Source organism: Pipistrellus hanaki, assembly GCF_964339955.1.
Source record: "Pipistrellus hanaki genome assembly, chromosome: 3".
Classification (NCBI taxonomy): domain Eukaryota; kingdom Metazoa; phylum Chordata; class Mammalia; order Chiroptera; family Vespertilionidae; genus Pipistrellus; species Pipistrellus hanaki.
Genome location: NC_140505.1, coordinates 144,826,957 through 144,971,135, shown reverse-complemented (window position 1 = coordinate 144,971,135; position 144,179 = coordinate 144,826,957). Strand labels below are relative to the sequence as shown.

Sequence of the window (144,179 nt, the reverse complement as noted above, 5' to 3'; positions counted from 1 at the left end):
TTGGCGGGGGGGGGGGGGGGGGGGGGGGGGGGATCTACAGTTGGTGATTTCCCAGGTTCTGCCTTCTTTCATTGCCCTTTTAAAGATCTCCATTCATTCTTGATGCTTATATCAGTGAGTTGGAGATGAGGATACAAGAAGCTAGTTCTATGAAGGTGAATTTTTTCTCCAGGCAAGATTTTTGCATTCAGAAAAGCCAGCTCTGAATGAAGGGGGTATCTGATCATGGTAATATGGACCCTTCATTAAGATATGGATAACTGAAAGTAGTAGATAGATAAATCTACTAACCAAATTTTGTTTTTTCACTGCTGTATACCTACCTAGAGTCTAGACTAGTGTCTGACAGGTTATAAATCTTGATAAATATTTCTTTTTTTTAAATCCTCACCTGAGGATACGTTTATTGATTTTTTTAGAGAAAGGGGAAGGGACAGAAACATTGATATGAGAAAGAAACATTGATCAGTTGCCTCCTGTACATGTCCCAACCGGTAATCAAATCCACAACCTAGGTATATGCACTGACTTAAAATCAAACCTGTAACCTTTTTGGTGTACAGGATGATGCTCCAACCAACTGAGCCACCCAGCCACGGTGATAAATGTTTCTTAAATTAAGGTCATGGCACATTTTTATACAAAAACTAGAAGCCCAGTGCATGAATTTGTGCATGGGGCTGGCCATCAGGGCTGGGCCTAATGGAGGCCATTGGGGCTGGGCAGGCTGGGGGGGAGGGGCTACTGTTGGGCAGGGGAGGGACAATCGGTGCCCCCATCAGGCCAGTTGGCCACTGCAGTGTAAGTCATTGCAACCTGTCCTTCTGGTGTTCTTGTCACTTGGTGTGTGTGTGTGTGTGTGTGTGTGTGTGTGTGTGTGTGTGTATACACTTAAAATATATATAAAACTTAATACCAAATATACATATATATATATCTTTCACTTCCTTAAAATTCACAGATACCTCAGGAATAAAGCTAAAATTTAAACAAAATTTTTAAGCACAAGTTGGATATTTTTATTACTATTATCATAAACTCTAAGTCAGTAAACACTGGCTTTCCTTTCTACCTAGAAAAAAACTCTTTTTCTTCCCTTTCTTATCTATTATCTCCCTCAGGCTCTTTACACAATCCAAGACCTAGGCAGCCATATTTTATTCTCAGCCACTGCCTCAAAATGAGTAACTTCATTTTTTCTAGTTGGAATGGAGTAGGGATCAAAAATTGCATGCCTGGTATAGGGCTTAAATACTATAGGCACTCCATAAATATTAGTTGAAAAATGGGTTAAGTAAATAATACTGAAAAGAATGCAAGAGGGAGCAGAGCATAACACCAAGTGGGGAACATTTGCAGACCATTCATCAAAGGTGGCAAGGACTGAGGCTGGCAGATTGAGAAAGGAGGGCTAGTGAGATGGTAATAAGAAGCATTAAGAGCAGAAGCCGGTTTGGCTCAGTGGTAGAGCGTCGCTCTGCTGACTGAAAGGTCCCAGGCGCGATTCCGGTCAAGGGCATGTACCTTGGTTGCGGGCACATCCCCGGTAGGGGGTGTGCAAGAGGCAGCTGGTCGATGTTTCTCTCTCATTGACGTTTCTAGCTCTCCATCTCTCTCCCTTCCTCTCTGTAAAAAATCAATAAAATATATTTTTTTTTTTTAAAAAAAAGGAGGAGGATCCAAGATGGCTGCGCCCAAGTGAACACCTAGCCGCAGCCGCACACAACAATTTCAATAAAATACAACTAAAATATAAAACGGACATTGCCCAGAACTACAGGAAGGTTGACTGACTGGAAATTCTACAGCGAGAAGCAAGGACAAAACCAGAAGGAGGCGTGGAGGAGCTGGAAAAGCCCAAGGTACGGAGACGCGGCGCACGGAGAGGACGGAGCCAGAGAGGAGGGGGAGACCGAGTGCCTGGCGGCGTTCCCTAGCGGAAAGGAGATAAAACTCCAACTGTACTAGGCCCCCGACTGCTCTGAACCCCAGTTCCCCAGACCCCGGGGACCCAGGCTCAGCCATAGGGAGCCCGGCTGTAAGGCGGTACCCGGGGAAGCAGCGGCGAAAGGAGGTCCCTGCGGTGCGCACACCGCGCGCAGAGAAGGGACAGTCGGCTGTGCCGCGGGATTGTCCTGACGGGGAGGAGACTGGGGCTCCAGACTGCTCTGAACGCCACCTCCAACTCCACTTCAAACTGAACTGAACCCCAATACCGGGCTCATTGGGGGAGAGCATAGACTGTTTGGCAGCAGGCGAAAATCGAGGGCACCTTTCTCTCAGAGGTGCTGGCAGCGAGTACTGAAGGACCCGCATAGGGCGGGGCTGACGGAAGCCAAAGCTGCAAGCTCCACCCTGAAACCCCGTCCCATCTGTAACTGCGAAATGCGACAACAAAATAAATCACAAACAAAAGAAATGAAGGACAAAAAGTGTCTGGATATAGAGTTCAAATCTACACTTATAAGGTTTTTCAAGAATTTCCTAGAAAAGATGGATAAGACCTATGAGGATATGAAAAGAGACCATCAAGAAATGATAAGGGAACAACAAGAAATAAAGAATACATTGTCTGAAATAAAACATATTTTACAGAGTCCTAAAAACAAAAGGGAAGATTGCAAGAATCAAGTCAAAGATTTGGAACATAAAGAGCCAGAAGACACTCCTTCACAGAAGCTAGAAGGCAAGAGAATCCAGAAAATTGAAAATAATGTAAGAAACCTCTGGGACAACTTCAAGCGAACCAACATCAGAATTATGGGGGTTCCAGAAGATGAGAGAGAGCAAGATATCGAAAACATACTGAAAGAAATAGTGACAGAAAACTTCCCCCACCTGGTGAAAGAATTAGACTTACAAGTCCAGGAAACGCACAGAACTCCAAACAAAAGGAATCCAAAGAGGACCACACCAAGACACCTCATAATTAAAATTCCAAGAGCAAAAGACAAAGAGAGAATATTAAAAGAAGCAAGAGCAAAGAAGGTAGTAACTTATAAAGGAGCACCTATACGATTGTCAGCTGACTTCTCAACAGAAACCATGCAGGCCAGAAGGGAATGGCAAGAAATATTCAAGGTGATGAATAGTAAGAACCTACAGCCAAAGATAATCTATCCAGCAAAGCTATCACTCAGAATCGAAGGTCAGATAAAGAGCTTCACTAATAAAAAAAAGCTGAAGGAGTTCATCACCACCAAACCAGAATTATATGAATTGCTGAAGGGGGTTCTTTCAGAAGAGAAAGTAAACAAAGATAAAAATTATGAACAACAAATACGTAGCTATCAACAAGTGAATCTAAAAACCAAGGAAATTAAAAAAAAAAATCTGATGAACAATAGTAACTGTTGAATATAATAGAATCAGAGGTATGGAAGGGGAGTGAACTGATGATTCTTGGGGAAAAGGGGAGAGGGGGGCGTGGGAAGAGACTGAACATAAACTGTGCACCTATGGATGAGGACAACGGGGAGTGGGGAAAGGACAGAGGGTGGGGTGGGAACCTGGTGGAGGAGAGCAATGGTGGGGGGGGGGAGGAACATTTGTAATAATATGAACAATAAAAACATATTTAAAAAATAAGTAAATAAATAAATAAATAAATAAAATTTAAAAAAAGAAGCATTAAGAATTAAGGTATCTTAACCTGACCGGTTTGGCTCAGTGGATAGAGCATCGGCCTGTGGACTGAAGGGTCCCAGGTTCAATTCCAGTCAAGAGCATGTACCTTGGTTACGGACGCATCCCTAGTGGGGGCTGTGCAGGAAGCAGCTGGTCCATGTTTCTCTCTCATTGATGTTTCTAACTCTCTATCCCTCTCCCTTTCTCTATGTAAGAAAATCAATAAAAATATATATTTTTTAAATTACGGTATCTCAAGAAACCTTTGACAAAACAGCCAGAAAGCCTGCTGCATGGGAGTACATTTTTGACAATATTATCTCCGATAAGGGTTTTATCTCCAAACTTTACAAGGAACTCATAACAAAAGTAAGATAAATAATCCAATCAAAAAATGGGCCGAAACTGGTTTGGCTCAGTGGATATAGCATCGGCTGGGGGGTTCCGGGTTCGGTTCCGGTCAAGTGCATGTACCTGGGTCCTGGGCACATCCCTAGTCGGGGGTGTGCAGGAGGCAGCTGATCCAATGGTTCTCTCTCACTGATGTTTCTAATTATCTCTCTCTCTTCCTCTGTGTAAAAAAAATCAATAAAATATATTTTTTTAAATGGGCAAAGGACCTAAATAGACACTTTTTGAAAGAGGACATACGGAATGCCAAGAGACATATGAAAACATGCTCAAAGTCACTAATCATCTGAGAGATGAAAATAAAAATGACAATGAGGTCAGAATGGCTATCATCAGCAAGTCAACCAACAACAAGTGCTGGAGAGGATTTGGAGAAAAAGGAACCCTCGTGCACTGCTGGTGGGAATGCAGACTGGTGCAGCCACTGTGGAAGACAGTATGGAGTTTCCTCAAAAAATTAAAAATTTAATTCCTATTTGACCTAGTAATTCCACTTCTAGGAATATATCCCAAGACATCAGAAACACCAATCAGAAAGGATATATGCATCTCTATGTTCATAGCAGCACAATTTAATAGCTGAGATTAGAAAACATGCTAAGTACCCATCAACAGATGGGTGGATCAAAAAACTATGGTACATCTTCACAATGGAACACTATGCTGATATAAAAAAAAGAAGGAACTTTTGCCATTTGCAACAGCATGGATGGACCTGGAGAGCATATGCTAAGTGAAATAAACCAGTGGGAGAAAGATAAATACCACATGACCTCCCTCATTTATGGATAATAAAGAACATTATAAATTGATGAACCAAAAGATAGATATAGAGACAGTAAAGCAACAAGCAGACTGTCAAATTACAGCAGGTAGGGTAGGGAGATCTGGGGGAGATAATAGATCAACCGAAGGACTTGTATACATGCATATAAGTACAACCAATGGACACAAAACTCTGGGGAGGGAGAGTGTGTATGGGGAGGGGGGGTCAAGCAATGTTAAAATATGCACACAGATAATAATTTAATAAAAAATGTAAAAGAAAAAATAAAATAAAATAAAAGAAGCACCCTGCCACATATGACTTAGAGATAAAACTCATTAACGTCCCCTTTCACTTATAATGAGGCCGGATACAGAACATTTAATCATTAGTTATGTCTCAATAAAGATGAACTGTGCTCTTTGCCTCCACTTATCAATCACAATAAAAGTCTTACAAGTAAACTTAAAAAAAGAATGCACATAATCTCCTTTGTCTTGGTCTTGACTTGTAGTAAAACTTCCTGGTTTTGGGGGGGTTTTGCTGTAGAAAATAAACATGCTGTATTGGCTCGGGGTCACTGTCCCTGTCCCTGTCCATGTCAGAGGGCAGTGGCCCCACCGACCCAAGCTTTTTCCTTCTAACTCTGTGTCTGTCTCTCTTTTTTTTTTCATTTTCTCAATCCCCAGCCACCCCTACTCAGGAACTGGACGGCTCTCTAGCTTCGATGGATGAGGAAAAGAGAAAAATATTTATTGGCGGGGGGGGGGGGGGGGGGGGGGATCTACAGTTGGTGATTTCCCAGGTTCTGCCTTCTTTCATTGCCCTTTTAAAGATCTCCATTCATTCTTGATGCTTATATCAGTGAGTTGGAGATGAGGATACAAGAAGCTAGTTCTATGAAGGTGAATTTTTTCTCCAGGCAAGATTTTTGCATTCAGAAAAGCCAGCTCTGAATGAAGGGGGTATCTGATCATGGTAATATGGACCCTTCATTAAGATATGGATAACTGAAAGTAGTAGATAGATAAATCTACTAACCAAATTTTGTTTTTTCACTGCTGTATACCTACCTAGAGTCTAGACTAGTGTCTGACAGGTTATAAATCTTGATAAATATTTCTTTTTTTTAAATCCTCACCTGAGGATACGTTTATTGATTTTTTTAGAGAAAGGGGAAGGGACAGAAACATTGATATGAGAAAGAAACATTGATCAGTTGCCTCCTGTACATGTCCCAACCGGTAATCAAATCCACAACCTAGGTATATGCACTGACTTAAAATCAAACCTGTAACCTTTTTGGTGTACAGGATGATGCTCCAACCAACTGAGCCACCCAGCCACGGTGATAAATGTTTCTTAAATTAAGGTCATGGCACATTTTTATACAAAAACTAGAAGCCCAGTGCATGAATTTGTGCATGGGGCTGGCCATCAGGGCTGGGCCTAATGGAGGCCATTGGGGCTGGGCAGGCTGGGGGGAGGGGCTACTGTTGGGCAGGGGAGGGACAATCGGTGCCCCCATCAGGCCAGTTGGCCACTGCAGTGTAAGTCATTGCAACCTGTCCTTCTGGTGTTCTTGTCACTTGGTGTGTGTGTGTGTGTGTGTGTGTGTGTGTGTGTGTGTGTATACACTTAAAATATATATAAAACTTAATACCAAATATACATATATATATATCTTTCACTTCCTTAAAATTCACAGATACCTCAGGAATAAAGCTAAAATTTAAACAAAATTTTTAAGCACAAGTTGGATATTTTTATTACTATTATCATAAACTCTAAGTCAGTAAACACTGGCTTTCCTTTCTACCTAGAAAAAAACTCTTTTTCTTCCCTTTCTTATCTATTATCTCCCTCAGGCTCTTTACACAATCCAAGACCTAGGCAGCCATATTTTATTCTCAGCCACTGCCTCAAAATGAGTAACTTCATTTTTTCTAGTTGGAATGGAGTAGGGATCAAAAATTGCATGCCTGGTATAGGGCTTAAATACTATAGGCACTCCATAAATATTAGTTGAAAAATGGGTTAAGTAAATAATACTGAAAAGAATGCAAGAGGGAGCAGAGCATAACACCAAGTGGGGAACATTTGCAGACCATTCATCAAAGGTGGCAAGGACTGAGGCTGGCAGATTGAGAAAGGAGGGCTAGTGAGATGGTAATAAGAAGCATTAAGAGCAGAAGCCGGTTTGGCTCAGTGGTAGAGCGTCGCTCTGCTGACTGAAAGGTCCCAGGCGCGATTCCGGTCAAGGGCATGTACCTTGGTTGCGGGCACATCCCCGGTAGGGGGTGTGCAAGAGGCAGCTGGTCGATGTTTCTCTCTCATTGACGTTTCTAGCTCTCCATCTCTCTCCCTTCCTCTCTGTAAAAAATCAATAAAATATATTTTTTTTTAAAAAAAAAAGGAGGAGGATCCAAGATGGCTGCGCCCAAGTGAACACCTAGCCGCAGCCGCACACAACAATTTCAATAAAATACAACTAAAATATAAAACGGACATTGCCCAGAACTACAGGAAGGTTGACTGACTGGAAATTCTACAGCGAGAAGCAAGGACAAAACCAGAAGGAGGCGTGGAGGAGCTGGAAAAGCCCAAGGTACGGAGACGCGGCGCACGGAGAGGACGGAGCCAGAGAGGAGGGGGAGACCGAGTGCCTGGCGGCGTTCCCTAGCGGAAAGGAGATAAAACTCCAACTGTACTAGGCCCCCGACTGCTCTGAACCCCAGTTCCCCAGACCCCGGGGACCCAGGCTCAGCCATAGGGAGCCCGGCTGTAAGGCGGTACCCGGGGAAGCAGCGGCGAAAGGAGGTCCCTGCGGTGCGCACACCGCGCGCAGAGAAGGGACAGTCGGCTGTGCCGCGGGATTGTCCTGACGGGGAGGAGACTGGGGCTCCAGACTGCTCTGAACGCCACCTCCAACTCCACTTCAAACTGAACTGAACCCCAATACCGGGCTCATTGGGGGAGAGCATAGACTGTTTGGCAGCAGGCGAAAATCGAGGGCACCTTTCTCTCAGAGGTGCTGGCAGCGAGTACTGAAGGACCCGCATAGGGCGGGGCTGACGGAAGCCAAAGCTGCAAGCTCCACCCTGAAACCCCGTCCCATCTGTAACTGCGAAATGCGACAACAAAATAAATCACAAACAAAAGAAATGAAGGACAAAAAGTGTCTGGATATAGAGTTCAAATCTACACTTATAAGGTTTTTCAAGAATTTCCTAGAAAAGATGGATAAGACCTATGAGGATATGAAAAGAGACCATCAAGAAATGATAAGGGAACAACAAGAAATAAAGAATACATTGTCTGAAATAAAACATATTTTACAGAGTCCTAAAAACAAAAGGGAAGATTGCAAGAATCAAGTCAAAGATTTGGAACATAAAGAGCCAGAAGACACTCCTTCACAGAAGCTAGAAGGCAAGAGAATCCAGAAAATTGAAAATAATGTAAGAAACCTCTGGGACAACTTCAAGCGAACCAACATCAGAATTATGGGGGTTCCAGAAGATGAGAGAGAGCAAGATATCGAAAACATACTGAAAGAAATAGTGACAGAAAACTTCCCCCACCTGGTGAAAGAATTAGACTTACAAGTCCAGGAAACGCACAGAACTCCAAACAAAAGGAATCCAAAGAGGACCACACCAAGACACCTCATAATTAAAATTCCAAGAGCAAAAGACAAAGAGAGAATATTAAAAGAAGCAAGAGCAAAGAAGGTAGTAACTTATAAAGGAGCACCTATACGATTGTCAGCTGACTTCTCAACAGAAACCATGCAGGCCAGAAGGGAATGGCAAGAAATATTCAAGGTGATGAATAGTAAGAACCTACAGCCAAAGATAATCTATCCAGCAAAGCTATCACTCAGAATCGAAGGTCAGATAAAGAGCTTCACTAATAAAAAAAAGCTGAAGGAGTTCATCACCACCAAACCAGAATTATATGAATTGCTGAAGGGGGTTCTTTCAGAAGAGAAAGTAAACAAAGATAAAAATTATGAACAACAAATACGTAGCTATCAACAAGTGAATCTAAAAACCAAGGAAATTAAAAAAAAAATCTGATGAACAATAGTAACTGTTGAATATAATAGAATCAGAGGTATGGAAGGGGAGTGAACTGATGATTCTTGGGGAAAAGGGGAGAGGGGGGCGTGGGAAGAGACTGAACATAAACTGTGCACCTATGGATGAGGACAACGGGGAGTGGGGAAAGGACAGAGGGTGGGGTGGGAACCTGGTGGAGGAGAGCAATGGTGGGGGGGGGGAGGAACATTTGTAATAATATGAACAATAAAAACATATTTAAAAAATAAGTAAATAAATAAATAAATAAATAAAATTTAAAAAAAGAAGCATTAAGAATTAAGGTATCTTAACCTGACCGGTTTGGCTCAGTGGATAGAGCATCGGCCTGTGGACTGAAGGGTCCCAGGTTCAATTCCAGTCAAGAGCATGTACCTTGGTTACGGACGCATCCCTAGTGGGGGCTGTGCAGGAAGCAGCTGGTCCATGTTTCTCTCTCATTGATGTTTCTAACTCTCTATCCCTCTCCCTTTCTCTATGTAAGAAAATCAATAAAAATATATATTTTTTAAATTACGGTATCTCAAGAAACCTTTGACAAAACAGCCAGAAAGCCTGCTGCATGGGAGTACATTTTTGACAATATTATCTCCGATAAGGGTTTTATCTCCAAACTTTACAAGGAACTCATAACAAAAGTAAGATAAATAATCCAATCAAAAAATGGGCCGAAACTGGTTTGGCTCAGTGGATATAGCATCGGCTGGGGGGTTCCGGGTTCGGTTCCGGTCAAGTGCATGTACCTGGGTCCTGGGCACATCCCTAGTCGGGGGTGTGCAGGAGGCAGCTGATCCAATGGTTCTCTCTCACTGATGTTTCTAATTATCTCTCTCTCTTCCTCTGTGTAAAAAAAATCAATAAAATATATTTTTTTAAATGGGCAAAGGACCTAAATAGACACTTTTTGAAAGAGGACATACGGAATGCCAAGAGACATATGAAAACATGCTCAAAGTCACTAATCATCTGAGAGATGAAAATAAAAATGACAATGAGGTCAGAATGGCTATCATCAGCAAGTCAACCAACAACAAGTGCTGGAGAGGATTTGGAGAAAAAGGAACCCTCGTGCACTGCTGGTGGGAATGCAGACTGGTGCAGCCACTGTGGAAGACAGTATGGAGTTTCCTCAAAAAATTAAAAATTTAATTCCTATTTGACCTAGTAATTCCACTTCTAGGAATATATCCCAAGACATCAGAAACACCAATCAGAAAGGATATATGCATCTCTATGTTCATAGCAGCACAATTTAATAGCTGAGATTAGAAAACATGCTAAGTACCCATCAACAGATGGGTGGATCAAAAAACTATGGTACATCTTCACAATGGAACACTATGCTGATATAAAAAAAAGAAGGAACTTTTGCCATTTGCAACAGCATGGATGGACCTGGAGAGCATATGCTAAGTGAAATAAACCAGTGGGAGAAAGATAAATACCACATGACCTCCCTCATTTATGGATAATAAAGAACATTATAAATTGATGAACCAAAAGATAGATATAGAGACAGTAAAGCAACAAGCAGACTGTCAAATTACAGCAGGTAGGGTAGGGAGATCTGGGGGAGATAATAGATCAACCGAAGGACTTGTATACATGCATATAAGTACAACCAATGGACACAAAACTCTGGGGAGGGAGAGTGTGTATGGGGAGGGGGGGTCAAGCAATGTTAAAATATGCACACAGATAATAATTTAATAAAAAATGTAAAAGAAAAAATAAAATAAAATAAAAGAAGCACCCTGCCACATATGACTTAGAGATAAAACTCATTAACGTCCCCTTTCACTTATAATGAGGCCGGATACAGAACATTTAATCATTAGTTATGTCTCAATAAAGATGAACTGTGCTCTTTGCCTCCACTTATCAATCACAATAAAAGTCTTACAAGTAAACTTAAAAAAAGAATGCACATAATCTCCTTTGTCTTGGTCTTGACTTGTAGTAAAACTTCCTGGTTTTGGGGGGGTTTTGCTGTAGAAAATAAACATGCTGTATTGGCTCGGGGTCACTGTCCCTGTCCCTGTCCATGTCAGAGGGCAGTGGCCCCACCGACCCAAGCTTTTTCCTTCTAACTCTGTGTCTGTCTCTCTTTTTTTTTTCATTTTCTCAATCCCCAGCCACCCCTACTCAGGAACTGGACGGCTCTCTAGCTTCGATGGATGAGGAAAAGAGAAAAATATTTATTGGCGGGGGGGGGGGGGGGGGGGGGGGATCTACAGTTGGTGATTTCCCAGGTTCTGCCTTCTTTCATTGCCCTTTTAAAGATCTCCATTCATTCTTGATGCTTATATCAGTGAGTTGGAGATGAGGATACAAGAAGCTAGTTCTATGAAGGTGAATTTTTTCTCCAGGCAAGATTTTTGCATTCAGAAAAGCCAGCTCTGAATGAAGGGGGTATCTGATCATGGTAATATGGACCCTTCATTAAGATATGGATAACTGAAAGTAGTAGATAGATAAATCTACTAACCAAATTTTGTTTTTTCACTGCTATATACCTACCTAGAGTCTAGACTAGTGTCTGACAGGTTATAAATCTTGATAAATATTTCTTTTTTTTAAATCCTCACCTGAGGATACGTTTATTGATTTTTTTAGAGAAAGGGGAAGGGACAGAAACATTGATATGAGAAAGAAACATTGATCAGTTGCCTCCTGTACATGTCCCAACCGGTAATCAAATCCACAACCTAGGTATATGCACTGACTTAAAATCAAACCTGTAACCTTTTTGGTGTACAGGATGATGCTCCAACCAACTGAGCCACCCAGCCACGGTGATAAATGTTTCTTAAATTAAGGTCATGGCACATTTTTATACAAAAACTAGAAGCCCAGTGCATGAATTTGTGCATGGGGCTGGCCATCAGGGCTGGGCCTAATGGAGGCCATTGGGGCTGGGCAGGCTGGGGGGGAGGGGCTACTGTTGGGCAGGGGAGGGACAATCGGTGCCCCCATCAGGCCAGTTGGCCACTGCAGTGTAAGTCATTGCAACCTGTCCTTCTGGTGTTCTTGTCACTTGGTGTGTGTGTGTGTGTGTGTGTGTGTGTGTGTGTGTGTGTGTGTATACACTTAAAATATATATAAAACTTAATACCAAATATACATATATATATATCTTTCACTTCCTTAAAATTCACAGATACCTCAGGAATAAAGCTAAAATTTAAACAAAATTTTTAAGCACAAGTTGGATATTTTTATTACTATTATCATAAACTCTAAGTCAGTAAACACTGGCTTTCCTTTCTACCTAGAAAAAAACTCTTTTTCTTCCCTTTCTTATCTATTATCTCCCTCAGGCTCTTTACACAATCCAAGACCTAGGCAGCCATATTTTATTCTCAGCCACTGCCTCAAAATGAGTAACTTCATTTTTTCTAGTTGGAATGGAGTAGGGATCAAAAATTGCATGCCTGGTATAGGGCTTAAATACTATAGGCACTCCATAAATATTAGTTGAAAAATGGGTTAAGTAAATAATACTGAAAAGAATGCAAGAGGGAGCAGAGCATAACACCAAGTGGGGAACATTTGCAGACCATTCATCTAAGGTGGCAAGGACTGAGGCTGGCAGATTGAGAAAGGAGAGCTAGTGAGATGGTAATAAGAAGCATTAAGAGCCGAAGCCGGTTTGGCTCAGTGGTAGAGCGTCGCTCTGCAGACTGAAAGGTCCCAGGTGCGATTCCGGTCAAGGGCATGTACCTTGGTTGCGGGCACATCCCTAGTGGGGGGTGTGCAGGCGGCAGCTGATCCAATGGTTCTCTCTCACTGATGTTTCTAATTATCTCTCTCTCTTCCTCTGTGTAAAAAAAATCAATAAAATAAATTTTTTTAAATGGGCAAAGGACCTAAATAGACACTTTTTGAAAGAGGACATACGGAATGCCAAGAAACATATGAAAACATGCTCAAAGTCACTAATCATCTGAGAGATGAAAATAAAAATGACAATGAGGTCAGAATGGCTATCATCAGCAAGTCAACCAACAACAAGTGCTGGAGAGGATTTGGAGAAAAAGGAACCCTCGTGCACTGCTGGTGGGAATGCAGACTGGTGCAGCCACTGTGGAAGACAGTATGGAGTTTCCTCAAAAAATTAAAAATTTAATTCCTATTTGACCTAGTAATTCCACTTCTAGGAATATATCCCAAGACATCAGAAACACCAATCAGAAAGGATATATGCATCTCTATGTTCATAGCAGCACAATTTAATAGCTAAGATTAGAAAACATGCTAAGTACCCATCAACAGATGGGTGAATCAAAAAACTATGGTACATCTACACAATGGAACACTATGCTGATATAAAAAAAAGAAGGAACTTTTGCCATTTGCAACAGCATGGATGGACCTGGAGAGCATATGCTAAGTGAAATAAGCCAGTGGGAGAAAGATAAATACCACATGACCTCCCTCATTTATGGATAATAAAGAACATTATAAACTGATGAACCAAAAGATAGATATAGAGAAAGTAAAGCAACAAGCAGACTGTCAAATTACAGCAGGTAGGGTAGGGAGATCTGGGGGAGATAATAGATCAACCGAAGGACTTGTATACATGCATATAAGTACAACCAATGGACACAAAACTCTGGGGAGGGAGAGTGTGTATGGGGAGGGGGGTCAAGCAATGTTAAAATATGCACACAGATAATAATTTAATTAAAAAAATGTAAAAGAAAAAATAAAATAAAATAAAAGAAGCACCCTGCCACATATGACTTAGAGATAAAACTCATTAACGTCCCTTTTCACTTACAATGAGGCCGGATACAGAACATTTAATCATTAGTTATGTCTCAATAAAGATGAACTGTGCTCTTTGCCTCCACTTATCAATCACAATAAAAGTCTTACAAGTAAGCCTTAAAAAAAGAATGCACATAATCTCCTTTGTCTTGACTTTTAGTAAAACTTCCTGGTTTTGGGGGGGGTTTTGCTGTAGAAAATAAACATGCTGTATTGGCTCGGGGTCACTGTCCCTGTCCCTGTCCATGTCAGAGGGCAGTGGCCCCACCGGCCCAAGCTTTTTCCTTCTAACTCTGTGTCTGTCTCTCTTTTTTTTTTTTTTTTTTTTCATTTTCTCAATCCCCAGCCGCCCCTACTCAGGAACTGGACGGCTCTCTAGCTTCGATGGACGAGAAAAAGAAAAATATTTAGGGGGCAAGGGGATCTACAGTTGGTGATTTCCCAGGTTCTGCCTTCTTTCATTGCCCTTTTAAAGATCTCCATTCATTCTTGATGCTTATATCAGTGAGTTGGAGATGAGGATACAAGAAGCTAGTTCTAGGAAGGGAGGATTTTGCATTCAGAAAAGCCAGCTCTGAATGAAGGGGGTATCTGATCATGGTAATATGGACCCTTCATTAAGATATGGATAACTAAAAGCAGTGGATAGATAACTCTACTAACCAAATTTTGTTTTTTCACTGCTATATACCTACCTAGAGTCTAGACCAGTATCTGACAGGTTATAAATCTTGATAAATATTTGTTTGTTTTTTAAATCCTCACCTGAGGATACATTTATTGATTTTTTTTAGAGAAAGGGGAAGGGAGAAACATTGATATGAGAAAGAAACATTGATCAGTTGCCTCCTGTACATGCCCCAACCGGTAATCAAATCTACAACCTGACTAGGAATCAAACCTGTAACCTTTTTGGTGTACAGGATGATGCTCCAGCCAACTGAGCCACCCAGCCAGGGTGATAAATGTTTCTTAAATTAAGGTCAAGGCACATTTTTATACAAAAACTAGAGGCCCAGTGCATGAATTTGTGCATGGGGCTGGCCATCAGGGCTGGGCCTAATGGAGGCCATTGGGGCTGGGCAGGCTGGGGGGGAGGGGCTACTGTTGGGCAGGGGAGGGCCAATCGGTGCCCCCATCAGGCCAGTTGGCCACTGCAGTGTAAGTCATTGCAACCAGTTGTTCTGGTGTTCTTGTCACTTTGTGTGTGTGTGTTTGTGTGTGTGTGTGTGTGTGTGTGTGTATATATATATATATATATATATATATATATATATTTAAAATATATATATATATATATTTAAAATATATATATATATATAAAACTTAATACCAAATATATATATATCTTTCACTTCCTTTAAATTCACAGATACCTCAGGAAAAAAGCTAAAATTTAAACAAAATTTTAAGCTCAAGTTGGATATTTTTATTACTATTATCATAAACTCTAAGTCAGTAAACACTGGCTTTCCTTTCTACCTAGAAAAAAAAAAAAAAACTCTTATTCTTCCCTTTCTTATCTGTTATCTCCCTCAGGCTCTTTACACAATCCAAGACCAAGGCAGCCATATTTCAGTCTCAGCTACTGCCTCAAAGAAAATACATAACTATTTCCATGCAGGTCACCATTTCCGCATGCAAGTCCTTCCACTCACTCTTTCGCCTGACAAGGTAAAACATTGTCAGTTTCTTCCAGCAAGGGCCATCCTAGTCTGTTACTCAGGAAAACCAACCCCCGCCCTGACCCGGTGCTGGCTTCCTTCTGGCCTAGATCCGTCCTCAGCTTTCATGCGGAAGGGCCTGGGCCCTGTGTTTCTGTAGCACGTTTCCTTCTTCAGTGGTCAGGCAGCCACTTCACTGTCTGCCTCCATGATCTTGAAGGGGCCTGACCTGGTGTTATGTTAATACATGATGTTAAACTATCAAATATATTAATACGTGATGTTAAACTAACAAGTTATCTATAAAATTGTACTGTAGTTTCCTCCTGCTTCCAAGAGATTAAAGTAGGTCTTAACCCATGCCAGAGTAGAAAGACTGCTAACCTAGTCCTTAACCCACTCCAATGCTGCAAGGACAAAGCATAGCATACGCACATTCACCAGGGGGTTCATTGTGAGAACCAGCTGCATATTAAGTAAGTTCATGTTGGCTTTAGGAATGATAAAGTGTTGGATAAAGAGTGGTTTTAGTTGTAGCTATTCTTACGTCCAACCCCATAAGAAATAGGCCATTAAATGTGAGTGAAACACCTGTGTGTGTCCCTGGTGGACCAGACATCTAACTGGAGCAACTGCAGCTGCTCCATTTGGTTGCAAACTGCGTCTCGTCCCCAGGGAGGCTCTTCCTCAAGCCGCACAAGGGAAGGGAGGTAGAAAAGCAGTGGAGTCCATAGCAGCACATACAGAATAGGGATGACAGACTTCTGTGAGCAGAAGTGAGGAGAAGCCAGTAACATGGAGCCTCCTCAGGAGAGAAGCAGCAAGTCCAGAATTGGCCCTGGCAGAAGAATCTAGTCCAACTATAATATTGGTTTCCCATCTTTATTTCATAGCACCTGAAATTTGACAAGCCATGCATATTTATATGTCTATTTATATGTCTACCAAAGTCACTGCTAAAATAGGTAAAGAAGACAAGCTCTATAAAACCTTCTTCTTAAAAAATTAATAAATATAATGGGACTACATCAAAATAAAAAGCTTTTTTACAGCAAAAGAAACCATCAACAAAACAAGAAAGCCCACTGTGTGGGAGAACATATCTGCAAATGTTACCACTGATAAAAGTTTACTCTCCAACATCTACAGACAGCTTATACAACTAAATAAAAGGAAGATGAATGATCCAATTAAAAAATGGGCAATGGACCTAAATAGAATATTTTCAAAAGAAGACAGAAGGAAGGCCAAAAGGCACATGGAAACATGCTCAAAGTCACTAATTATGCGAGAGATGCAAATCAAAACAACAATGCGGTACCATCTCACACCTGTCAGAAAGGCCAACTTCAAAAAATCAACAAACGACAAGTGTTGGTGAGGTTGCGGAGAAAAAGGAACCCTCGTGCACTGCTGGTGGGAATGCAGACTGGTGCAACCACTGTGAAGAACAGTGTGGAGTTTCCTCAAAAAACTCCCATTTGACCCAGTAATCCCCCTCCTAGGAATATATCCCAAGAAACTAGAAACACCAATCAGAAAGGATATATGCACCCCTATGTTCATAGCAGCACAATCTATAATAGCCAGAATTTGGAAACAACCTAGGTGCCCGTCAGCAGATGATTGGATCAAAGAACGTTGGTACATCTACACAATGGAATACTATGCTGCCATAAAAAAGAAGGAAATCTCATAATTTTCAGCAACCTGGATGGAATTGGAGAACATCATGCTGAGTGAAATAAGCCAGGCAATGAAAGGAAAACACCACATGACCTCACTCATTTATGGATAATAAAGAACATTATAAACTGATGAACCAAAAGATAGATATAGAGACAGTAAAGCAACAAGCAGACTGTCAAATTACAGCAGGTAGGGTAGGGAGATCTGGGGGAGATAATAGATCAACAGAAGGACTTGTATACATGCATATAAGTACAACCAATGGACACAAAACTCTGGGGAGGGAGAGTATGTATGGGGGGAGGGCAATGTTAAAATGTGTACACAGATGATAATTTAATTTAAAAAAATGTAAAAGAAAAAAGAAAAGAAAAGAAGCACCCTGCCCCATACGACTTAGAGATAAAACTCATTAACATCCCTTTTCACTTATAATGAGGCCGGATACAGAACATTTAATCATTAGTTATGTCTCAATAAAGATGAACTATGCTCTTTGCCTCCACTGATCAATCACAATAAAAGTCTTACAAGTAAGTATGCTCTGGTTTCTCTTCAGACCGCATAAATCTTTCACCTTTTTAAAAGTCTTACAAGTAAACCCCCCCTCCAAAAAAAATGCACATAATCTCCTTTGTCTTGAAACTTTAAGTAAAACTTCCTGGTTTTGGTGGGGTTTTTTGCTGTATAAAGTAAACATGCTGTATTGGCTCAGGGTCAGTGTTCCTGTCCCTGTCCATGTCAGAGGACAGTGGCCCCACCGGCCCGAGCTTTTTCCTTCTAACTCTGTGTCTGTCTCTCTTTTTTTTTTTTTTCTTTTTCTTTTTCATTATCTCAATCCCCAGCCACCCCTACTCAGGAACTGGACGGCTCTCTAGCTTCGATGGATGAGAAAAAGAGAAAAATATTTATTGGGGGGGTGGGGGATCTACAGTTGGTGATTTCCCAGGTTCTGCCTTCTTTCATTGCCCTTTTAAAGATCTCCATTCATTCTTGATGCTTATATCAGTGAGTTGGAGATGAGGATACAAGAAGCTAGTTCTATGAAGGTGAACTTTTTCCCCAGGCAGGATTTTTGCATTCAGAAAAGCCAGCTCTGAATGGAGGGGGTATCTGATCATGGTAATATGGACTCTTCATTAAGATATGGATAACTAAAAGTAGTGGATAGATAACTCTACTAACCAAATTTTGTTTTTTCACTGCTATATACCTACCTAGAGTCTAGACCAGTGTCTGACAGGTTATAAATCTTGATAAATATTTGTTTTTTAAATCCTCACCTGAGGATACGTTTATTGATTTTTTTAGAGAAAGGGGAAGGGACAGAAACATTGATATGAGAAACAAACATTGATCAGTTGCCTCCTGTACATGTCCCAACCGGTAATCAAATCCATAACCTGACTGGGAATCAAACCTGTAACCTTTTTGGTGTACAGGATGATGCTCCAGCCAACTGAGCCACCCAGCCAGGGTGATAAATGTTTCTTAAATTAAGGTCATGGCACATTTATATACAAAAACTGGAGGCCCAGTGCATGAATTTGTGCATGGGGCTGGCCATCAGGGCTGGGCCTAATGGAGGCCATTGGGGCTGGGCAGGCTGGGGGGGAGGGGCTACTGTTGGGCAGGGGAGGGTCAATCGGTGCCCCCATCAGGCCAGTTGGCCACTGCAGTGTAAGTCATTGCAACCTGTCGTTCTGGTGTTCTTGTCACTTGGTGTGTGTGTGTGTGTGTGTGTGTGTGTGTGTGTGTGTATATATATATATATATATATATATATACTTAAAATATATATAAATTTAATACCAAATATATATATATATATACTTAAAATATATATAAATTTAATACCAAATATATATATATACTTAAAATATATATAAATTTAATACCAAATATATATATATACTTAAAATATATATAAATTTAATACCAAATATATATATATATATATACTTAAAATATATATAAATTTAATACCAATTATATATATATATATATATACTTAAAATATATATAAATTTAATACCAAATATATATATATATATACTTAAAATATATATAAATTTAATACCAAATATATATATATATATATATATATATATATATATATATATATATAATCTTTCACTTCCTTTAAGTTCACAGATACCTCAGGAAAAAAGCTAAAATTTAAACAAATTTTTAAGCACAAGTTGGATATTTTTATTACTATTATCATAAACTCTAAGTCAGTAAACACTGGCTTTCCTTTCTACCTAGAAAAAAACTCTTTTTCATCTCTTCCTTATCTATTATCTCCCCCAGGCTCTTTACACAATCCAAGACCTAGGCAGCCATATTTTATTCTCAGCTACTGCCTCAAAATGAGGTAACTTCATTTTTTTCTAGTTAGAATGGAGTAGGAATCAAAAATTGTATGCCTGATATAGGGCTTAAATATTATAGGCACTCCATAAATATTAGTTGAAAAATGGGTTAAGTAAATAATACTGAAAAGAATGCAAGAGGGAGCAGAGCATAACACCAAGTGGGGAGCATTTGCAGACCATTCATCTAAGGTGGCAAGGACTGAGGTTCGCAGATTGAGAAAGGAGGGCTAGTGAGATGGTAATAAGAAGCATTAAGAATTAAGGTATCTTAACCTGACCGGCTTGGCTCAGTGGATAGAGCATCGGCCTGTGGACTGAAGGGTCCCAGGTTCGATTCCAGTCAAGAGCATGTACCTTGGTTGTGGGCGCATCCCTAGTTGGGGGTATGCAGGAAGCACCTGGTCCACGTTTCTCTCTCATTGATGTTTCTAACTCTTTATCCCTCTCCCTTTCTCTATGTAAGAAAATCAATAAAAACATTTTTTTTAAATTAAGGTATCTCAAGAAACCTTTGACAAAACAACAAGAAAGCCCACTGCATGGGAGTACATTTTTGCCAATATTATCTCCTATAAGGGTTTTATCTCCAAACTTTACAAGGAACTCATAACAAAAGTAAGATAAATAATCCAATCAAAAATGGGCCGAAACTGGTTTGGCTCAGTGGATATAGAATCGGCTGGGGGGTTCCGGGTTCGGTTCCGGTCAAGTGCATGTACCTTGGTTGTGGGCACATTCCTAGTGGGGGGTGTGCTGGAGGCAGCTGATCCAATAGTTCTCTCTCATCGATGTTTCTAATTATCTCTCTCCCTTCCTCTGTGAAAAAAAATCAATAAAATATATATTTTTTAAATGGGCAAAGGACCTAAATAGACACTTTTTGAAAGAGTACATACAGAATGCCAAGAGACATATGAAAACATGCTCAAAGTCACTAATCATCTGAGAGATGAAAATAACAATGACAATGAGGTCAGGATGGCTATCATCAACAAGTCAACCACCAACAAGTGCTGGAGAGGATTCGGAGAAAAAGGAACCCTCGTGCACTGCTGGTGGGAATGCAGACTGGTGCAGCCACTGTGGAAGACAGTATGGAGTTTCCTCAAAAAATTAAAAATTTAACTCCTATTTAACCCAGTAATCCCACTTCTAGGAATATATCCCAAGACATCAGAAACACCAATTAGAAAGGATATATGCATCTCTATGTTCATAGCAGCACAATTTAATAGCTAAGATTAGAAAACATGCTAAGTGCCCATCAACAGATGAGTGGATCAAAAAATTGTGGTACATCTACATAATGGAATACTATGCTGCCATAAAAAAAGAAGAAACTTTTGCCATTTGCAACAGCATGGATGGACCTGGAGAGCATATGCTAAGTGAAATAAGCCAGAGGGAGAAAGATAAATACCACATGATCTCACTCATTTATGGATAATAAAGAACATTATAAACTGATGAACCAAAAGATAGATATAAAGACAGCAAAGCAACAAGCAAACTGTCAAATTACAGCAGGTAGGGTAGGGAGATCTGGGGGAGATAATAGATCAACCGAAGGACTTGTATACATGCATATAAGTACAACCAATGGAAATAAAACTCTGGGGAGGAAGAGTCTGTATGGGGGGGGGGGGGTCAAGCAATGTTAAAATATGCACACAGATAATAATTTAATAAAAAAATGTAAAAGAAAAAATAAAATAAAATAAAGTAAAAAAAAATAAAAGAAGCACCTTGCCCCATATTACTTAGAGATAAAACTCATTAAGGTCCCTTTTCACTTATAATGAGGCCCGATACAGAACATTTAATCATTATTTATGTCTCAATAAAGATAAACTGTGCTCTTTGCCTCCACTGGTCAATCACAATAAAAGTCTTACAAGTAAACCTTAAAAAAAGAATGCAACTCTGGTTTCTCTTCAGATCGCATAAATCTTTCGCCGTTTACTAAAAAAAGAATGCACATAATCTCCTTTGTCTTGACTTTTAGTAAAACTTCCTGGTTTTGGGGGGGTTTTTGCTGTAGAAAATAAACATGCTGTATTGGCTCGGGGTCACTGTCCCTGTCCCTGTCCATGTCAGAGGACAATGGCCCTACCGGCCCAAGCTTTTTCCTTCTAACTCTGTGTCTGTCTCTTTTTCTTTTTTTTTTTCTTTTCATTTTCTCAATCCCCAGCCGCCCCTACTCAGGAACTGGACGGCTCTCTAGCTTCGATGGACGAGAAAAAGAGAAAAATATTTAGGGGGGCGGGGGGGGGGGATCTGCAGTTGGTGATTTCCCAGGTTCTGCCTTCTTTCATTGCCCTTTTAAAGATCTCCATTCATTCTTGATGCTTATACCAGTGAGTTGGAGATGAGGATACAAGAAGCTAGTTCTATGAAGGTGAATTTTTTCCCCAGGCAGGATTTTTGCATTCAGAAAAGCCAGCTCTGAATGAAGGGGGTATCTGATCATGGTAATATGGACCCTTCATTAAGATATGGATAACTGAAAGTAGTAGATAGATAACTCTACTAACCAAATTTTGTTTTTTCACTGCTATATTCCTACCTAGAGTCTAGACCAGTGTCTTACAAGTTATAAATCATGACCAGGTTGGCAAGAGAGGGCAGTTAGGGACAACCAAGGGAGGGCAATTGGGGGCGACCAGGCCAGCAGGGGAAGGCAGTTGGTGGCAACCAGACTGGCAGAGGACGGTAGTTCGGGGTGACCAGGCCTGCAAGAGAGGGCAGTTGGGGCATATCAGGCCAGCTGGGAGTGACCAAGCCACCAGGGGAGCAGTTAGGCAGGGGAGTGGTTAGGGTGCAATTAGGCTGGCAAGTCGAAGCAGTTAGGGGCAATCCGGCAAGCAAGTGAGCAGTTATGAGCCAGCAGTCCCGGATTGTGAGAGGGATGTCTGACCCCTAACCAGCAGTCAGACATCCCCCAAGAGGCCCCAGATTTGAGAGGGTGCAGGCCAGGCTCTCCTTCCCTCCCCCAAACTGTGCACAGATTTCATGCACCAGGCCTCTAGTGTGATATAAATGACAGAGAATTCAAAATGCAACAAAATGTGAAACGATACAGACAGGCAAAGTTCCACAAAGCATATAGGACAACCTCCTTTGGGGACATTCCAACAAAGTACAAGCCTTGAAAATCACACTTCTTTCTCTTATCATCTCCTTCTTTCCCCATGCCACCCCCACCTCTTACCACCCTGCACTGGCCCAAATCTAGGACTGCCTGCTTCCCCATTGAAACTTTATGGTACCATTCTTGGTTACATTCCCTTCCTTGAAATTCACACTGGCAAGATCAGCTTGGGTAATTAGCCTTGGCAGCCAAGTCTTTCTTCCTGGCACAGATGCCAGCACAACTGTTCACTCAGAGACACCTTTGTGTCTACAAGGTATAAGAGACAAGAGTACTCTGGACATACCAGTTCTTGGGTTGCACTAGCTGCAAAAATGAGCGCAATTCTGATCATCTCTCTCTTCAGCTGCTTCTTTGCGGCTTACAATGCCAAAGGCTTCTCCAAATGTCAGATGGCCCACCAGCTGAAGGCTCATGGAATGAAAGGCTACTATGGCTATAGCTTGGCAGACTGTGAGTATGAAGTATTCATTCATCGCCCCAAGTGCCCTCTCTTGCAGGCCCGGTCACCCCCTACTGCCCTCCCCTGCTGGTCTGGTCACCCCCAACTGCCCTTCCCTTTCTGTCTCTGTTCAAAGCGGCCCTCTTCCCCAACCCAGCAAACTTTTCCCAAACCAGCTTTCTCCCACTACCCTGTCTGTTCTTCTTGTCTCTATCTCCTCTGTCTTATAATTCCTATTTGGTTCTCCTTTTCTCTCTTTCTACCAGGAGTTATCCTATCATATATTTTCTTTAGCTTCTCCCCCAAATCACCTTCCCACCCAATGGCTTGGAATATTTCCTTGGACATACACAAAACCTAACCTACCTACTTTTAGTTTTGCAGCCATCATCTTTGCTTTCCCCTGCATTCTTTTTAGTCCAAGTCATTGTAGCACAATAGGTGTTGCCTCCCACCCTCTCCTCTACCAAAAATAACCTACATCTGCTGGGTTTGTCTAAGGTTGTTCTATTAGTGTCACAAGGGAGTTAAATGGGGATCATGAGAATAGAAGGCGAGGCAATGAAAAGGATTAAGAATCATCACATTGGTAGGTACACATGAAACTATTTTACCTTCTCTTGAATAGCTTCAATTTTCTCCATGCCAAACCTTTTCTATCTTATTACCCCCAAATGTAGTCTGTCTAGAATTCCTTCCTAGGATTCTCCTCCACTACTTCTCTACCTCTTCTCTTGCATATATCTTGGGATATAGAGCAAAAGTGCATATACATGACAAGAATCGGATATTTGGCTGGAAGGTGAGGCTGGAAAGGTTAGATTGTGGAACAGACCGTGATTAATGATTGGGCATTCCAAATATATAACGAATTGTTATTACATGCTTACCATGGCCTCATTATTGCTTAAGCCTGGGGATACACCTGGATTACAAATGACCTCTAACATTGAGGGTCTCATAGTCTTTGCATTTCAGTCTTTTTTTTTAATATATAAATATATTTTAGTATTGATTTTTTTTACAGAGAGGACGGGAGAAGGATAGAGAGTCAGAAACATCGATGAGAGAGAAACATTGATCAGTTGCCTCCTGCACACACCCCCGCTGGGGATGTGCCCACAACCAAGATACATGCCCTTTACCAGAATTGAACCTGGGGCCTTTCAGTCCGCAGGCCGATGCTTTATCCATTGTGCCAAATCGGTTTAGGCTGCATTTCAGTCTTAATGGACTTTTCTTTCTGGTAGCTCTAGTAAAGCACAAGTTGAATCTTATTATGGAGATCTCTTTTTTATCCACACCTTTTGCTCTCTCTAACACAGGGGTCTGCATGGCCGAGTATGCGAGTAACCTCAACACCCTGGCTTCTTACGGAGTATACTCCGATGGCAGTCGTGACTATGGGATCTTCCAGCTGAACAACCAGAGGTGGTGCCAAGACAATAACTATCCCTCAAAAAACGGCTGCAACATAAAGTGCAGCGGTAAGGACACTATCCCCTCTGAGGGCCGGGTGGAGCGGGGGAAGATCAAATAAGTGCCAAATTCAATGCACTACTCCCTCACCCCTGACCCTCAGCATGCACTGTGGGAGCTGAGTACACAAAATAAAAGGGCCCTGAGTAGTCCTCACCCTAAAACAGGATTCCACAGAGACCCTTCTGCTGAAAAGCGGGGAGGGAGATACACTGACCCTTGACTAAGCCTCGCCTTCATGAGTCCCCATCTCTCAAGATATGCTACCCCATTCCCGACAGGACACCTCTGCACCACCATTTCACAAATGCACATAGCACCCGGGACACACTAAGCAGATGCCTGAAGCAACGTCTCTCTCTGGTCCACCAAGTCCTGGATGCCTTCTGGAGAGAACAGGACCAAAAAACCCAGATTCTTAGCAAAGGCACCAGATCCCGGCAAAATGAAAGGCAGACCCTCTGAAGGGCTCCAGAGATAAAGGGTTTCTGAATCTCAAGTTTCCTTTGGGACTCTTTAAAAAATGATTAATTATGAAAACAGGAAAAGGGATTTTTCTCTCTCTCTGCACTCATCCACTTTTCCTTTCAGATCTTGTGGATGATGACATCAGTGATGACATCAACTGTGTCAAGAAGATTGTGAGCAAATCCAACGGGATGCCTGCTTGGTAAGGAGACTGTGAAGGGCAGAGACCTGCCCCTCTGCCGAGGATGGGCCCGCACTGTGCCTAGGATGCTGATGTGAGCAGCATCTCTGTGGTAGGGTTTTCCCTGGGCTTTGTAAGGAGTCGAGACTGTTCTGCTGAGGTGAAATGAGGCAGAATAATATTGTGATGTTTCCACCCCAGGTATCCCTGCAGCACCCACTCTTGTGCCTCAGGTGGGCATGCCTTCAATGCCTAGGACGCTCCCACAGCATAAACAGACTCCAGCCTGCAGGCCCTGCATTCCCTCTCCATCGAGCCCTTGCAGACTTCTGACTCTGCCTTTGATCTATGTCTTATTTCTCTATCCTTAGGATGCCCTGGGAAAAGAACTGCAAAAATAAGGATTTATCCAAATACCTGGCCAAATGTCCGCCGTGAGACTGTCCTTGGTCGTGGCTCATGGAGAAGGTGGCCCAGAAGGCAGGGCAATTCTTCAAGGTCCTAGGGAGCTCTGAATGTTCCCCCATCTTTGCATCCAAAATAAAAAATTACTGAAATTCAGCTGTCTTTCAAGTAGCGATGTTTAAAGGCTCGGTCATGATGGAGATTTGCTACATGGAAATCCTGTTCTCTCCAAGCCCACCATATCTCCTCTGGAAAGATACTTGAGGGAAAATCCTTGCCTGAGAAATGGGCTACCCATCCAAGCGAACTGACAGCTGAGTATAACATTCTAGATGCCAGCTTCTTTGAAATTCATTTAGTAGAGGTGGCTAATCTTTTTTTTTTTAATATATTTTATTGATTTTTTTTACAGAGAGGAAGGGAGAGAGATAGAGAGCTAGAAACGTCGATGAGAGAGAAACATCGGCCAGCTGCCTCTTGCACACCCCCTACCGGGGATGTGCCCGCAACCAATGTACATGCCCTTGACTGGAATCGAACCTGGGACCTTTCAGTCCGCAGACCTGACGCTCTACCACTGAGCCAAACCGGCTTCGGCAGAGGTGGCTGATCTTATTCTCCATAACCATGAAGGGAAGTTCAAGATAAAACAGAAGAGAATTGTGGGAGAGATTTGGTTTAGACATGGGAAAGAATTGGCAGAACATCAGGATGATTATGTTGGCTAGGGTAAATGACTAAGCTACTATAATAGAGTCCCAAAAATATGATGCTCTCACAAAATAGCCCAAGATCGATAGAAAAGCTCCCTTGTCCCACACAAGACATTCAGAAACCCAGATTTTTTCCCCCTGCATCTCCACCGTACTCTGCAGTGGTGCACCTCCAAGTGCACCTCCAAGTGTGGTCTGAGGACTAGCAGTATGAGCTTCACTTGGGAGCTAGAAATGCAAATTCTTGAGTCCACTGCAGACCTACTGAATTCTAGTTTTAACCTCTGTTTTATTGAACTCCCTGGGTGATTCTTATGCAGAGAAACATTTGAGAAGCACTGCCCTGGGGTAATACCTTTACCTACTTGAACAAAGCTGGATTGAAAGCACTTCCTACTCCAAATTTCAGGAAGAAGAATAAGTGTGGAGAAACACATATGCTATGTTTTAAGGCCTAGAAAAGGCACATGTCACTTCCATTTATAGAATTTAATCACATGCCATTCCTAGCTGCAAGGGGGCCTGGAAAACATAGTACCTACATAAATACTACTTTTGTTCTACTGCAGTGGACAATTAGCAATTTCTGCCATAGTAACTAATAAATCACTTAATAAAGTAAATCATAATCACATTCCAGTAATGTGTTTCAAATATTCAGTCTGATTCATGGGATATAACCATATAAGAGCATTTTTTTTATTTTTTATTTTTTTTGTCCCATCATACCTTTGCATTTATTCTGTGGGGTGGGTTCCTCTCTTGCCTCTGGATTAAAAATTCAGGCAACTACCATGGCTTCTCCAGTCACCCTCAGATCATGAAAGTACATGAACTCTGCCTCAGGAAGCCATCCCTCTTCTCTCCAGCTCTTTTCTTGAACTCTCCCACATCTTTTATAAACTGACAGTGGAATATCAACTAAAGATGCAAAAGTATATTTCTCTACTCTCCTTTTGTAAATATGTGTGGTCTTCCATTTCGCTTTGAAATGTGGCATGTATTGTCTTAAGGCCTCAGCTGACACTAAAACAAAGAGTCTCCCATTTAATCTCCTATATAATATCTTTTAACCGTTTACAAAGTATTTTGGAGACTGCTTATTTGGCCACACTCTGTGTTATGGAAAGCAGGACCCTGAGGTCTCATTCTCTGATTGCCTCTGCCATGGCCTTGCTGCTCCTGCGGTCGCCGGCTCTCAGAATGGATAACCCCACTCCTGCGGCTGTTGCTACAGCTGCTGGCTGGACCCCATTCCTTGTCTGATTGGCATCACCATGGCTGAGCCCCAGGTGAAGATTCCTAGGTAGGAGAAGAAGGGAACAGAGGAACAGGAAGGTACAGCGAGGAGGAAATAGAGAGGCCAGCTTGTGTCCTGGCACCAGTATAACACAGCTCCTTATCAGGGCTCATCCTTCCCCAGTTTCTCTTGGAGCAAGTTCTCTGTCCCTCCACTTCCCAAGAGGCGGCAAGGTAAGTCCTCACAACGACCCAAGAACCCTGTGGCTTCCTGAGGTAGAGTGAATTACGCCTTCATCTGTCACGTGATCTTCCAGAGCACTGCAGTGGACAGGGACTATTTCCCCACCACATGGATGTTGAAATTGGCCATGGAACTTGCTTTGCCAATGGAATGTTAGCCCGTGTGACAGAGCAGACGCTAAAAATGTGCTTGCATAGTCTCCTTTGGCATCTTGTGCTCCAGTTATTGTCAGAAGAGAGCATGCCCCGGCTAGCCCCTGCACCTCCACCCCCTGGGCTCCAGAATGAAACATATGGAGCAGATTCGAACCCTGTCTAAGTCCTGGCTGCTAAAGTAGATCCTCCCACCCATTTAGTGGACCGACAATCCACCAGACCCAGGAGCACGTACCAGGTTCAATCCCTGTTGGGGAGCATGTGGGAGGCAACCAATCAATGTGTCCCTCTCACATCAATGTTTCTCTGTCTTTCCCCCCTCCCTTCCACTCTCTCTAAAAATCAGTGGAAAATGTCCTCAAATGAGTACAACACACACACACAAAAAGGAGAACAAACTATTGATACAAACAATAATATGGTTGAAGCTCAAAATAATTATACTGAATGAAAGCCAGGCAAAAAAAAAAAAAAAAAAAAAAAATAGAGTACATACTGTATAATTCCATTTATATAAAACTTTAGAAAATACAAACTAATCTACATACAGCAAAGAAGGCAGATCAGTGTTGTTTGGTGTGGTTTAGTGTTTGGGCATTGTCCTATGAACCAGTTTGATTCCCAGTCAGAGCACATATCCAAGTTGCAAGCTTGATCCCAGTGGGGGGAGGGGGGGTGCAATGTGCAGGAAGCAGCCAACCAATGATTCTCTCTCATCATTGATGTTTCCATCTCTCTCTCCCTCTTCCTTCCTCTATGAAATCAATAAAAATATTTCTTTAAAAAAAAGGAATGTGGGGGTAGCAGGAATGGGAAGGAGACACTTCACAGGAATACAAGGGAAGTTTCCATAGTACTAAAGATGCTTACTATATTGAGGTTTCATGAATTTATACATAATCAAAATCTACAGGGGACTCTTTCTGCCTCCCCACGTGGGAGTCTGTGCTGTGAGATTCTTTCCTCCTCTCCACGTGGGAGTCCGAACTTGTTCTTCAATAAATTTCCACCTTTGCTATAAAAAAAAATCTACAAAATTGCGTACTTTAAATATGTACAAAATATTGTACATCAATTAAGCCTCAATAAAGCTGTTTAAAAAAATAAGACTGGTAAGGGTCAACCATAAGCAAAACAACAATATAAATCACTATAAACTACACTCTCCTAAAAGGAAAGTTCAACTAAAATTTAGAGTTATATCCAATGCATGTGAGATAAATGCATTATAAGAATACAGACTAGTTTAGGGCACCAAGTAAAGGGTTCTTGCATGAGCTCTGACACTAATTACTTGGTGTTAATCGGTTGAATTTTGACCTCCCAGAAAAATACGTTGATGTCATAACTCTCAGAATGTGAGCTAATTTGGAAGTTGGGTCATTGGAGATGTAATTAGTTGACGTTATGACGTTGCAAGCGAAGGAATACCAAAAATTCCTGATAAACCTTCAGAAGCTAGGAAGAATCAAGGAAGGAATTCTTCCCTTCAGGTTTTAAAGGGAGCGTGGCCCTGCAGACATGAACGTAGTGATTACGTATGACCACCGGAAGGCACTAGAGAGACAGTGTGAGCTTCCTTTTCAATAGTGAAGAGGTGAAAATGGAAAGGGGAGGGAAAAGGGAAGAAAGCAGTCAAGTGGAAGTGTAGAGAAGGAACAGAACCCATGATGGATGGAAGTCTTTGGGACTAGCCCAACTTCATCAGCACTTTTCTATCCATTTCTTACCAACTTTATAGTCATTCTAATTCACGACACTATCTCATCTCACCTGAAAGACTACAATACCTTTTAATTGTCTCCTTATGGCCACGCCTATCTATCCCCTTGTCTATTTTTCACACTGCCACCCAGGGAATCTTCAGAAAATGCAAAACTTATTACTCCTTCACTAAAAATTTAAAATTTAAGAAGCCTCAGAAACTCTTCCTCGGACTTAGGGTAAAGACCAAACTCTTCGCTTCGGGCTACAGTGGCTACACATTTGTACCACCTTTCCTCTGCTCCCGGGCTTTGCACATGTCTTCCCTCTGCCTGACATGTTTCCTCCAACTTCTCTTCAATGCTCTCATTCTTAGTTAACTTCTCCTTGTCCTGCAGATCTCATCTCACTTCCCCAGGGAGGAGGCATCCCTGAGCAGTGGGGTGGGTTCTGTCTTTGTCTCTGTAACAACCTCACAATTGTAGTGTGTTTGTGAATGTATTTAATCTTTTTTTTTTTTCTTTCTTTTTTTTTTTTTTTTGTATTTAATCTTTTTCTCCCCTTTTAGACTCTCTAGACTGTAAGAATAGGGATTGTTTCTGTTTAACTCACTGCTATATTCCTACCCTCCATAGTGCCTAGAATTTATCTGCATTTGATAAGTAACTCCTATTACCAGGAAAAGTGAGTAAAAGTGGTGGCACTAGGAGTCCCCAGGTAGTGGCTGGAACCTGGGTGGGAGGTAGTGTTCTGATTCCTAGAGGGAATTGCCAGGGTTGAGATAGACTTACTGTGACATAGAAAGCATTAGAGGGGATGGGAGGATCCATTACTCTAAGGATAACCCTTCCTGTCTCTGTCTGACCCTTTGTCACAGCAAGTTAGGAATTCGTTTGGCTTATTCTGCCCTCACACCTGCTAAGTTCTCTTTCTAGAATTCATTGGATACTTAAATCCCAAATCCTTTGAGTTTGGTTATGCACCATAGACTGCAGAAATGGGAGAATTAATACCGAGAAAAAAAGGAAGACTGCACTGTTAACCAATAACAAAAATTAAAAAAGAGAATCACTAAATACAATTCAGTCTTCAAGTAAAGATTATAGTATAAACAGCTTTGTAATAAATTTGAAGATTTATGTGAAAGGAAAAATTCCTAGAAAAAATATAACTTACCAAAACTGACACAAGAAACAATAAAGTTTAACAATCAGATACCATTAAATAAATTGAATCAGAGCCGAAACCGGTTTGGCTCAGTGGATAGAGCGTCAGCCTGTGGACTGAAAGGTCCAAGGTTCGATTCCGGTCAAGGGCATGTACCTTGGTTGCGGGCACATCCCCAGTAGGTAGTGTGCAGGAGGCAGCTGATTGATGATTCTCTCTCATCGATGTTTCTAACTCTGTATTCCTCTCTCTTCCTCTCTGTAAAAAATCAATAAAATATAATAAAACAAAAAAAAAGCAAAATATATTATAAAAAAAATAAATAAATTGAGTCAGAAAACAAAAATAAAAATAAAAACACCCTCCAGCCCCATATGACTCCATAGGCAAGTTTTATAAATATTCATTGAAGAAATAACTTTAATCTTACACTAGTCCAAAGAATGGAAAGAGATGATAGAAGTTCAAGTTATTTTCTGAGAATAGCATAACCATGACAACAAAACAATAAAAGAAAATTACTGGCCAATTTCACTTGATAAACCCAGATGCAAAAATCCCAATAAATACATACATTTACAAAATTGGGAAATAGGTTTACATATAATACAAATAAATAATGCAATAATAAGTACTAATACAAGAATAAATTCTATTTCACATACTCATAACTGTAAATCTACTTTTATTCACCCCTGTATATTACTTATACAACTAGAGGCCCAATGCATGAAAATTCATGCACTGGAGGGAGGGGGTCCCTCAGCCCGCTTGTCCCCTCTCACAGTCCTAAAGTCCTCAGGGGTGGGAGGTGACCCAGTGATCAGGGGAAGACAACGCCCCCATCACATCTCTGCTGTTGCCACTGACAACAGCACAAGCTTTGGCCAGCTCCGGTTACCTGAATCTCAGGCAGCCCTGGGCAGCTGGGCAGCCACCATCTGAGGCTTGTCTGCACCTTTGGCATCGGCAAGGCAGTCGCCATATGAGGCTTGTCTGTGCCTTGGGCTAGCTCTGAGTGGCTAGGGGGCTGAGGGGCCTGGGCGCCACCAACTTGTGGCTATGGGCGCCACCATCTTTGAGGGTGTGACAGTCAATTAGCATATTCCTTCCTCATTGGCTGTGGACATCGCCATCTTTTTGATGGCATGAGGATCAATTAGCATATTCCCTCTTTATTAGATAGAATAAAGCAACTATGCAATTAGATTATTTTTTTAAATAAATCTTTATCGCTCAGATTATTACAATTGTTTCTATTTTTCCCCCCATAGCTCCCTTCCACCCAGTTCCCATCCCACCCTCTGCCCTTACCTCCCCCCCCCCCCGCCATTGTCCTAAACCATAGGTGTATGATTTTAATCCAGTCTCTTTCTGCACCCCCACACTCCTTTCCCCCTGATAATTATCAATCCACTCCCTTTCTTTGCCCTGCTTCTATTATATTCACCAGTTTATTCTGTTCCTCAAATTTCTAATTTACTTGATTTTTAGATTCACTTGTTGATATATATGTATTTGTTGATCATAATTTTTCTTTTTTCTTTTTCTTCCTCTTCTTAAATAATACCTTTCAGCATTTCATATAATACTCATTTGGTGGTGATGAACTCCTTTAGTTTTTTCTTATCTGTGAAGCTCTTTCTCTGCCCTTCAATTCTGAATGATAACTTTGCTGGATACAGTAATCTTGGTTGCAGGTTCTCGGTATTCATCACTTTGAATATTTCTTGCCTCTCCCTTCTGGCCTGCATAGTTTCTGTTGAGAAATCAGCTGATAGTCATATGGGTGCTCCCTTATAGGTAACCAACTGCTTTTCTCTTGTTGCTTGTAAGATCCTCTTTTTGTCGTTGCCCTTAGCATTTTAATTATGATGTGTCTTGGTGTTGTCCTCTTTGGATTCCTCTTGTTTGGGGTTCTGTACTCTTCCTGTACTTGTAAGTCTATTTCTTTCACCAGGTGGGGGAAGTTTTCTATCACTATTTCTTCAAATAGGTTTTCAGTATCTTGCACTCTCTTCTTCTGGCATCCCCATAATTCTGATGTTGGTATGCTTGAAGTTGTCCCAGAGGCTCCTTACACTATCTTCAACTTTCTGGATTCTCTTTTCTTCTTGCTTTTCCAGAGGAGTGTCTATTGGCTCTTTGTACTCCAACTCTTTGACCTGATTCTTGTGTTCCTCCATTCTGCTGTTGTACCTCTACATAATATTTTCCAATTTAGTCAGTTTATAATTTTTAATTGGGTCTCATAAAATTAATCAGCCTTTTCTAGGAAATTCTTGCATAACCTTAAAACCGTGGTTTTGAACTCTATATCCTCCATCTCTTTCGTTTAAGATCTATTTCCTTTTCTCAGCATTTTCTCTGCTTCCCAGAGTTGGTAGGATGGCTTTGTGTGTTTGGTGTCCTATGTGGCCCAGTGAGTCAGCCGACTTAGTTACCTGAGGTAGATACTCTTGGTGCTCCCCTTTGTGGACTGCATATACAGCCTTGTTGTAGTTAAGACTTGATTGTTGTTGGTATCCCTGAGAGGAATTGACCTCTAGGCCAATTGGATGTATCAGTTGTATCTACTCTGGGATACCTTCTGTATTGGAGACAGTTTTCTAGGATCAGACTTGCAAAGTTGCAGAAGACTCTGTGCTCAGCTTGGATGGAGCAGAGTCTCAGAGCTGAGCTGACGGTCTTGGCTTCCCATCAGCCCTGCCCTCGTGCATGCACCTGTTACGTTAAGGTCAGGGCCTGATTGGAAAAACTTGGAACTCTAATATATGGGATAAAAACATCGGAGTGGAAGCCCCTAAGAATATTGGCACTGCAGACCTTCCTGAACTCTCATAGTCTGCAGGGGTGTCCCAAAGTGCCAGCACTTCCCCCATGTAGGAATTTACTAAGCATGTGCTGTAATGAATTCCTCAGTTCTTCCCATTTACTTTTATGACTGTATACTGAGGGAAGGGAAATAGTCTTTTCAAGGATTATTGGATACTAGAGGCCTGGTGTGTGTGTGTGTGTGGGGGGGGGGGGGGGGTCCCCCTCAGCCCAGCCTGCAACCTCTCCAAACTGGAACCCCTCGAGGGATGTCTGAATGCTCATTTAGGCCCAATCCTGGTAGAACCGGGTCTAAATGGGCAGTTGGACATCCTCTCACAATCCCAACTGCTCACCTGCCTGCCTTCCTGATTGCCCCTAACTGCTTCTGCCTGCCAGCCTGATCACCCCCTATCCACTCTCCTGCTAGCCTGATTGCCCCTAACTGCCTTCCCCTGCAGGCCTGGTCACCCCTAACTGCCCTCCCCTGTAGGCTTGATAGTCCCCCAACTGCTCTCCCCTGCCCTCTCCTGGTCCCTCCCAACTGCCCTCTCCTGCTGGCTATCTTGTGGCAGCCATATTGTGTCCACATGGGGACAGCCACCTTTGACCACATAGGGGCAGCCATCTTGTGTGTTGGAGTGATGGTCAATTTGCATATTACTCTTTTATTAGATAGGATAGGTCTGGGTTGACCCTGAAGTATCATCATGGTCCCACATCATACTGGGGGCCCTTTCACGAGCTCATTGAAGATGGGTACCCATAAGACTAATTGAAGGAGAAAAATACCCAGCCTGAGCTCCTAATACGGCACTATTCCTCAACTGCTTCAATGTCTTCTTGTTAGCAAGTAGTTTATAAGTATATTAGGTGACTTCCATCCTAGAAGAGTGAGGCGTAGATACATCCTCACAGGGATGCCTATTTCAGGTACAGGTTTCACCTTTCCTGTTCACAGAACAGGCATGAGATTTCACACAATATAGCACCTGACCAGCAATTCACTACACAGCAAAGGAGGTCCACATGCATCCTCCCGAAGCAGTTGGCCTCAGAGAGCCCTGGAACAACCCACTGACGGTACAGCTGAAATACCCGCTTGGAAGAAATACTTTGCAAGGATGAGTGCCATCCCTCAGGACACAGTGCATGCACTCAATCAGAACTCTCTATAAAGTGCTAATTTCCATTCATTAGAAAGAATAAATGGGTTTAGGACCAAAGGCTGAAAGCAGAGAAGACCTATTTATCACACCCAGTGACCAAATGGGGTATCCCACCTCACAACTTTAGGCTCTGCAAGGTCAAGGTCCTAAATGGGTGCACTGTTGCCAGGAGACATAGCAAGGACCCAGTTGAACTCTAAGCTACAGCTGTTAAGAGGCCATTTTACATTGTGTCCAGGAACTAGCCGGAAAGAACCTCCATTTTTGTTTCTTTTTTTAAAAAAAAAATATAATTTTTACTGATTTTTTTTTACAGCGAGGAAGGGAGAGGGATAGAGTTAGAAACATCAATCAGCTGCCTCCTGCACACCCCCTAATGGGAATGTGCCCATAACCAAGATACATGCCCTTGACCGGAACTGAACCTGGGACCTTTCAGTCCACAGGCTGATGCTCTATCCACTGAGCCAAACTGGTTAGGGCAGTTCATAGGATAACTGATCAACAGAAGTATGGCTTCTTTTTTACAAAAAAAAAAAAAACAAAAAAAAAAGGAAAACCCCAGGTCATCAACTTGGGTGTGATATTGGTTTTCTGTTGCTGCCATAACCAATTACCACGAACTTATGGCTTTAAAAAACCAATGTATTATCTCACAACTCTATGTTACAAGTCCAGTACAGGTCTCTCCAAGCCAAAATTAAGATATGGGTAGGTTGTAGTCCTCTCTGCAGGCTCTGGGACAGCCTGTTTCCTCAGGTGTTGGCAGAATTCAGTCTCTTGCAATATAGGACTGAGCAGGCTGTCAGCTGGGAACCATATTTAGAAACTAGAGACCTCTCCCCAGTCCCCCCTGCATGTCAGAACCACCATTATCCTTCTCACACTGTCATTTTTCTCTGATCACAGCTGAGAAGCACTTTTAAGGACTTGACATCAGCTTGGCCCCACTGGAATAATCCAGGATACTTTCTTTTCCCATCCAAAGATTTTAACCATAACCATGTCTGTACAATCCCTTTTGCCAAGTAAGGTAGCATGTTCACATGACGCAGGGATTAGGACATGGACATCTTGAGAGATGTTTATTCTTTCTGCCATAGGAACAGCTTAGCACTACACTGTCTACTGTAACGGGGCAGGCGTGGCAACCCTGGCCTGAGAAGGGTGTGATTACCAAAGGCTCAAGACAGGAATGAGTTAGGTTCATACCATCAGGTAAGCTACATGATAACCAACGATGAAGGGAATTGATCAATTTTAGTGAAGGGAGGTGACAAAGTTGTGGCCCAAAGACGAACTGCAGCATTGGGGATTATAACTTGCCACCCTAAGCTATCTTAAGAAGCCCCTCAGGAATTGTGAACATACATGGAGAAATGAATCTGGCACAAGGCAGAATGCAGTGGCCATTAGAGTATGCCACCCAAATCTCGAGAGCATGAACTGCAGTTAACAGCTCCCAGCTCCCTCACCTTTAGGTGTCACACTAAGGCCACACTTCCCTCAGGCTGCTACACGACTGAAAACAGAAGGGATTCTAAGTCATTACTTCCAACAGGGAAACGTCATCTAGAACTCATCAGCACTCTTACATAGATAGGATGCAGTCTGAGGCTCTTCCTACAAATCCTTTTCCTTGTGCCTAATAGAACCCAAGACCTTGGAATGGCAACTATGTGTGGCCTTCTCAAAACTCAGCCTTGTTGCTGGGTTTCCAAGAGTGACTATCGCCGAAACCGGTGTGGCTCAGTGGATAGAGCGTCGGCCTGCGGACGGGAGGGTCCCGGGTTCGATTCCGGTCAAGGGCATGTACCTTGGTTGCGGGCACATCCCCAGTGGGGAGAGTGTGCAGGAGGCAGCGGATGGATGTTTCTCTCTCATCGATGTTTCCAACTCCCTATCTTTCTCCCTTCTTCTCTGTAAAAAATTAATAAAAATATATTTTAAAAAAAAAAAGTGACTATCAAAAATTTCTAGAGTATTAATTCCTTGGCCTCCACTTCCCCTCCCCTATCCCAGAAAAGTGCTCATGGGCCTGTTAATTTACAATCATCTGGAGTGATGGGTGAGTGCAAATGGTTTGTATATCACTTCTTTAAAAAACAGGAATTCGATAGTATAATCTTGTTGCAAAAGCAAGCATATTCTTGTTTATGGCTGCATAAATGCTTCTCCTGTGTTATGAGTATACTACAGGACCTATTAAAGATGGCAGAAATAAATTCGATGTGCCTTCTGAGCTACTTTCACATTCTCTGGATGTAACTTAAAACTACCGTGTTTCCCCGAAAATAAGACATCCTCCGAAAATAAGACCTACTTACAGGTTTCCTTCGGAGTGAAATATATGGCATCCCCCGAAAATAAGGCCCCCCCTAAGCTAAACATGAGAGATTTGGTCCACTGATTCTGAAAGAAATGGAGTCACAAGAAATTCACCAGGAAATTCAGGAATTGGATTATGATATTCCAGATGATGACATGATTGTCATTGAATAAATAAGTAAATTCTTGATACTGTAGGATTCAGTTTGTCTGGTTTGTGTTGATAACTACCATACTACCGTACCGTATACAGGTTAATCAATTTCCTTTTTCATTTAACAATAAACGTGTACCATATTCTTCTCCATGGAAAAATAAGACATCCCCTGAAAATAAGACCTAGCGCATCTTTGGGAGCAAAAATTAATATGACACTGTCTCATTTTTGGGGGAACAGGGTAGTGCCAAAGTGATGGAATAACTCAGCTATTTTGGACCAAAATAAAAATTTATCCTACTACAAGAATTTTTATTTATTTATTTATAATATATTTTATTGGCCGAAACCGGTTTGGCTCAGTGGATAGAACTTCGGCCTGCGGACTGAAAGGTCCCGGGTTCGATTCTGGTCAAGGGCATGTATTATACCTTGGTTGCGGGCACATCCCCAGTAGGGGGTGTGCAACAAGCAGCTGATGGATGTTTCTCTCTCATCGATGTTTCTGGCTCTCTATCCCTCTCTTCCTTTCTGTAAAAAATCAATAAAATATATTTTAAAAAATAATTTATATATATGTGTGTGTGTGTGTGTATATATAATTTTATTGGTTTTTTAGAGAGGAAGGGAAAGGGATAGAGAGCCAGAAACATCGATGAGAATCATCGACCAGCTGCTTCCTGCACACCTCCTACTGGGGATGTGCCCGCAACCAAGGTACATGCCCTTGACCGGAATTGAACCCGGAACCTTTCAGTCCGCAGACCGACGCTCTATCCACTGAGCCAAACTGGTTTCGGCCTACTACAAGAATTTTTAAAAGATGAATCTTTAGACACTGACCTCCTCTCCCTTAGACTGTCACATAAGAAAAATCACTATCAGCAAAAAATATTTTAGGTGTGCCACAAAATTTTAGTAATTATTTTGTGTCATGAGATGAGAAAGGTTGAAATCACTGGTCTAACTATAAATTTTTTGTTCCTTAATTCAGTTCTTATAGGTGATCATTTAGCCTCCTTGTCATAATGCACCTCAATAAACAATTTCTAGCATAGGTAACTTAACCCTAAATTTTTATTTTAACTCTACTCTTTCCAATTCATCAAAATGATCTTGACAGCCTTGGCAGGTGTGGCTCAGTTGATTGGGCACCATCCTGTGCACAAGGTTGCTGGTTCCATTTCCGGTCAAGGCATATGCCTGGGTTGTGGACTCTATCCCAGGTAGGGGGCGTGCAGGAGGCAGCTGACTGATGTTCCACTCTCACATCAATGTTTCCCTTTCCTCATTCCCTCTCTAAAAAAATAAAGTAACTTTTAAAAGATCTGGACAACTCTGATCCAGTACGAGACCCAACTTCTCTGGGAGTTTTATGTGTTTACATATACATATGTAATTTACATACAGAAATTGACATAGGTTAGAAGACAGATGGTTAAAGATACATATTTATGGATATACATTCCTAGTCCTAGAGAATTTTAAAATGACAGTCAGGCATTGTGAGAGAGAAATGGGAGAAGTAGGGGGCACAGAGGAGTGAAAAGGAAGATATCTGGAACTGGTAAGCTTTAATAGGGAGGTCCTATCCCTTTCCGTTTACTTCTAACAAATCTTTGTCTTATCCTGCAAACCAAAACTAAAGTAAGTTACTGAAAGTATATTTACTTCTTGGGATGGAAATATATCTTGTCCTATTTTCCCTTTCCCGTAAGAAACAGCTCCCTAAGGACCACCACCCAAATGTGTGTGTGTACACTCTCAAATACAAATAAAACATACATTCAAGTGATTTATATTTTCATAACATTTTAACATTTAATAGAAACTATATACAATAACTTTTTATGGCATCTTACATTAGGATAGTCACTGCAGAAATTTACAGTTTGAAGATGGATAGTTGAGGACCCAGTCCTGTGGGCTTATTTTCTGAAGTTACTGTAGAAGGGAGTTCAGGTTCCCCAATTAGGTGAGAGGTGAGAAAAGGCTAAAACACAAGCTGCTAGATAGCAATGGCCAAACATTGGGTCCATCAATATCCACTTAAAGACTTTGGAAATCCCCTTACCAAGATGTCTCTCCTCAGAGCACAGAGTCTCGCTCGATCTCAGCAGCTCTGACAAGTATCACCTATCTTTCTTACTTGCCCAGAGTGGGAAGACACAACTTTTAGACACTACTACTGGTCCCTTCCCCCAAAGTTTGGTGTATGTTTGACTATAGCACTCAGTAACCCAGAAGGAAAACATAGTAGTCTAGGTTGTCCTTTAGAGAGGTCAGAAATACTTGTTTAAATAACGGGAAATTCAAATCCTCCAAAGTCAAATGGTTCCCAAAACAAACTATCAACTGATAGAACTGTGTTCTGGCTTCCCATTTGCAGTAGCCACTCCACTCTGAGGCAATGGTGCAGAGGCTTTTTCAGAGTTTCGAGATCCCTGCGATCTGCACCCTTCTCCAGCCATCTGCATCTGGCCCTGTTAAAACAAAGTTACTTTGGTTACAAATCTATTTATTGTGATCAGAAAAGCATGAATCTGACTTATCAATGCCCATGTATCATAGCAACAAGAACAAGACAGCAGAAATAAAATACTGGGCAGTTGCTCTTCCCCATACTTGTCATTACTTGAAGCATTCCTAAGATTCTCCCAACGGGAGGGAGAGCAGTGGGTTGTTTCTTCCAAGTGAAACAGCCATTCTGTGCTGAATTTCCAGAACAACCAACAGATCACAGGAAGATGGTCCTTTGGGCCTCTGCTTGAAACCAACAGCTATAGTGTAAGTGCTGGTCTTCAGTCAGGGCCACTTGTATCCCACCCAAGGCCCAGAGAAAGAAACCAAATCACATTACTCCTCCTTACCCTATGATGAAAATAATTCCAGTGCTGAACTCTGCCTTAAAGGAACAATGTACCTAGATTCCTTGTCAAGCTAACTAACTGTGTGTCCTGCTCTGAGATATGAGCACCAAGGGTTCTAAGAGCCTATCTAGAGAACCATCTGGGACACCTTTACAGTCTCCGTGTGATGACAACCCCACTCACGCTCTGGCGGTACATGTCAGCACAGCCAGCGGAGAAACCTCTGCCTGGCTGCATGGCTACATGGGGGAAGCCTGGCCGGGTTGTTCTTCACTTGCCAAAGTATCCACTGGGCCTTCAGTGTTGTCTTTGACTGAATGATCTTCAAGGGTTAGTGAAGGATCAAAAAGCAAGGGTGAAGGAGGACACTGCATACCATCACCCACAACATCCAAGTCCTAGGAAAAGAAAGAGAAATGCCTATCAGCAATATCAAACGAACCAATTAGCTAGTTAGCATATTTTTCAGCAAACCTTAAAGCACTTTTCCCACCCTTCCCTTACCCCTTGCCTACCTTAAGTCAAAAAAACTTTCCCAAAACGTCCAACAAATGGGATAAGATCCAAAAGCACTAAAATTTTTTCTTTGCTGCCAAGTATAAAGCAGGGACCACCAGTTACTTAAAAAGGAGTATTTTTCAATCAGTATAATTAAAAATTAAACTGAAATACTGCCTTAAAATATTGGGTAAAATGAGATTGTTTTATTAATGTCCTCACAACCACAAAGCAAGTCAGTGAGCAAAAGAGGGAAGGGAGAAAAGAGAAATGAATAAGTAAAGAAACTCAAAGTCTCTCCTAACAGCTACAAAATACTATTTTGGTTAAGTCCTTATCCCCACAGAATTATTGAGTTCCTGATTCTTAAACCTAACAACCAAATGTAAACAAACAAAAAATATTATATTTACAGACTATGTTTCTTCCAATTGAATTGGCCATTCCCACTGGGTCCTGAATGGCCAGCAAACCACAGGAAGACATTGCTCTTGGCTCCTGTTTGAAACCAACAACTACAAAAAAGCCACTGGTCTTGATTCAGGGCCTAAAACATTACAAAGGCTCAGACAAGGTGTCAAACAGACTTGCCTGTCACCCCTTTCTAAGAGGCTATCCCTAACCTCTCCTAAGAGTGAAAATTACCCAAGGGTTTGTACTCCCTGATATCCAATCCACTTTATAGAGGCTCTATGCTGTCAGTAATCTAATTTCACAAGAAGCACACTTAGTTCTATACTCTTAAACAGGTATTAGCGAGTCCAAAATTATGTCCCTTTCTTTGGTGTGTGAGTCACAAAAACAAGAATCACATCTTCAAAATAATTAAGGTTGAAAAAAGTAAGTAAAGAACATTGGACTTAAAGCTGGTTAATTTAAGCAGAAACACAGAGAAGAGGATAGTCAGGTACCTAAAAGGATATATTCATTTCAGACATGTAATATCCACAGAAACCAGTGTTCTCATATGGTTAAGACAATAGACTATTTTCTTCAATTCTTTTACTATGCACATTTATTATACAAATAATTAACTTGGAATTTAAAAGAACCCATTTAAGTAGTGAGGCAAAAGGTTTCCAAGTCTCAAGAATGAACAAGAACTAAATTTGGAGAAAGGAATCTAAAATAAGAGGGGGGGAAATCAGCAGGAAAGCCTACCATAACAAGAATATTTAATCTCAAAGTATTAAAACATTTTGAGAGAATTCATTTTTGTTCTGATCTCAAAACCATTTTTGTTCTGATCTCAAAACCACAGACACACAGAGCAAACTCAAAATACAATAGGAATAAGTTATGAGGTTATTATTTGCAAAACATCTTTGGATCAAAACAGAAAACAGACAAGTGTAATACCCAGAATGACAGGCCTTAGCCTTTTGTGCAGAATTTTTACCCATATTAACAGCTCATACCTGGCCCTCCCCTGAATGAAGTTATAAAAAGTTATTAGTAAGTTATAGAAATTTAGCCTAAACGGGTTTGGCTCAGTGGATAGAGCATCGGCCTGGGGCCTGAAATTCCCGGGTTCGATTCCGGTCAAGGGCATGTACCTTGGTTGCGGGCACATCCCCAGTAGGGGGCGTGCAAGAGGCAGCTGATCAATGACTCTCATCGATGTTTCTAACTCTCTCTCTCCCTTCCTCTTTGTAAAAAAATCAATAAAATATATTTAAAAAAAAAAAAAAGTTATAGAAATTTATCTAAAACAATACAGGTGCCGAAACTGGTTTGGCTCAGTGGATAGAGCATCGGCCCGTGGACCAAAAGGTTCCAGGTTCGATTCCGGTCAAGGGCATGTACCTTGGTTGCAGGCACATCCCCAGTAGGAGGTGTGCAGGAGGCAGCTGATCGATTATTCTCTCCCATCGATGTTTCTAACTCTCTATCCCTCTTCCTTCCTCTCTATAAAAAATCAATAAAATATACATATATTAAAAAAAATTTTTTTTAAAAATACAGTTAACAAAATTGCTTAGTGAAACTCATATAATTAAGAAATCATTTTTTGCCCTAGCCAGTTTGGCTCAATGGATAAAGCACCAACCGGCCTGTGGACCAAAGGGTCCTGGGTTCAATTCCGGTCAAGGGCACATACCTCAGTTTCATGATCCTCTCTGGCCCGGGGCTCTGGTTAGGGTGCGTGCAGGAGGCAACCAATAGATGTGTTTCTCTCACATCAATATTTCCGTGTTTCCCTCTCTTCCCCTCTCTAAAAATCAATGTAAAAATATCCTCCAGTGAGGATTTAAAAAAAAAATCATTTTTCCCCAGCAAAAGTTTATACTAATATATCCATAATTTGTGGGAAGACAAAAATTATTTTCTAAAACTGCATTTTATTTCAAATTTTCTAGAGAACTTATGTCTAAAGATTAAGAATAAAACTATTTTTAATGCCCAATGTGGTTCATCAGAATAACCACATTGTCTAGTGCACCAAATCTATTATGAACACAATAGATTATCAATTACAAATAGCTAATTGTTTTACAAAAACAATTAGCTATTTGTAATTGGTCCATCTTAAAAACCCACTGGATTCTCAAAAGTAAAGTTTTTTTTTTTAAATATATTCTTTAAGAAATCTATGCCAAATATAAAGATGAACAGATCTGATGGCATATATTAATATCTTTTAAAATTAAGATTTCTTAACTCTCAAGTTTTTCCTACCATCACATCTTACAATCTTTAAATTTTTTAAAAAATATTTTTATTCATTTCAGAGAAGAAGGGGGGGGGGGGGGAGAGAAACATCTATGACAAGAGAGAGTCATGGATCAGCTGCCTCCTGCACACCCCTCCACTGGGGATGGAGCCTGCAAACCAGGCATATGCCCTTGACGGGAATCAAACCCAGGACCCTTCAGTCCATAGGCTGCCTGCCACTCTATCCACTGAGCCACATCTTTAATACGGTATTTTGTTCTCACATTTCATGAATCTGTGTGAAATTTTTTCTTTTTAAAGAGCAATTATAATCAGGATTATAACAAAAATATTATTATAAACGAAATAATAAAAACCATGTTTATTACACCTATTGACAGAATATAATTCCAAAAAGGAAGAGAAATTATGGAGGAAAAAATTGCAATCAGTTTATTCTATATATATATATACACACACACACACACATACACACACACACACTCAACCCCTAAGCCACCCCAGCCAGGTCATTTTATTCTTAATGCCATTCCCCCCCTTCACATATTACCTAGTGTATCTTTTTTAGTAAATTTGGAAGCTATCCAAACCTTACTTCTACCTAATTTTCCATTTAAATTTGTCCCCTTAAACATGCCATGACACAAGACACCTTTATTATGAAATTCAAAAAACTTTCTTTAATAATGAGGATCTTTATCCAGAAGGCTAAAGATTAATAAGCAAAGTGCCAAGACAGAGGTGGAATATTAACTGATCCCTAAAGTCAAATAGTAGGATACTGCTAACTAGGGAAACAAAATCTGAGCTGGATTTATGTGCTAGAAGTGTACATATTTCAAAGGCTATATAAAAGTAAATACTCAGCCCTGACCAGTTTGGCTCAGTGGACAGAGTGTCAGCCTGCAGACTGAAGGGTCCCAGGTTCGATTCGGTCAAGGGCACGTACCTTGGCTGCGGGCACATCCCCAGTGGGAGGTGTGTAGGAGGCAGCTGATCGATGTCTCTCTCCCATCGATGTTTCTAACTCTATCCCTTTCCCTTCCTTTCTGTAAAAAATCAATAAAGTATTACTGTTCTAGTCCATTCACAACAGGATTATGTAATAACATCAAATTTGAAAAACAGTAACCAAGTTTTCAGTAATTTCTTGAGATACACATTAATCTAAAAATGAAACCTTTACTATGGAGCCAAAACACAAGTTCACAATGTCAGGAGATTATCAGAACTCAGTATTAAGATGCTGGTGAATCCACTCACCTTGTAGATGGGTAGCATATTTCCTGCTACACCAAATCCAACCATAATCTTGACTTTCTAACTTCCCTTAGTTTACAATTTTCCTTACTATTCCCTCAGAAAAATTTCTGCCAATCTAAACTGTCTCTAAACGAATATGCTAACATATACATACAACCATGCATATATCATTTCAAAAACTTTTATCAACTCTCCTGAGCACAAAGGTCTAACCTATACTCAACATCCTATATAAAGAAAGCCTAATATGCAAATGGCAGAGCAACCGAACAGCAAAATGGCTGGTTGGCAGAACCAGCAAGCAGGCAGGTGCCAGCGAGTAGAGGGAGGAGGTAGCGACAGGTGGAATTGGAGGGGCAATTGGGGGTCTGTGCCGTCCCCTGATCACTCCATTGGTCACCTCCTACAGAAGGAGGCCAGACTGCAGCTTAGGCCCGCTCCCTGCCATCAGTCAGACTTCCCCCAAGGGCTCCTGTTCTGCAAAAGGGCGCAGGCCAGACTGAGGGACTGCCCCTCCCACCCCCACCTGAGTGCATGAATTTCTGTGTACCAGGCCTCTAGTTAATAAATAAGGCCTTGCCTCAAGGGCCAACCAGAGCGGACTTCTCTAACTTACATCACTGAACTCCAGAGGTAAACTCTCAGTGGGCTGAAGCTCAGCAGCACTCAAGTACAGATCCATGGGGCCGGCTTCCAGATCGTCTGGCACAGACAGTACCTGCTCGGGCTTATACATCTGAGGAGGCAACTGGAAATGCAGTGGGCAGCAGGGATCTTCAGAGAGGCTTACAGGAACTGGTTTGTTGCAGGGTACCTCTTCAGACCCCTGGCAGCATTTGAAGAGAACCTGATTTGTGTCCTGACAAATATCTGCAGAAAAATGGTCAAGGGAAATAAAATGGACCTACGGGAGGTACAAAATACAGGTATCTGCCATGTAAAACTCAAGGTCTGCACTATAAGATAATTGGTTACATTTGACACAGAACAAAATGCAGTTAGCAATTTTTCTAATTCTAGCTCTATCAGTAATTTAAAACTAGTCCCCAACCTCCATTTTAAGATCGTAGCCATTTAAACTAATCTTGTTTTCCCATATAAGACATCTAAAAACACAGTGCTGAGCAAACAGCAATAACAATCCTAGGAATCTACACTTACTCAGAAGAGACAAATGTAAACAGTCTGCAGAGGCCTCTACCAACCCCTTCCAAGACTCGTGAGACAAAGTTGTTTCTGCTCCATTAAGAAGATAGATAAAGCCGAAACCAGTTTGGCTCAGTGGTAGAACGCCGGTCTGCGGACTGAAAGGTCCCGGGTTCAATTCCGGTCAAGGGCATGTACCTTGGTTGCAGGCACATCCCCGGTAGGGGGTGTGCAAGAGGCAACTGGTAGATGTTTCTCTATCATCAACGTTTCTTGCTCTCTATCTCTCTCCCTTCCTCTCTGTAAAAAAATCAATAAAATATATTTTAAAAAAAAAAAAAAAGATGGATAAAAAGTTTTTAAACCTTATTTCCAAAATGCTTACATGATGAAATTGTTTAAAGCAGCAGAGAACTGGAACTGGAGAAAATGGAAGCAAAATAATAGTGACTAGCTATTATATCCTGGAAATAAAAATATATTTCCATACCCCCTTTTTGGGGGGCGGGGGGGGGGGGGGGGGGGGTAGTGCTGGGGAATCCTTTTATCCCAAAGAGAAGAGATGATAATTTTAGGAAAGGCCGGAAAGAAAGTAATCTAGGAATGCTCCTAGGAGCTCTAACAGGACAGTCAATGTTAAGGCTAAAAGCAGAAAAGGATTATTATTTCCAAGTTGACAAAGAAACTCTGTAGGATGAATCAAAATTGAAATCATAATCAGATAAAATAAAATTCCAGTTCAAGTTACTCTAGAAAGCACATTTTACACAAGTGTTATCATTTCTGAAAATCCTAACTGTATGGTTATTCTACTATTATTTTAAATTTAGACTTATTTTTAAGTAAGAGAGCACAATCTTCTATAAACTGATTGTATCCAGGATTATTGAATACCAAGTGTAATTAATAAATTGGGAGGAAAATATTAAGGTAATTTTTAAAAACTAAAAAATGTAATGCACATTGTAATTTTTAAAACAAAAACTTTTAAATAAAGCCATTTCTTTCATTATGCTAAGACAGGATTTCACAATCTTGGCACTAATGACATCACTGGCTGTCCTGGGCACTGTAGAGTGTTCAGCAGCATTCTTGGCCTCTACCCACTAGATTAGGGGTGTCGAACTCAATCAGAGAAGGGGCCAAAATCTAAAATCCAGCCTAAATCGCGGGCCGAATGGTTTACTGAACAGTCATAAACTGACAATGTCATAAACTGACAGCGGAGTGCAGTGATGACAGCGCGGTGCGGGCCACATTGCAAGGCCTGGCGGGCTGGATTTCGCCCGCGGGCCTTGTGTTTTACACATGTGCCCTAGATGTCAGTAGCACCTCCATCTGAGTCATGACAAGCAAAATGCCTCCACACATTGCCAAATGGGTCAAATGACTCTCTCCTCCCCCCCCAACAATCTCTACTCTAAAGGATAATGGTACAAAATAAATATTAAATGAAAATTATTAAATGAACAAATGAATCTAATGGGAACAGACTTGCAGCCTCTATGTGCTTCAGAAAAACCCAATCTAATTTAAATTATTAATATTTAAAATGTTAATCCATTAAATGCTTTAATCACAATATTTTTCATGGAACTTAAAGGACTTTCATAAGTCTCTTATTTAATACCACATATCCTGGGAAGATCCTTCCCCCATCCTCATCCACCCCCCTTCCTTTCAGCTGGGGACAACAAAGACAAAGAGAAGGGAATGGTTGACCTACAACTAGTCTGTATCCTTCACTTTCAGTCCAGGGCTGTATCCATTAGACCAGAGTAAAGACTTAACAGGTCACCAAGGCATCGCATCTTTCTCTGGAATAAGGACTTAAGGAAGGGTAAGTGACTTAGGCAACTATGGAATGAAAAAGAACACAAAAGAAAAAATACTTCCCTTCTCCTTTCAAATACATTTCATTTTCAACTTTAATATATTAATATTCTAATAAACTATGATATAGTACTATAACAAGTGGGGAGCGTCCGGTCCACAGGCCATAAAAGGTCCACGAAATCATTTGGTCTGGCCCTGCCAAGGCATTAGGGGTGAGTTAATTATATATTTGGCATATTTAATATAGCAGGCAAATTTTTAAGTTGATAATTTTATATGGCCCATGAATGATGTTTTAAATATACAAATAACCCTTAGCAGACAAAAGGTTCCCCATGCCTGTATTACAAGAAAAATCTAAACTACTTTAATACCTGTAAATTGGCTTTTTGCCTTATAAAGTAATCAAACTCACTGAAGAAAGCCTGAGAAGTACAAAGCAGAGGAAAAAGGGCATTCATAACAACACCATCCAAAAATAGTCACATTTCTATTAAACTTCCTCCTAGTATTTAGTTCCATGTAGTTAAAACATACTCTACAGAATCTTATATTTTTGTTATCAAATGTTTTCTCATATCATTCAAAGTTTATTAAATGTTTAATGACAACATATTACTATTATGTTGTATCATAATTTTCTCCTCCCCATCTCTAAAAAATTTAAGCCTCAAAGTACAGAAATTTTATGCAATACTGGTCCTATATTTAATTATCTCCTTAAATAAGTTCACAGAGGTGATAGTAACATAGTAAAGAATATAAATAGTCGCCGAAACCGGTGTGGCTCAGTGGTAGAGCGTCGGTCTGCGGACTGAAAGGTCCCGGGTTCGATTCCGGTCAAGGGCATGTACCTTGGTTGCAGGCACATCCCCAGTAGGGGGGGTGCAAGAGGCAGCTGATCGATGACTCTCTCTCATCGATGTTTCTAACTCTCTATCCCTCTCCCTTCCTCTCTGTAAAAAATCAATAAAATATATTAAAAAAAAAAAAAAAAAAGAATATAAATAGTCAAACTGCTTTCTAAAAAGCCTGTAACACTTTATATTCCCACTGGCATATAGAGGGTCCATTTCACCACAATGTCACCAACTTTTGAAATTCACTCATTAAAAATATATATTAGAAAAAAATAAATAAAATAAATAAATAAATATATATATATATATATATATATATATATGCATCAAATTTATGGATTAAAACATGTTTTATTTCCTATTTCATTTATTTACAGTAATAGCACTATTAAAACTATCAGCTATTTCTTTTTAAATCTGACCAGATTGCCTTTAACCAACAAAGTGTTGAGCATTTAATTTGTTATTAATTACTTTGCACAAGCATTTTAAGGACAACAATTCTTTAGCAGCTATTTGTTGTTGCAATAATTAATAAATTGGTAAAAGATTTGACAAAAAGAACAGAAGTCAGTTTTCCTTTCCAAAGACCAGGGAAGGTTCTCTTCTTCCTATTGAAAAAATATTTTACTTTCCAATATTTTTTCTCTTGTCAGGGAACTGAAATCCAGCAAGATTTATGCTTTTCATCTACTAAACATCATAATACTTAACAAAGGCTTTTATAGTGAAAGGCACTTTCTCAATCAATGTTCATATAAAGATGTACTTGCACAATAAACAGTTCAAAGTTTAGTAGCCTGATAAATATAGTCCAACAGCAGAATCAAAAGATGCTCTGATGGTTCAAAGGCAAATTAACTGGAGAGTAATTTCCCATTTTTGGAAACAGTTAAGTTTCCAATTTAAGTTTCCAATTTGAAAATACAAGTTAAGAGCACTAACAGTACAAAAGGATAATACTCCAAGGAAGCTCACATTTCAGAACTGTCCTTGTTACTAGCAGAAAACACACAATTTTTTTTTTTATTTTTTTTTTTGTAACTAGATTTAACAATATAATTCTAATGAACAAGTTAAATCAGGAACTTCTTATATCTGGAACCCCAGTGTTGACTACAAATAAATATTAGCCCACATCTATCACCAATTACTCAGATGTTTCTTTCTAATGAATTGACCATTACATTTCCTAAGTTCTGAAATGGCCAACAGACCATAGAAAGACATTTCTTTAGGCTCCTGCTTGAAACCAGCAGCTTCAGCAAACTGCTGGCCTTGATTCAGGGCCAAAGGATAACAAAGACCTCAATTAAGCAACTATCAGTGTCTCCCACTAGCCTTTCAGTCTAGCTAGCAAACTGAACAAAGTAAAAAGATACGAGTAATGCAGTGTCTGGTCATTGGAAGAGACTGATTAGAACAACGAACATCATCCACAAAGGCCAAGCACCTCTGACTGGAACGAGTGGTATGGGCCTAAAATGGGAAAAAACAGATTAAGTAAAAAAACACAACCAATACACCCACAAAAGAACGTACAACCAATTATGTATGAGAGTACTTATAAAATATATGGCACATCTTTAAAAGTTAAAAATTCAATATTTATATGTATACTCCAATGCTATGTAAAAAATCTCATGTACAAATGAATCAACCCTAATTTGAATCTTATCCCTCCATATTATGAAAGTGTAATGTAAACTAATAATTTTCAAACTATTTTATCTTTTAGCCTTCTCGAAATTGTAAACTTATGTGAAACTTCAACAAATAAAACAAAGAAATAAAATTAATCTTATTGAAGCAGAGACCAAGGGCCTGAGAAAAAAATTTAGTGATCACTTACTTCTCCTATCAACCTTTCTTCCCAACATTCATCGTTCCTATTATTCTACCTATTTTCCTGCCTTCTAAAAGAGGATTCCCAAGAAAAATGGGCTTAATCTGTACCTATTTCTGAACCGATGAACTTCTGAACCAAAGAATGTGGCAACCCTTCAATTTGCAGATGGGAACAGAGGCCCAGGGAAGTTATCAGTGCAGGCACAGTACTAGTCAGAAGAAAACCGAGGCTAGAACCTATGTCTCCGGACTTTCAGGTAAGTGCTCTTTTCAATATACCCCACGTCCAGTAAGTCAGATGTCAGAGCCAAGACTGTACAACAGTGCTTGGGCAATTACCCTAACTTTACCAAGAAAGCAAATTTATAAATCTTAGGAATTTATGCACAAATTACCTGTTGGGCAGCACCATCTGTGGCCAGCATTCTACGTTCCTTCAGCTGCCTATGTAGTAGGGCTTCTACTCCATAGCGCTGACGATACCTCCGAAGACACTTTAGACGCTTTAAGTTATCTCGTTCTTTGGCCATCAGTCCCTCTGGGCCAGTCAGGAGACTACTACCTGTAGAGTCACAACATCCAAGATGTTATCTGACAAGCAACCAAACAAGGGCTAGCCTCAAAATTAACAAGTAAACAGAAAAATATCGGGCCATAAGATAGGCAGTTTCAAAAGCAAACTCTCCTCCACTCCAGATACCAACAGAGATAAATGTAGCTACTACTACCAACACCTAGGTTCACATGTTGAACCTACAATAGGTTGTTGCAACTTGCCTAGAGCTTCATGTTCCACTTTCCGATTATGTAAGTAACGTCGCTTCTTCTCTTTGAGCAGATGCTGAAGTCGTTTAAACTGATCAATGTACAAAGACTGTAAACGGATTAGTTTCTCACGCATAATCAGGGCCACTTCTTCGGCTGTGTAGACACCAGCATGTCTGGAATAGAAATTCCCAGCAATGCATAAAAAAGCACAATAATAAAACCCAAGTTTAAAAGGAGAAAAGGGTAGATACTAGACAATATTTAATAAGCAATCAGTGTTTTTATAATCTTTTTAAAAAAATATATTTTATTGATTTTTTACAGAAAGAGAGAGCCAGAAATGTCGATGAGAGACACCGACCAGCCGCCTCCTGCACACCCCCCACCGGAGATGTGCCCGCAATCAATGTACATGCCCTTGACCGGAATCGAACCTGGGACCTTTCAGTCCGCAGACCAACGCTCTACCACTGAGCCAAACCGGTTTCGGCAGCAACCAGTGTTGAGACAATCACCTTATTGGTAGAAATCTCTTTATACATTTTACCATTCAAGTTGTTACATAAAAAATAATCTCCAAGAATGGACACTAATGTATGATCTAGTCACCATATGAGGAAGACGTTTCATTATTTTCCCCAGTTATTTGCATTATGTTTAAAAAGAAGTAGGTACAGAATGCTCAAAATTTATTAATCTACATACTTATTCCATCTAACAATATGGAAAAACCTCTTAATAGGACAACCTGAAAGTGCTCAATTTGTTGTAAAATGATCTTAATATATTTTAATTAAAGTACAAAAAATAGGGAGAAACCAAGATGGCAGCATGGGTAAACACCTAAACTACCTTCCACAACAATTTCAAAACTACAACTAAAAGACAAAATTAACATCATCCAGAACCACAGGAAAGCTGCCTGACTGGAAATTCTACAACTAGAAGGAAAGAGGAAAGCACACAGAGACCCAGAGGAGCTGCAAAAGGCTGAGGTTCGGAGATACAAGCGCGGGCAGCTGAGGGCCTGGCTGGCTTTCTCTAGCAGGAAGAAGACAAAAGCTCCTGACTGCGCTGAACCCCAGTTCTGACTGCACCGAACCCCAGTTCCAGGCGACATCCTGGGGACCCAGGCTTATAGGGGGGGGAATATGGACTGTCAAGCGGAAACTCAGGGGTGCCGCAAAAGGCAGAGGTCTGGAGGCGCGCGACTGACTGCTGAGTGCGCCGCTGGCTTTCTCTAGTGGGTGGGAAATGGAAGGTCCTCACTACACTGAACTCCAGTACCGGGCGAGAATCTGGGAATCCAGATTCATTGGGGAAGAAACTGAACTCTCTGGCAGCAGGCAAAACTCGAGGGTAGCTTACTCTTAGAGGTGCTTGCAGCGATGACCAAGGGACACTGAGACCCAGGGGCCTCATAGGGCAGGGCTGACAGGAAGCCAATACTGTCTGCTCAGCACTGAGATTCTGCCCCATCCAAGCTGAGCACAGAGGCTTTTGCAATTTTGCAAGTCTGATCCTATAAGACTGTCTCCAATACAGAAGGTATCCCAGAGTAGACACAGCTGATACTTACATCCAATGGGCCTGGAGGTCAATTCTTCCCAGTGATACCAACAACAATCAAGTCTTAATTACAACAAGGCTGTTCACGCAGTCCACAAAGGAGAGCACCAAGAGTGTCTACCTCAGGTAACTGAGGAGGCTGACCCACTGGGCCATGTAGGACACCAAGCATACAAAGAGATCCTACCAACTCTGGGAAGCAGCGAAAATGTGGAGACAATTCAGAATTGAAGGTCAGATAAAGAGCTTCACAGGTAAGAAAAAGCTAAAGGAGTTCATCAGCACCAAACCAGTATTATATGCTGAAAAGGTATTCTTTAAGAAAAGGAAGAAAAAGGTAAAGATAAAAATTATGAATAACAAATACATATATATCAACTATAAGGTTCTCCCTCCTCCCAACTGGTGGGCAGAGTTATGACATTACTGGCACCTGTCACAGAGACATCTCCAAGACATTGAGCCATCAATCAGCGCCTGCCAAAGTGTCCTGGAGCCCACCCTTTCCTATTCTGCCCTGGGTCCAACCCTCTCCTGTTCCTCCCCTTAAAAGGACCCCCGACCAGCCACGTGCTGCCGATCCTCCATGTCCAGGTGGCAGCCGGCTGGGTCCATCTTCCCTCCCAACTCCTTCAATTCTGACTTCTCTACCTCCTTAATGAGTCCCGCTCATTACTGGGGAATAAACTACTTTAAAACTCCTTGGTGGTCAGTTTCCTGCGCCTCAAACCTTACACCAACAAGAGAATTAAAAATCTGAGGAACAGAATAAACTGGTGAATATAATAGGATCAGGGGCATAGAAAGGAAGTGGACTGAAAATTCTGAGGGGAAAAGGAGTGTGGGGAGTGCGGGAAGAGACTGGACAAAAATCGTACTCCTATGGATGAGGACAGTGGGGGGAGGTAAGGGCAGAGGGTGGGGTGGGAACTTGGAGGGGAGCTATGGGGGCGGGGGGGGGGAGAGGAACAATTGTAATAATCTGAACAATAAAGATTTATTAAATTTAAAAAAATAAAGTACAAAAGATAAAGAATTTTAACTTCTAACTTAAAAATACATTCCTAAAAGAGCTCTAAATTTGTGAATAGAAAGAAAAGCCTGGACCCTTTGCCTTTCAAGGATATTGTGGTACATAAAAGGCAAAGTTTGTGGTGAATGAGAGCAACTAAATTGAGGTCAGACTTGCTTTTGTAACTTGGAATTAAAATAATAATAATTAAAAACAAACATTCCTGCCCTAGCTGGTTTTGCTCAGTGGATAGAGCATTGGCCTGTGGAATAAAGGTTTCTGGGTTCAATTCCAGTAAAGAGCACCTGCCAAGGTTTGACTCGATCCCCAGTAGGGGGCATGCAGGAGGCAGCCGATCAATGATTGTCTCATCATTATTGATATTTCAATCTCTCTCTCCCCCTCTCCCTTCCCTTCTGAAATCAATAAAAATGTATTTTTTATAAAGACATTCCTGCCATGGCTGAGAGGTTCAGTTGATTGGAGTGTTGTTCTATACACCAAAAGGTTGCAGGTTTGATTTTTGGTCAGGGCGAGTACCTAGGTTGCACATATTTTAATGAGCCTAAAACTTATTTTGGATAATGTTCCTCACAGAATTAAAAAAAAAAAAAAAAAAAACCTTGTCCTATCTGGTTTGGCTCAGTGGATAGAGCACTGGCCTGTGGACTGAAAGGTCCCAGGTTCGATTCAGTCAAGGGCACAAGCCCAGGTTTTGGGCTCAATACCTAGTAGGTGGTAGCCGATCAATGACTTTTTCATCACTGATGTTTCTCTCTCTCTACCTCTCCCTTCCTCTCTGAAATCAATAAAAATATATATATTTTAAAAAGCCTTACATTTCATCACCTAATCGCTGCCCTGACCTTTGGATGTTCCTTTTAGCATAAACTAACTTTGAGTGTCTAGTCCTTTTAACACTTATATTTCTCATATAACTGATATTTTGGTTGCTATAGTAGTCTCTTGTAAGTTATATTCATATGACTGTAGTATCCCCTAGACACTGATCTCAATTACTAATAATAAAATCAAGTTTCTGGACCTTTAAAAAAAATGTGACTCGCCCTAACCGGTAGAGCGTCGACCTGCGGACTCAAGGGTCCCAGGTTCGATTCCGATCAAGAACATGTACCTTGGTTGCGGGCACATCCCCAGTAGGGGGTGTGCAAGAGGCAGCTGATCGATGTTTCTCTTTCATTGATGTTTCTAACTCTGTCCCTCTCCCTTCCTTTCTGTAAAAGATCAATAAAATGTATTAAAAAAAAAAAAAAAATTTGTGACCCTACAGAGCACACACCTCTTCAATGCAACAAGTTTGGCATTTGTAGAAGTACAATGAAAAATAAAATAAAAAATATGCTTGATATAAAATTACTGTGAAAGAATCTTGCTAGAAAACAAATATTCCTTCTCAAACTACCAAGATGGACTTTCCAAAAAAGTATTTTAGAGTTGCTAACTATACTGAAATTACTCAAGAGAAATAGATTAAAATCTACTCAGAAAAATTTAACCTTAAATGACTTCTTATAAACCTCAGAATCCAAGGTAATGAAGAAAATTCTAAGAATTGAAGTTCAACAGTCTAGTCTAGAAATTCCTTACTCTATTATTTACATCCTTCTACCTAAATTGTCAGTGGGAAGTGCTAAGAAACACAAGTCAGAGAGAAGAAAAAAAAAAAAATGCAAACTAAACTAAACCATGAAACATAGCAATATGAGACTTAGGAGTAGCAATGCTTAACCGTTTTTGTTTCTACAACTCCTAACATGAATATGGGTTCCATAAAGAGAGGAACCACAAGATATAATTAGGTCGATTACTCACTCTTTGGTTTCTAAATCAGTTTCTCTCTCCTAGACATGAAACCAAAAGATATTCTTGAAATATCTTTTTATTTTTCTTTAAAAAAATAAAAAACCCTGATGTAACTTTGCAAAGGTAGTTTTTTAAATACAATCACTTTATTATTCCTGAGTTTTACGCCAAGAATGCATCCATGCCCTAGTCAGTTTGGCTCAGTGAATAGAGCGTTAGCCTGCGAACTGAAAAGTCCCAGGTTCGATTCAGGTCAAGGGCAACATGCCAGGGTTGTGGACTTGCTCCCCATTGAGGGACTTGCAGGAGGCAGCCGATCCATGATTCTCTCTCATCATGGATGTTTCTATCTCTCTCCCTCTTCCTTCCTCTCTGAAACCAATAAAAATATATTTTAACAAAAGAATGCATTCACATTAATTTCTTCTTCTCTAATTGATTTAAGCATTTCTCAACCCTCCTATGTCCAACAAATTTCCTATTTTCTCTCCTATACTTACTCAGGTGTAGAATTAGACATCCAAAAGTTTTCCCAAAGTACAAGACTTCTAAAAAAGAATCAGATCCCTATGGGGGGGGGGGGGGAGGGGCAATGTTAAAATATGTACACAGATAATAATTTAATAAAAAATAAATAAAAAAGAATCAGATCCTGCCTCAAAGTGAAATGATGATGAATCATGACCCTTTTACAGAATCTCTTTCTGCTCACAGACAGCTAAGCTTTCTTCAACCCTTTTAGGTCATTAATTTTATAACAGTACACAGTACTACATTCCACATACTAACTACATAAAATATTTAAAAGCCTCTGTGGAATTACAACTTACTTCAAGGGATCTTCTTGATCACTGTCTATGCTATCAGCTTCACTGTCAGGGTCACCTCTCCATGTCTGATCCACAGTAATGGGTTCCTGCTCCCCATCACTCCAGCTGTCTTCATCTGAGGCAAGGAAGGGACAGCAGCCATTAAGACTTCCCACCTCTGTACCTTCACCACACAAAACTAGGTTACTTAACAAATCAACCCAAATCTTAAAACTGAGTCAACCATGCTCTCAAAAGGACATGGTCCAATTCAAAATTATTTTTGTTTCCTAAAATTACCTTCCATAGCAAAGATAGTATTATAAAAACAACAATGAAGAAAACAGTCATAAACTCAGGCAAGTAAACCTAAGCACACACTATATTTCAAACTGAAAAGAATTGATAAACATAGCAATCCTGGAATCTCAACAATTTGCCAATGAATTAATAGTATTGTATTATCAAGTACCATATACTGGTACGTTCAAAGCACTGTGCTAAAACCAGTAAGTTCTTTGTTACCTTTCCTCCTCCTTTTTCATTCTAGGAGAGAATATCCTTACCCAGAATTCGGCTGGCTTCACTGCGACTACTTTCTGGAGTCTGAGACCCCAGCTCTGACTTAGCATATGAGCTCAGCTGGCACAAGAGTGTTTCTCCCATCGGCCCTGGAGTGGTCTTCTTCATTTGAGCATGCAGTGCCAGTGCATTCCTACGGGCATGTTCAACACAGAAGGACACCCTAAGGAGACAAATAATTAACATTTTATTTATTTTTAAATATATTTTATTGGTTTTTTTTAAGAGAGGAAGGGAGAGGGATAGAGAGCTAGAAACATCAATGAGAAAGAAACATCGACCAGCTGCCTCTTGCACACCCCCTACTGGGAATATGCCCGCAACCAATGTACATGCCCTTGACCGGAATCGAACCTGGGACCTTTCAGTCCGCAGGCTGACGCTCTATCCACTGAGCCAAACCGATTTCAGCAAATAATTAACACTTCATATTCAGATAAGTTCTTTCTGGAAAAAGTTCAATAACTTTCATTACTCACTGATCTTTAGATCACTTTTAGGAAATTAAAATAACCGTTATCTCATCCTAGCTAGTTTGGCTCAGTGGACAGAGCTTCGGCCTGCGGTCTGAAAGGTCCTGGGTTCGATTCCAATCAAAGGCACATGCCCAAGTTACAGGCTTAATTCCCAGTAAAGGGCGTGCAGGAGGCAGCCAATCAATTTTTCACTCTCATCATTGATGTTTCAATCTCTATCTCCCTCTCCTTCCTCTCTGAAATAAAAATATATTTTAAAAAATAAATAAAATAAATAACCATTATCTTCCTTTACAAATATTTAAAAGTCAAGTGAAGCAGAGTAATTTATCTGGTCCAAGATCAACTCATTTGGTTTTACTGAAGGGAAATGCAGGTAACATAATCTAGTGCTCTATCCACCAAACAAAACATTCTGACTACAAAATGCTGACATCTCAACAAATAAAAAAAATCCACTTTTATCTTTCAAAATTGGTTCTGGAAGGCAACTCTACGTTTTACTTCAATATTACACATATTAGGTAATAAGATGTCGCACACAAATTTAAAAAGGTATATGAAGAATTTTCTACCCAAGTTATACTCTACATGGATATCTTTGTATGTAATGAAAGCTATGAAGCCTTTCCCAGAATACACATTTTACATGTTATTTAATAAGGTTCAAAAATGGCCAAGAGTCAGGGACCCCAGGTTAAGAAAAATCTAGATTATCCCTTTAAAGATAAGAGCAAAAGATCCAGAGAAGATCTGAGTGATCCAATGGAAAATAGTATCATCCCAGTTTCCACCAATTTGTCCCAGTTTCCACCAATTTTTTTTTCTTTTCTTTTCCAAGGATATATTATTCATAATCCCAATTCTGGAAGCATGTGGGCTTAAAAACTCAGTAGCTACATCCCAGCCCACATGATACCGCATTCCACCCTCACTTTAAAACTGAAAGTACAAACGACAAAAATATCTATACATATATACCCATCTTTCTTCTCAGGCTTTGGGGCAGCACTGGGGCATCTTTTTCCATTCTTCGTGGATATGTAACTACATTGCTTGAAAGGTGCATTCTTGTCTTCAAGGATATGCTTAATGCAGAACTCCTGTCCCTCCAGGCGAGGTTGCGAGCACGGGCGGTGAGTGAAGGAACACGAGAGGGACTCCTGAGACCTGGGAACTGGGGTGATCCTCCCTCGATTGGTCGGCAAGACGTGGATCCGAATCCTGTTCATACCAAACCCTGCAGGATCACACAGAAGATCAAAAGGCCCTTACTCTTGTCAAAAATTCCTCCTCCACAATGGCGGGCTGACCGCGAGGAACTTTCTAAAGGACAGACAGGAGACACTCTCCCTCTCTCCCCTCAGGCATAGGGAGTCAGCCTCACCTCCTCTTCTCCCTCTACCCCACCCCAGCCTCACCCCTACCCCAGCACCACCCCTTCCCCATCACCACCACCCCTACCCCTTCCCCCACCCTTACCCCACCACCCCTACCCCTAGCCTCACTCCCACCCCCACCCCCACCCTACCCCATCGCCATCACCACCTCTACCCCCCACCCTTATCCCCCACCATCTCTACCCCACCACCCCTACCTCCCCACCACCCCTACCCCTAGCCTCACTCCCACCCCCAACCACCACCCTACCCCATCGCCATCACCACCTCTACCCCATCACTACCACCCCTACCCCTCACCCCTACCCCCCACCATCTCTACCCCACCACCTCACCTCTACCCCATCACTACCACCCCTACCCCCCACCCCTACCCACCACCATCTCTACCCCACCACCCCCACCTCTACCCCATCACTACCACCCCTACCCCCCACCATCTCTACCCCACCACCTCACCTCTACCCCATCACTACCACCCCTACCCACCACCATCTCTACCCCACCACCCCCACCTCTACCCCATCACTACCACCCCTATCCCCCACCCCTACCCACCACCTCACCTCTACCCCATCACTACCACCCCTACCCCTCACCCCTACCCCCCACCATCTCTACCCCACCACCCCCACCTCTACCCCATCACTACCACCCCTACCCCTAGCCTCACTCCCACCCCCAACCACCACCCTACCCCATCGCCATCACCACCTCTACCCCATCACTACCACCCCTACCCCCCACCCCTATCCCCCACCATCTCTACCCCACCACCTCACCTCTACCCCATCACTACCACCCCTACCCACCACCCCTACCCACCACCATCTCTACCCCATCACTACCACCCCTACCCACCACCATCTCTACCCCACCACCATCTCTACCCCACCACCCCCACCTCTACCCCATCACTACCACCCCTACCCCCCACCATCTCTACCCCACCACCCCCACCTCTACCACATCACTACCACCCCTATCCCCCACCCCTACCCACCACCTCACCTCTACCCCATCACTACCACCCCTACCCCTAGCCTCACTCCCACCCCCAACCACCACCCTACCCCATCGCCATCACCACCTCTACCCCATCACTACCACCCCTACCCCTCACCCCTATCCCCCACCATCTCTACCCCACCACCCCCACCTCTACCCCATCACTACCACCCCTACCCCCCACCCCTACCCACCACCATCTCTACCCCACCACCCCCACCTCTACCCCATCACTACCACCCCTACCCCTCACCCCTACCCACCACCATCTCTACCCCATCACTACCGCCGCCCCTGCCCCCTCACCGCACCCTGGCCCCCACCCCCACCCCTGCCCCACCGCCGCCGCCCCCGCCCCCTCACCGCCATGCTAAAAGCAGTGCAGGGACTCGCACCTCCGCAGCACGAGGGGGAAGCCTCAGCGCCGGCCCCCAGCGGCGGCAGCCACGCCGCAGAGCCGCGTCCCGCCTCCGCCTCCCTCCACGTCGTCTCTGTCCCGACCCGCCTCAGAGCTCATCCTGTCCCAGCCCGTCCTCGGCAGCCCGGGAGAGCGCCATTTTGTACTAAGGTTCCGGGCACCGGAGCATCTGGGTCCGGGAAGCCTGTAGGAGGAAAGCTACCTCGACGCTGACGGAGTGAGAGGAGCAGCCCGGAGGGGGCAGAAAGGGCAAGGCCGCAGCCTAACTGCAAAGACCTAACGTGAGCACCGCCGCCATCTTACCTCCGCCACCGCGCCGCACGGCGCCGCGCGCCCTTCTGGCCCCGTCAGCCACTCTAGCTCAGCCCCGCGCCTTTCCGGGCTCCCAGCCGCTGATTGGCTAGCGCTCCTACGGCGGTGTGCCGCCATTGGCCAAAGTTACTACCTATCACGCTTGGGGGCGGGGCCCCAAGAAAATGTGCGGCTGAGGTAGGAGAGACGACCTGTCTGTCAGCAGCTCCGCCCCGCCCCGGGGAGCGTGAGGCGGCCGTGGGGAGCGTAGAGCTGTAGTTCCACCTCAGAGCGGAGCGGGGTTCGGGCCGTTTTGGGGCGCTCTGCCTGTGGTCTTTGCTTGCCGCTACCCCAGCACATCTACATAACTAGCAGAAAAATCAGACATTTGACGCTTTAGGAAAAGGCCTTAGTTTTCTTTTGTGAGTTTACTTACTGAAACACTTCCTGAGTATTTACTGAGTCTGAGCGATTACATACATAAACATTTAATTTCCCAAGCAACCCTAAGAGGTAGAGGCTATTACCTCCATTTTACAGATAACTTAGAAACAGAATGGCTAAATGAGGGAGAGAGGCAAATCTGAAACCAGCCCTCATTCTAATTATCCCCCCCTTTTGCCTCTCAGAAAGTAAAGAGCATGGGACGGAGAATAAGAAAATATTAGTTGTGGTTGAGACCCTGTCTGAAATTCTCTATCGTTCCTAAATAACGCGGGTATATAGAAAGAGCACACACAATCCCAATTTTATAATCCTTTAAGGATTTTTTTTTTTTTTGTAGTTGAAAGCATCTCTTTTTTTCCCTTCTTGTGGAAATCAACTAACATCTTCCACATAAACTTCCTGGATCTTTTTTGCATCCCAACCTCCCCAAGCACTCTTATCTGCTGTCCGTTTAAATTTAAATAAGAGATTTCTCCACTGCCAAAACCGGTTTGGCTCAGTGGATAGAGCCTCGGCCTGGGGACTCAATTCCACCAGGCCTCAATTCCGGTCAAGGACATGTACCTTGGCTGCGGGCACATCCCTAGTAGGAGGTGAGCAGGAGGCAGCTGATCCATGTTTCTCTCTCATCGATGTTTCTAGCTCTCTATCCCTCTGTCTTCCTCTCTGTAAAAAATCAATAAAAATATTTTTAAAAAGAGAGAGAGAGAGAGAGAGAGAGAGAGAGAGAGAGAGAGAGAGAGAGAGAGAGAGAGAGAGCCGGGACCGGTTTGGCTCAATGGATAGAGCGTCGGCTTGGGGACTGAAGGGCCCCAGGTTCGATTCCGGTCAAGGGCATGTACATTGGTTGCACACCAGTAGGGGGTGTGCAAGAGGCAGCTGATCTATGACTCTCTCTCATTGATGTTTCTAACTCTCTATCTCTCTCCCTTCCTCTCTGTACAAAATCAATAAAATATATTTAAAAAATAAACTAAAAAAAAGATTTCTCCACTACCAACGAGGAGGTGAGCATAGAGAATCCACAAGAACAGCAGTTTAGCCACAAGAAATTATTAAAACAAAAATTGGAGAGTGGTGGGACAGGTGAAATGCTGTGTCCAGAGAGTAGGGTAGCCCTAGAAGGCCCTTTCCTGAAATGTATTCAACAAATTATTTACTGAACACCTAAGTGCCAGACACTAGAGAACAAGGAAGACAGCCCTGCTTTTTTGAAGTAAACATTCTAGAGTAGCTTGGATTGTGGATGCAATACTAACATATGATTTATATACACTCCAATCCTCAAAGGGTACAAAGAAGACATTTGTTATAAATACCCTATAACTCGCTGACCGGCTCAATGGATAGAGGGTCAGCCTGCAGATTAAAAGGTCCCAGATTCGATTTCAGTTACGGGCATATACTTTGGTTGTGGGCACATCCCCAGTATGGGGTGTGCAGGAGGCAGCTGATTGATGTTTCTTTCTCTCTCACTTCCTCTCTGTAAAAAATCAATAAAATATACTTTAAAAATATAAAAGTGGCAGTGTTCACTTTTAAAAATAAATAAATAAAAATACCCTGTAGCTGAAACTGGTTTGGCTCAGTGGATAGAGCGTCAGCCTATGGACTGAAAGGTTCTGGATTTGATTCTGGTCAAGGGCATGTACCTTGGTTGCGGGCACATCCCCAGTAGGGGGTGTGCAAGAGGCAGCTGATCCATGTTTCTCTCATTGATGTTTCTAACTAACTCTCTGTCCCTCTCCCTTCCTCTCTGTAAAAAAAATCAATAAAATATATATATTTAAAAAAAAAAATACCCTGTAACTCAAAACTAGCCAGAGGCAGTCACATTACAGAAAAGTTTGGAATCAGAATCTGCAATCAAATGTGGCCATATAAAAAAGGGAGTATTGCCGAAACCGGTTTGTCTCAGTGGATGGAGCGTCGGCCTGAGGACTGAAGGGTCCCGAGTTCGATTCCGGTCAGGGCATGTACCTTGGTTGGGGGCGCATCCCCGGTGGGGGGTGTGCAGGAGGCAGCTGGTGGATGTCTCTCTCTCATCGATGTTTCTAGCTCTCTGTCTCTCTCTTTTCCTCTCTGTTAAAAATCAATAAAATATATTAAAAAATAAAATATAAAATAAAAAATAAAATAATTAAGGTTCTCAATATTAAAAATAAAGAAATAAAGGAGTATTAAAACTATAATTGGAACAGTGTAAAAAGGAATTAAGAACTAGATAGAGATACAACAAAGATTTTGTTTAATTAGAAGGTCTTAGTTAAAAAAAAAAAAAAGAAAAAGAAAAAAAGATACTTCTGCTGAGCCCAGAACAGACAAAAAATCCTATTTAGAACCACTTCCCTCTAAATTGAAGAGGGGACAGATTTTATTTATGGGTCAAGATAACAAAATTTTTGTGCTGTTTAACAAAGTAGATGGCTGTTTTTAATCCATTGCACTCTTTGTTAGCTATTGAATAGGTTAAAGTGGACTGAGGGTGTTTGTTGAGGTTGGGAAAGATGAATTCTTTTCTTTTTTATTATTATTAAGAGTACCTTTTTAAAGCTAGGGACAGTGAAATAAAGCAGGGCTTAGGAAAGAAGCAACAGCAAGAGAAAACTGGGACCTTGGCTCTACCACTGAGCCAAACCGGCTTTGGCGAATGTCAAACTCTTGCTCTTTAATGTTTTTTATTTTAGAGAAAGGAAGGGAGAGGGATAGAGAGGTAGAGACATCACTTGGCTGCCTCCTGCATGTCCCCCGCTGGAGACTGAGCCCACAACCCGGGCATGTGCCCTGACCAGGAATCGAACAGAACCTCTTGGTTCATGGGTCAATGCTCAGCATTAAGCCGGACCAAACTCTTGCTTTTTCTATAGTCCTCTTCATCTCAGTATATGACAACTCCATCCTTCCAGTTGGTCAGGTCAAACAAGTGGCAGTCATCCTTGACTTCTTTTTCTTCTAACCTTATAGCAGACACTACAGGTTCCAACTTTAAGATATGTAATTTCTCATTATCTTTAGCACTTCCAACCTGATTCAAGCCACTCTTTTCTCTTAACCTTAATTATTGTGAGCCTCTTTACCCTGATTCCTACGATCCATTTTGAACAGAAGCACAAATGAACATTTTTTAAATTTTTTTCCAAATGAACATTTTAAAACCTAAGCTAGAGCATGTCACTTCTCTGCACAAAACGTTTCATTGGTGCCCTATTTCACTCTCTCTGTAATGGCTTACAAGACCCTACAATATCTAGCCTTTTATTTCCCCTCTAACCACATATTCTACTTTCTCCTCTCCTCACTTATTTTCATACTGGCTTCCTTGCTCTACTACCTCAGAACCTTTGCCATTTGTTTCCTGGAATGCTCTTACCCCAACTATTTCCATGGCTTGCTCTCTCACCTCTTCAGATCTTTTTTGAATTGTAATTTCATGAGACCTTCCTCCCTACCCATCTTTCCAATTTCAACACTCTGCTTACCTGCTTGCTCGCTCGCTCGCGCTCTCTCTCTCTCTCTCTCTCTCTCTCTCTCTCTGTGTGTGTGTGTGTGTGTGTGTGTGTGTGTGCCTCTCCTTCCCTGCTTTGCGTTCTCCAAAGAACTTATTATTGAATTGTTTTACTTGTCTTCCTACCACTAGAATATAAGTTCTACAAGGACAGGATGCTTTTTTTGTTTGTTTACTGCCATACTCCCTAGAAGAGAGTACATAGTACTTGGTAGGTACTATTTTCTAGTGAAGGAATAATGAAAGGCAAGGAAGTGCCTGAAACTATTTTTCAGAAAAGATGTCTCTAGTACAGCAGGTCCTTCAATTAATTTCCTTGTGTTCAACATCGGTTATAACTTTGAGAACAAATCCCTTCCCCACCAGGGCCCTGTGTGGAGTTTGTACATTCTTCCCATGTCTGTGTGGGCTTTCTCCAGCTACTCCCACAGCCCAGAGATGTGGAGTTAGTTTTGTGTCAAGTATCCGAGTATGGGTGTGTGATGAGTCCTGATGGGTATCCTGTCTATGGTGGGTTGAAAAATCATTATCTTACTTGTTTCTATTAATCTTGCTTAAGTGAATGTATAGTTCACATCTATTTCAGTGTTTAATATTAGGTTTGGGGTCTTTATTTACAAGTTTGGTAACTTTTTTTTCTCACCAGAAATATGCTATAGCAGTGGTTGGCAAACTCATTAGTCAACAGAGCCAAATATCAGCAGTACATCGATTGAGATTTCTTTTGAGAGCCAAATTTCTTAAACTTCTAACGCCACATCTTCAAAACAGACTCACCCAGGCCATGGTATTTTGTGGAAGAGCCACACCCAAGGGGCCAAGGAGACGTATGTGGCTCATGAGCCACGGTTTGCCGACCACTGTGCTATAGGAACTTAATCTTGTTAATGTCTATGAGCTTATAGTAAAATTGGTTTCCTTACCCATTGTTTCACTTAAAATGTCAGTTTCCAAGAATCTATCAATGACATTGACTTATTATATTAATTTTTTTTAAGAATGCTTTTACTTGCTTTTAGAGAGAATGGGGAGAAACATGGATCAATTGCCTCCCTCACACACCCCAACCAGGGGTCAAACTCGCAACCTTTTGGTGTACAGGATGTTCCAACTGAGCCACCTGACAAATAATCAAGTTTTACTTGTTTTCATTATCTGTTGGTTTTGAGTATTATGTGAAATGAGATTCCACAGTGCAAAAAGGTAGCACAAGGACATGTGACAATCCATACATCAAATTAATTCAGTAGACCTTAGAGCTAATAAATACAGGATGGGGCAAAAGTAGGTTTATAGCTGTATGTGAAAGTTTACTCTTATATTATTTACTATCTTTCCCATCTTAACAATTGTAGATCTACTTTTGCCCCACCTTGTATAAATTTCTGATGGAATCCACAGAAGTCATAGAAAAGGCTTCAAAATTTCTAAAGAAAGTTGAATGATAGAGATCAAACGAATTTATTTAAGTCTCAAAAGTGTGATGAGCTCTGGCCAGTGTAGCTCAGTTGGTTGCAGGGGTCCTCAAACTTTTTAAAGTGGGGGCCAGATCACGGTCCCTCAGAGAGCTGGAGGGCCGGACTATATGAACTACTAATTCCTACTGTAACACCTCGGCTGCGCTCACTGCCCAAAAAACCTGGCGGGCAGGATCAGACTCCCCTGGGGGCTGCATGTGGCCCGCAGGCCGTAGTTTGAAGACCCCTGGGTTAGAGCATCATCCTGTACACCAAAAGATGGAAGGTTTGATTCCTAATCAGGGCACATGCCCAGGTTTTTGGTTCAATCCCCAGTCGGGTACATGCAGGAGGCAACCAAATGATGTTTCTCTCTTTCATAGATGTTTCATTCTCTCTAAAAGTAAAAAAAAAAAAAAAAAAATTTAAAGTGTGAGGAAAACTTATAAGCCTACCTCTGCATCAGTTAGCTTAACGAACCCTTTAATTGAGGGTACAACTGTACGCAACCTTTATATTGATTTGTCTCCATCTATTCCCAAGGATAATACAATTGATATTAACTCTATTAAAAAAGGCAAATCACTGTTTTTTTATTCTTCCATTCAACCTGACCAGAATTCCTAAAATGTCAGCAACTTACAGAAGTTTCAAATGTGCACAGTAAACAAAACTCGTCTTAATTTTTAAAAATGGAATGAACAGAACTCAAATGATTTTTCAGAAACATAAATAATTCTGCTCAATTTATTTTTTCCTTTTAGAGCTTTTAAACTATAACTATTGCCAACTGTATTATAATTCTGGAGTACTTTAGCATAAAAATTATTTCCCTTTAAATGTGTAATGAACAAGATTTACCTGTGTATATGGTCTTTATTATATCCCAGGAAAAGAGTATTCACTATTAATTTTTCCAGGTACCACCAAGAATGCTATTATTTTTTCCTTTCAAATGCACTCCTTATCTATACCATTTCATTTTTTTCAAAACCACATATAAAATTATGAATCACGTTTATAGTGCTTGCTAGATTAAGGAGTACATGTTGCTACCATCTGTTAGAGCTATATGTTTTTTGTGTAGCAGTTACTCTCCCAAGTATCCACACAATATTAAATGAGGGTTTACTACATCATACTTTATACTCTCAGTTCATGTGATGACCAAATTTTAGGCCTTTCCAATGGACTCAATTCCCATAGGATCTTGTGTAGTAAGAACTAGCAAAAGTAAAACAAAACTACAGTAAGAGCAATAAAATGACAGTTAAAGACTAACTGAAGACTCAATATGCAAAAATAACAATGAGTGTTTTATAATTAACATTTATTGATGGGATGGATAAATACAGATTGAGAAACATACTTGACAGCAATATATCAAACTGATAGCCAGACTATAAAATGTATACAACATCCTTTTTTTAAATTTAAAAAAACAATGTTTTATTTTTTTTACAAAGAGCCCTTACTGTAATGGTCACTTACATCCTATCATTCACATAACAACAATAGAGATACCAGGGGTAGCATCCAGAAGTGAGATGCCCCAAGGAGGGAAGAGGCAACAGCAGAATAATATGCTGAGAAAGAATTCTTAAGAGCAATACAAAGAAAACAGACAAAAATATCACCACAAAATTGTACCTGAGTGACATAGATTGGTAAAGTGTTTTACTTTTCTTTTTCATTCTTTGCTCTTTGGTCTGGTAAGAAAACGGACAATTTTAGGTGTGTGGAGTTCAGGTGGGAAAAAGGTCAGTTTCAAATCAGAAATCTAAGTTAACACTAAATTAGGCTGCTGCATTCTTTTCTTTGAGTGCTTAACCCAGCCAGCATCTCCATCTTGTAATCAATTTCAAAGTGATTAACCACTAATCAGTTAGGTCCTCAGCTTTCAAATGAAGACTTCCTGATAAACCTGATGAATACATATTTGCTCTGGCTTCAATTAGCATGCTGTCAAGCATCCCTCTCCACACTTAACATGACAAAAAACTCAATAATCTTTCTCTTCGTTTCATTCAACCATGAATACACACACTCATAAAGGGGGAGAGTAGACACAACTTTTTAATAAACATTCTTTTTCTTTTCATCCCTTTCCAATGCCAAGTTTATATTAAATACTTTAGAAACATTAAAATGGAAAGCACTCCCATTAAAAAATAATTATCATCCTAGACCATTCTATCAGGCAGGATTACAGTACCATGCTTGTTTAAAACTCACATCCAGAAGTATAAAAAGATCAAATAAAACTTGACAGGGTGATACCACATAACAGTTCCTAAACCATCAGGAGCAAATAGTTAAAAGCTGTGTGTTAACAAGCAGCAACATGAGAAATTTGGGGAGGTATCAAAATCACTGAAGGTTTAAAAGGGACTGCAGAGGACTTATTTCTCCACATGTGAGGGGTTGCATAGACTGCTAAAATTCTCCCAAACCCAAGAGAATAGTATTTGTATTCTAACTTCAAGATGGTCTAGAATTTCCCTTTTCCTAGCATTAGTATCAAAACAATTCATCAACGAAAGAATAATCCTCTTAAAAAATGATTTCCCAAGGTCCCAGGTTTCTGTGGGCAACACAGATGTGTTTAAAATCCAACCATTCTGGGATAAGACCACCCCTCTAGTTGCCTTTGTCCAAGAAGCAAGGTGTCGGGGTATGCCATTTCCAATATGGGGAATTAGATAGCAGAGGCTTAAGGAAATCCAGCACTAATGTTACCATGATTTTATTTCTGTATCCTAATCCAATGCTGTTTCTAACTGGAAATTTTATTTCTATTTGCACAGGTGAAGCCAGTAATACCAAACTATAAAAAAGAATGCATTAAATCAAAACACTAAAATCATTTTTTTAAAAAGAAAAAGAAGCCGAGGGTCTCAGATATGGAAACACATTGATTCATGAGTGAAAAGACTAAACTAATTCATAAGTGTTTTCTAAACCCAAAAGCATAACTGATACTTCAGAAGACCAATTTAGCTTTAGATTAATGCTTCATTAAGAGTTCAGCTAAGAGCAACACAGGTATTGATTAACAACCTTAAGGACAATCCACAGGTATTTGTTTTTACCAACATGAGACTCAATCAAAGCTTAGGAATGAGATTTATAGAACTTGAGGCTCTAGGCCTGCTTACTACCACTTATCCTTGATAGTTTACATTAAAGGGGGGTGAGGAGAAACCATGTTTACTGGACTAACTTTAATGTATAAATCTCATTTCTCACCCTTTCAAAGTGTGAGGGGAGAGAAGAAATCACACAACCCTCTGAAGCCTAAGTTTGCGAGAATTTGGACAATATGCATGCTACTTCACAGGCACACTGCTAATCCAAAGACAATGCAACAGCTTCATGCACAGCCCATAAGCTGGTTCATGACATATAAATAGATCTAAAAGCAGACATGGTAGGTATCTTAAAACAGTATCAGGAGGCATTAATATAGAAAAGTCTCTAAACTGATCTATACCAGCAATGATCTAGTAGTGCATAAGCCAGACTACACAGCATAAAGCAGCTCTTAGGCTTTAGTAAGCACTTTTTTCTAGTTCACTCCTGACAAAGTTTTAAGGAACTATTATAAGTAGGCTGCCATAGGGATTGCAAATGAAGCCAAGCGGATATGTATGTTCTGTGGTGAAGGAGTACATGTGATTAGAAAATATGCAACATTTGATGAGAAAAATCAAAAGCTGGAGAAGACATTTTCATAATTAAGTCAGTGATAATCAATTCCACAAAGACACAGAACCAAACTAAATAGCCTTCTTGGAAGGCCAGGAAGGAAAGCAGAATCCACCAAAAAAAAAACAAATAGCCTATATTTAGTAAAGACACCACACATCTACCAATTAGCACAACATACACTGTATGAAGGAGAGAGAGGAAAATGTCATCTATAAAAGTGAAGTGACATTCCATGTAAAAAAATACTAATTTATAGACTGGCAGAGAGCTCATTTTACACAGTAATGGCAGGCACTCTAGACAGTTCAAATATGACAAGATGCTGGATACTAATGCACCTTCGGTTAAGTTAAGTATACTGTACAAATAAATTCCTTCCTACATTAGGTCAGTGCACCGTCAATTCCAACTGCTTCAGTATTCTCCCCAATCTGTTCCTGGCAAGCAGCAGCACATGTACAACTCCTGTCTCCCCATGATTTCCAATAAAAACATTTCAATTTGTCCATAAGGAATATTTGGTATGAAGGAAGCTCCATTAAAAAACAAGAAAAATTCAAATTGTATCTTTTTTCCACAGCAAAAAATAAAAATAAAAATGCCACAAAGACCAAAGAATATCACATCAAATTATCTATAGCTAGGTGGCATTTTCAGTTAGACAACTTGGTTTATTAGAATTCTTCTTAGTCTCTTAAAAGATTTCTTTCCTCAACAAAAACGTTCACTCTTAAAATCTGGGAGAATCAAGCACCCATAAGAACAGACACCTGGTCCATTTTTTAAAAGGATTCTTAGAAGTCTGAAGAACTTCTGCCTAGCATCTAAAGTCACCAAGAATGGACTATCTACACGTAACAGTATATGTGGGCTAGGCTTGCTCACTCTCATGGCACCAGTGCTGTTAATTCACAAGCTCCAATCTCTGAAGACATACGGGCTACAAAAAAATGAGGATGCAGCGGTTCCCCTTCAGCGATACAGATAAAAAGCAAGTCTCACATTTATAATATAATTTAAAATACAATGTCCTAACAATTCCCAAATCACAATTTCACTGTTTTCAGGATCCTCTAGCTCCATGGCTTTTCCCAGAACTATTCTCATATGGTCTGGGCTTTCACAGGTAGGATGTACAGCACATACCCCTTCCCATCTGAGACCCTGAGACTGCTCTCACTTGAACACTTTCCCAAAGGCCCAACTTGGAAAAAGACACACCCAATTCCGTTTAGCAGAAGCCAGCTTTGCTCTCCAAACCTTCTTCCTCAACCCCACCTTTGTTCTGATCAAAAGAAAAGGGGGTTAAAGGAAGTTTTTATAATGGAGTCCAAAATCAGGCCATTGGCTGCACTTGCCCAACTTGAATTTAGAAGGCTACCACTCAATGACAGCATAAAGAAAGGGGTTAAATATCATGTCAAATACATGCATCTTCCTTTATGTTCTAAAGGCCACACCGTATTCTCTCTAGTAGACTGTTGGGAAGTGAAAAATGGAGAGGGATAGGGAGGGAAAAGAGAAAACATGATATTTACACACACACACTCTTAAAAACATACATACCCACACTTGCATACACACTTACAGGTCTCAACACTTCAAGTGGCCAAAGTCTATCTCAGAGATCATGGCCAAAAAAAGCCTACCCTCCCGACCCCCTTCACACCCTCCACCCTCCAATCCCACCCCCAGGATTCATTGCTATGTATTTCATACACACAGCAAAATCCCTATCCCTTTCCCAATTATATATAAAAAAAAGAAAAACTAAACAGATAACTTACTTTCTTTAAATTATTTTTTAAAGTCTCTTAAAAGGTTTTGACGTTTAAATACTTCCTCTCTTCTGACATATTAAACACCAAAAAGATCCACAACTGTCTGATATAACAAACCCTCCATATTTCAGTCCTGGCAAGAAGAGGGAAGATATCAACTCTAATTTACCTAATTCAGAGGTGGAGAGGCCAAGAATAGAGAAAGTATTATTTTTCTTTCACAGCTTCAACATCTTCTCACTTTTCTAATACCAATAAAAACTATAAAATAGTTACATTTCTGAGGCAGCAGTTACAATAACCAAGGCCCTCTACCATCCTCCCACTTATGTCTCAATATTAATTTATTCCCTAGTCCAAGAAGGGAGACATATTTCATTAGGGAAGTAATTTTCTTAGTTCAGAATCAGTAGTTTAAAAAAAAACAAAACCAAAAACAAAAAAATGCGTTTTTAGTTTTTCTTCTCTTTTTTTTCTTTCTCATTTAGGAAGGGGTGGAAGTGGTGGAGGAGGTTCTGAAGGTAGAGGTGGTAGTCGGGGTTTGTCCGTATTGCCAGATCTGGAGGACATTCCACCAGCCCGTGGATTTAGATATTCACCGTAAGAATGAACAAATTCAAATGCAGGTGGCGGAGTGGGCTGAACACCCTGGGCACTGAGAAGGGAATGAAGCATATTCACAGTATCTTGATAGTCTATTGTCTGGGTTGTATTGTGACCATTGGCCCCAGCAGGGCCCTTATCCAGTTTCATATGAGGAACTCGAGTTTTACAGCTAGGCTGTGAAAAATGAAGGCCACTTGTGTCTGAGCTATGCCCAGGCAACTGGGCCATTGCAGGAAGAGGAGGGAAGGAGAAATTTATGGAAGAGGATTTAGTACTCTTGGCAATCTTTGCCGGATGGTCAAGCACTGCCCCTCCAATCTCTTCAGGGGGACCCCTTTTACGAGCAGAACTGGAAGAGGAGAAAGAACTAGACAAACTATAGGCTTTGTGTCCTAGGGAGCTTGCCTGGCTACTATGTTTTGGATCACCTGGCCGTTTGTTCCCAGTACCAGCTGGAAGCTGTGAGTGAGAGTGCTTGTGTGAGTGGTGATTATGATGATGATGATGATTAGATGGATGAGTCTTGTGTTTTTCTTTGTGCTCTCTGCTTTTTGTGATACTATCATCCACAGAATTGTGCTTGTCAGATGCTGCGTGGACTTTAATGCGCATTTTTATCTCCTCAGGTTTCAAAGAGGCAGCTTTATCTCCACTTGCCACTGGAATTCTCATTTTGAGAGCTGTTTTGTCAGCCTTTTCCAAAAAAGGCCGCTCAGGATTTTCTGAGCCCTCTATGGGCATTTTCAGAATGACTGAAGAATGGCTATCATGTTGAGACAGGAGATTCTGGGCAGCATATGCATACTGTGACTTCACATTGGCCTCCATGTTCTCCAGTTGCCTCTTCTGGGCAGCCAACTCTTCTGCATGCTTTGCACGGTATTCTTTCAGTGATACTTTAGCTGATGGCACGCTCTTACTGTTCTGCTTCTGAGAAATAAATGCATTTGAACTATCCTGTTGCAAGGAATGATCAGCTCCTGTAAGTGCTACATTCTCACTAGTCCGATGACCCTGAGCAGGTTCCAGTTTAAAAGGAGGTTGGGAGGACAGCCAACGCTCGCCCTGCAATATATCCACATTGCTTATGTTGCTGGATGACTCTTCAGTGGCTGGAAGGGAAGGCACTGAACTTGTGGTAGAAGAAGTTGACATGCTCATTAAACCGGCAATAGTTGTGTCTGAAGAGCTTTGGGAAATCATATTGAGGATTGTCTGCTCGGAAGTGTTTGCCTCTGCTCCTCGGTCTGCTGCCTTTGTTTTCGTGGCAGCCGGGCATGCCTAGAATGAAGCAAATGATATCTCTTCACTTCAGGTAATTTATTATATGGAAAAACCACTGAAATGAATAGACTGTGCTTGCTTTGACATTGAAGCTTTTCGTAACCCATAACCAAAAGACTACTGTAACATGAGATTGATAATTACCATCAGGAGACATAAGATTTTAAAAACCTTCAATCAAGAGTCATGCAAACAGGATCTCAAAGAGATATCTAAACTCCCATGTTCATTGAAGCATTATTCACAATCCAAGTTTCTATCTATGAATGGATTTTAAAAATGTGATATATGAACTATTACTTAGTACTTAAAAAAGAGGAGAAGATTTTGGGAAGATTACAGAGTAGGAAGCACCAGTAATCTATCTCCCCACCAAACATCTGCACTGGCAGAATCTGTCTGATGGTAACTATTTTGGAACTCTAGAGTCTTTTGAAGGCTTGCAACTTCCATGGTAAGCCTGGAATAGAAATTGGGGTTAATTTCCATCAATTTCATTTCTCAGCACAGTAGAAACCAGCCATTGCCGACCCCCAGCCAGCAGCTGTGTATCCATTTCTGGAGTAGTTTCACAAACCTTGGAAAGTCTGGGTTAGCAAAAATGATTCTATCCTCCAAATACTGGACATCTGTGCTATGATCAATGAATGCTGCTTCAGATCACAGAAGCACAAGCCAAGAAACAGGCAGTCATTGTTGTTGCACTTCCCTCCATTGTTGCAAGTCCCTCCTCCCGCCTCTGACTGAAACAACTTCCAGGGGATTTAAAAGACCACCATTCCCCCCTATCACTTTTTTGTTTTTCCCCTTATAGGAGCCAGACATTAAAGAGTAGCACATTCAAAAACAACTCCATATACAAGGAAAATTAGAAAATGACCATCTATGCCGAGACCGGTTTGGCTCAATGGATAGAGCGTCGGCTTGGGGACTGAAGGGTCCCGGGTTTGATTCCGGTCAAGGGCATGTACCTTGGTTGCGGGCATATCCCCAGTGGGGGGTGTGCAAGAGGCAGCTGATCGATGACTCTCTCTCATCGATGTTTCTAGCTTTCTATCTCTGTACAAAATCAATAAAATATATTAAAAAAAAAAAAGAAAATGACCATCTATATTCAGGGAAAGGCTCTGAATGTGGTGGCAGGGGGGGCCAATCAGGGGTCAGTGGCTGGGGGAGGGGCCATGAGAGGTTGGCTGGTCAGCCCCACTCCCGATTGGTGCAGGGGCAAGCGATCAGGGGCAGAGCTGGCTGGGGGGAGGGGCCGCGGGCAATCAGGGTGGTGGTGGCTCACTGGGGGCAGGATTGGCCAGGGGAAGGGATCGCAGGCAGTTGGCTCGCTGGCCCTGCCCCTGATCAGGGTTGGAGGGCTAATCTGGTGTGGGGTCAGGTGGGGGAAGGGACTGCAGGAGGTTGGCCAGCTGGCCCCACCCCCCAATCAGGCCAGTTTGCCAGCGCAGTGGGTTTCATAGCAACCGGTTGTTCTGGTCATTATGGTGTTCTGATTGCTGGCTTTTTATATATTTAGATTTAAAAATGACCTACATGGCCGAAGCCGGTTTGGCTCAGTGGTAGAGCGTTGGTCTGCGGACTGAAAGGTCCCAGGTTCGATTCCGGTCAAGGGCATGTACATTGGTTGTGGGCACATCCCCAGTAGGGGGTGTGCAAGAGGCAGCTGGCCGATGTTTCTCTCTCATCGATGTTTCTAGCGCTCTATCTCTCTCCCTTCCTCTCTGTTAAAAAAATCAATAAAATATATATTTTAAAAAATAAATAAATAAAAAATAAAAATGACCTACATGCTCTCCAGCACTTAAAAAACATTTTAAAAAATATATATATATTTTATTGATGTTTTACAGAGAGGAAGGGAGAGGGATAGAAAGTTAGAAACATAGATGACAGAGGGACATCGATCAGCTGCCTCTTGCACACTTCCCACTGGGGACGTGCCCGCAACCACGGCACATGTCCTTGACCGGAATCGAACCCGGGACCTCTCAGTCTGCAGGCCAAAGCTCTATCCACTGAGCCAAACCGGTCCTGGCTTAAAAGACATTTTAATAACGTACTAACGTCTGTAACCTGAAGTCAAAACTTCTGGGTAAGGGTAATGCCTTACGCAGTGGTCGGCAAACTCATTAGTCAACAGAGCGAGCGGCAAACCACGCTCGTGAGCTGCAGTTTGCCAACCACTGCCCTAGGCAAACTCATTTTCTGCAACTTATTCAACTCAAAAGAAAATTAAGCTTATCAGTCTGGATTTCTGAGAAATGCGGGTAATGTTTTGTGTGGGGTTCTATTTTGCTTTTGTTTTTTGTTTGTTTGTGTGTGTGTGTGTGTGTTTGTGTTTTAAGTATTTTTATTGAATTTTAGAGAGAGAGGAAGAAGAGGAAGAGAGAAAGAAAAACACCTCTGCTGCTTCCTGCACATCCCCTACCAGAAATCGAGCTGACAACCTGGGTATATGCTGACTAGGAATCAAACCAACAACCTTTGGGTATACGGGACAAGACCAACCGAGTCACACCAGCCAGGTCAGGAATGTGTTCTGTTTGTTTTTTAAATTTGTTTTTGTTGATTTCAGAGAGAGGAAGGGAAAGGGAGAAAAAGATAGAACATCAATGAGAAAGAATCACTGATCAGCTGCCTCCTGCATGCCCCATACTGGGGATCGAGCCTGAAACCGGGACATGTGCACTGCCCAGGAATCAAACCGTGACCTCCTGGTTCACTGGTCAATGCTCAACCCCTGAGCCATGCTGGCTAGACTCAGGAATGTTTTTAAATAAACTTTCTGACACTGGATAAAGAGGAATTATTTCATTATTCATAAGACTTTGAAAAATATTTGAAAGACAACATAAAAACAAAGTTCTAAAATCCATTCCAAAAGCAGGTAAAATAAAAACAAAGCTCTAACCTTGTAGAACTCTATCAGAAGTCAACATTCTATGACTCAGAGAAGCCATGTTTCTCCCCTTATCAGTCTCCACACAGAACATATTCAACCAATGTTGCTTACCAAATGACTGTATCACAAGAGTTGTAAAACAAAAGAAATTCTACTATCACCAACAGTCATTACCTCTGGGCCAGTACCCCAAGATATGAAGTTAGAGTTATGATTACTGCATAACTACAAAAAGGGAAATTCCAAACCTAGGATACATATCCAGTTCTGGTGCAGTCAAAAGAAGAAAATAGTTTGTCCTGTTCCATAAGCTGACAGCAATAATTCTTACCCTCCAATTCCGAATTCGTTTGAGCCTGTTGGGGGTTTTCTCCAGAATCTGTAGAAATTCATGTGTCAGTTCTACAAATGAAATAGAGCATTTAAGAAAAACTCACAGAGAGACAAAGTAATGAAACAAGATTTACCTCAACTAACTATTTTCATCTGAATCAAGTCACCTTTGGCCAAATATGTGACAGATCAAGATGAAGTGCTTTTCAAGGACCCTTACTCTAAAACTTACCATCTAAAAGTTCCAAGGTCACAGTGGCGTCAACATACTCCCACCAGTGCTTCCCATCAGTTGAGACTGGGATCTCCCAGTTGGACCACTTGCAAGCCAGATGAATGCAGACACAGGCCACTACAGGAGGTGTGTACTGCAGGCTAAATGTGGTCAAATGCAGGCTGACATCAGAGGGAAGGAAACAAGAGAGTATCATGAGCTCTCAATTCTGAACCCAAAGTTAAAACTCTCCATTATTGAAAAAAAAGTAAAAAACAAAAAAACAACAACAAAAAAAACCACTGGCAAGCAAGTAGGGTAAGAAATATCCAGTGCTCTGATTCAGCACTAAACATTATTTTCCATTAACCCACCTGCTCAATTAACATTTATAAATTTTCTGACTACACATCATTCAATTCACATAACTGATGGACTAAAAACAAAAACAAAAATAAAAATCTAAAACAAACTGGGTACTAAATTTTTTAAAACAAGGATCAATTATTCTGAAAATAAGCTCAGAACTTAAGGAAAATGATAAGATTTTTGATATGTATAATTTCTAAATCAAATACCTAAGAAAATATCCTAAAAACTATCTTGTCTTTTGCCAATCGTACATCAGGTCTATTTAAAAAATAAATAAATAAATAGACAATCACTCTCTCAAGTGTGAATATGCTCAACTGCTGGTTTATTTTTAAAATTTCTCTTATCAGTCTATTAAAATGAATTTCTTAGCCCTGACAGTCATTAGGAATATCTTTGGTTTCCATGAACAACCAATAGATTGGAGATAAGAATGAGTAAGTCATTTGATAATACAAGTTATGTATTAATTTTTTCTTTAAAAAAGAAAAAGTATTAAAATTCTTTACACATATATATGCCTATTTATCTGGGAGTATGAGAAAAAACAAAGTCTTTTAAAATCCTTCAACTCATATTTTCAATCACTATCAATGAATTCCAAGTTTATCAACTTTCAGAACTATGCTCTTGGATATTTTAAAGCTAAGTAACACGCAGAATTAAAAATGTTATCAATTAGTAGTATACAATTACATCAACTTAGCAAATTATTCTAGTTTACTAAGTGCCAGACCTGCCATCTTTCCTTATGCCCTTCAAAAAGTGACAATCCCAACTCAAGTAAAGTCCTATCCCAAAAATATAAAGGAAAATATTAAAATATAAACCTGTTGGTTGCCATGAAGTAAGAAGTCTGTGCTAAGTCCTTGCTTGCTAAAAAAAAAAAAAAAAAAAAAGTGAGGGGGGAAGGAAAAAATTATTAGTTCCATTTATTCTCAACAATAAATTAGTAAGCATTTAATATTTGCAAGGTAAATAATATAATGGTAAATGAAGCTGACATGGTCCCTGTACACCTGAAGTTTACATTCTATAAAAAACAGATTAGCAATTTTTAATTATAAATAACTGGATTGCTTCCAGACCTAAGAATTCAAGCTTTATCCTTTACACTAAGTATCTGACACTTGTTTAAAATGCAATCTCTGGACATCCTCCTTAGAGTTTTGACCAGTATGTTTGAAGAAGGACACAAGCATTTTTAACAAGTACTCAGATTCTGATGCGATGGTTCACTGAGAAATACTTAACTAGAGGATGAACTAATGTGGAGGCAAGATCAGAATTTAAAAGACCTTGATATGTTTTTGGAAAATGATTTGTGCTTTAAAATAATAAGTTTAAATTAAGTAACCTGTGATTTAATCCTAAAATAATCAAATAACAAGTTATTTAATATATTACCAAAAGAAAGTTCCTTCTTCCAAAACAAAAAAAACTGTTCTGGATGACAAAACAAATTTTAATCTTCCTTAGATTAAATATTAGCATATATCCATCTCTAAGCCTATCCTTGCTCAACACAAGCCATTTAATGCTTTCAAAATATCAAAAACTCAGGGGAAATTTTTGGAATTTTCAGATAAAACGACTGTCAATCAAGGAAATAATTTCAAATAACTTCTAAATAACCCTCTGGGTGGTCTTCAAGAATGCATAGGACAATCAATCCTACAATCAAATTAGGAGAGCCTACTCCCAAAATATCCTTAAAATTGCTATTAGTTATGATTTGATGACTTTTCAAAATCTACCCCCAGCTTTCACAACTAACCCTCAAGAGACTGACTCTTTAAATGGATATCACCTAAACACATTAATTAGCAGCTGTGTTACGTATTTGTCTACAGCAATTTGAGCCTTTGAATGGTAAAACAATTTTAGAGCACTGTCTCAAGCTGGGATTCCTTACCTCGAACAAGTTGAGTGCACTTTACCACATGTGTATGTGGGTGATCAATTGTTAGTTCAAAGCCTAAAAAAAGGTAACGCATTAAAAACAAAACTAAAGACAGTTTGTACATCTGTTATCTGAGTCATCATTTAAGGCCTTCCTTGTTTTCCTTCCCAAATTACTGTTCAGAGGCTAATCCCACAGAACACGCAGCACACTCCTCTCTAAGACACATTGTCTCCAATGCTGCTTATAATATTTAGAGCTAGAAGATACCATTAAGATAGTAAAACTAATGCAATCTCAAGACCCTTGAAAACCAATAACCTCTAAACATAAAACACATTTTAGGTACAACAGAATGTAATAATATATGGTTGAAAGGAGCAGTTTTAATCAAGTGTTGACTCTTTTATAACACTTAACCTTCAGAAGACATTTTAAAACCTATTCTTCTCTTACCTCAATTTTGTTCCTTTTCATCATTTTAATTTAAAAAAATATATATGTATTTTATTGATTTTTCTACAGAGAAGGGAGATAGATAGAGAGCTAGAAATGTCGATGAGAGAAACATCAACCAGCTGCCTCTTGCACACCCCCTACAGGTGATGTTCCCGCAACCAATGTACATGCCCTTAACCAGAATTGAACCTGGGACCTTGCAGTCCACAGACAGATGCTCTACCACTGAGCCAAACCGGCTTCGGCCATCATTTTAATTTTAATAGGTACTGATCATTTCATCCAACCCTAATGATCTTTATTAAAACTACTTGAGAAGGATCAGTGTTGTCTATAAAAATTTTCTGAGTTGATGAGACAAAAAAAATTTTAGATCAAGAAATTCTATTGAGAAATTTACATGATGTAAATTATTCTAAATGGATAACTGATTCTTGCAAATTAGATCTTTCTGGCTTCTAAATATTAATAAAAATTGACCCAACCAGAAAAATACTATTGTCCCCTAAAATATGGTCACAATGAAGATAATTTATTTAGCAGAAATTAACTTCAGTGATCAAGTTTGAAGAACTCAGTGTGTGTATATGTGTGTTGTGTGTGTCTAGTGACCCCCCAAAAATGTACACACACTTTAACATTTGATAAGTCATTTAATTTTCACTCTTTTTCAGGTTTAACTAATTTGAAATAATGAGTAAAGCCAGACTAAGCTGTGAACAAAGAAAATTTATTCTAAATTTTTTCTAGGTAACTCGTTAAAAAACGAAAGTACTCAAGGGGGCCACTAGACTTTTTTATAGGGATACAAAAAAGAAAGTCTAGGTTATACAACCAGCAGCAGTCAATGACCTGAAAGCACACGAATACCAAACAAAATGATTTTTTATTCCATTGCTTTATGTTATCAGCAGTTTCTGGACCAGAATGGTCATCAGGCACTGACCAAAAGATTTATTTCTGTAGGTTCTTTTAAATTCTAAAAATGAACTGTATGTTAATAAACACTGACTTTATAATCATTCAAAGTACATATACATTTTTGGGAAGTGTGTGTGTGTGGGGGTGTGTGTGTGGTGTGGTAAGCAATAAAATCTTTATTTTCCATATTTGCTTATAAACTTTTTAAGGCAATATCTCTGATGAAAATAATAATACTAGATTAATAACAAAGTATCACCAGGATTTCCAATGAACTGCTATACAGCAGATCCTCAAGTAACTTTGTTTTGTTCAATGTCATCTATCTATATATATAAAAGCCAAGCAATCAGAACGATGGAATGACTGGATGACTAGAACCGGATCTCTATGACATGCACTGCAACAGCCAACTGGCCCGATGGGGCCCCAATCAGCACCCCCAACTGGCAGCGGCTCCTCCCGCCCCTGCTGGCACCCATTGGGACAAGACGGCCAAATCCCATCCATGCACAAATTCATGCACTGGGACTCTAGTTTCATTATAATGTTGATGAGAAAAAGAAAAAAAATTGATTCCCAGCTGGGGCCACTGTCTATATAGAGTTTGCACATCCTCCCCATGTCTGCATGGGTTTTCTCCAGGTAATCCAGTTCCCTCCTAAAGCCCAAAGAAGTGCACATTATGTGAATTGGTGTGTCTAAACTATCTCAGTCTGAGTAAGTGTGAGCACGCCCAGCATGGAAGGCACCTTGTCAGGGTGTTCCTGCCTTGTGCTCTGAGCTGTTGGAATAGTTTTTCAGCCACCCTCAACTCTGAGCTGAAATACTTGGATTGAAAAATAATTATCTTACTTGGCTTTTTTAATTAATCTTTCTTAAATGTATGCAGAGCTCACATTTATTTCAATGTGTAATATTAGAAGTGATTTGGATCTTTATTTACAAGTTTGGTGATGTTTTTGTGACCAGAACTATGTAATATGAACTTGAGTTTTATTTATATCAATTAGCCTATGATAAAATTAGTTTCATAATATATAGTTTCACTAAAGCCAGTTTTTAAGAACCTATTGATGAAGTGAGGACTTAATGTAGCTTGAATTCTTCCACCTACACTCTGCCATTCTAAACTCTGATTTCCAATTTAAAAACAAATGTTGTTATCTAAATATGATAGACTATAAAAATCCATGGAAGGAAAAGAGTCCTTTAAATAGTTGCTGCCATTAGTTATCAAAAAATTAAAAACTGCCAAACCTTAAAAAGCAAATCATGAATCCCAGAATGAGGAGGGAAAAAGGACTGCTAACTGCTATTTCAGAGGTCAGTGTGTCTTCATCATTTCTTCTATATAGGTAAAACTGGGCTCAATAACCTCTAAATTTGCAAAACCTTCCCAAGAATTTGTCCTCCTGTTTCCTATTTTGCAAAAGTTAAAAACATATCATATTATATGAATATTTCTTTAATATGTTAAAGGGAAATAAACTTACCTAAAGTCTGCAGAATTATGCTTTCTAATATCACCAGATCTTGAACTTGTTGCAGGTAAGCCTGCAGGTGAGAAGACACATAAAGTACAATATAGTAGCATAAAGTATAAACAATTCTTTTTTTTCTTTAAATATATTTTATTGATTTTTTACAGAGAGGCAGGGAGAGGAACAGAGAGTTAGAAACATACATGACAGAGGAACATCGATCAGCTGCCTCCTGCACACCTCCTACTGGGGATGTGCCTGCAACCAAGGTATATGCCCTTAACCAGAATCGAATCCGAGACCCTGGAGTCCGCAGGCTGACGCTCTATCCACTGAGCCAAACCAGTTAGGGCCAAACCAATTCTAACACCCCTCCCAGAGAAATCAAAACCAAAGACAGGGGTAGAGTTATGAAATAGAGTAGGAACTGAAATTAATCTTTATCCCTATTCAGTACAGATTCTCCTTTTAAAAGAAAACAAAAAAAGGAGTATACTGAGAGAAAACACTTTATTCATAAATAGCTACAGAAAAAGCACGTGAGATTTGGTTCATTTTCAGACTGACATTTTAGGTTTTATAGATCATTTGATATAACTTCAAGAAAATTAAAAATACAGCTTCTTCAACATCATCAGAATACATTTGCAGAGCCTTCTTATAGGCAATGTCAAACATTTGACTCCTGTTAAAACTTCCCCTTTGGGCCGAAACCGGTTTGGCTCAGTGGATAGAGCGTCAGCCTATGGACTGAAAGGTCCCAGGTTCGATTCCGGTCAAGGGCATGTACCTTGGTTGCGGGCATATCCCCAGTAGGGGGTGTGCAAGAGGCAGCTGATCAATGACTCTCTCTCATCGATGTTTCTAATTCTCTATCCCTCTCTCTTCCTCTCTGTAAAAAAATAAATAAAATATATTTTTTAAAAAATAAAAAAAAAAAAAAAACTTCCCCTTTGGGGTAATGCTAGATTTCAAACTTCATAGGAGAGTTCAAAGAAAAGGGAGCAAACAATAATGGAAGCAACCTCACTAATAATGTTTTAATATTGATTATATGCTAAAATAACACTTATGATTAAATAATTATACAAAATATATTGAAATTTTGTTTTTCAACTAGTGGTAGTGGGGGAGGGGGTGTCCCTCAGCATGGCCTGCATCCTCTCCAATCTGGGACCCTTTGGGGGATGACTGATTGCTGGTTTAGGCCCAATCCCACAGGCACTTGGACATCCCTCTCACAATCTGGGACTACTGGCTCCTAACTGCTCACCTGTCTGCCTGCCTAATTGCCCCTAACCACTCTACCTGCTGGCCTGCTTGCCCCCAACTGCCCCTCTCCCCACTGCCGGCCTGCTCACCCTCAAGTGCACCCCCTCCCACTGGCCTGATCAATCTCAACTGCCCTGCCCTCCTGGCCCAATCACCCATAACCACCTCTGCCTCAGTCCAGCCACTATGGTTTTGTCCTGAAAGACATCAAAAAGGTCTCCCAGAAGGTCTCCTGGTCTAATTAGCATATTACCCTTTTATTAGTATAGCAGAGGCCTGGTGCATGGGTAGGGGCTTGCTGATCTGCCCTGAAGGGGGTCCCAGATAAGGGTGGGGGTCTCCTTGGGGAGTGGGCCAGCCTGAGCGAAGGGCCTGGGGTGGTTTGAAAGCCGGCCAAGCCCCAGGCTTGGTCCAGAAGGTCTCCCAGTCTAATTAGCATATTACTTTTTTTTTTTTTTTTTTTTTTTTTTTTTAATAAATTTTTATCTTTCATATTATTACAAGTGTTCCTTTCCCCCCCCTTCCCACCCCACCCTCTGCCCTTTCCCCACTCCCCATTGTCCTCATCCATAGGTGCACAGTTTATGTTCAGTCTCTTCCCACATTCCCCTCTCCCCTTTTCCCCAAGAATCATCAGTTCACTCCCCTTCCATACCTCTGATTCTATTATATTCAACAGTTAATATTGTTCATCAGATTTTTTTTTTAATTTCCTTGGTTTTTAGATTCACTTGTTGATAGTTACGTATTTGTTGTTCATAATTTTTATCTTTATTTACTTTCTCTTCTGAAAGAACCCCCTTCAGCAATTCATATAATTCTGGTTTGGTGGTGATGAACTCCTTTAGCTTTTTTTTTATTAGTGAAGGTCTTTATCTGACCTTCGATTCTGAGTGATAGCTTTGCTGGGTAGAGTATTTTTGGCTGTAGGTTCTTGCTATTCATCACCCTGAATATTTCTTGCCATTCCCGTCTGGCCTGCATGGTTTCTGTTGAGAAATCAGCTGACAATCGTATAGGTGCTCCTTGATAGGTAACCACCTGCTTAGCTCTTGCTGCTTTTAATATTCTCTCTTTGTCCTTTGCTCTTGGAATCTTAATTATGATTTGTCTTGGTGTGGTCCTCTTTGGATTCCTCTTATTTGGAGTTCTGTGTGCTTCCTGGACTTGTAAGTCCAATTCTTTCCCCAGGTGGGGGAAGTTTTCTGTCACTATTTCTTTCAGTATGTTTTCGATATCTTGCTCTCTCTCATCTTCTGGGACCCCCATGATTCTGATGTTGGATCGTTTGAAGTTGTCCCAGAGGTTTCTTACATTATCTTCAATTTTCTGGATTCTCTTGCCTTCTAGCTTCTGCAGAGGAGTGTCTTCTGGCTCTTTATGTTCCAAATCTTTGACTTGATTCTTGCGATCTTCTATTCTGTTTTTAGGACTCTGTAGAATATTTTTTATTTCAGACAATGTATTCTTTATTTCTTGTTGATCCCTTAGCATTTCTTGTTGATCCCTTTTCATATCCTCATAGGTCTCATTTATTTTATCGGCCTTTTCTAGGAGTCTCTTGAAAAACCCTATAAGTGTGGTTTTGAACTCTATATCCAGTCTCTTTTTGTCCTCCATTTCTTTCGTTTGTGATCTATTTGGTTTAGGCATTTTCGCAGGCAGCTTTCCTGATGGGGCGGGGTTTCAGGGTGGAGCCTACAGCCTCGGCTTCCGTCAGCCCCGCCCTATGCGACTCCTGAGACTCAGGGTCCTTCAGTACTTGTTGCAAGCGCCTCTGAGAGAAAGGTGCCCTCGATTTTCGCCTGCTACCAAACAGTGTAAGCTCTCCCGCAATGGGCCCGAAACTGGGGTTCAGTTCAGTTGGAAGTGGAGTTGGAGGTGGCGTTCAGAGCAGTCTGGAGCCTGTCTCCTTCCCGCCAGGGCAGTCCTACGGCACAGCCGGCCGGCCCTTCTCTGCGCGCTGTGTGCGCGCCTCTGGGACCTCCTTTCGCTGCTTCCCCGAGTACTGCCTTACAGCCCAGCTCCCTCTGTGTGAGCCTGGGTCCCCGGGGTCTGGCCTAGAACGGGGGTTCAGAGCAGTCGGGGGCCCAGCACAGTCGGAGTGTTTATCTCCTTCCCGCTAGGGAACGCCAGCCAGGCACTCGGCCTCCCTCCTCTCTGGCTCTGTACTCTCCGCGCGCGCCGCGTGTCTCCGTACCTTGGGCTTTTACAGCTCCTCCGCGCTTCCTTCTGGTTTTCTCCTTGCTTCTCGTTGTAGAATTTCCAGTCAGTTGACTTTCCTGTAGTTCTGGGTAATGTCCATTTTATATTTTAGTTGTATTTTATTGAAATTGTTGCGTGCGGCTGCGGCTAGGTGCCTACCCGAGCAGCCATCTTGGATTCTCAGCATATTACTTTTTTATTAGAATAGTTTAAAAGTTTTAAATGAAGTTAAAATATTTTAGCTCTCTTCCGACATGCTGTCGGCGTGAGTGGGACAGAGCCCATGCTAACATGGAAGAGGCTCTTTTGTTTACTGCATCGGACTCGGCTCTCTGCTGGTCCTTGGGGATCACCAAGTCTGGGCATGACATTTGGGGGCTCGTCCGGGAACCCCAAAACCCTGAGGGACTCCGATCAGGAGAGCCTGACTGGCCGCGGTAAGTGTGTGTGTGTATCTGTGCTTGTGTTAGCGCTCTGGAGGGATGAGGAAACCCCTCGTGTCGGGAGTGCCAGAAGATGTCTAGATGGACGCATTGCTGGAAGACCATGGGCCGGAGGATTCAGAAGACGTTCCGACCTCCCGGGAGGGCCCCTCACAGGCAGGAGAGACGTGGAATCCTCTCCTAGAGGGCCCCTCACATGCAGGAGAGGGATGGAAACCTCTCCCAGGATGAGGTGAGCAGCGTGAGCCGATGTCTCAGAGGCAGGAGAGAAGTGGACCTCTCCCAGGATGAGGCGAGTCGTGTGAGCCGACATCTCACAGGCAGGAGAGACGTGGAATCCTCTCCCAGGTCTGGTTTTAAGTTGAAATGTTGATGTTGGGCGCCCTCTTGTTGGTTGTGATTTTCTGTGTTGTGGAGGTTCAGAAGGGCCAATGGCAGAGTTGTTGTTCTAGTGAGTGGCCAGCTTTCAATGTTGGAGGGCCACCAGTTGGAATGAGGCAGTCGTTTGCTTTTGCTTCCACAGAGTTGGAAGACTGTTCTCAGGAGCCCTCTGTCTGTTTCTTGTTCTTTGTTTGTATGTTTGTATAAATAAAGGTTTCAGTTTGCTCTTGTTTGTAAATTTGCTACTCTCTCCCCACAGAGCAGGCAGTATGGGGGAGGGGAAACACGTGGCGAAGCCACTCCCCAAGGAAGTTTTTATGCATCGGGGATTTCTGTGCTCATGTAAAGCAAAAAGGCCAGTTCAAAACAAGTGTGCATAGTTTTGGGCTGTGCTTAAACTCTTTTCTGTGTACAGAATGAGCTTTAAAGATGGTGGAGATGAACTGGGAGATAAATTAAAGCTGGTTTCCCAAGGCATTTCAAGCAGCTTTTGAAATCCCCCCTCCGAGGCAAGTAACCAGTAGGAAGTAGATAACAGTTTATTTAAGTGTTGATCTAAGTATGCCTTGCATGATTTTTTAAAAATTGATTTTTTACAGAGAGGTAGGGAGAGAGAGAGCTAGAAACGTCGATGAGAAAGAAACATCGACCACCTGCCTCTTGCACACCCTCTACCTGGGATGTGCCCACAACCAATGTACATGCCCTTGACCGGAGTCGAACCCGGGACCTTTCAGTCCACAGACCGATGCTCTACCGCTGAGCCAAACTGGTTTCAGCTTCCTTGCATGAATGTTAAGGATCCCTTAACACAACCCACGAGGTTTAGGGTCCGATTTCTGGAGAAGGCCACACACTCAAATGAAGAGAGAGACTGGAAAAGAGTTAATTTGGGAAAATGGGGGGCCAGGCGGGAGTCAACCTCTAGTGGGAAGACTACCACTGGGTTCTGGCCTAGCTATCCCTTTTTTTGAGGCTATGGGATGCACCCATTACCCTTGGGCAGCTTTGGGAAACACCCAAGGCCCTTAGGTGGGTAGGGGGCAGATTATCATATCAGTATGGATTTACATGATTACAAGCTGGGGAAGTTGCCTCCGTTACTGTTGTCTCAATTAGATAGGCAGTGGTTGGCTCTGACCTTTCAGAGCTTCAAGGTTGACCAGCTTCTTTCTATTAGTGAGACAATGATTGGTTTCTGGCACATGAAGTCTACAGAATTGCTTTTAAAGTGTAAAAGTATTACTGATTTGAGAAATGCTAAGTATTTGATTTGCTACCTGAAAAATTTAAAGTTCTGAAAGTTTAAGGTCTCTTGCTATGAAGAGGTTTTAAAGCTACACCTTATTTTTAATGGAGAAAGGTGTGGACATGCCCTTCCCACCCAGAACAGGTAATCCAATTCCAGCCAGCAGCTATCTTTAAACAATGTGTTCATTTGCATTTGAATGGCTACACTTTTTGCTAGCCCAAGGACAAGTTTACATGTAAACAAGTTTGCTTCTCAGTTCCCCTAGGCAGAGAAAAAAAACATGGTTTGGATTTTGGAATTTGTTCTTGAAAATATAAAGGTTTATTAATGGGGAGTTGCTGGATGTTTGACTTTCGAGCTCTGAAGGTTTGGGGATTTGATATGCTTAAAGAATGTGGTTTCTTGTTCAAATTAAAATCTTAGTTTGTATTTGGAATTTAAAATCTGTAATAAGAAGTGAAACTCCACTGCTGAAACCACCTCTGGAATTCAAAGGTGGAAGGAGAGGGCGAAACTATCTGCTCTCCTGCAATGAGATTACTCAATGCTTTGTTTAAAATTCAGGGAGTCTGATTGCAATGTAGGGGTCACCGCTCCCCCTACTAGCAGGAGGCAAGTGCCTTTCCCAGTGGAAACGAAGTGGACTGCCAGATGAAAACGCCTCGGTGGGAGAACCTCCTTCGCCATCTGGGACCTGCGCCACGCTCCCTGCCTCTGCCCACCCGGCATCCATCCCCCTTCAGGGGTTGTTTCGAGTAGTGGTGGCAGGGACAAGGAGAGAAATTCCCTTGTGAACCCCTGACCCACAATGAGATTGTTCTATTAGTGTGATGTTTGATTTATATTTTAAGGATTTAAAACAGTGTGAGAATAATTATTTGTGTGATTTAACCCCCGGTGACTGCTTGGACACTTTTCACCGATGTTCTGTTAGGGGGCTTAGAGGTGCAGCTAGATCTGTATCTATAGGAAAAATGTGGCATTTTAAATTTCAAGCGGCTGGAGGCCTGGGAACAGAGTACTGGACCTGCTCCCTCCTCTCTTGCTTTTTCTATAAAATTTGAGGCATGGTTATGTATTTTTGAAGGATATAAAAAGAAGGCTTAAAAGTTATGAAAAAGGAGAGCACAGAAAAAGAATGTCCTGACAGGTTAGCTAGGAGAGGCAAGCCTGTTAGTTTCCTGGTGGACACTGGGGCAGCCTATTTAGTCTTGTGAGAGCTGGTAGGACCCGTACATCAGTCCAGGAAGCCACCGGACAAACTGCCTGTTTTCCTTGGACATCAAGAAGGACTGTGGACCTCGGAAGGAACACGTACTGGGGGAATGCAGCTGCTGAACTGGTCCAAAGTGGAACAACGGGCCTTTGAGGAGCTAAAAAAGGCACTCATCTCAGCACCTGCCCTAGCCTTGCCAGATGTCGCGAAGCCCTTCCACCGCTACGTGAGTAAGGGGCATTGCAAAAGGGGTTCTCATTCAAGACTCTAGGTCCCTGGAAGAGACCTGTTGCCTATCTAAGAGACTGGACCCTGGGGCAGCAGGGTGGCCAGTGTGCCTCCGGGCAGTGGCCACCATAGCATTGCTGGTGAAGGAGGAGATAAGCAGACTCTGGGCCAGGAGCTACACTGGCTGTCAGCCCTGCCGGCCTGCTTCCAGATGATGGTCCAGAGGAGCCCATTCGTGGCTGCATGGAGGTGATGCAGTGCTTGCCATCATCACCACACGAGGCAGAGGCAGCGGTAGTCACCCTGGACCACACCATTTGGGCACAGTCCCTGAACTTTTGGCCTTAATCCAGGCCCTTTGATGGGGACACTGTGCCATCCACAGAGAAAGGGAGTTACCAACTGCAGACAGAAGGAATCGGCTGTACAGAAGCAAGCCACTGAAGGACCAGATGATTGGTGGACCCTCCAGATGACAAAACTGTTGGTCCCAGAGGTTCTAGGTCAGACGTTAGTTGCCCAGTGACACCAGGTTACCCACTTAGGTGTCACCAAGAATTCTGAGTTTCTGTGCTTGCCTCTATGTAGTCAAGAGATTACTCCAGGAGATTATACCTAGATTTGGGCTGCCAGTAGTCATGGGATCAGATAACAGCCCAACCTTTGTAGCCAAGGTATCTCAAAGTAAGGAGTTTAACTAAATACATCCTAGAACCTGTGAAAATTGGACCAACCCCGTCCTTCGCCCTCTTATAGGCCAGGTGTACCCCCTACTGGGATGGATTTCCCCCCTCTTTTTGGGATCATGTATGGTAAACTTCCCTCCATCCTTCCCAGGGTTAGGAAGGAGGAGAAAACTGAAATTGATAACCATTCCCTTGCTCAAGTCCTTACAGGCTCTGCAGTTTGCTCGTTCCAGATGCACTGTCAGTGCCCATCGCAGACCCTGTAGCCTGGAAACTCAGTGTGGGTAAAGAAATTCTCTGCCCAAGGACTCAAAGAGATGCTACACTGTTATCCTGAGCACACCCACGGCTGCTGAAGTAGACGGCACCCAGACCTGACTACACGACTCTCATCTCCTGCATGGCCTGGATCCTGGCAACTAGCAGCCTCACCTATGACATCCCTAGCCTGGGCTCCATGCAGGCCAGAAGGAGACTTGATGCCTGCAGGAGGGGAACTGGACTTCAGTGAAGACAATACTGATGGGAACTGTGGTACTAAGGGTCTTGCTAACTGTATTTGTTATTTATGCTGATTCTTACTCATGTTGTCAAGAACATTTTTACTAGCCAGTGAGAAAGTCTAGGACTAAGTATAACAGAACAGCGAATGCCCTAAAAGGAAGTAGGCTGAGTCAATGATTTCACTCATGCACATAAGACAAGGGGGGAAAGAAAGGGCAGGGCAGGGCAAGGCTAACTCCTGACTCCATTTTGTATTGTGGGGTAGGGCGGAGCTATCCTCCATTTTGTGTAACTGGACCCTAGCCCTCACCCGACCAATCAGGGTCAGCCAAAGCAGTGACATCACCACCCTTATAAAACCCCCTGACCTGTCCAAGTTCAGCCTCTTTTCTGCCATACTGTCGGTGTGAGTGGGACAGAGCCCATGCTAGCATGGAAGAGGCTCTTTTGTTTATTGCATCAGACTCGGCTCCCTGGTGGTCCTTGGGGATCAAGAAGTCTGGGCGTAACAAGGTAAATTAAGATTTTCCTTTATTTGAGGAAATTTCTTATATATTGTATCTTAATTTTTCAATTACATTTTTTCTGCTATTGTCTTTAAGAAAAAATTGTATATCAGATATTTGTCTCTCAAATACTACTTTCTTCTAATCCAGTTTAGCTCTTTATTGTTTTATTTCATTTTGCTTCATTTTCTCAATTCTGTCCTTGTCTCTGACTATAGATGTAATCTTTTTGATTACTTTTATGTAACTTTCCTTTCTATGAAGTTTGAATCTTATTCTACAAGGTCATATTTTTACATCTCCTTTGGTTGTTATATCATTTCCTCTTCAAATCCTTGTGTCTCTTCTTTGAACTCTTACTTCAGAGGTGACATTTTCTTTAATTTTATTGATTTCATGGATTTTTTTTCTTTCTGAATTCACTTGCTTGGATGACATGCTTTGGGCATGTATTTTTTCACTTACCCATTGCCATACCCTTTCCCTCCTTTTTTATTTATTTTTATTTATTTTTTTTAAAGATAATTCTTTCTTAAAAAAAAATTTTTTTTTATTGATTTTATACAGAGAGGAAGGGAGAGGGATAGAGAGCTAAAAACGTCAATGAGAGAGAAACATCGACCAGCTGCCTCCTGCACACCCCCTACCGGGGATGTGCCCACAACCAGGGTACATGCCCTTGACCGGAATCGAACCCAGGAACTTCCAGTCTGCAGGCCAACGCTCTATCCACTGAGCCAAATCGGTTTCGGCATTTCCCTCCTTTTTTAAACTTATCATATTGTTGTGGACTAAAAAAAAGGAGCCATATATTAAACGTGATAAGCTCAGGAGAGGCCTGCATAGCATATCCAATGAACTCAGACAAAAAGTAACCACATAGGATGGTCTAACCAGGGGTCTTCAAACTACGGCCCGCGGGCCACATGCAGCCCACAGAGGAGTCTGATCCTGCCCGCCAGGTTTTTTGGGCAGTGAGCGCAGCCGAGGTGTTACAGTAGGAATTAGTAGTTCATATAGTCCGGCCCTCCAGCTCTCTGAGGGACCGTGATCTGGCCCCCACTTTAAAAAGTTTGAAGACCCCTGGTCTAAACCAGTGTTTCCCAAACTTCTCTCATGATGAGAATCACCTGGTGGAGTTGTTAAAACACAGATTCCTGAATCCCAACTAAGAAGTGCTAAACTAGAATTTTGGGGAACATATAGGTAAAATTGTATACTTAACTAGTGCTCTAAGACAGATTTTATATACAGAGCACTAAGATAGGTATGCAATTTTACCTATATGTTCTCAAAAATTCTAGTTTAGCACTTCTTAGTTGGGATTCAGGAATCTGTGTTTTAACAACTCCACCAGGTGATTCTCATCATGAGAGAAGTTTGGGAAACACTGGTCTAAACATAACAATTCCTAATAAAAAGTGAGCCATAGTGGGTAGTCAAGTCCTAGTCCTAGGCCTGTAGCTTCCTTGACAAAGGTCAAACTTTACCTTAAGTAAGCTTGTCTGTAGCCTTTTTGCATCTGAGGTAACACACCTTTGAAATGTCAGAGTAATCTCCTTTCCAGACCCCTCAGGGTACAACCTCCCATCAGAGCAAGAGACTTCTGTTATCTTGTTCCCTAAATCCCTTATCTATGTTTGGTATATGTTTGTCTATCTTATACCTACCTATGTAAAAGGAGCTTGTGTTTCCATTTTATTCTTCATCCAATCTCACAGATTTTGCTTTCTCTGGCCTTTCTAATCTACCACCAATGAATTTTCTGTAACCCCATTATGCCTCCTCCTTTGATTCTAATGTATAAAATAAGCTGCAAAACTGACGTTCTTTGGGGCATATTTTCAACCCATTGAGATTTTGCTTTCTGGCAATTGTCATCAGTTTGGCTCAAATAAACTCACAAAAATTATCTAAAATAAATAAATAAATTTTTTTACATAACACATGACTCCCCTTATATCTCCAGTGGACAGCACTGGTCTAGAACTTTAGGAGAATTAGACTTGAGCCCAGAGTAAAGAGACTTATGTTATAATTAACTTTCCACTTAACTTTATGATCATTTTGAAGTCCAGGAAGCACTTGCAACTATGCTAGTTCTCTTTTGCATAAAGTGAAGGAAATATCTTCACTTAATCACCTCACAAAAAAGATACAGACTCAGACCCTGGCCAATTTGGCTCTGTGGTTAGTGTCAGCCCATGGACTGAAGGGTCAAAGGTTTAATTCCGGTCAAGGGCTTGTACTTTGGTTACAGGTTCAATCCCAGGCTTGGTTAGGGTACATGCATGGGGCAATCAATTGATATTCTCTTTCACACTGATATATCTCTCTCCCCTCTCTCTCTGCCTCCCCCCAACTCTGTCTAAAAATCAACGGAAAAAATACCCTTGGGTGAGGATTAACCAAAAAAAATAAAAAATGAAAATAAAAAAACACGAACAAAAAAAAGATTCAGGTGAGAAGTTATGTAAATATATTTCAGAAAAGAAAAAAAAGCAGAGGTTATTATTATTATTATTATTGTGTGTGTGTGTGTGTGTGTGTGTGTTTAATAGGTTACTGATTTTTAGAGAGCAAGAAAGGGAGAAGAGAGAAACACTGAAGTGAGAGTGCAACACTCACCAGCCACCTCCACTTTCATCCCCCCAATGGGGGATCAGACCTGCAACCTGACATGTGCTAGGACCAAGAATCGAACCAGCAACCCTTCAGTGCATGGGATGTCCAAACAACTGAGCCACACCAGCCAGGGATTTCTGTTTTATTTTGTTAAAATAAAATTGTCTTTTTTTGTCAATTCTATAGACAAATGACATTTAGTAATTAGTCTCAAACCTAAATAAAAGTTCAGAGCAATAACTCTTTTCAATAGGAACTACTGGTGTAGCCCAAAGAGAAAATGAAGGAAGTCAAATTCACCTAATTAGGGACTACTGTCAACACACACAAAATAAATATCCCCCCTCCAAAATCCCTTTTTCCAATAAGAACACACAATTCTATTTATCTATTTGATAAATGATGACTCATGTATCCACTGTAAGGGACTTAAATAATTTAGCAAAAGTAATCCATAATTTTTCTGCAAGCACTTACAAATGTCAGACCTCTCCAATTTTCACAACTCACCACACCCTAGTCACTGACTTATAAAGCCTTCCCTTTATTAAGAAAAGCAAGAAAGGATGGGAGAGAGAAAAAAAGCTGTACATATATGCATAGGATAAAAGTTTAAAAGAATATGCCTTGACTGGGTGGGTCAGCTGGTTGGAGCATCATCCCATACCAAAGGTTCGATTCCTAGTCAGCACACATACCTAGTTGAGGGGGAATAGGGGAGGCAACCAATCAATATTTCTCTCTCACATTGATGTTTGTTTCTCTCCGCCTCCTTCTGCCCCCTCCCCCACACACAAAAATCTAAAAGAATATAGTATACCGAACTGTAACCAGCAGTCTCTTCCTAGGAGAAGGAGAGGAGATGCTTTAACTTTCACTTATAATGAACATATATAACTTTTGTAGTTTCTTAGAAAGTTCTCTTAGAAACAGCAAATGATTAAAATACACACACACATACATATACATGTATACAATGAAATATTACATTTAAAGCAAGTGGAAAATTGTCCTAGCCGGTTTGGCTTATTGAATACTGTTGACCTGCAGACTGAAGGGTCCTGGGTTGGATTCTGGTCAAGAGCATGTACTTCAGTTGCAGACTCCTCCCCAGCCCAGACCATGGTCAGGGTGCACAGGAGGGAACCAATCAATATCTCTTTCTCACATCAATATCTCTCTCTCTGTCTCTCCCCCTTCCACTCTCTCTAAAAAATCAATGGAAAAATATCCACGGTGAGGATTAAAGCAAGTGGAAAATTAAAAAAATGGAAAAATATTTGGGATTTAGTAAGTAAAAAACACACAACATCTTATATAATAAAAGCCTAATATGCAAATCGACCAAATGGCAGAATGACTGGTGGAATGACCAGTCACTATGATATGCACTGACTTCCAGAGGGCAGATGCTCAATGCAGGAGCTGCCCCCAGCCTGCAGGTGGCAGCAGTGGGGAGGGAGCGGGAAGCTGCAGCCCGTGAGCGGGGCTGTGCCAGGCCAGCCATGGTGGGTGCCAGCGGCCAACCCCTCTCCCCTACTCACCCTGCTGGTTGCCCTACAGATTGGCCCTGATCACCAGCCAGGTATAGGGACCCTACCTGTGCAGGAATTTCCTGCACTGGGCCTCTAGTATATACATATATAGCTACTCATAGAAAAGAAGCTGGAAATAATGATGGTTAACTTATAGATCTGTGGTCCAAATTATATCTAAGTGATATATTTTCTTCTGTTTTTCTACGTTTTCCAATTTTACTACAATGAATACAATTAACTTCTGCCATAAAATTTCCATGTTTTTGTTAAGGAAAAAACAAAAACTAAAAGATTCCTTTAATAGCCCCCATTAGGACTTCAATAAATCAAAGTTATAAAACTAAGTTATAATAAAATTTAAGAAAAAACATATGTGTAATTAATCCCTTACCTCACTCCTGGTATCGGGAAGTGAGTCCTGTGGATGGAGACAAGCATGTGCTACTTTGATGACGTGTTCCAATTTTTTTGGCTGCTCCTCTACTTTAGCTGCTAGAAACAAGGCCGCTGGAGCCACAGACTAGATGGGAAAAAATAAATCATATTTACCATTTGTTTATTTCTAGATCAAGGTACAGATCTAAAAACAAACTAAGTCTCAAGCCAAGTTCTTTGCTTACCTCAACTGCATCACCTCGTTTATGCTTTTTCCTGTACTTAAAAAAAAAGTCCTCCCCTCGCCTACCCATTAATCCACATCCACTTCTAAAAACTGATCCTGCAACAAACTCTCATTAAAAGCTACCTAATCAAGAAGCTACTAAATGTAAATAGAGAGCTTTCTTTATTAAGTTTGTATTAAAACAGTTTACATACTTTAAAAGGAGTACACTGAAATGTCCAGAAAAGGTAAGTCCATACAGAAAAAAATAGATTGGTTGCCAGGAGCTGGGAGGAGAAAGGAATGAGTGACTGCTAAAGTGTGAAGAGTTTCTTTTTCTGGGGTGACGTAAATGTTCTGGAATTAGATTGTGGTGGTAATGGCGCAAGACTGAATATACTATAAAGCGAACTGTACACTTTAAGGTAATTTTATTGTATGAGAATTATCTCAATTATACTTATACTAAAGGCCCGGTGCACGAATTCATGCACAAATGGGGTCCCTCAGTGATTGGGCAGGCCAGCTAGGGGGAGGGACTGGGGGAGGTTGGCCAGCTGCGGGAAGTTGGCTGTGGGAGCGCTCTGGCCATCATGGGGCTGCTCCTGCGTTGAGCATCAGCCCCCTGGTTGTCAGTGCACATCATAGCTACTGAGCATTCATCTGGTTGAAACAGTTGCTTAGGCTTTTATATATATAAACGAGTGGCCCAGTGCACAAAACTTGTGCACAGGGGAGTGGGGGATGTCCCTCAGCCTGGCCTGCATTCTTTCCAATCTGGGACATCCCTCTCATAATTCAGGACCACTGGCTCCTAACTGCTCACCTGCCTGCCTGATTGATCACCCCTAACCACTCTGCCTGCTGGCCTGCTAGCCCCAAACTGACCCCCCCTACCCACGCCAGCTTGTTTCCCCCCAACTATGCCTCCCCACTGGCCTGATCGCCTTTAACCGCCTCTGCCTTGGACCCGCCACCAAGGCTTTTTCCAGAAGGTCTCCCAGTCTAATTAACATATTATCCTTTTATTTGTATAGATATGGAGAATAAATTTTTTTTAAAAAAGTAATTCAAAGCATAATAGTATATTCAACAGGTTATGGAAGGCACTTAAAGGGGGGGAAATGCCTTAGCTGGATTGGTTCAGTGGTAGAGCATCGGTCTGCATCTTGGTTACACCTTGGTCAGGGCGCATGCAGGAGGCAACCCATCGATGCTCCTCTCTGTCTTTCCCTCTCTCTTCTACTCTCTCTAAAAGATCAATAGAAAAATATCCTTGAGTTAGGATTAATCTAAATAAGTAAATGGGGGGAATTCACAAGTAGATATCAAACACAGACACTAAATAATACAAAAGATCAGAGCAATATGACATAGATGTAGCCTGCTGATCTAGGGAACCTCAGGAAGTAGAGCATCTCTAGAATCTTAAAACAATTTCAATGAATCAAAGATGGCAATGACAAGAGCTAGAATTCACCAGGAATAAAAAATTTTATAGAATTGAAATACCCACTTCACTATAATAAATAGAACTGACATGCATTCTAATACAAAAATCCACCATTATAATCAGGGGATACATTCCAAGACTTCCAATTGATGCCTAAAACTTAGAATAGCATGATTTTTCCTTGCATACATACCTATGATAAAGCTTAATTTATAAGTTAGGCACAATAAGGTTAATAACATTAACATAATAAAACAAAATAATTATAACAACATACCAAAATAAAAGTTACTGTGAATATGGTCTGGCTCCCTCGCTTCTTCCCTCCCTCCCTCCATTTCTTTCTCTTTTATAACTGAGATGGCTACTCAGGCAAGACTGCAAAAGGTTTTATGTTACTCAAAACAATGTGCAATTTAAAACTTAGCAATTGTTGCCCTGGATGGTATTTCTGTGGTTAAGTGTCAGTCTGAGCACTGAAAGGCTTAAGGTTCAATCCCTGGCGCCAATTGAGGCATGTAGGGGAGACAAACAATTGATGTCTCTCTCTCTCACATTAATGTTCCTCCCCATCTCCCCTTCCTCCTGCCTCTCCACTTTCTCTAAAATTGAATGGGGGGAGTGGGGAATCCTTGGGTAAGGATTAACAACAACAAAAAATGATCAGTTTATTACAAGAATTTTCCATTTATCAATAATATTTTCAACCACAATCACTGAAAACACTGAAAGCAAAAACCTTGATGAAGGGGAACTACTGTGTATTCCTGCTGTTCTGTTACACTTTGATATAAGAGATTTTTCTCCACAATTCAATTCATATCTATTTCAGTTGTATATGGAGCTTTGTTATATGTACATTCCTAGAGTTTAGGGTAAGGACAGAACCAGAGGAAAATGAGGATGAACAAAGAAATGGAGTATCAGGGCATGAAGCACATTTTGAATACTAAAGTCAGTAGGTTAAGTGATGCAGATAACTAAAAATTATTGACAGTATTACAGATATCTCCCATTTCTCCCTTACTTTGGCCCCACCATCTAGCCCCCACCCCACCCCAGGTCTTCACCACACTATTGGCTGTATCCATGTGCTATGCATATAAGTTCTTGGGTTAATCTCTTCCCGTCCCTCCCACCCCCTGAGATTTGTTATTCTGCCCCATGAGTCCATGCTTTTAGACCTATTTTGTTTGTCAGTTTATTTTGTTCATTGGATTCCATAGATAAGTGACATCTCATTATTTGTCTTTCTCTAACTGGCTTATTTTACTTAGCATAATAATCTCCAAGTCTATCTTTGCTTGCAAAGGGTAAGAGCTCCATCTTTTTGACAGCCATATAATATTCTACTATGTAAATGTATCACAGGATTTTTACCCACTAATATACTAATAGGCTGTTTCCAGCTTTTAGATATCTTACCTAATAAAAGAGCAATATGCAAATTAACCACCACTCCACTGTGCCCACCAGCCACTCAGAGCAAGTATGCAAATTAACCCCAACCAAGATGGCTGTGGCCACAGAGAGCAGGAGGAAGGTTTGGGTTTCTCTGGCAATGGAAGAGGCCAAGCTTTCCGCCTGCCCTAGCCAGCCTAAGCCTCCACTCAAAGCTACAAAGTTTCAATTATAGAAAGTAAACATATCCAAATAGAAATGGCAGCAGCCACAGTGTAAGCAGAAGGCTTGGCTCCGCTCCAGGCTACAAAGTTTCAATTGTAGAAGGCAAATAAATTCCAGATACTAGGACCTCTGCTTGGGTCACCAGGGGGCATGGCCAGCCTGCAAACCACCACAGGCCCCTCACCAGGCCACCCCATGCCCCAAGGGAACCCCCACCCTGATCCAGGACACCCTTCAGGGCAAACCAGCTAGCCCCCACCCATGCACCAGGCCTCTATCCTACCTAATGAGTTAATATGCAGATTGACCATCATTCCAACACACAAGATCAAGATAGCTGCCCCCTTGTGGTCAAAGATCCTGCCCCATGTGGACACAAGATGGCTAGCAGGGGAGAGTAGTTGGGAGGGACCAAACCTGCAAGGCAGGGCAGTTGGGGCTGATCAACCCTGCAGGGGAGGGCAGTTAGGGGTGACCAGGCCGGCAGAGGAGGGAAGTTGGGGGCAAACAGGCTGGTAGGGGAGCAGTTAAGACATCAATTAAGCTGGCATGGGAGTGGTTAGGGGGTGATCAGGCTGGCAGGCAGAAGGGATTAGGGGCAATCAGAAAGGCAGGCAGGCGAGCAGTTGGGAGCCAGCAGTTGACATCCCTCGAGGAATCCCAAATTGGAGAGGGTGCAGGCTGGTCTGAGGGACACCACCACCCCGCCCCCCCACCCCCGCCCTGCACCAATTTCATGCACCAGGCCTCTAGTTGTAAATAATGCTGCTATGAATAGGGGTGCATATATTCTTTCTGACTGGTGTTTCAAGTTTCTTAAGACATATTCCCAGAAGTGGGATCACTGGGTCAAATAGCAGTTCCATTCTTAAATTTTTGAGGAAACTCATTTTCCATAGTAGCTGCACCAGTCTGCATTCCCACAGTAGTGTACTAGAGTTCCTTTTCTCTACATCCTCACCAGCACTTGTTGATTATTGATGGTAGCCATTCTGGCAGCTATGATTGTAGTTTTAATCTGCATCTCTCTGATTAGTGACATTGAGCATTTTCTCATATATGTCTATTGGCCATCTGCATGTCCTACCTGCAGATGTGTCTATTCAGGTCCTCAGCCCATTTTTAAATTAAATTACTTCTTGGTGTTGAGTTGTAGGAGTCCTTTGCATATTTTGAAAGTTAATACCTTACCAGATGTATCATTGGTTCTCCCCAATGGTGGGTTTCCTTTCCATTTTGTTGACAGTTTCTTTTGCTGTGCAGAAGCTTATTTTGATATAGTTCCATTTGTTTTTGTTTCTCTTGCTCTAGGAGATGTATCAGCAAAAATACTGCTACATGAGATGATGAAATTTTATTGCCTGTTTTCTAAGATTTATATGGCTTCATGACTTACATTTAAATCTTTTATTCATTTTGAGTTTATTCTTATGTATGGTATAAGTTGGCGAACTAGTTTCATTTTTTTGGTGTGTGCCTGTCCAATTTCCCAACACTATTTATTGAGAGACAATCTTTACTCCATTTTATATTCTTACATCTTTTGTCAAATATTAATTGACCATAACGGTGTGGATCCACTTCTGGGGTCTCTGTTCCATTGGCCTATAACCTGCTCTTGGCCAGGCTGTTTTGATTACAATGGCTTTATAGTACAGTCTGATATCTGATGCTATGAGCCCTCCAACTTTGTTCTTCTTTCTCAAGATTGCTGAGGCTATTTTGTTTTGTTTTTTTAGTTCCATATAAATTTTTGGAATATTTGTTCCAGATCTATGAAATATGCCAAATGGTATTTGATTTTCTTTTTAAGCCTTCACCCAAGGATATTTTTTCCATTGATTTTCAGAGAGGGGGGAAGAAGAGACACATTAATTAGTTGCCTCCTTTAAGCACCCCAACTGGGGCCAGGGATTGAACTTGCAACCCACGTACATGCCCTTGATTGGGAATTGAACCCTTTTGAGCCTAGGTCAACGCTCTAACCACTGAACCACATGGGCCAAGGCACCAATGGTGTTTTTTTAAGAATATATTTTATTGATTTTTTTTTTTTTTTTTTTTTTTTTTTTACATAGATGAAGGGGAAGGGATAGAGTTAGAAACATCAGATGAGAAAGGAACATCTATCAGCTGTCCCCTGTATACTCTCTACTGGGGATGTGCCCACAACCAAGGTACATGACCTTGATTGGAATTGAACCTGGGACCCTTCAGTCCAGAGGCCAATGCTCCATCTACTGAGCCAAACTGGTTAGTGCCATTGGTATTTTAACGGAGATTACACTGAATCTGTAGATTGCTTCAGGTAGTACAGACAGTTCAATTATGTTAATTCTTCCAATCCATGTAGTACATGGTATATGTTCCCACTTGTTTCTATCTTCCTCTTTTTCCAATGTCCAATAGTTTTATGAATACAGTTCTTTTAGCTCCTTAGTGAAGTTTATTCCCATGTATCTTATATTTTTTTGTTATTGTGATGGTAAATAGGATTTTTTTAGTTTCTCTTTCTGAGAGTTCATTATTGGTATATAAAAATGCCATCAAGTCTGGATGTTAATTTTGTATCCTGCTACTTTGCTAAAGTCATTTATTAAATCTGGCAGTTCTTTGGAAGAGTCTTTGGATTTTTCTATGTATATGTCACCTGGAGTTTGTCCATTTCACCCAAGTTGTCCAGTTTGTTGGCATAGTTATTCATATTATTTTCTTGCAACCCTCTGTATTTCTGTGATGCAGTTGTTTCTTCATCTGTTTTATTTCTGATTTTATTTGGGTGCTCCTTGTTTCTTGATGAACCTGGCTAAAGGTTCAGCAATCTTGTTTATCATTTCAAGAAACCAATTCTAGGTTTCACTGATCTGGTGAATTATTAAAGTCTTTATATCATTTATTTATGCTATCCTTTATTATTTTCTTCCTTCTTTCATTCTTACTGTGAGCTTTTCTTGTTCTCTTTCTAATTCTTTTAGTGGTAGGATTAGATTGTTTATTTGAACATTTTCTTGTTTCTTGAAATAGTTCAGTAATGCTATGAACTTCCCTCAGAATTGCTTTCTGTGACCCATAGATTTGGAGTTGTGTGTTCATTTTCATTTTTTTTCCAGGAAGTTGTTTATTGCTTTCTTGATCTCATTGGTAATCCATTCATCTTACCTAATAATAAACAAACATGTAAATGGACCATACCTCCGCTATACCCACCAGCCAATCAGGAGTGATATGCAAATTAAACCAACAAAGATGGCGGTTAATTTGCATACACAGCACTGAGGAATTGGGAAGCTTGCATCAGCAACAATGCACGCATTTAACCCCACCCCTGGTCTCTCAGGGCATCTGGGCACCATGGGAAGGTGGGGCTGAAGCAGAAATAGGCAGCTCAGGGGCTAGGCTGGAGTGGAAAAGCGGTGCCGGCAGCCAGGGAAAAAAAGGCCCATTCTAGCACGAATCTTCATACATCAGACTTCTAGTTATTTAATAACATGCTACTTGAATGTTTTTTGTTTTTTATTTTTTTATTTTTTTATTTTATTATTATTTTTTTTTAATATATTTTATTGATTTTTTACAGAGAGGAAGGGAGAGAGATAGAGAGTTAGAAACATCAATGAGAGAGAGTCATTGATCAGCTGCCTCTTGCACACCCCCTACTGGGGATATACCCGCAACCAAGGTACATGCCCTTGACCGGAATCGAACCCGGGACCCTTCAGTCCCCAAGCAGACGCTCTATCCATTGAGCCAAACCGGTCCTGGCTGTTTTTTGTTTTTTAATGTGTTGACTTCTATTTTCATCATTATGATCCAAAAAGATCATTGAGTTTTTCCAATCTTGAATTTGTGGGACACAAAAGAAAGAGGTTTAACAAGAGTGACACTTAAGATTTTAGAAAAATATGCAAATAAATAAATGTTTAGAAAGTTTAGTCCAGTGGTATGTGGAACTAAAAGAAAGAAAGGATAGAATATATTTTAAGCTATTTTTTAAAATATATTTTATTGTTTTTACAGAGAGGATGAGAGAGGGATAGAGAGCCAGAAACATCAATAAGAGAGAAACATCAATCAGCTGCCTCTTGCACACATTGGGGATGTGCCCACAAGCAAGGTACATGCCCTTGACTGGAATCAAATTTGGGACCTTTCAGTCCACAGGCTGACGCTCTATCCACCGAGCCAAACCAGTTTCGGCTATTTTAAGCTATTTTTGAAAAAGAAAATATTGAGCCCTAAACAGTTTGGTTCAGTGGATAGAGTGCCAGTCTGAGGACTCAAGAGTCCCAAGTTCAATTCCAGTCAAGGGCATGTACCTTGGTTGTGGTCACATCTCCAGTAGGGGGTGTGCAGGAGGCAGCTGATTGATGTTCCTCTCTCATATGATGTTTCTAACTCTCCCTTTCCCTTCCTCTCTGTAAAAAATCAATAAAACATATTTTTTAAAAACAATATTGAATAACTCAGGCATTAGAAGTAAAATTTAGAGTAGATACTAGCAGTATTGGGTCGGCAGCTAAGTAATTGCGGATTTTTTAAAGAAAATCAAAGACAATTTTTTCATGGAACTAAATAACTTTATTCTTTAATGTATTGCCCATTTTGATCAATGACCTTTTGCCATCTTTCAGGCAGCATCATAATCCCACGTTCAAAAAACTTCTGGTTTTTATTAGCAAAAAACTGAATCAGGTACGATTTGACATCATCATCATTATTGAAATTTTTACCATTCAAGGAGTTTTGTAAAGATCGAAACAAAAAGTAATCAGATGGTGCAAGGTCAGGACTATATGGTGGATGTGGCAAAACATCCCAACCAAGCTCCATTAATTTTTGCCGAGTGACCAAAGATGTGTGTGGCCTTGCATTGTCATGATGGAATACAACACCTTTTCGATTTGTCAATTCGGGCCGCTTTTCTTCAACTGCATTGTTTAATTTCATTAGTTGTTCAATGTAGATATCAGAATTGATCGTTCGGTTGGGTGGTAAGAGTTCAAAGTAGACAATTCCTTTGTAATCCCACCAAACTGATAACAAAACCTTCTTTTGATGAGTATCAGCTTTTGATGTTGTTTGAGTTGGTTCACCTGGCCTGCTCCACGATCTTTTCCACTTGATATTGTTGTAAACAACCCATTTTTCATCGCCAGTTATCAGTCGTTTTAAAAATGGATCATTTTCATTACGTTTCTTTAGCAAATTGCAGCTGCTAATGCGTTGCGTTAACTGTGATTCTTTCAGTTCGTGAGGAACCCATGTATCGAGTTTTTGAACATAGCCAAGTTGTTTTAAGTGATTTTCAATGCATGTATGTGATACATGAAGCTTCTCTGCAATCTCACGTGTTGTACTGTGACAGTCCGAACTGATTATTGCTTTGATTAGGGCGTCATCAACTTCAACTGGACGACCAGAGCGTCTTTCATCTTTGAGTGAAAAATCACCAGAACGAAATTTGGCAAACCAATTTTGACACTGCCGTTCTTTTAAGGCTTCGTCACCATAAACAGCACATAACTTTTTATGAGCTTGTGATGCGTTTTTCCCTTGCGGAAATAAAAAAGCAAAATATGACGAAAATGTTCCTTTTGATTTTCCATTTTTCAACGAACGCCAAACAAAAACTACAAAACAGATCAAAAAACTTTTTTTACTGATTAACAGCTGAATAGCCAACTATCAAATACAAAATGTGTTTTACATTTGTACTACGTCTGCAAACCTAAAAATTCAACTGAAGCCATATATGTGTGAAACCCGCAATTACTTAGTTGCCGACCCAATAGAAATATAGGAGAAAAATACAGGTATCACTTGGAAAACTAAGAGCTTCACTAAATATATGTATGTATTTTCATGTAGAGAAAAAAATTCTAATGAGATATACTCTAAAATGTTAAGAGGATTATCTCTGAACAGTATGCTATAACAAAATTATCATTTTCTCTTTTATTTTGTCTTCTTTTAATTTTGATGGTAATATACATTTATAAGGAGAGAAAAATCAGTTAACAGTATAAAAATTAAAAGAACTTTAAAATCAATTAGACAGAGTGGAAAAAGGAAAAGGACAATTCAGAGACAACACTAAGATTTTTAAGCCTCAAATTTGCATTTGAGGGGCTAAATATGTATTTGAAAGGAGATAACTAAATATGGTATACAAACAATGTCTAACAAGGCAAGATAATACCTCAGTCAGTAAAAGCCTGCAAAAGTTAAATTTTAATCTGAGCCGGGACCAGTTTGGCTCAGTGGATAGAGCGTCGGCCTGCGGACTGAAAGGTCCCGGGTTCGATTCCGGTCAAGGGCATGTACCTTGGTTGTGGGCACATCCCCAGTAGGGGGTGTGCAAGAGGCAGTTGATCGATGATTCTCTCTCATTGATGTTTCTAACTCTCTATCCCTCTCTCTTCCTCTCTGAAAAATCAATAAAATATATTTTTAAAAAAAAATTTTTTTTAAAATCTGATTACTTACCAAGCTGGCTTATTGAAATATTTTCTTATCAAAGGCAGTTTCTCAAAGAAATTTTTAAAAATATGATTTTAGGAAGGGAGAGAAATATAGAAACATCAATGGTTGAGCATCGATCTATGAACCAGTTTGATTCCAGGTCTGGTCACTTGCCCAGGTTTTGGACTCAATCCCTAGTGTGCGACTTGCAAGAGGCAGCCAATCAATGATTCTCTCTCATTATTGATGTTTCTCTCTCTTTCCTCCCTCTCTAAAATCAATACAAATATATTTAAAGAAAAAACATCGATTGGCTGTGTCTCCTGACACCTGCCACTAGAGATAAAGCCTGAAACCCTGGGATCCTTTAGTTCAGAGGTTCCCAAACTTGTTTGTGCCGTAGACTCAGTGCCATGTTTTTCGGTTTTGGGTAGACCCCCTACTTACCTGATACTGATTTTTTTGTAAATTTCTAACTGTAGTGAAGTTTAGTGTTAAAATTTAATAAAAAGTAATGTACCTACTTTTCTCCGGCATTCTCAAACAAAATAACACTGATTCACTATAATTTGTATGATAAACTACCAGTTTATATTTTTTAAAATATTTTCTCAGCACTTTCCTATTCAAGATTCAGGAAACGAATGAACGTATTTTTCTCACATTCATATTTATAGAGTGACGAATTGAACAAGTCGGTGCAAGTTCGCAAAGCTTTGAGACAAAAATTGGCAAGAATGTTTACTGCGCGTATGCTTGTAACAAGATGATACTGGTATATCATTATGTGCAGGTTTTTATCCTACAACTTACACAATTTTATAAACATATATAATAAATTTTTTACTTCATAGGTACTTTTATAAATAATTTATATGTTTTTATATTATAAGATAATATGATGTATGTAAATAGGTACTATCAGTGTCTGTTGAGATCCACTATCGTGGACACCCATTTTCATTTCATGGACCCCAAAATTTTTTTTTCGCTGACGTAGACCCCTTGCAGGTTGTCATAGACCCCTGGGGGTCGATATAGACCACTTTGGGAATCACTGCTTTAGTTTCTAGGATGACGCTCAATCCACTGAGCCACACTGGCAGAGCCTCAGAGTAATTCTTATAAGATTTTACTTCATTTTAAAAGAATAATAATGCCAGCTAATATTTGTTTGCTATGTGAAGACACTCTATAAATGAATCATTTAAATCCTATTAACTACTCTATGAGATAGGCACTAATATTGACTCCAAATAGATGAGAAAACTGAAGCTTAAGGTAACTTCCCAAAGCAATATACCAAGGATCCAAATCTAGACATGTCTGACTCCAAAGCCCATTCTCCTAACCTCTAAGAGTCAACTAATGAGAGTAAAATGTACCTAATTAAAATAAAACACTTGTACTTTTAAACATTTAAATATAGCATAGCCATAGCTGGTTTGGCTCAGTGGATAGAGTGTCGGCCTGCGGACTGAAAGGTCCCGGGTTGGATTCCGGGCAAGGGCATGTACCTTGGTTGCAGACACATCCCCAGTTGGGGGTGTGCAACAGGCAGCTGATCGATGATTCTCTCTCATCGATGTTTCTAACTCTCTATCACTCTCTCTTCCTCTCTGTGAAAATCAATAAAATATATATATATATAAAAGATGCCAAAACTTAAAAAAAAAAAAAATCAGAAATTTTAATCATATTCAGTAAAGTTATAAAATTTATTTCAGTCAAAAGGCAAGTTCGCTAACTTCACTGGAAATATACTGTATCTGGATCTGAACAGTGGTTACATATCTACACTTACAAAAAAGAGATATGTAAATTGACTGTGCTCCCATGACACCCACCAGCCAATCAGGAGGGAATATGCAAATTAGCAGGACAAAGATGAGGGCAGCTGGGCAGGATGCCTGCTAAGGAAGGGAGTGTGGGGGGGATGGGGGGACAGAGCCAGAGCAAAGCAAAGATTCCAGCTGAAGTCAGCGAGAAGCCTGCAGACTTCCACTAGAGTGAAGGCAGAAGGTGGCGGCCAGAGCCAAGGCCTGGGTCCTGGGTGCCAGAGGAAAACCGGTGCTGGCGGCCAAATGAAGGAAAGCCTATTGCACAAATCTTTATGCAATGGGCCTTAATATATAATAATGCAAAAAGTAATTGAGTTGGACATTTTTTTGTGCTTTACTGTATATTATAGGGCATTAAAAATAGTATCTACAAAAGAGTAATATGCAAATTAACCGCTCTGCTACACCCACAAGCCATGCCCACCAGCCAATCAGAGCAAGTTTGCAAATTAACCCCAACCAAGACGGCTGCAGCCAGAGAGAGCAGGAGAGAGGCTTGGGTTTCCCTGGCAATGGAGAAAGCCAAGCTTTCCACCTGCCCTTGCCCGCCTAGGCTTCCACTCAAGACAACAAAGTTTCAATTATAGAAGGTAAACAAATCCAAACAGAAATGGCAGCAGCCACTGAGCTGGAAAGAGAGGGAGGATAGGGTTGCCACAGGCAAAGGAGGAAGCCAAGCTTTCCGCACACTCTGGCAGGTACAGGCCTCCACTCCAGGCTACAAAGTTTCAATTATATAAGTTACGTAAGTCCCAAAAGAAATGGCTGCTGCCAGGGAGCAAGCAGAAAGCTTGGCTCCACCCCAGGCTACAATGTTTCAATTGTGGAAGGTAAATAAATTCCAGATACCAAGGCCTCTGCTTGGGTCGACAGGGGGTGTGGCTGGTCTGCAAACCACCACAGGCCCCTCACTCAGGCTGCCCCATACCCCAAGGGAACCCCCACCCTAATCCAGGACACCCTTTAGGGCAAACTAGCTGACCCTCACCCATGCACCAGGCTTCTATCCTATCTAATAAAATAGTAATATGTAGATTGACCATCACTCCAACACATAAGATGGCTGTTCCCATGTGGTCAAAGATCCTGTTCCTATGTGAACACAAGATGGCAACCACAAGAGGGCCATCAGAGGAGGGCAGTTGGGAGGGACCAGGCCAGCAGAGGAGGGAAGTGAGGGGTAACCAGTCATACAGGGAAGGGTAGATGGGGGAGACCCAGGCCTGCAATGGAGAGCAGTTGGGGGGGACTAGGCCTGCAGGGGAGGGCAGTTAGGGATCACCAGGCCTACAGGGGAGGTCAGTAAAGAGCAAACAGGCTGGCAGGGGAGCAGTTAGGGGGTGATCAGGCTGGCAGGCAGAAGCGGGATCCCTCAAGGGATCCCAGATTGAAGAGGGTGCAGGCTGGGCTGAGTGACATCTCCCCCTCCCTCCCTGCACCAGGCCTCTAGTAAATACTAAAACAAACAAATAAACAAATAAGAAAGAGTTCTAGGCTCCTAAACACTATCAGTGAAGAGAAACAACTAAATGAGAAAAGTATTCACAACATGTGACATACAGATCTCATGCATAAAAGTGCTCATATAAATAAAACAAAAATAAAACGAATAGACAATTTTTAAATTTATTATTCAATTTCCTGAGAACAATAGCTAATAGTCATGAGCAGCTCAACCTCACTAATTGAAGAAATATAAACTAAAAAAAAAATAATTTAAGACTTCCTATATCTTGTTCAACACTGTATCCCCACTGCTTCACAAGTACTTAGAACTTAGTATTTCCTGAAGTAACAAATATTTGTTGTTGGTAAGGATGTAGTGAAAAGGACCCTCTTCTACAGTGCTGGAAACAACGTATATTGATGTAATCTTTCAGTAGGACAAATTGACAAAACATAACATTTTTAAACACATGTTCTTTGGCACAACAATTCCACCTAAAGGAATTTATATTAAAATAGTCATATGAAGCCTAAACCGGTTTGACTCAGTGGATAGAGTGTTGGCCTGTGGACAGAAGGGTCCCAGGTTCGATTCTGGTCAAGAGCATGTACCTTGGTTGTGGGCACATCCCCGGTAGGAGGTGTGCAGGAGGCAGCTGATCGATGTTTCTCTCTCATTGATGTTTCTAGCTCTCTATCCCTCTCCTTTCCTTTCTGTAAGAACTCAATAAAATATTTATTAAAAAAAATAGTTATATGAATGCATTATATCTGTACCAGACTATCTTACCTAACGTTATTTATAATATGATAAATTACAAACTACCCAAAAACCCACTTAATAGGGAGCTGATGAAATAAATTACAGCAAAAACACAAAGAAACTGGGGGAGAGGGTGTCAATCGGGTGGAAAGGAGTCATAAAAACTTTAGACAATAAATTAAAACACTCACACAAAGAAATATTATGTGGTCATTTAAAATAATGAGAAACCAATATGAAAAGATGTCTAATTTATACTGGTAATAAAGGCAAGTTGTCTAAGAGTAGTATAGTAAGAAGTGATTTTTATAATACATAAATGTTAGTATATGCACAGAAAAATGTCTAGGACACCATATGCTTAAACATTTATCAATGGTTACCTCTGTAAGGTGGGATTACATTTCTGTATTATACATATTTATATTGTTTTCATTTTTAATACAAGCATTTATTACCTTTGTGATAATAAAAAAAGAAACACATCTGCCCAGTGTAACTCAGTGGTTGAGCATCGACCTATGAACTAGAAGGTTATGGTTCAAGTCCCAGGCAGGGCACATGCCCAGGTTGCAGGGCTTGATCTCCAGTGTGGGGCATGCTGGAGGCAGACAACCAATGATTCTCTCATTACTGATATTTCTATTTCTCTCTCCCTCTCCCTTCCTCTCTAAAATCAATAAAAATATATTTTTTAAAAATGCATGAGAGCCTGATAGGACATGTAACATATAAATGCCACAATAATGTATTAAGTCCCCTTAAATATGAGTTTGGATTTACCACAGCCAAAATCTTCAAATTAGTATACTAAAAGTGAAATATTTTTGATCTGTTAATTCTAAAATGTGCCCTAAATCAGTTCTCTAGATCAGTGTTTCCCAAAGTGTGGTACTCGTACTCCCAGGGATACGGGAAGAGTTTGGTGGGGGCATGCATTGCACCGGAGTTTGGTGGGGATATGCACTGCACCATGCTTAACTGAGCCTAATTCTACATTCTCATGAGTACAAGGGGTACTCAGCATTACGAAAATTATAGAAGGGGTACACATATGTCAAAAGTTTGGGAAACACTGCTCTAGATGATCAATAATCCCAAATTAAAAGTCACTTGTTTTGAAAAAGGTCACAATATCACAAAGAATTTCTCTAAACCAGATTATTACCATTCTTTCATTCAAGAAGTTTACTGAAGGTTCTTTGGAGGATACACAGAAAAGTGAGTTTCTGTCCTTCCTAAGTTTAATACATAGGAAATAAGGAAGGATAATTTAGTAACAAATTGATTTGAGATTTTATTTCACCCTGGTTTTCAAATCTTTACCATAATAGTACTGAATAGTTTCCATCTTCACTGCACCCCTAGTGGGGATTCCTGTTGGCACTGAATTGGTTGGCATAATGGAAGCCAGACAAAAAGATGACAGTGAATAATTTTATTTATATGAAATGTCCAGAACTGGGACATCAATAAACATGGAGTAGATTAATGGTAGCCTATTGCTAGTGAGATGGGAGAATGGTGGGGTGAGACATAAGGGGCACAGGGTTTCCTTTTGAGGTAATGAAATGTTCTAAAATTGATTGCAGTGATGACTGCCTTCATCTGTGAATATACCATATACCAAAAATCATCAAATTGTGTACTGTAAATGGGTGGACTGTATGGTATGAGAATTATATCTCAATAAATGTTCAAAGAAAAAAATCTTTACCATAACAAAAGGGAAGAAATGCAGAAAACTTTCAGAACTGGCAAAATAACTATGGATTTCCTCTTTGTTCTTTATCCATTACCTTCTATTCTAGAGCTCTCAGATACCCTCACTAAATGCTTCTCTCTCCCACCCTAGGCAATTCTGCTCAGAGGTTAGAGTGTCAACCCACATACTGAGGGGTCTAGGGTTCCATTCCAATCAAGGGCATGTATCTTGGTTGTAGGCTTGACCCTAGCCCCGGTGGGGGCACATATGGGAGGCAACCAATCAATGTATCTCTCTCACATATGGTAGATGTTTCTCTGTCTCTTCCCCTTTCTTCCACTTTCTAAAAATTAAAAAAAAAAATTTAAAAATCAATGAGAAAAATATCCTCGGGTAAAGATTAATAAAAAAAACTGCAGCTTCCCTCTCTTAATAAGGGTCTACTCCTTGCCATCAGAGTTAGAGCATAGCTGGAGGTAAGGAGAGTAACAGTAGGAGAAAGCCAAACTGATTGGATAATGAACAAAATTTGGGAATACGGTACTTAATCCACAAATCCAAAGGATTTCCTGTGCAATTATTCCCAATACTGAGTCCATCGATATCTTACATTACAAGAACAATATCTAGCTTCACAGAGCCTTTTCCTATGGCATTAAGGGGAAAAAAACCTCAAAATCCATCATCCTAAGTCTGAAACACCTTTCCTCAAAACAATCTAAAAAAAAAAAAAGAAATATTTAACTTACAAATCCAAATGTGTTCATCAAGTTTAGCCTAATTACCTGTGAGTTTACTAAACAAGTATAGTTTTACCTACAACTGAGATATCACTACGAATTCGCTTTCAAGTCACTTATAAATAATGCTAAATAAGGCCGTTTCAGGAAAACAGCACTAATTTACAATTCTGTTCAGAAAAGAAAAATCGCTTTATTACTTTATTTTCTTTTTCCTGTCTTAAAAAGTCATCCTCAGTCATCACATAACGTACCTGTACCTTCCTCCTCCAACCTGTCATTGACTGAAATTTTATCAAAGGCTTTAAATAAATCTAAATAACTTATATTCATTTGTTTTCCTATGACCTTATTATTTACCACTTCAAAAATTACGGTCCTGGCCATGTGGCTGTTTGTTGAGCATCGTCCCTGCACCGAGAGGTCACCGGTTCAATTCCCCATCAGGACTCACGTCCTGGTTGCGGGCTCAATCCCGAGTAGCGGGTGTGCGGGAACCAGCAAATGGATGTTTCTCTCTCTTTCCCTCTCTCTTAATCTCTCTCTCAAATCAGTAAAAACATTTTTTTTAAAAATTACACTTAAACAGTTTTCAATTCTATTCTCCCAATCCAAATGTTAAATGTTCAATAACTTATTTCTTTACTAAAGATTTCACCTATTCTAAGGATGCACTGAACCTACTAAATAGACAATTCAAAGGAAATTTGAAAGGCTGGATTCAGAATAGTAGTACGGCACATAATGAAAGTGACCAACCCTAAATTCTAAACTTCAAATCCCAGTTCAGCAGCAAAGATCAACCACAAAAGAAAAATGAAGTTGGAATTAATCATAAAAGGATTAGACCATATAAAAAAATACTTACATATCGATGGAACTGTGTGAAGGACTGAATCATGTAGAATCGATGCATATATACTATAGCAGTGTTGATAGTCAATTGTGAGCTTAAATATTCAAGTTAAGGCCCCAAACCAGGCAGGCAGTACAATTCCCCAAAATACAAAATCTATATCTTCCCAGAATGACCACACAAGCTGAGCACAGCAGATGCTCCCAAATAAAATCGTATTTACCTCTCCACCAAATTATTAACTACCAATTAGCATACCTTAAACATAATGGTTATTCATTAGAAATTTACTAAATAAACAAGCAAGCTTCTTAGCATGTGTGAATAAAGAAGGAACATAAACAAAATTATCCAAGTCCTAAACCCATCACTTGCCTACTGAAAATCCTGCAATGGTGATTCATTAGCTCAGGATCTCTCCTGGAATGATTTATAATACCCTCCCTGACCTGGCCCTAGAAATATGTCTCAACTTCTTAACTTTAGCAATCAATTTTTCAGTTCTACTTCTCTCTGCCAACCAAGCCTTCTCATAAGGTGATCCTTGGGACCAAAAACAGTGTGGAATGATTTTATATTCAATCAATGACAAAATATGTTAAATACCTTATTTCTAAAGACCTCAGAAGACAATGTGGGATATACAGAATGAGGCCATCTCATAATGGCAACTACCTTAATAACAACACACATATAAAAAAGGAAAGGGCTAGGATGCAATGAGACAGAATTTCAAACAAAATGATTAACTCAGTACAATGACTGGGTGCTTAAAAACACACTGCATATTGGCAAGAAAGAGAACACCTCTTTTGAAATGAGCACTTAAAACATTTATTTTTTTAAAATATATTTTAATGATTTTTTTACTAAAAGGAAGGGAGAAGGATAGAAAGTTAGAAACATCGATGAGAGAAAATGATCGATCAGCTGCCTCCTGCACACCCACTACTGGAGATGTGCCTGCAACCAAGATAAATGCCCTTGACAGGAATCGAACCTGGGACCCTTCAGTCTGCAGACAGACGCTCTATCCACTGAGCCAAACCGGTTTCGGCTCAGCAACACATTTAAATGGAAGGTGTACCCAAGGACAATTTTTCACTTTCAGAATGAAAAGAACTTTAAAACTATTTTAGCCTTTTCTGCTGCAAATGAGTATATTTTCTGACAAAAATGCTAGAATTGACTTGTTCTTTTTGGGCGCATCCCTGCGCAAGGCCCTACCCATGGACCAAGTGGCCATAGCAAAGGTGCAGCCTGGTACTAGCACCTTCATTTGCACCATGGTGGCAGGGGTGGTGCTGACCCAGTACATATTCACCTTCAAGAGGAAGACAGGGCAGAGGCCAAGATCAAGATGCCTAGACCCAAGCACTGCATCTCTGGATATTGCTTACCACCTATGCTATTGTTCTAGACCAGTGGTCTGCAAACTGCGGCTCGCGAGCCACATGTGGCTCTTTGGCCCTTTGAGTGTTCTAACGCCACTTCTTCAAAATAGACTCGCCCAGGCCGAAAACCGACTTCTGTGCATGAGCCACGAAGTTTCAATTGCATTGTACATGCACACCCACACGTGGTATTTTGTGGAAGAGCCACACTCAAGGGGCCCAAGAGCCACATGACTCACAAGCAGCTGTTTGCCAACCACTGTTCTACACGAATTCAAGGACAGAAAAACTCAAGAATGCCCTAAGGAAGACTGGGTAACGAAGAAATGACTAAGATTCTGCTACACATGTGAAAATGATGCCAGAATTCTTGAAAAGTTCAGTTCATGTGAAGACCCATACAAGAGTAGAAGAAAATTCCAGAAGCCAGTGTATTTAGTGGTCAGTGTGAGACACCAGATTTCAACTCCTCACATTCATAAGTGACACATTCGGGAGGCGGACTCAGTGAGCACCAAAGCTCCACTGAAACAAGACCTGCTCCATAAGTGTGTCTCCAGCGCAGCAGTTCTTCCACTATAAACATAGCGGGTCCTCACAGCCAATTGGCCTGGAGGTCAATTCCTCCCAGTGTACCAACGGCAGTCAAGGCTTAACTACACCAAGACTTTGCACTCAGCCCACAAAGAAGTGCACCCAGAGCAACCACTTCAAGTAATTGGGGAAGCTGAGCTACTGTCCCCTATTGGTCACCTACCACACAAAGCCACTCCATCAACACAGAGAGTCAACAGAAGCATGTCCCGAATGGGAGAGATGGAGGAAAATAAACTACTGGACAACACAGAGTTCAGAATCACATTTATAAGGTAACTCAAGAATCTTCTAAAAACCGCTGAAAAACTTGAAGAGACCTTCAAGGACCTTAAGGAGAATACCAAAAAAATGGAAAAGGACCAGTCAGAAATTAAGCATACACTGTCTGAAATAAAGAATATACAGGTGCCAAAACCGGTTTGGCTCAGTAGTTAAAGCATCGGCCTGCGGACTGAAAAATCCCAGGTTCGATTCCGGTCAAGGGCATGTACCTTGGATGTGGGCACATCCCTAGTGGCGGGTGTGCAGAAGGCAGCTGATCGATGTTTCTAACTCTCTATCCCTCTCCCTTCCTCTCTGTAAAAAAACAATAAAATAAAAAAAAATAAAATAAAAAAAGAATATACAGAAACTCAACTGAAGATCAACATACCCCAAGAGTCAAACCAAAGATCTGGAATATGAGAAACAAAAATACCCAACCAGAGAGGCAGAAAGAAGAATCCAAAAGTATGAGGATAGTGTAAGGAGCCTCTGGGACAACTTCAAGCATACCAACATCTGGATTTTTGGGGTGCCAGAAGAAGAGAGAGAGCAGGATATTGAAGGCCTATTGAAAGAAATAACAACAGAAAACTTTCCCTACCTGGTGAAAGAAATAGACTTACAAGTCTAGGAAGCACACAGAACCCCAAACAAAAGGAATCCAAAGAGGACCACACCAAGACACATGATAATTAAAATGCCAAGGGCAAAAGACAAAAGAGAGAATCTTAAAAGCAGCAAGAGAAAAACAGTTGGTTACCTACAAGGGAGTACTCACATGACTGTCAGCTGATTTCTCAACAGAAACTATGCAGGCCAGACAGGAGTGGCAAGAAATATTCAAAGTGATGAACAGCAAGAACCTACAACCAAGATTACTCTGCCCAGCAAAGCTATCATTCAGAATTGAAGGTCAGATAAAGAGCTTCACAGACAAGAAAAAGCTAAAGGAGTTCATTACCACCAAACCAGGATTACATGAAATGCTGAAGGGTATTCTTTAAGAAGAGAAGAAAAAGGTAAAGGTAAAAACTATGAACAACAAAAAGACATCAAATACATACCTACAACAAATGAATCTAAAAATCAAGTGAATAAAAAATCTGAAGAACAGAATGTACTGATGAATAGAATCAGGGACATAGAAAGGGAGTGGACTAACAATTCGCAGGAGGAAGGGGATCTGAGGGGTGCGGGAAGAGTTTGGACAAAAATCTTACACTATGAATGAAGGCAGTGGCGGAGGGTAAGGGCATGAGTGGAGTAGGTAATCAGGTGGAGGGGAGCTATGGGGGGGGGAGGGGAGAAACACCTGTAATAATCTGAATAAAGATTTATTATATTAATGACAACTGCTAGCTGGTTTCAGATGAATGTCGAAAGTTACTGTAACTAAAGAGGAAATGTTATGCTATTGATCCTGTTCTGCCCAGCCTGCTTGGCTCAGTGGTTGAGCATTGACCTATGAACCAGGAGGTCAAGGTTCAATTCCTAGTGAAGGCACATACAGGCTCAATCTCCAGTGTGGGACGAGCAGGAGGCATTCAATCAATGATTCTCTCTCATTATTTATGTTTCTCTCCCTCTCCCTTCCTCTCTGAAAATATATTTAAAATCAAAAGAAAAATTGATCCTGTTCTTACCATAGAAGAGTAATAACCTTATGTTATAGAATGGTAAACTAAATGACATGATTTGTTTGTGTAACAGGTTTCATCAAAACATAAACTGTGACTGATATTATACTCAAAGAACATAAAAATTTCTCTAATAAGCTCCAACATAGTATACCTGTGTCCATATTTTTGGCTGGTATCAGTATGTTCTAAAGATTATTCATCAAGTTGGTGTTTATTATCCAAATGTGAAACTAGTGCCCAACTTCATGGATTTTAATGACAATGGGGTACTCAAAGGATTTAAAAGAGAATGAATTCATGTACTTAACAAATATGATGTCTTCAATTCAGAATATTTCAATTAAAAGACAATAGCAATATAATTTGTGTGAGAGACTCTCAGGAACACTTAAGGCAGATAGGTAGCCAATGTTGAATACATTCTGAAAAATGGATTATCTAGTGGATGCGCTTTTAGAAAAGCACGTGGGCTCTGATGATATTGTACCAATAGAAGATAAATCATTAGAGGGGGCCAACTCCAACTTACAAAAAGATTCTGTAAATAAACATTCTTCAAGAAGACCTCTTTCCTCTGGATGAAACTGATGCAAGAACTGTTCATTTGTTCACCTTGCTGAAAGATTTTTATTTATAATATATTCTTGCTCTACAAGTTTTTCCTCTACATTACTGAGTTATTTTCAAACATGTGGAGTCCCAACAACTGGAAGCTCCTTTTTCTCCACCTCTCTCTACACTAGTGGTTCTCAACCTTCCTAATGAATGCCGCGACCCTTTAAAACAGTTCCTCATGTTGTGGTGACCCCCAACCATAAAATTATTTTCGTTGCTACTTCATAAATGTAATTTTGCTACTGTTATGAATCGTAATGTAAATATCGGTGTTTTCCAATGGTCTTAGGCGACCCTGCTAGTGGTTCTCAACCTGTAGGTCGTGACTAGAGCATTAGAAAGGTTGAGAACCACTACTCTACACACCCCTCACCATATTTTTAATATAAAAAAAAAAAAATCTTCCTTTTTGTCTGACATATTAGCAGTTGGTCTTCAAGTTTGGCTATGCCACCCAAGGTCAACAATAAAGATACTGGAAAGTCAGCCAAGAAAGACAAAGACCCAATGAAAAAATCTGGGGGCAAGGCCAAAATTATACGGGTCTAAAGGCAAAGTTCAGGACAAGTTCAATAACCTAATCTAGTCTGACAAAGCAACATTATAACAAACTCTGTAAGGAAGTTCCCAACTATAAGCTTATAACCCCAAGTGTTTCCCCTAAGAGACTGAAGATCCACGGTTATGAGGTAGCAAGTTCCCTGGCCAGGGCAGCCTTTCAGGAGCTCCTTAGTAAAGGACTTATTAAACTAGTTTCAAAGCACAGAGCTGAAGTAATTCAGAAACACCAAAGTTGGGGACGCCTCAATTGTTGAAGATGCATAAACAACAGGTCCCAGCGGCTTGTGTATTTTGAAAAATAAGCTATTAAATCAGGGAAATGGGATATCTTAAAGTAAATATTTTAAAAAGAACTCTCTATTTCCAAAGAGTATTTTGTAGTTAATGTTATGTTTTTAAGGAATCTCTCTACACTGGGAAAGTTTGTAGAAGTTTAGAAAGTTTTATGAAATGGTGAAATAATGTGTATTATTTTTAAGGATAGCCATTTTTGTAACTTGTGTGAATTATGCTGATGGTATCTCCATCTACTAAAATTGTGTTATTTTGGTTAATCTGTTTTAGGAAAATTGATAATTACCAAAAAATACTGATACTTGATGTTTGAAAAAAACTGTTATCCACATGTCACTAATTATGATTAAATGTTTTGTAGTGAAGTACTGATTATAAACATGAAATGAAAAGCCAAAAAATGCTTGGAGAAAAAAAAAATCACTATATTACCTCATCTTTGAAATATGAGAAAAACAAATACAACTTTTTTTTTTTAATCTGTTGAGAATTTTTATAAGAATTTGAGCCAGGAAGTAAGATCTCAACGAGACTCAGAAAAATTGTTTCCAAAACCCAGTATTTTCAACGTTTTTTAAACCGTTAGATCATTAAGTCTACATCCCTACAAATCTAAACTGGCATCCCCTTCCTCTAAAATTCTATGAAACTCTAACTGAATTCCATGAAACTACTTAATTCTATGAAACTGAATTCTATGAAACTCTAACTGAATTCTATGAAACTCTAATTGAATTCTAGTGAAGTATTGTGTGGGCCACTGAAATTAAACGCAAGAAGTATCACCCCATTTTACAGAGAACACCAAGAATTTGACAGCTTTCTTAGATAATAACTGGGAAGAAGGAACTTTGAACCAAAGTTGGGCATTAATTCTAGGCCATCCTTTATGGTAATGAAGTTCTCAAAATTCTCTATACACTAAACTCAAGACGCAGTCATCAACGCTAAATCCTCCACTAGGGACTAGGACATAGCAGAAAAGCATAATCTCAAAGTCACCAGAACAGACGATCATTAACACACTGAAAATGGCCTAATATTAAGAACGACCGCTTAAAACATAAAGCCGGGAAGCATACGAATTACCGGCAAGGTTGGTGGCACCGGTGAGCGAGCGGGAAATTAATTCCGCCTCGCCTCCCTCGCGCGAACACTGAACTTTTAGCCGGCCCCACCGCAGTCTCTCCCACCCGACATCCAGGCTCTGCCCACCCTCTTCCCCACTTCCGTCCCCTCAGAGAGCCTGCGGCCTGGACGCGAGAGCAAGGCGGGACTGATTCCAAGACCGAAGGCCTAGGCCGCAAGGATACACGTAAAGACGTTGGCCCATGTCCTGGAGCAGATTGGCCGCCTGCTGACGATAAGAAAGTTCTTTATCTGGGTCCAGCCCAAAGCGACGGGATGGGCTATTTTCCAGCTGTTCTCGAGTAAAATACCACCGTTTGTTGTTCTTCCTCTCTTCCTCCATAGTGCTTCTACCAGAAGGCAGCGGCGAAGGCTGCAAGCGCTTCCCAGCGTCACTTAAGCGGCGACACACATCCGCTGTGCGGAGGAAACTGCGCCGTGACGAACTTCCGCTAAGGGTGGGCGGGTAGGTTGTGACACGCTTCCGCTGAGGAGGATAGTTGAAGGGTCTACTTCCGTAATGGATCACGCGACAGCCAGTAGCCAAATAAATAGCCAATAGGCGAGCAGGAAAGACCTTGGGTTGAGGGACGCGAGTGCCCGTCACGTGACTCTTGGAGGTAGGGTGAGGTTAAAAGTTTTCGTTCAAAGCCACGTCCCCTCTCGCGAGAACTAGGCTGAACATTCGCGCCCTGCGCGAGAGGGTGAGGCAATGTTTGTGGCGGGATTAGGCGCCCGCCCACGCGCCGCTCGGCGGCTTCTGGGAGAATTTCGTTTGTGGCCGGAGGTGGCGATATAAAATGGGGCAGATGGAGAACTTGACAGAGAAAAATAGGTGAGACTGACAAAAACTGTAAAAAAGTAATCGTAATGGCCCTATCGTACATATATCGTGACGTGAAGCCACTAGAAGCTCTCACATTATTGATAATGTAGATTTCGCATTTGAGAAGCTAAAGCCTTGAATGCATTCCTAGCTTCTCCACAGTGATCCAACTTAAAGGAATAAAGTGAAATTAATAACATTAATTGAGTGCTTAATACGTTTCAGGCACAATACTGACTCTTAATTTACTATTTAATTTAATGGGCACAACCCCAACAGATGGTAATATTTTAATTACTTTTTTGCGAAGGTGAACTAAAACTGCGCCTTCAGTGTGGGGAGCTTTACCACCACCCTGCGCATGCAAAAATTTGTAAATTCCTGCTCCAATGCTTGATGGCTCTTTGATCCAGGGCAGGATACTTCTCTGTACCTCTTATACAAATGTAGATTATAAAAAATACCTACGTATTAGATTGTAAGAAGAATCTTAAATGAAGATGTAATGAGTTAAAAACAATAGCAGCTGACACAGAAGACATTCAATAGATGTTATTGTTGTTATCAGATTATATTGATACCGAGGTTGTATCCCTAGCACCTACCTAATACAGTACTGGCTCTAGTAGTTAATAAATGTGAAATAAATGTTCACAATACCCTACAATAAAGAATCTGAGAGTCAGGGAGATTAAGTAGTTGACCCTACAATGTACAGCTTATAACGGTAGATTTTAAAAATAAGTCTAATTGTTTTTTGCATTTTAGCAAACTGTAGTCTTGCTTTTCTGGAACACTCAGTTTACCTTGATTAAGTGTGAGTAAGAGTAGAATCATTTATCTTTCATAATGTAATAGAACAAAATAATCAGTTTTTCTGATTCCATCTTGCTTCGACCTGACATGTCATTTTAGCTACTTCTGCTTAGTTCTGAAGATAGATATGCTAATCATTAGAGGAATCTAACATACATCCGAGAAATTACTGAAACAACCTCCCTGCTCAAAGGTACCTCCCCAAAAATATAAGGAAAGTGTGTACAAAAATAATGAATTATAGGAACTTCCTGACTGAGTTTGAAGGTTCCCCTTTGGATCCTTGCTGATGTCCAGATGGCTGCAGTCATTAGTCACCTCCTATCCTCACACCTCTGCTGTTCCTCCCTTCCCCTGACATAAAAGAAGTATAAACTCTGTACTTTCTCAAGATGGTTCTTTAGAACACTCATCTGCTATCTTCTCTGCTTGCTGGCTTTCTGAATAAAGTCACTTTCCTTGCATCAATTCCTGTAACTCATTGGCTGTCATGTAGCAACGCAGAACTAGTTTTCACTCAATTACAATAATACTTTGAGTTTTGTTTATTTCTAGATATAGCTGTTCCAATGCATTAAATTTAGTTCATTCTCAGAATTATTTCCTTCCATTTCAGGCCCTGTCTGCCATATACTGCCTATAGTAAGCTTTAGCTCGGTTTTATTCCAGAGAAATTGAGGTTCAGAAAGATGTAAATTATATCAGGTTATATAACAAATAACCAGGATTAATATGTTAAGGCCTCTAAAGGGAAAAGTTCACATGTACAAAAACAGATGAGTAATGTAGGCAAAAAGGTGGAAACTCTGTAAGAATCAAAAGCAAGTGCTAGAAATCAAAAGCACTAACAGAAATGAAGAATGCCTTTGATGGACTTGGTAGATTGATCACAATCAAGGAAAGAATCAGTGAATTTGAAGATATGCTGATAGAAACTTTCCAAGTTGAAAAGAAAAATAGAGAGAATATCTAGATAGAATAGTTGTAAATAACCTCAGGAACAAAGGAAATAATAAAATGTAAGAGAAATGTTTTTTAGTATTTACTACTTTTACATTTTTAATGTAATTATTGTAATTTTTAGAATAATAGTTGTTCAAAAATCAGCTCAAAAAATTGCTTGGCTGGCCATTGTGGCTCAGTGCTTGAGCATCACAGTTTATAGAACCAAGAGGTCACAGTTTGATTCCTGGTCAGGGCACATATCTGCATTGTGGGTTACATCCCTAGTGGGGGATACGCAGGAGGCAGCTGATCAATGATTCCCTCTCATCCTTGATGTTTCTATGTCTCTCCCACTCCTGTCCTCTCTCTGAAATCAATAAAAACATATTTTTTTTAAATTCCTGAAAGTTTAGCAAGTGGTTCTCAAAAGTAAATATGAACTGGCACAGCACTGCCTGAAATGAAGACTTATTGGATGTACCATCTTCAGATTTAAATACTGTTTGCTAAGGTTCCATTATATGCTGAACATCCTGCTAAGGAAATTTGCATACATTATTATCTCATTTAACTCTCATACCTCCATGAAATAGATACCATCTCCATTTTTTTTTAAGTTAAAAAACAAACAAACACAGAATTACTATATTCAAAGTCAGGTGCTTAGAATATAGTGAAACTAAGATTTGAGCCCAGGTCAGTGCTCTTTCTACTCATTGCCTTCTGAAGCTTACAGTATAATAAAACTAGGAGCAAATAAAAAGATAACTGCCACTTGATTACTCCATTTTCCTGAAGTTCTGTAGCCAACTCCAGTTCCACTGTGAACCCATTAAACCATGTGCCTCTTTAGACAAAAGGAATGTCAGTCATCATAATTCTTCAGAACATTGCCATGATTGCCAAACAGTTTGGTGCTCCAGCCTGGACATTCCAGAAGAGAACAGGGAAGAGCTAAGATGGCCTTCTTCAACTTGTATCTACTTGGATATCAAAATTCCTTTCAGCACAAGAAAAGGGACACAACTGAAGAAACAAGTAAGGGGAATATACAGTAAAGGATTAGAAGGTCCACTTCTTAGCCATTTACTTTTCCTACCTTGGGTTAGAGATTTATCCCCCAACATCAACAATTACACTAGTAAAAAATAATGGAGTAGGCAGAGTATCCATTCATGTCCCACTTCTGTCATTTAATAGCCTTTTTTTAAGATACCAAATTTGTTCAAATAAATGTATTCATTTGCTCATTTAGCCAACATTTAAGCACCAACTTTATGCCAGGCTTTATCTTGGTGACTGGGGTTACAAAGATAGATAGAATAAGGTCTCTGCCATAAAGTGGTTGACTAGCAAATGAAAATAGGTATGCAAACAAAAAATGTGCAATATTGTATGAGATTAAATTAAATATGGAATGCTATGTAGACACAAAAGAGGTAGTATCTGATACAGTTGGAATTCAAGGGAGAATAGGGGGATACTTTAGAGAAGACCTCATACACAAAATGCTTCCAGAAATGAGTGTTAAAGGATGATTGGAGTTAAGTAGACAAGAAGGGAATATAGCACAGACAAAGGAACAAACTTGAGAGAGAAAGAGCCAAATTAAGTGAGCACTCAAGTCCTTGGGTACAGATAGGTGGTAAAATAAACAAATGCTGGGGAGCAGGCCTGAAAACTAGGCAGGGGCCAGATAATTAAAGATTATGTTAGTCATGCTAAGCATTTTTCCCCTTTAAATATACATACATATACAGATATATGTATGTGTGTGTATATATACACTGAGTGGCCAGATTATTATCTCTGAACGCATAATAATCTGGCCACTCAATGTATATCCTATATAATAAAAGGCTAATATGCAAATTGTCCCTTCAACCAGGAGTTTGACCAGCAGGCAGACTGGCCAACCTCCCATGTCCTCTCTCCCTGGCCAGACCCCACCCATGCACGAATTCATGCACCAGGCCTCTGTGTGTGTGTGTGTGTCTGTGTATCCATGTGTGTGTGTGTGTGTGTGTGTGTGTGTGTGTGTGTGTATATATATATATATATATATATATATATATATATATTTATACTGAGTGGCCATGTGTTCAAAGATCATAATAACCTGGCCACTCAGTGTCTATATCAGCATATATATATGATATATACACACACACACACACACACTAGAGGCCCGATGCATGAAGATTCATGCAAGAATGGGCCTTCCTTCCCCTGGCTGCTGGCACCACCTTCACTCTGGCTGGAACTGCCTTTCCACTCTGGCCCAGAGCCACCTTTCTGCCTTCCCATGCTGCCCAGAGGCCCAGAGTGGCTGGGGGCAGTGCCGAATGCCTGGGTTGTCGCCATGGTTAATTTGCATACTTGCTCCTGATTGGCTGGTGGGCATCTCAAAGGTACAGTCAATTAGCATGTTACTCTTTTATTAAGTAGATAAATAAAATTATTTTTTTTTAATATTTTTTATTGATTTTTTACAAAGAGGAAGAGAGAGGGATAGAGAGTTAGAAATATCAATGAAATAGAATCATCGACCAGCTGCCTCTTGCACACCCCCCACTGGGGATGTGCCCACAACCAAGGTACATACCCTTGACCAGAATCGAACCTGGGACCTTTCAGTCCACAGGCTGATGCTCTATCCACTGAGCCAAACCGGTTTCAGCCGTAGATATAAAATTATTGATAGTATTGCAGATGTCTCACATTTATCCCCCTCCTCCCAGTCTCTACTCACCCACCCCCAAGTCTTCACCACCCTATTGCCCTTGTCCACAGCTATACATATAAGCATGCTAAGCATTTTAATTTTAGAGGGAAACCTGGAAGGATTTTTAGTTGGCAGTGAATACTTATCAGATTTGTACTATATTCACAATGCCTAGCAGTGCCTTATACATAATAGAGGTTTAATAAATACATATTTGTAGGGTGAACGAATGAATAAATAATATAGAATAACTAACCAAAACAAGTTAGGGGAAGCTTTAAAGGAGATGTGACAATTAAGATCTTAAAAGGTGACTTGTTTGAAAGCACAGAAGTGGAGAAGGCTTTTCTGGGCCAAATAGCACATGAAGGAAATTAAATATAGGCAAGTACTAAAGCAAAAGTAATGTTGAGGTAAGTGATGGGGATTACCGGAAAAGTATAAAGCACAAGTTAAGACTGTGAAGGGTTGATCTTCATTGGACACTCTCAGCCCTCTTTCTAATTCCATCATTGAAACTGTTTTACATATCCAGTTTCAGGTAAGACTTCTACAAAGGATCCCACTTATGGGCTCCAGGAATCCCTTAAGAGCTCTACACCAGCCCTCCTCACTTGCCCCCAACCATTTGAGTCCCAACATTATCCCATGGGGCTATTATTGTCTCCAAATAACCTTTTCATCCTCTCTCAGAGAAACAAATTTCCCTTGTTCCAGGCCAAGAGCAGGCCTTTCCTGCCTGCCCCTACTAGAAGGACTTCTCACCATGAGATAATTAAGCTTCAAGCCTGGGATTTTCCTACCCAGATAGCCACTTAAACACTGGTGGACAAGACCAAGTTCCAAAAAGGTCTGGGTCTCACTACTGATGAATTACTTTGTAGGCTAGCCGGAAAGATCTCACTTTATAAAAACTGGAGTCCCCTGTGGGGTGATAGGGAAGCATCCTGATATCATCTGCTTACCCAAATTTTTCATTCCAGTGGCAGGAGGCTTGACTAGCCTGTTGGCCTAAAATGTAGAGGGAAGACTGGACATCAAATTTGCCTCCCCTTAGCCTCCACTTGGTTCCCTCACCCCCTTCAATTTTATACCCTCTGGTTATCTCTCAAGATTTGGTTAGAGGAGGTCTACTTGCTAAATTATAATTCCTAATTATGTTGATTCAGGCACTTAAAAATAACTTTAGCATGTACTGTGTTCCAGGCATTGTACTGAGAACTCTATATGTGCATAATTTCATTTAATACTGTCAACATTCCTGTGAAGTAGATGTTACTATTCTTTTATCAATAAGGAAACAGACTCAAAGAGGTTAACTTATTTACCCAAGGTCACAGTGATAGAAGTTAACTTACCCAAGGTCACAGTGATAGAGCCAGAATTTGATTCCAAATTGTCAAACACCTATGCCTGTGCTCATTTTTTAAATATTTCTATTAATTTCAGAAAGAAAGGAGGAGGGATAGATAGAAACATCAATGATGAGAGAATCATTGGCTGACTGCCTCCTGAAGATTCCCCCACTGGGAATTGATCCCACAACCCAGGCATGTGCTCTGACCATGTACTTATCAGATTTGTACTATATTCACAATGCCTAGCTGTGCCTCATACATAATAGAGGTTTAATAAATACATATTTGTATTTATTTGAATCGAACTGTGACCTCCTGATTCACAGATCAACACTCAACCACTCAACCACACCAGCCGGGCCCTGTGCTCATTTTTAGACAGTTATATATGGAGACAACACAAGTCTTTTGCTGTGGGCAGACCACTGTACAAATGATTGATAGTCAGCCTTTCTATGAAAATCTATTAATCTCTAAACTCTGAAGTTCAAATATCAGGTTGGTTTTACCTATAGTTACTTATTCTCTGTTCCACAACAGGTGGTTCCCAAGAGTGTCAGGAGCCACCATTCACTGGAGCTGAGTGGTAACTTTCAGCCAGAATTGCTGCCTTAAGGACTTCTTTATGGAGTCAACACCTATAACCTTCTCCTAGAGCCCCTGGGCAACTTCCCAAGAGAGTTACAACATTCTACAACTTCACGGTAGTGTTCTGCAAGCCCAGAAAAAAAGTAACTGGGTTAGTTCCTTCTAACATTTTAAAAAAAAACCACACACACACATATGCATATCCACTACTGAATCATTATTACTGTGTGATCTATCTCTTTTATGCAGGTACCAAAACAATAATTTGATTTTGTTTTCTGTACTTAAAACTTAAACTTTGCTTGAATTATTGGTGGAAATGCAATGCTAGCAGGTCAATTATATTTTATTTCTTCAAATAAAACTAGGTAGTTTCATTTCCAGGACAAGAATTTAGTGAAATCACTATTTGACAAGGCAACCGGCTACCATGGATCCCATTTTTCTAGGAGGCATCTTGAAATTAATGTGTCCCATCGGACCCTGGAGTGTGGCTAACCTAATCAATACCATAAACTCCTAACCACCAAGTAGGAATCCCTGGTATAAACCAGCCACTAGACATCAAGCTAGCATGCTTGGATCAATTAATAAGTGCTATATAATGAAAGTTGAATGTTACAGTAGAATCTTATCAGACAAATAGTTGGTTAGTTAATTTAAAGGAAGAGTACATTGGAAAATTGTAATTACAGTAGAATCTTAAACAAATAGTTAATTTAAAGGAAGATTACATTGTAAATTAGGGATTCAAAAAAAGGTACATTCCTTATATATTTTAGTTTCACTTTAATATTCACCAATTTTTTATACAGTGCCAATTCCTTTTCCTTGAAAATGTGTTCAGAGAAACATCGAACAGACAGTCAAACCTCATAGGGAAGGCAGGGGAGGGGAAGAGGAGGTAGAGATCAACCAAAAGGCTTGTATGCATGCATATAAACATAACCAATGGACACAGACACAAGAGGAGTGAGGGCATGTGTGTGTGTGTGTGGGGGGGGGGTAGGAAAGGAGGGAAGAGCAATGAGGGGGGGGGGAAAGGAGACGTATGTAATACCTTAATAAAGAATTGGAAAACATATTAAAAATGGAGAGGAAAATCAATTTTAATATACAGAAGGAACCTATATTTGCCATTATAATTAATGAAAAACACAAGAATCATGATTTTTTTTCTCTATAAGCGATATACTTGTAATAGCCTCATTTAATACATTTTTCTCTTGATTTAACAAAAACAATAAATTATTGGCCAAGAAAAAATGTTGAAGCAAAAATAAAAGCATTAGATAACACGTTAAAAATGAAAATTACAGAGATACACTAGCCAACTTCTATAATAATTGTCATTATTAGGGTTTTACATATGAATTAGTGGCTATGAAAATAGTATACTGGTGATGTGTAGTATAAAAAAATATTTGGAGCCGACAGGTTTGGCTCAATGGATAGAGCATTGGCCTGCAGACTCAAGGGTCCCAGGTTCGATTCCAGTCAGGCACATGTACCTTGGTTTCGGACACATCCCTAGTAGGGGATGTGCAGAAGGCAGCTGATGGATGTTTCTCTCTCAGTGATGTTTCTGAATCTCTATCCCTCTCCTTTCCTCTCTGTAAAAAATCAATTAAAATATATATATTTGGAGACTAGAGGTCTGTTTGCAGTCAGGAACAAATTTACCCAGCACATTTGTTCTTGATGTTTACTGCTGATCAAGATTGGCCATATAGGTGATTAACAAAATGACCTCAGGGTCAGCATGTTTAAGTTCCAATTCCAATCTCATCTCTTGTGAGCTAATAATCTTGACAAGTTACTCTTAACTTCTCCATGTCTTTTTGTTTCTTTGTAAAACGAGATAAGGAAAGTTGAACATGGCAACCCACAATTGAACACAATGCCCAACCAGCTGAGCCACAATGGCCAGGGCTAGAAAAGTTACAGTTTAGCCAAAACCGGTTTGGCTCAATGGATAGAGCGTCGGCTTGGGGACTGAAGGCTCCCGGGTTCGATTCCGGTCAAGGGCATGTACCTTGGTTGCGGGCATATCCCCAGTAGGGGGTGTGCAAAGAGGCAGCTGATCCATGACTCTCTCTCATAGATGTTTCTAACTCTATCTCTCTCCCTTCCTCTCTGTACAAAATCAATAAAATATATTTTTTTTAAAAAGAAAAGTTACAGTTCAATAAAATATTCAGCATAGCTATTTAAAAATAAATAAATAAATAAATAAATAAATAAAATGAGATAAAGTATCAACCTCCTAATATTGTATTAGGTTTAATTGAGATAATGCAGTTAACAGATGTCTAGCCCTTAGCTCAATAGATAAAAGATGAAAGGATGTCTGCTAACTAGAATGGAACATTTATAGTTATAATAATAAAAAAGTAAGTGATTCTCTGTCTATATGTTAAAAAAAGGGGGGGGGGAGAAGAAAAAAATGTGTCTCTTGATGATTTCCCCCCTTTAATGCATCATCTACAATTTCCATTTGGGTTTATTTAAAGTAGATTCAAAAGTGGATCTGACTAAGTAGCTCTATTGGTTAGAGAATCATCCAAATATGCCAAGGTTGCGGGTTTGATCCCAGTCAGGGTACATACAAGAAGCAACCAATAAATACACAAATAAGTGGCACAAAAAATTGATGTTTCTATCTCCCTCTGTCTAAAATAGAAAATAATAAAAAGAAAGTAGATTTGCAAAGCAAACTTATTTTTTAATGATTTTTCTCAAATCTTTTAGTTGTCCCCCTCATGTCTAATCAACAGATATATCTAATAGTTATTTACTTTTTTCAAAGTATTAAATATGAAGAATAGTGCTAAAAAAGGCTTATAATGAAAAACAAGTTTCCTGCTTAACCCTCTCATCTCCACTCTTCAGAGATAGTCATGTTCAGTTATTGTTTCTTTGTTACTTACCTTCCTACTTCTAAAGAAAAAGTTTACATGCATATATTGATTTATCCATTTTTGGTTATTATATGTTGCCTTCCTATTTAAGACAGTTGAGAATTTTTTTTAATATATATTTTATTGATTTTTTTCTTTTTTCTTTTTTTTTTTTTACAAAGAGGAAGGGAGAGAGATAGAGAGCTGGAAACGTCGATGAGAGAGAAACATCGACCAGCTGCCTCTTGCACACCCCCTACCGGGGATGTGCCCCAAACAACGTACATGCCCCTGACCGGAATTGAACCTGGGACCTTCCAGTCCGCAGACCGCAGACCGATTCTCTACCACTGAGCCAAACCCGTTTCGGCGAGAATTTTCTTTTTTTTAAATATATATTTATTTTAGAGAGGAAGGGAGAGGGAGAAAAACTTTAATGATGAGAGAGAATTATTAATCTGCTGCTTCCTGCACATCCACACTGAGGATCAAGCCCACAACCCTATCGAGCCCACAACGCAGGCATGTGCCCTGACCCAGAATCGAACCATGATCTCCTGTTTCATACACTGATGCTCAACCACTAAGCCACACCAGCTGGGAGAGAATTTTTTAAAATATATATTTTATTGATTTTTTACAGAGAGGAAGGGAGAGGGATAGAGAGTTAGAAAGATCAATGAGAGAGAAACATCCATCAGCTGCCTCCTGCACACCTCCTACTGGGGATGTGCCCAAAACCAAGGTACATGCCTTTGACCAGAATCGAACCTGGGACCTTTCAGTCCTCAGGCTGATGCTCTTTCCACTGAGCCAAACCGGTCAGGGCCAGTAGGATGAGAATTTAGCTGTTTTATACTATACCTTGCTCTTCCCCTTTTCCACCCTAGTTTGTCCAGTATAATTATGTCAGTCTTAGGTTTGTGGTAGGCAAAATTTTAAGAATGGCCTGCAATGAAACTCCCCTTGTATAATTAATTCCCTTCCCTTTGAGTTTGAGTAGAATCTCTGAGTTTGGATAACACTTTGGTGATAGTTATTTCATATGGAGAAAGGGAAATTATCTGAGTGAGCCTAATTTAATCACACACACCCTTTTAAAAGCAGTGTTTTTCCTAGCTACCCTGTTTCCCTGAAAATAAGACAGTGTCTTATATGAATTTTTGCTCCCAAAGATGCGCTAGGTATTATTTTCAGGAGATGTCTTATTTTTCCATGAAGAAGAGTATGGTACAAATTTATTGTTAAATTAAAATAAAGGAAATTTATTACCTGTATACGGTATGGTAGTACGGTAGTTGTCAACACAAACCAGACAAACTGTGAATCCTGCAGTATCAAGAATTTACTCATTTATTCAATGACAATCATGTCATCATCTTCTGGAACATCATCATAACAATCCAATTCCTGAATTTCCTGATGAATTTCTTGTGACTCCATTTCTTTCAGAATCAGTGGACCAAATCTCTCATGTTTAGCAATAGCATTCTGAGACAGAGCCTGGGGGGGCCTTATTTTCAGGGGGATGCCTTATACTTCACTCAGAAGGAAACCTGTAAGTAGGTCTTATTTTTGGAAGATGTCTTATTTTCGGGGAAACACGGTAACAGCAAAAGAGGAATTCAGAGATTGGAAGCACAAGTGGGATTTGGCATATCATTGCTGGCTTTGAAGATGGAGGGGGCCACATGCCAAGAATTATGGGTGGCATTGAGAAGCTGAGAGTAGCCTGGCTGACAGCCAGCAAGGCCTTAGTCCTATAACTCCAAGAAACTGATTTCTGCCAACAATCTGAATGAGCCTGAAAATGGACTCTTCTTTAGAACCTCCATATACGATCTTACTCCAGCCTTTCAGATTTGTGAGATTAACTAAGCACAGAACCCAGTCAAGCCTGTCTAGACTTCCAACTTATAGAACTGTGAGATAATAAATGGATGTTGTTTTAAACCACTAATTTTGTGATGCAGCAATAGAATATTTAATACAAGTTTAAATCAATAGTTTTTTGGTCTTATAAATATGTAAATATTGTTCACTACTAAGCCATATAATGTCAACTTTTTGTTTATCCCTAGAATTAAGAATCATCACTATTTTTTTCATTTGCTTGGTTCTCCATGTAACTGTTGTTTCTTTCCCTCCCCCCCCCAAAAAAAATATTTCAATGGCTCTGCCAAATGCCCAGAGACACTTTTTCCAGTCACTCAAAACACAACAGTAATCTATCAATTCTATTTTTTCCCAAACTGCCTCTCTCACACTCTAGTCTAAACTGTTCACTCTTTAAGCCTGGTGCATAGCTCTTGTTCTGAAGCTTGCTTTTGCCTCTAAGGATTTATTTCCTGTTTCCTAGAACCCATGTTTTCTTGCTTAGTTTATTCCCTTTCTTTCCTGGTATATATTTTCAAATTGCTTTCTAAGAATGTGTAGGACAAGCATGTCAAACTCAAAGGCTAACATGGGTCAAATAAACAAAGTTTAAGTTTATGTGGGCTGCAAAAAACCCAAAAGCTTCAATTTTCTAGAAACGTAGGTTTATTTAGATAGAGACATGCTGAATACAAAGGGCAGAAATAATTGAGTAATTGTTAACATAAAATATTAGAACATTTTGATAAAAATATTTTTTCTTGAACATCAACTTACCAGACACTGAATAACTGCACAAATTAATAAGCATTATACAAATAAACCTATTTTTCTTGTTCTCCAAAAGCGAAATATGTCCTGTTTTGCACATCAAACAAGTCAGTACAAGACTAATGATGTGGTAACCTGCTGCTAAAATATTTGCTGCTAGTATTAGTGGAGAGAAATGGTGCACCTGCACGTAAGGTGCGTAAGGGAAATGAATGCAGCACGATTATAGTAATCGGTCATTAGTGAACGTTGTAATTCGTTATTAATAATTATATATAAAAGGATATTATAAAAATTAAGTTACAAATTTTTTATTAAAACGTTTCTTACATCTATTATATTGGTTGGACCAGAGAAATATTCATTGTGGGCTGCCTGCAGCCGAAGGGCCACGAGTTTGACATGCTTGGTGTAGGAGGATATCATCACATAAAATCTTAGGAAAAGGAAAGATCACCCTACCAGGAGTGAAGAAAGCTCTGGGCAATTATGGCCCTGCTAATGTGGCAAACACCACAGGACCTGGAGCTACAAATAGTAAAGATGATGATGACATTGATCTCTTTGGATCCGATGAGTAGGAGGAAAGCGAAGAAGCTAATAGAACACCTTGACAGTTTGAGTCAAATAAATTTAAAAAAAAACAAAAAACACTGCACTTATGAGTCAAATAAATTAAAAAACAAAAACAAAAACAAAAAAAAACACTTGCCGTCTTCCATCTTATTAGATGTGAAACCTTGGGATGATGAGATGGATATGGCAAAATTAGAGGAATGTGTTAGAAGCATTCCAGCAGATAGCTTGATCTGGGACTCTTCTAAACTGGTTCCAGTGGGTATTGAATTTTAAAACTTCAAATATAGTGTGTAGTAGAAGACGATAAAGATGGAACAAACATGCTGGAGAAGTGAATCACTACTTTTGAGGACTATGTGCAGTCCATGGGCATGGCTGCTTTCAACCATGGGTCACCACCCTTAAATAAAAGCTTGAAAGATTTTTTTAAAAACAAAACAAAAAAAATGTGTAGGAGGTATATTTTTGAGTCCAGAATGGTTTTATACTACCCTCACACTTTACTGTCAGTTTTCTGGACATGTAATTCTAGGTTGAAAATAATTATCTGAGAATTTAGAAGGTGTGTCTTGATTGCCTTCTAGCTTCCAGTTGGATTCCTTTATGTGACTTACTTCACTCTGGAAGCTTTTTAAAAATATATTTTTGTTGATTTCAGAAAGGAAGGGAGAGGGAAAGGGAGATAGAAACATCAACGATGAGAGATAAATATTGATCAGCTGCCTTCTGCATGCCCCAAACTGGGGATGGACCCCGAAATCCAGGCATGTGCCCTGACCAGAATCGAACTGTGACCTCTTGGTTCAAAGGTCAACACTCAAACTCTGAGTCACACTGGTTGGGGTCTCTGGAAGCTTTCAGTTTTTTGTTTCCTAGTTTTCTGAAATTTCATAATGATGGAACTTGCTGTAGGTCTTTTTTTATTCATTATGGTAGATAATCCATGAGCTTTCTCAATCTGGAAATTTGTGCCCATTTCTGAGAATTTTTATTTTTTTAATTAACTTATTCTCTATTTTCTCTCTTCTCTCTTTTTGGAAATTCCATTTGTCAACTATAAAACTTCCTGAACTGATCCTTTAACTTACTATTCATTTTTCTTTATATTTTCTTTGTTTTTAAATTTTTTACTGTGGGAGAGTCTTCAATTCTATCGTCCAACCTTCCATTGTCTATTGCTGTGTAACAAATTACCCTAAAACATAGAGGCTTAAAACAACAAACATTTATTACCTCACAGTCTCTGTGAATCAGGAATCTGGGAGCTGCTTAGCTAGGTGTGGATCTGGATCTTTCTTCAGTGCGGTTGTGGGCAGCATGCCCAGCCGGGGCTGCAGTCATCTGGTGGCTGAAGCCTTAGTTCATCTCTGACTATTGAAAACACCTCAGTTTCTCACCATATGGGCCTCTCCATAAGCTGCATGAGTGTTGTTCTCACATGCTCTGAGTTTTTCCTCAGAGCAGGTGATCTGAGATAGAGGGAAAAGGAAGACACAGTGCCTTTTTATGACCTAGACTCTACAGTGACTGTCACTTCTACTTTTTTCTATTTGTTAGAAGAGAATCACTACCAGTCCACACTCAAGGTGAGGGGAAATAAGCTCTATTTCTTGAAGAAAGGAAATAGCAAACTGTGGACATATGTGAAACCACCACACTTTTATATCAGAACACTTCGTTTTGGGTTACTATAGTATTTCCAATGGCAAATTTTGATCCTCTGGTTTTCCCTTTGTATAACCTCTCTCTCTCTCTTTCTCCCTTTTTTAAAAAAATATATTTTATTGATTTTGTACAGAGAGGAAGGGAGAGAGATAGAGAGTTAGAAACATCAATGAGAGGGAGTCATCGATCAGCTGCCTCTTGCACACCCCCTACTGGGGATATGTCTGCAACCAAGGTACATGCCCTTGACCGGAATCGAACCCGGGACCTTTCAGTCCCTAAGCCGACGCTCTATCCATTGAGCCAAAGTGGTTTTGGCCATAACCTCTCTTTTATTCGGGGTTATTATACATTATTTAATGTTCTGTTCTGTTCCCTGCATTAGCTCTTTTTCTTCTGGGTCCTTTTTCCTCTGAGTTTATTCTGGCCTCTATTTTTCTTTTTCTTCACATTTATTTTTTTAAATGAATCTTTATTGTTCAGATTATACTTTTTCCTCTCCTCCCCCCCCCCTTATCTCCCTTCCACCCGGTTCCCACCTCACCCTTTGCCCTTATCCACACCTCCAAACTGTCCTCATCCATAGGTGTATGATTTTTATCCAGTCTCTTCCTGCATTCCCCACTCCCTTCCCCTCCAAAAATTGTCAGTCCACTCCCTTTCTATACCTCTGATTCTATTATATTCACCAGTTAATACTGTTCATCAGATTTTTTTATTCCCTTGGGTTTTAGATTCACTTGTTGACAGATACATATTTGTTGTTCATAATTTTTATCTTTATTTTTTTCTTCTTCCTCTTCTTAAAGAATACTTTTCAGTATTTTATATAATTCTGGTTTGGTGGTGATGAACTCCTTTAGCTTTTTCTTACCTGTGAAGCTCTTTATCTGACCTTCAATTCTGAATGATAGCTTTGCTGGGTAGAGTAATCTTGGTTGTAGGTTCTTGCTATTCATTACTTTGAATATTTCTTGCCATTCCCATCTGGCCTGCATAGTTTCTGTTTAGAAATCAGCTGACAATCGTATGGGTGCTCCCTTGTAGGTAACTGTTTTTCTCTTGCTGCTTTTAATATTCTCTCTTTGTTTTTTGCTCTTGGCATTTTAATTATGATGTGTATTGGTGTGATCCTCTTTGGATACCTTTTGTTTGGGGTTCTGTGTGCTTCCTGGATTTGTAAGTATATTTATTTTGCCAGGTGGGGGAAAGTTTTCTGTCATTATTTCTTCAAATAGGTTTTCAGTATCTTGCTCTCTGGCACCCCCATAATTCGGATGTTGAAGTAGTGCCAGAGGCTTCTTACACTATCTTCATATGTTTTTTTTCTTTTTCCTTTTCCTGTTGGGTGTTTTTTGCCTTTTTGTATTTCAAATCTTTGACTTGATTCTTGTAATCCTCTAGTCTGCTGTTGGACCTCTGTATATTATTCTTTATTTCAATCAGTGTATGCTTAATTTCTAGTTGGTCCTTTTTCATATCCTCGAGGGTCTCACTAAATTTATCTGCCTATTATAGAACATTCTTGAAAAACCTTATTACCGTGGTTTTGAACTCTATATCCAGTCTTTGCTTTCCTCCATTTCTTTCATTTGTGACCTGTTTCTTTGCCTCTGCATTTTGGCTGCTTCCCTGAGTTGATAGACTAGCTTTGTGTGCTAGGTGTCCTATAGGGCCCAGTGGCTCAGCCTCCCCAGTTACCTGAGATGGACACTCCTGGTGCACCCCTTTGTGGACTGTGTGTACAGTCTTGTTGTAGTTAAGCCTTGATTGTTGTTGGTATCACTGGGAGGAATTGACCTCCAGGCCAATTGGCTGTGAGGATCAGCTTTGTCTGCACTGGGAGAACTTCTGTGCTGGAGACACCCTTATGAGATAAGATTTGCAAAAGCCTCTGTGCTCAGCTTGGATGGGGCGGAGTCTCAGGGTGGAGCAGACAGCAATGGCTTCCTGTCAGCCCTGCCCTAAGAGGCCCCTGGTTCTCAGTGTCCCTTGGTAATTGCTGCAAGCACCTCTGAGAAAAGGCTGCCTTTGAGTTTTGCCTGCTGCCAGACAGTCCAGTTTCTCCCCAAACGAGTCTGGATCCCCAGAGTCTCACCTGGAACTGGAGTTCAGAGCAGTCAGGAGCTTTTGTTTCCCTCCCGGTTGAGAAAGCCAGCCGCATACTCAGTTGCCAGTCCTCTCCACACTTGCGTCTCTGAACTTCTGCCTTTTGCAGTTCCTCTGAGTCTCAGTGTGCTTTTCTCTTTCCTGACAGTTCAATTTCTCTCCGTATGAGTCTGGGTCCCCAGAGTCTTGTCTGGAACTGGAGTTCAGAGCAGCCGGGAACTTATGTCTCCCTCCTGATTGAGAAAACCAGTTATGTACTCAATTGCCAGCCTTCTCCACGTGTGCACTTCCATATCTCTGCCTTCTAAAGCTCCTCTGAGTCTCAGAGTGCTTTTCTCTTTCCTTCTAGTTGTAGAATTTACACTCAACCAGCCTTCCTGTGGATCTGGATGATGTCCGTTTTGTTTTTTAGTTGTAGTTTTGAAATTGTTGTTTGAGACAGCAGTTTAGGTGTTTACCTATGCCGCCATCTTGGTTTCTCCCTCCACCTCCCGCTTTGATGCATTGCTTTTACTGCATCCCAGCCAGATGCCTGGAACTCATCTCCCACTTCTGACATGCCATTTCATTGTGCACACCTGAAGTATCTATGCACTCTGCTCATCATCCCATTACCTTAGAACAATATTTCTGATCATACTATCCTTTCCACAAAGACAGCCAAACAAGTTGGCTACCTTCTGTGAAATTTGGTTGCAACTATGTCATTGAGACTTTCACCTGAACATTCCATTCAATAGAAATGAGAAACACCACAATGGGAAATGTCTCATATCTTTCTATTACTTCAGAACTGGTTTGAGAAATTCACAAGGAGGGTGGGGAAATTATGAATAAAAGACAGCATTTTATTTGACTCCTATCAAGGCCACATATATTTTACCCATCTTTCTAATTTCTACATTCATCTACTCAATTTCTACATTCATAAGTTAAAGGAACACACATTTCCTAATTCTACACTCACCCTTAGTTATACAACCCAAATAATCTTGCAGGATGCTTGTCTTGAAATGATTCCCTGGCCCCACTCTCTGTCTGGCTGATTTCACCTTGTTAATACAATTACTCAAGTGGTTTGACCCTTTTTTGTCCACCAGTGCTAGCACTTCAACCCGTTCTCTGTGCTCAAACCAACCACACTCTCACCTAGCTCCACCTAGGGCTTTAACAGCAACCATAAAATGAACCTGTTAATACAGACATTCTTAACATTCTTACTATAATGATATTTTGAATTCACAATTTTTCTTTGAAGATAGGTTCTTTTATTTCAGTAGGTGTGAGTTTATTAACATTCAACTCAAAAAAAGCCCACTCAAGCTTTCCTTTATTATAGTCATAATGAAAACTCATAGAGGTGAGTCACTACATGTAACTAAATATTCTGCCAGTCCCTGCCTCCTTTTCTTTTTTTCCCTGATAAAGAACCAAAATAGAAAAACCAAAGAGGGAAACTGGGTGTGGGAAGCATACTTTGGTCTATCGTCAACTTAAGAAACTCAGTTTTATCAGGTATCCAAAGTTGTTCAGATTCAGAGGCTAAGTCACAGTAAGTAAATTTAGAGTGCTTCCATTTCCTTATGTACAGATGACATAATAATGCCTTTATCATAGATCTGCTGTGGAAATTAACTAAAATAATGTGTTTAATACTTCTAAGACCTAGCACATCAAATTCTACAATAGATGATTGAAAGAAAAATTATAAATCATAATATGTAAGTTCCTATTTACATGTGGAATATATATATGTACATATATACATACATACATGTGTGTGTATATGTGTATATATATATATATATATATATATATATATATATATATATACATCTTTCCTATGACTGGAATTTTGTTGTCTACTTCTCAAGACATACTTGCCAGGATAAACCTTGGAAGTAGTATTTTTAACCATGATATTCCTGAAGAAAATTATGCTGGCTGGCTTCAAAGTATATTTCTTTTTAAAAAAATATTTTATTATTTTTTACAGAGAGGAAAGGAGAGGGATAGAGAGCTAGAAACATCGATGAGAGAGAATCATCGACCAGCTACCTCTTGAACAGCCCCCACTGGGGATGTGCCCACAACCAATGTACATGCCCTTAACTTGGGACCTTTCAGTCCTCAGACCAATGATCTATCCACTGAGCCAAACCAGTTTTGGCTTCAAAGTATATTTCATCCAGGCCCAGAAAAAGTCTGGTGGCTACAGCTACCACAGAAGAGCACCCCTAACCATTGACTAGAACTCTCGTGTCTACCAATCAGTGGATTTCTCCTCCTCCCAGCCTCATTCTTCCTGATCCTAACACTGGTTACTCCTGCAAATTCAGCCTAGCTTCCGGAGTTCATTCACCTTATGCCCATATTTCTTATATGTAAGCTTTCCCTTCTTTGTCTTGGTTTCAGACATATTAACTCTTATCTGGCCCTTTGCTGAAACAACTCCCTTGCCTTGTTTATATGAAACCCTAGGTCAAAATAGACCTTATCATAACACAAATCGACACTCACTGTTCATTGACAGAAGTTTCAGAGGCAAATTGATGGGGGTGGGTGGTAAGAGAAATTATGCTTGTTCTTGTTGAGAGACAAATGACCTTCCCCTGCCAGACTCTCCAGTGACAGCCCTCTAGCCACAGACACAATGACATCCAAGCTGTGCACATCCAAAGGACCTCCCTGCATCTTCCTCCTTTATTATTCCTCCTCCCATAGGAGTTCACTAACTAGTCCTCAGAGTTGCTCTTATTTCCAATTCCAAATGAATCTCTTCAAAGAAAAACTAAATCTCAAGTCTTTGGTAAAAACGGAGCACATCTTATTTGCACTGTCATTTTCTGGATCCTGTCAGAGGATGTAATAGGTAGTTTTCACCACCGTGGCTGGAATGTCCTCTTCTCAATCTCCTAGGTCTCCTGTTCTCTCCAGCTGCCTGTTCCATCACTCATCTGCTGGGAAACAGATGTGGTGTCATGCTTAGACTCCAGCAGAGGGCACTCTAGTTCTGGATTTTCAAAGTTTCTGCCTGAAACTAGAGGGGTGATGATACTCAAGCTGCGCATAACCTAGGGAATGGGCACCTCTAAGGTGGGTGGCTGTTCTGTAGCAGACAGCCACTTTTTGCACATTGGCCCAGCCTTTCCCCAGTGGGCTTCCCCACTGAAACTGACCCAGTCCACTGCAAAGCAACCACCAAGTTGCAGTAACCTTCCCCCATGTTGGCCATAGGAAATGATATTCCACATTTCAGTGGAGATCAGGAAGCCAGGACTCTGCCTCTGGATCAAGGTAATAATATCATTTCCCCCACACAACTCAAGACTGACACCCTCGACAAGACTCCCAATGAGCTGTACATAAATTTTCTGTCTATAGATTCAACACACTCCCCATTAAAATACCAATGGCATATTTCACAGACCTACAACAAACTCTCCAAAAGTTCATCTGGAATAAAAAAGATCCCAAATAGCTGCAGCAATCCTGAGAAAGAAGAAAAAGTAGGTGGGATCTCAATATCAGATATCAATCAAGCTGTATTACAAAGTCAGTGCTCTCAAAACTGCCAAGTACTGGCACAAGAACATACACATAGACCAATGGAATAGAATAGAGAATCCAATCAACCCAAACCACTATGCTTAATTAATATTTTACAAAAGAGGCAAGAGCATACAATGAAGTCAAGACAGTATCTTCAATAAATTGTGTTGGGAAAATTGGACAGATACATGCAAAAAAATGAATCCAATCAAAAAATGGGTAATGGACCTACATAGATACTTTTTGAAAGAGGACATAAGGAAGGCCAAGAGACATATGAAAACAATCATCTGAGAAATGCAAATCAAAACGACAATGAGGTACTATCTCACACCTGTCAGAATGGCTATCATCAACAAACAACGAACGACAAGTGCTGGCAAGCATGGGGAGAAAAAGGAACCCTCATGCACTGCTGGTAGGAGTGCATGCAGACTGGTGCGGCCACTGTGGAGAACAGTATGGAGTTTCCTCAAAAAACTAAAAACGGAATTCCCATTTGACCCAGTGATCCCACTTCTAGGAATATATCCCAAGAAACTAGAAACACCAGTCAGGATATATGCACCCCTATGTTCATAGCAGCACAATTTATAATAGCTAGGATTTGGAAACAGCCTAAGTGCCCATCAGCAGATGAGTGGATTAAAAAACTGTGGTACATCTACACAATGGAATACTACACTGCCATAAAAAGAAACTCCTACCATTTGCAACAGCATGGATGAACCTGGAGAGCATTATGCTAAGCGAAATAAGTCAGTTGGAGAAAGATAAATATCATATGATCTCATTTGTGGAATATAGTGAATAACATAAACTGGTAAACAAAAACAGATCCAGAGACAGAGAAGCACTGATCAGATCATCAAACCTCAAGGGGAAGGCAGGGGAGTGTGGGAAGAAGGGGTAGAGATCAACCAAAGGATTTGTATGCATGCATATAAGCATCACCAATGGACACAGACACTAGGGGGGTGAGGGCATGAGTGGGGGGTTGGGGGGGTGGAATGGGGGAATAAGGACACATATGTTATACCTTAATAAAGAAAAGAAAAAAAAAAGATAGTTCTGCCTAACGTGTGGCTCAGTGGTTGAGTGTCGACACTTGAACCAGGAGGTCATGGTTCGATTCCTGGTCAGGGCACATGCCCAGGTTGCAGGTTTAATCCCCAATAGAAGGTGTGCAGGAGGCAGGTGATCAATGATTCTCTCTCATCATTAATGTTTAACCTATCCCTTTCCCTTCCTCTCTGAAATCAGTAAAAACACATAATTTTTAAAAAGAGGCTAGTTCTATCAGTCGACATTTTTCCTTAGTCCTTGGTCTTTCCTGGATGTTCTGATTAGATTATTTCAAGAGTCAGTTTGGTGTGGTGGGTTAAGAGCATAGGCCAAACTGCTTGGGTTAAACTCATGTCTCTTCCATACATTAATTATGTGACCTTGGGGAAATTTACTAAACTTCTCTGGGCTTCTGTTTCCCTGTTTGTAAAGTAAGATGATAGTACCTACCTTTTATAGTTCTGCTGAGCACAGTCACTAAGTATTAGCTCTTTTTGTTGTTACCTCTAGAAGATCTACATGATTCACTTTATGTCAGCAGTCTGCAACCAGGACTAAGCCTTTCTGTTACCTCATGCTCACCTTCTTCCCCTCTGTCCGGGATCCTGAGCAAGTGCACCACATTGAGGAAGATATTTCTGGACATGGAAGCAAAGGAACTCCCACCACATGTGAAATGTGCCCTGTGGATTGGTCTGGTTCCCTGGACTCATGTTCCTGTCCACTTCCTTCTGAAGCACTGGCAATTTCCTTGTATCAGGGAAGACAATAAATCATAGTAAGATAGCCTTCCAAACACAAATCAGCCCATTTCAGTCCGTTTTAATGCCCCAGCCAACTTCAAGAAGTTAATACCCAGCATTGGGTATTAATGACTTCTGGGCAGGAGTCATTTGTTATGTACAGTAGTAAGTACCACGGTATTTTTCTCAAGCTGATCTTAGATGATTTTCTAGTCAAGGTTGGTATTACTCTGCTAGAAGTAACACCAAGTATAAGACAACTGCAAGTAATGAATGTTAGATATTATCACCACTGTGTACTAAGCATCTGGAACAGGCATGCAAGAACCACAACCTGGAAATCAGAATTCTTTGAGCCTCTGAGGCACACACATTTTAAAAATTCTTCAACCTGAAAATATTGTGGCAAATCAGCCCCAGTTCCAACTAACCAAGAGGCAATGAGCAAAGTAGTGGATAACTAAAAATGTTGCAAAAAAAGTTGCAACAACTCCATTGGCCCTGGGAAGCTTATAATATTGTGAAATTTGTAATATTAAATTGGATAAAGATCCATCCATGTACTTTTGCATCACCCCAGAAGTCCTTTTCAGTCCATTCCAACTATTAAAGGTGTTCTTATGGTAACTCCCATTTTGTGGCCCATTTCTAGAATAAACTGTCCAGGGTACTCCATATCTATTTAGCCCCCAAACCATATGAAGCATGGTTATTAACTGGGTGGCTGAAGAACCTCCTCTGTTATACCATCTACCAACAAAATGATGTAGTCTACTACCTTGCCACAGTGACGCTTGCTTATAAAGAGCTCGTTGCATCCCTCTACCCGAAACATGCCCACGGCTTTCACAGTCTGTGGCATGATTCTTACCTACCTGTCACCACTCTTCACCTCAGGTGGCTTTCAAACTTGGAAGCTTCAAGAAACTAGTTACCCAAAATATCTTCCAGCCTGCAAAGACTGATGTGAGGAGTATGTCAATGGGTGCTTGATTCAGGAAGGCACCCACATGGGTGATATTGCCCAGCACACCTCCAAGCACACTGTAACCATCCATATGGAAACCTGGGAATCTACTATTTGGAAACCTATAATAGAGAATATCATCTGGCTGTACCCTTAAGGAAGATCCGTCTGAGGCCTTAGGACCAGATGAAGAGCTCCCACTGTCACCTGCATCCAGACCAATAGTTACTACAGTCCAGATCCCATTGCTCACTAGCAATATGTTCCTGCTCTTTCTCTTCAGTTTACATCTGCTTACTCCCACTCCCTACTCTCCCAAAGTCAAACCACCAAACTCAAATGACACTGCTCCCATGAACTAGCCCCTCTCATTGCTGTAAACTGTGATGAAGCACAGATCAGCACCCTGGGCAGCCCAGGCTTCCAGAACTCTATACCCTGTAGAGAGAGGGGATTCAGTGTCCCACCCTGGCTGTGTTATCATCTCAGAGAATATTAGAGGCACTTCCATAGGAGTGCAAAAAGGAGGGAGGAGGGGCAGAGTAGATGGAGTGGGGCCAAGCCATGAAGAAGGGGGAAAGCAGGAGCGGGGGAAGAACTTCAGAAAAGAAGTGGCATCCCCACCCTCCACCAGAGGTGAGGCAGCAATCTCAACAATTTTCAGAGAGAATGGTCAATTTTCATCCAGTTCCTGACAGCTCAGGATTCAGAAGGGTAAGCCAAATTCTATTTAAGCAGAACATGAATTTGTTAAGAGTATTGGTGGGATTATATCAAACAAAAAAGCTTCTGCATGGCAAATAAACAACAAAATGGAAAGACAACCTGCAGATGAGAGAATATTTGAAAACCATGTATTTTGATAAAGGGTTAATACCCCCCAAAATATAAGAAACTTTTATAACTTTAGGGGAAAAATCTGATTAAAAAATGGGCAAAGGAATTCAAAAGACATTCTCCAGAGAAGACACAGAAATGGCCAACAAGCATTTTATTTTTTTTAATATATATATTTTATTGATTTTTGTACAAAGAGGAAGGGAGAGGGATAGGGAGTTAGAAACATCGATGAGAGTCATGGATCAGCTGCCTCTTGCACACCCCCTACTGGGGATATGCCCACAACCAAGGTACATGCCCTTGACCGGAATCGAACCCGGGAGCCTTCAGTCCCCAAGCCGACGCTGTATCCATTGAGCCAAACCGGTTTCGGCCCAACAAGCATTTTAAAAGATCATTAGTCATCAAAAAAATGCAAAATAAAACCACAATATAATAACACTTCACATGTTTAAAAAAAAACAAACATGAAAGATAAGTGTTGGTAAAGATGTGGAGAAAAGGGAACCCCCGTGCACTGTTGGTGGGAATGCAAATTGGTGCAGCCATTATAGAAAACAGTAAGTTCCTCCAAAAATTAAAAATAGAATTACCATATGATCCAGCAATTCTATTTCTGGGTATATAGACAAAGGAATTAAAATCAGATTTCAAGTTGATTTACGCACTCCCATATTCACTGCAATGTTATTCACAATACCCAAGACATGGAAGCAACATAAATGTCCACAATGCATGAACAGATCAAGAAAATGCAGTGTATGTATACAGTGGAAATCTGCCATTTGCAATAACATGGATGAACCTGGAAGACACAGAAGGCCAAATTCTACATGATACCATTTATATGAGGAACTTAAAATTATCAAACTCAGAAGCAGAGAGTAGGATGGTGTTGCCAGAGGCTAGGGGAAAGGACATGGGGGTGGGGGAGGGGCCGTAGTCAAAGATTCCAGTTCCAGCTCTACAAGATGAGGAGTAAGCCCTGGAGATCTAAGCAGCACAGAGCTTGCAGTTCCATTGCATTACAGATTTAAAAGTTTGCTCAGAGGGTAAATCTTGTTCAATGTTCTTATCGCAAAATAACACTAAAGAGGGTGTGAGGAAATCTCTGGAAGGAGTATAAATGTTTATGGTATAGATTTTAGTGATGATTTCATAGGTGTGTACTTACCTCCAAACTCATTAACTTGTATAAAATATGTACAACTTTTTATGTCAATTACACAACACAGTAAAAA

General features: G+C 40.6%; 3 protein-coding genes, 3 long non-coding RNA genes and 2 pseudogenes across 16 annotated transcripts; 4 read left to right on the top strand and 4 right to left on the bottom strand.

The window, feature by feature from the left end:
* Positions 1-23,546: 23,546 nt before the first annotated feature.
* LOC311620662 (lysozyme C, milk isozyme-like) lies at positions 23,547-25,702 on the top strand. The gene is made up of 4 exons (XM_084880211.1): positions 23,547-23,596; positions 24,333-24,494; positions 25,078-25,156; positions 25,507-25,702. Exons 1-4 carry the CDS (start codon positions 23,548-23,550, stop codon positions 25,571-25,573), a joined length of 357 nt encoding a protein of 118 aa, XP_084736337.1. The 5' UTR covers position 23,547; the 3' UTR covers positions 25,574-25,702.
* Positions 25,703-38,622: 12,920 nt separating this feature from the next.
* KANSL2 (KAT8 regulatory NSL complex subunit 2) lies at positions 38,623-60,462 on the bottom strand. Of its 9 annotated transcripts, none has more exons than XM_084877438.1 (10): positions 60,071-60,433; positions 58,249-58,507; positions 56,776-56,954; positions 56,231-56,345; positions 51,005-51,168; positions 50,623-50,789; positions 49,762-49,858; positions 45,154-45,407; positions 40,379-40,498; positions 38,623-39,713 (listed from the first exon to the last, which is right to left on the bottom strand). In XM_084877438.1, exons 2-10 carry the CDS (start codon positions 58,497-58,499, stop codon positions 39,582-39,584), a joined length of 1,479 nt encoding a protein of 492 aa, XP_084733564.1. In that variant the 5' UTR covers positions 58,500-58,507; positions 60,071-60,433; the 3' UTR covers positions 38,623-39,581. The 9 variants fall into 9 exon arrangements, with proteins under 9 accessions (XP_084733564.1, XP_084733567.1, XP_084733566.1 ...); XM_084877441.1 differs by having other exon boundaries at positions 38,626-39,713; positions 45,256-45,407; positions 60,397-60,462; XM_084877440.1 differs by having other exon boundaries at positions 38,626-39,713; positions 45,256-45,407.
* LOC311619324 lies at positions 46,200-47,402 on the bottom strand. Its single transcript, XR_014794472.1, has 2 exons — positions 46,992-47,402; positions 46,200-46,782 (listed from the first exon to the last, which is right to left on the bottom strand). It is a non-coding gene; the product is annotated as an uncharacterized lncRNA (long non-coding RNA).
* A 6,644-nt stretch (positions 60,463-67,106) lies between the features above and the next one.
* Positions 67,107-119,037, bottom strand: CCNT1 (cyclin T1). The gene is made up of 9 exons (XM_084877396.1): positions 118,800-119,037; positions 112,134-112,215; positions 95,020-95,148; positions 81,785-81,845; positions 78,921-78,983; positions 77,836-77,881; positions 76,652-76,815; positions 76,418-76,488; positions 67,107-73,172 (listed from the first exon to the last, which is right to left on the bottom strand). The coding sequence occupies exons 1-9, from the start codon at positions 118,955-118,957 to the stop codon at positions 71,766-71,768; spliced, it is 2,181 nt and encodes a 726-aa protein (XP_084733522.1). The 5' UTR covers positions 118,958-119,037; the 3' UTR covers positions 67,107-71,765.
* On the bottom strand, positions 91,019-94,880 carry LOC311619327. The gene is made up of 2 exons (XR_014794475.1): positions 91,857-94,880; positions 91,019-91,354 (listed from the first exon to the last, which is right to left on the bottom strand). It is a non-coding gene; the product is annotated as an uncharacterized lncRNA (long non-coding RNA).
* On the top strand, positions 102,579-106,267 carry LOC311619325. Its single transcript, XR_014794473.1, has 3 exons — positions 102,579-102,828; positions 104,112-105,148; positions 105,844-106,267. It is a non-coding gene; the product is annotated as an uncharacterized lncRNA (long non-coding RNA).
* LOC311619315 (small ribosomal subunit protein eS25-like) lies at positions 116,033-117,686 on the top strand (annotated as a pseudogene). Its single transcript has one exon. The product of its transcript is annotated as a small ribosomal subunit protein eS25-like (transcript).
* A 3,123-nt stretch (positions 119,038-122,160) lies between the features above and the next one.
* Positions 122,161-132,606, top strand: LOC311619734 (elongation factor 1-beta-like; annotated as a pseudogene). The gene is made up of 3 exons: positions 122,161-122,239; positions 131,860-132,388; positions 132,582-132,606. The product of its transcript is annotated as an elongation factor 1-beta-like (transcript).
* The last annotated feature ends 11,573 nt before the right edge of the window (positions 132,607-144,179 follow it).

Bases quoted from the DNA above. Each gene is read 5' to 3' on its own strand.
- CCNT1 (XM_084877396.1), bottom strand. From the start codon at position 118,957: ATGGAGGAAGAGAGGAAGAACAACAAACGGTGGTATTTTACTCGAGAA. The intron at 77,882-78,920 runs GTAAGGAATCCC...TTTTTTTTTTAG, and splicing joins GTGCACTCAACTTGTTCGAG to CAAGCAAGGACTTAGCACAG. The intron at 76,816-77,835 runs GTTTATATTTTA...CTCTGATGTCAG, and splicing joins TACTTCATGGCAACCAACAG to CCTGCATTTGACCACATTTA.
- LOC311620662 (XM_084880211.1), top strand. From the start codon at position 23,548: ATGAGAATAGAAGGCGAGGCAATGAAAAGGATTAAGAATCATCACATT. The intron at 23,597-24,332 runs GTAGGTACACAT...TCTCTAACACAG, and splicing joins GATTAAGAATCATCACATTG to GGGTCTGCATGGCCGAGTAT. The intron at 25,157-25,506 runs GTAAGGAGACTG...CTCTATCCTTAG, and splicing joins TCCAACGGGATGCCTGCTTG to GATGCCCTGGGAAAAGAACT.
- KANSL2 (XM_084877435.1), bottom strand. From the start codon at position 60,192: ATGAGCTCTGAGGCGGGTCGGGACAGAGACGACGTGGAGGGAGGCGGA. The intron at 58,508-60,143 runs GCGGGACGCGGC...GTGATCCTGCAG, and splicing joins CGACGTGGAGGGAGGCGGAG to GGTTTGGTATGAACAGGATT. The intron at 51,169-56,230 runs GTAAGTTGTAAT...TTTCTATTCCAG, and splicing joins GATCAAGAAGATCCCTTGAA to ACATGCTGGTGTCTACACAG.